Source organism: Microtus oregoni, unplaced genomic scaffold (genome assembly GCF_018167655.1).
Source record: "Microtus oregoni isolate MIOR12 unplaced genomic scaffold, Mior012 000007F_ref0000211, whole genome shotgun sequence".
NCBI classification, from domain to species: Eukaryota; Metazoa; Chordata; class Mammalia; order Rodentia; family Cricetidae; genus Microtus; species Microtus oregoni.
This window is the reverse complement of record NW_024543066.1, coordinates 31,575,941-31,705,616: the sequence shown is the minus strand read 5'-3', so window position 1 is coordinate 31,705,616 and position 129,676 is coordinate 31,575,941. Positions and strand designations below refer to the sequence as shown.

At 39.7% G+C, this 129,676-nt stretch overlaps 1 protein-coding gene across 1 annotated transcript; it reads left to right on the top strand.

Moving 5' to 3' along the window:
• Window positions 1-24,107: 24,107 nt before the first annotated feature.
• Lmbrd1 (LMBR1 domain containing 1) lies at window positions 24,108-114,653 on the top strand. The gene is made up of 16 exons (XM_041656536.1): window positions 24,108-24,333; window positions 29,966-30,142; window positions 39,702-39,762; window positions 62,352-62,449; window positions 63,984-64,051; window positions 69,957-70,045; window positions 73,757-73,830; window positions 81,057-81,182; window positions 84,370-84,522; window positions 98,181-98,245; window positions 98,560-98,662; window positions 99,164-99,268; window positions 100,947-101,096; window positions 102,911-102,989; window positions 113,239-113,330; window positions 113,678-114,653. The coding sequence occupies exons 1-16, from the start codon at window positions 24,274-24,276 to the stop codon at window positions 113,789-113,791; spliced, it is 1,614 nt and encodes a 537-aa protein (XP_041512470.1). The 5' UTR covers window positions 24,108-24,273; the 3' UTR covers window positions 113,792-114,653.
• The last annotated feature ends 15,023 nt before the right edge of the window (window positions 114,654-129,676 follow it).

Genomic DNA, 129,676 nt, shown 5'->3' with positions numbered 1-129,676 from the left:
TCTCGGGGACTGGAGAGATGGCTCAGTGGTTAAGAGCACCACCTGCTCTTCCAAAGGTCCTGAGTTCAATTCCCAGCAACCACATGGTGGCTCACAACCATCTGGAATGAGATCTGGTGCCCTCTTCTGGTCTGCAGGCAGAGTACTGAGAATACTGTATACATAATAAATAAATAAATCTTTAAAAAAAAAAAAAAGAAAAAAAATTCAGTCTCATAACTGAGCTCTTATAAACTAAAAAAAAAATACACACTTTCTTATTCCAAGAAGGAATAATCATGGCACCATTCAATCAAATAAAAACAAGGACAGAAAATAAAACCCGCAGCCTAAACGTTTAATTGATGCCATCTGGAACTCACTCGTGATCTAGACTCCAAAAGTCTTGGGCAACTGCACTTCTCCAGTTCGGCTACCCATATTACATGTAGCTCACACTGACTCTGCTCCATAGTTGCCATAGTCCTTAGTGGATGTCCCACAGCCCTGGCATCTCCAGCATCCTGGGGTTTTCTGCAACTCAGTCTGCAGCTTCTCTTTTGGCCTTTACTGGCTTTCTTCTGAGCTTACCACGCCTACCAAGACTCAAGTGTTCTCCTTCATGCCTTGAAAACCAGTTATGTGAGAGATTCTTACACTTTGTTTGCCAAGTAGATGAGAAGCCTTGCACCCTGTCCTCCCAGTGGGTTCCAGCTTCTGTGTGCTCACCTTGAGGCAATGCTTGACAAAACATGTTGCTTCAATGATACCCGTGATTCTTATAATCACAGGTGATTATCAGCCCCAACTAATCAGCACCGATTGTCCTGGTTAAGCAAAGGTTTCACTTCAGTGGTTCTGATCTTAGGCAATAAACTTACCGGAACTTATTTATACCAGTCCTGATAAGAGTATTGGAAGGACTCTCAAACTTTCCCCTGAAATTTCACAAGCTAGTCCTCAATTGTGTGCATTTATCTCAACATTCTTATCTTCCAAGTTAAGTTATATCTTTTCTAGCTCTAAGCTCCAAATGCTTCAACAAGCCATCCCCAGAACAAGGTGGTCAAGTCTGTAGCAGTGATGCTTTATGAACCCTGGAACCAATTTCCATTCCAGTTTGTTTTTCTGGTGTCGTAACAAACCTCAGGAGCATAACCTTTCCACAATAGGAAGAAAGAGGTTTATTTCAGTTATAGGTCACAGTCTATCATCAATGAAGCCAGGTCAGGGGATCAAGGAACTGGGATGCAGGAACTAAAGCAGAGACTGTGGAGAAATGCTGCTTACTGGCTTGATTTATGACTCATAGTAAACAGTTATGTCATTTATATATAAGGCCCAGGTTCAGTTGCTGAAGGATGGTGATCACCAACAGAGGGAGGGCTCTCCTACATCAATTCTTCTTCCCAGATGGTTAGGTTTGTATCATGCTTGATATATGCATGTGTTGGTGCTATAGACAACTAACGCTTGCATACTAGGAGAAAGATAGAAAGAATGTAACTATAGGATAATGTAGTTGTTCAATAAGCCTTACCCAAGGCTCAGACCATTATCAGAGAACTTCAGACAAGAGCAAGAAGAGTAGACAAGAACAGAAAAGCAAACTACTGATGTGAAATCAGCATAACACACAAATGATGAACCAGAATTTAATGGAGCCTCCCCCCAAAGTGCTTAGCAGAAAACTTTAGCAGAATCTAAGATTTCATAAAATAATATTTAAAATGCTGTCAAGGTGCCTCAGTGGTTAAGAGCCCTTCCTGCTCTTACAGAGAACCAGAATGTGAGTTCCTAGAAATCACATCAGTCAGCTTACAACCGCCTGTACTCCAGTTGTAGGGCACTCAATACCTTTGTTTAACCTCCGTGGACACCTGCACACGTCTCAAAAAGTACATGATGATGGGTATACATCCTGATAAATGTGCCACTAAGTCATTTAGCTGTTGTGTGAAAATACTAAAGTTGTAGTTATAAAAACCAGCATGATACAACATGACTAAGAAACATAATTTTATGTGCACACTACCATCCACGTAGTTCCTTATTGACTGAAAGGTTGTTATGCACTGCATAATAGTATATAAGTACATGTTATACATTGTCCATATTGAGCATCAAGTATAAAGAGCTATCAGACACCTAGAATTTGATGTATGTTACTCTTCATTTTGCATTTACACTTATCTTTCATATTTATATGTCAGTTCTAAAAGGTGTATAATTAGAATTTTTAAACCCAAACATAAAACAGCTGTCTTTTTAAATGTTTGTTTTTATATTTCTTATTTGTGTTTTCTATCAGTGTAAATATATGTCATTTACATGCAGGTGCCCATGAGCTAAGAAAAAGGCTTCAGATCCCCTGAACATGGAATTGTTGGCGTGACAGGCAGTTGTGCCCCTCCACACGTGGGTGTTGGAAAATGAACACAAGTCCATATTCTCCACAATGCCTCTCCAACAGTTTCGTTGTTCTCTATTTTGTCCAACACTAGAGATATTGCTTCAGTTTTTGTTCATATTGGTAGATATAAATCATTTATCATCTGTTTGCTTCATGAATTTTGTTGATTAATAGAGTTTGAATATCATTTCATATTATTTGTCATATATGTTATTTGGGTCAGTATGGCAGTATTAAATTAGAAAAAAACAGGCAGTACACATCTGTGGTGATACAGGTCATAGCAATTGCTATGTAGTGAAGGGATGGGTAGTTTTTGTTTATCAGAGGGCTTACATTCTTGAAGCTTTATGCATTCTGAGCTGGGTCTCATTGGGGCTACCAGGGATACTTAGTAACATTGATTGAAATATAAACTGCCAATTGTAAACTGTATTGTAGCTGCTATATATAGTACCAAACTGGGGAGGGGACCCTCATCTAAACAGTAGGAAAACAAGGCCTATAGACATATGAGGTATGGTTGCTTGCCAGTTTTGTAGATAAACACGTAGTAAACAGATGAGCTCTGAGGTCGGAGAAGGCTGGAAGCTACCTGCTTCTCTGACAGGAGAAAAACTGGGTGCTCTTTCTTCTTTGTCATTGGGATAAACACGGAGGAATGAGGATGATGCTAAGTAGGATGATACCCAGGAAGTGTGGCATGGATAAGCCATTTACAGGACTGCAGGCTCTTTAGTGTTTGGCTAAATAGATTCCACAAGAAAACAACAACACATTTTTCTTCTGTGACTTGGCTTTGCTGTGGTATATTGCTGGTAAGACAAGCAAACAGACAGAAAACATCACTAAAATATGCAATCAGGATCAAGTTCAAGGGAATGCAACCAGCACACGCTCAGGAAGCCTCTCATTCAGAAGCTGCCCGCGGCTTAGCCAAAGCTTCAGCTATCACTATCTTGAAATTCTTAACAATTATATTTTGAATTTGTTTTTGTTTTGAATCTTAATTTCTGTAAGTGAAATCTGACCAAAAATGTTATGCCTGAACAGAGGAAGATACATAGAAGATAGGAGGGGAAAAAAATCCCTGCATTTCAGATGTTTTAAATCCCTTTCTCTAGTTCAACAAATTGTTCAGTCAGCTGAATACAGTGGCAATGTATAAAGAGGATAAGTTTTGTATTTAGAATATATGTTATATCTACATCTGTTGTAGAATTAATCACTGTTGTGACTTAATGAGTGCTTTGAGATTTCTTAAAATATTTTTTCCTTTGTGTATTTATTCTGCATGTGAAGGGGTGTGGTATGCTTACCTGTGCTATGGTGTGTGAGTGTGTATGTGTGTGTGTGTGTCTGTGTAGGCCAGTGGACAACTTGCAGGAATCAAATTTCTTCTCCCACCACATGGGAGGAGATTGCAGATTGAATTGTCACTCTGCTCAGTGGCACCCTTAGTCACTAAGCCATTGTGTTAGCCCTCTGACTGCTTTTAATTTGGTAAAAATGTAATTTTCTGTGTTACTTAACTAGAAAATGATAATATATCACGGATCAATATATGTAACTCAAGAAAATTGATGAGGTGGACTAACCCTTGTTACTTGTATTCAAGGTATATCTTTTGCACCAGATTCAGGTAAAATCGTAGAATGGGAAAAAAAAATCTCCACATAAAAGCAATGAATGAAATGTCTTTGGAAATTGGAATTTTGAATTTAGGGATTTCCAACCTGTTGTCTTTGGCCTCTAGGGGAGGCCAGGGTCCTCTATGATTACTGGAGGAGGCCAGGGGTCCTCTATGGCCACTGGGGGAGGCCAGGGGCCAGGCAAGTGACTGGTAGACAGAACACGGCTTAGAGAGTTTGTTCAAAGTGGTGATTGGGTACCACCGAAAGAGGCACACAGAGCAGATGGGCAAAACAAGAGTAGGAGGATACACTGGGACATGGCCACCAAAGCTGCTGGCTGCCTCAGGCCCAGGACATGTGGGAGTAACAAGCTGGCTAGCATATCACAGCAAAAGAGCTTGCATTCCCTTTTATAAGTAAGCCCCAAAATAAGAGTAAAGTAAAAGAGACTGTAGGAAAAAGGTGAGACAAAATATATTAATAAAAAAGCAAGAATTACAGAAAGAAATATGTCTAAACAGTGGGTTCCTAAAATCAGGATAAATTATAAGCATGGCTCAAAGGAATTGTTAAAGACCTCGAGTAACATTTCTTACAAAGATTAGTGCCACCTTCCTGAAATGTTTCTCATTCATTTCACCCACCAATCCTCTAATAACCCCAAGTGCACACTGTGACGCTGGGTTGTCAGCTGGACAGCTTTAGGATCTTCTTGGAGATGAGCCTCTCAGTGTGCCAGGTAAGAGGTTATCTTAATGGCTTCAACTGAGGTGGAAAGATTTGCTCATTATGGGAGGTGCTGTTCCCTGGTTTGGCTCCTATACCATTTAAATGAAGAAAGGAAACTGAGCAGCAGTATGCAGCCCTCCCTTGCTCTCGGTTTCTTTACTGTAGATGCTGTGTGAGCAGCTGCCCCCAGCTCCTTCTGCTTTGGCATCTCTGCCATGATGAACAAACTGCTCCTTGAACTCTAAGCTGAAATAAACCACTTCCTCCTTAAAGACACGTTTGAGAGAATGTTTTATTATAGCAAGAGACATTCAGATCTGAAGCCATTCAACTTTGTTTCTAACTATAAACAGTCAGATTGGGGTGCTGTAGGAATTTCTACCACCACTAGCCTTTAAGTTATCAGCCCAATTGGCCATGGCCTCTTATTCTATTTATGCCGATCTAAAGCACGAGTTGGGCCTCTTTTCCGGCCATGGGATGCAGTTGCTGTTCCCTGTTCCAGCAGAGGATTGTGATCTGTGAGTCTACCCCTAAAAGATAACCCTCTATTATTATGAGCTAGTATGGGGTTTCTTTTAAGCGTCCTTCTTCATCAGGGAATGGATACAACGAACAACTCCATTTCTTTTCCCTGGTACCTTGTGCTTTTTAGATGCTGGTGCAGTGGACCTCCAGTGTCTTGACTATTGCCACATTGATGTTCTTATTCGTCCAAGGTAGTACAAAAGGTCATACTGGTGGCCCACATTGGGAGATGTGGTGGTGTCTACTAAATCCCTCACTTGGTCCATATATTCCCAGACTAACAGCCGTGTCAGTATCAGGGGTCACCTTCTGATGTAGGCTAGCTTAGAGCCTCACTGAAAGCTTGAGGCTAAACTTTGGCATGCTATTTCAGAGACCCAATTTTCCAAAAATGATTTTGGTTCCAAAATTTCTTGCTGCTCATAGAGCTCTAAGGCATAATTAACTCTGGAAGTTCTGCTTTCTCCAGAGCCCATGTTCTTTACATGGGACGCTCACTAAAGATCAAAGTCTTCTGCACATTGTCTCCAGTGAAGCTTATTTTCTCTGTTATGATATATGTAAGGGAGACCTTCTAAAACCTTCATAAAAACAATAGTTGCTTGGGGCTGTCCTTCCATTTCGTTTCTCTGAAACTACCTAAAGCAACTGTAACTTTCCTTATTAAAATACAGATATGTAGGACTGATGTAACTGCTCTGCCAGGAAACCCCATTTTGTACAGGCCAGTACACATAGATTTGTAATTATTATGTATTTTTAATTTTTATTTTTGTTATTTCTTTCTGAATGCATGTTTGTGTGTATGTGTATGTTTTAGTTGAGTACACATGAACATGTATGTTGTGAGTGTGGAAGCCAGAATTGAATGTTGAATGTCTTCCTCAATTACTTTCCTCGTTCATTTTTGGGTCAGGGTCTCTCACAGAACCTGGAGCTTCCTGATTGGTTACCCTGGCTGACCAACAAGACCCATGGATACTTCTGTCTCTGCACTCCCAGTGCTGGGATTTTAGGCATGTCCCTCAAGCATGTTTTCTGTTTGTTTGTTTTGCTTTGTTTTATTTTGTTTACAGTGGCTATTTGACTTATTCAATAGACAAGAACGCATGGACAAATTCTTATATGACAACCTTGAGGATACAAGAAACAGAGCCTTTGGACTAGAGGTGCAGATGAAAGAAGCTGATAAGTAAATAGATCATTTTAATATGTCACAGCCAGTGAAGACGCTGGCTAGTGAGTACAGGTCTGGGTAATACAAAAAGGCTGTTTTAATTAGATCTTCTTTCTTAGTTATAAAGACAGAGGTTCCCTAAGAATGCCTCAAGTCATGTGGAGTTTATTAAAAGACTTCACACAGGAGTAAGCAAAACAGACATTAGTGCTCATTTGTTCTAGCTTCCGGCCAGTCTAAGGAATACATCAAACCAAAACCCACAAGAAGAACTAACTCTTTTTGGTAGCACTGATTTTCATCGGCTTCAGGAATGTAAAAGACATTTTGAACCTCACAATGTTTCACCCATAATATTTTCATCCCTTGTGCTGTCTACTCTTGCTGGCTAAATTTTTGTTTGCCTCTTTCCTTCTGAATCATAGCTTGTATTTCTTGCCTCTTGATCCTGGTGTTGGATTCCTCAGCGATTCCGTTCTTCAACCTCTACCGCTAGATGTTGGCAACTGCCTTCTTTCTGTGTATCTTCTTTGCTTACTGATTACCCCCTCACTACACCTTCCTTAAAGCTTCCAGAGTAGGTATTCTGTTTATCCCGATTTTAAACATGGGACAAAGCTCTAGAGTCAGGCATGGTGGCCTACTCCTTTAATCCCAGCACTTGGGAGTCAGAGGCAGGTAAATATGTTCAAGGCAAGCTTGGTCTATGCAAGAAGTCCTCTGTCAACTCTCTAAGAAAACTGTAAATCAAAATTTTTATTCTACATTTTATATTTTATTTAAAAATCTTACAAAGTTATAGGTACATATTGGATCAAAACTCCAGTTGAATGCCCTTCTATAATTTAAACTTCTTGTCCTGCCTGCACTGGGCAAAAATCAGATGACAATATAATAGAATGTGTTGAATTTCCTTGATTGGAAAAAAATTTAACAAGATGGATAGAGGCCATGATTAGTCAGGACTCACCAACCCCTCGAAAATCTTACTGGGTGGTTAGTGTTACAGTCACATTGTAAACAAACGGTTTTGTTTTTTTTAATATTCCTAACTTACAACCCATGTTCTAATGCTTTATTACTAAAATATACAATAATAAGTAGTTCTGTTTGAAGTTGCAGTAGTAATTGGATCAATTAATGCAAACCCCACTGGTACTAATATCACACTCTCTCCAAATGAGGAAGAGAGTTCACACGATTATCAAGACTCCACTTTCAAACCGGCTCTCAAGGATTATTCCCTAGATCTACTTAAGCGTAGAGTCTGATGACACTTAATTACCAAACAAAGACTGGAAATTACCACTTGTACCACATACTTAGGGGAACTGAGATTTTCTACGGTTGTGTTATTGAAATCAAAGTCCCCAAGCAGATTAATTCTAAAGCCAGACATGAGTATTGAGCCCAGGACTAGATAGCTTTGTTCCAGCAAGGTACCATCATGTATCACATTAAAATAGTGTCATTAACACAAACCTCTGGAAATTGTGTTAGAACTTTTTAGCTTTATAGGGTCTACAAGCTCCAGGCATTTGCACACAGATTCATAATTATAGATATCTAAATGACATAAAATAACTTGACACTGAGCTGGATGGTGGTGGCAAACGCTTTTAATTCCAACACTCGGGAGGCAGAGGAGGCAGGCAGATCTCTGTGAGTTTGGGGTCAGCCTGGTCTACAGAGTTAGTTCCAGGACAGCCAGAGCTGTTACACAGAGAAACCCTGTTTCGGGAAGAAGAAGAAAAAACAAACAAACAAACAAAAAACAACAACAAAAAAAAAAAACTCGACATTGGATTCCTGCAAAGATTTTTTTTTTCTTCAATGGGATACATCTACATATTTTCAAAGCTTGAGAAACACTATGTAATCATATAAAAGACAGAAAATTTTATTCTCATTTAAATTGAAACTGGAGAGTCAGTGCTCAAGATAAATGCGGTCAAGAGGAGAAAGGGAAAGCCCAGATGTTTAGCAGGTTTGTGAGGGGGAGTGGCATATTAGTTCAATAGGAGATGGAGGGGGTGCAGGGAATGCCCAGCACGTGCTGTGCTCAATGCAAAGTGTTGGTTGTAGGTTTCTAAGGAAGTCAGAGACAGGAAGATGAGTTGTTTTTTTAAATTGCATAGAGGACAAAACTTCACTTTGTATTGTTCAAATTTTTTTAAATACAACAGATTAGTATTATGAATACAAAATTAGGCTGAAGGGATTTAGAAATGGCTCAGAGATTAAGAGTGTTTGCTGTGCTGGAAGAGGGCCCAAGTTCATTTCTCAGCACTCACATCAGGTGGTTCACAATAACCTGTACCTCCAGTTCTAAGGGATGCAGTGACCTCACCTGGCCTCTCCAGGTACTCACCTTTCTCTCTCTCTCTCTCTCTCTCTCTCTCTCTCTCTCTTTCTCGCACATGCGGGCACACACACACACACACGCAAAATGAAAAATAGAATAAAAATAAATGTTTATTTAAAACGAGAGAAGATAGACAATTTTAACAGCTGATAAAATACACATCATAAAATTTAAAAAAAAAGACAGCACAATCTAGATTCTGGTTTCACAGTATCAAAACTTGGGTCTTCCCACTACCCACAAACTTCTAGTATCAGGCACTGGACACATATTCCCAACACAATACATCTCAGGTCCTGTCATTTGTTACAGTCCCAAATAAATTGGAATAGAGAACAGAGAATTCTTGGTAGCAAATCAAATACCTGGATATCCATCAATAACAAATCTAACAGAGGATATATGGGCCATGTGAATATATCCCACTAGTGCTAACTGAAAAGCATTCCTAATGCTAAATAACACTGCCAATGCTTAGGGTTTATGATTTCTCAAATGGCATGCCTCTGAGAAGTGTGACAGAAGGATAGTTCCATGGGAAGGTCCAGGAAACAAACACACAGAAATTGCAAACCACTTCAGGAAATCTTGGGAGAATGTGGTGGGGACTCTTTCAAGACCCTGAGAAATGTCTATGTCAGTGGGGTCCGTAAGTGGAGGCTTCATCAGTGCTGTGGAGAATTTACTCGTGCAGGCATGAGTGTAAAAGGTGGTGCTATCGAAAGGACCTTAAGGAAGCTTAATTACTCAATTACCTCTCAACAACTTCTCCAGAGATGGCGTTTTCACTTTCTAATTATATTTTTATGACCAGAGGCGTTCCTTTAAATGTCAGTCCGTAAGACTAGATTAAATGAGAAGTCCCAAGATCACACAGGTTACAAGGCAATTAGAGCCTAGTAAACAGATGCTTGAGCTGAGCAGCTGGGAAAGACTGAGTAGAATTCCAAACTCCGTTGAAAAGTTGCATTTGCCTACAGTTGTCATGAAACAAATGTGGCACAAAGGGGAAATGGGTAATTCCCTAACTTGTGTAAAATTCCATCTTTCCTTAGATGCTTGGAACATGTCAGTCCTGGGAAAATATTAATTAGTGTGGTGGCTTAATAAAGCAAAAGAAAGAAGTTAAAGGAATAATAAAGGAGTTTCTTGAGGGTATTCTATCACATCTACCAAAGCTGTTTTGCACTTCAACTTGGGGTCAAAATACTCTAATGTGACATTCATCAGATACACACACATTTCCATACTAATAAAATTAATTTTATTTTTTTATTTTTTTTTAAATTTATTTATTTATTATGTATATTCTGTCTGCATGCCAGAAGAGGGAACCTGATCAAATTACAAATGGTTGTGAGCCACCATATGGTTGCTGGGAATTGAACTCAGGACCTCTGGAAGAGCAGCTAGTGCTCTTAACCTCTGAGCCATCTCTCCAGCCCCAATAAAATTAATTTTAAAAATCAATATTTGATATTCAGTTAGTTATGGGCCTCTCCCCAGTAAGGTCTCATTTATTTGATAATATATAACTTGGCACAATCCTTAAGTTGTCTGTAGCTAAAAATGACTAAAATTGAGGTTAAAATGAAATGAGCACAGAAAAATATGGGCTGAAGTTACTTGATCTACTGAGACTTGATTCACTGGATTAGAGAGTAAAAAGTGTAAAATTTAAATGAATAAAACTTTAGCATCAAAATTAAGTTGATGGGGCTGTTCAATGTGCACTGCTCTTGTTGAGGACCCGAGTTCAGTTCCCAGCATCTGCTTGACACTTATGGCCTCCTGTATCTCCAGCTCCAGGGTATCCAACATCCTCTTCTGAGTCCCTGTGTGTGCATAGACACAGGCAAAGGTACACATATAGATACATAATTCAAAAATTAAAATAAATATTAAAAATAGTAGAAATAGTGAATCTACAAAAGTAAAGTTTTAACATTGTTTCTTTTTATATTCAGGACCAAGCCTGTTAGTGCTTTATTTTTTATGGAAAATCCCAATAACATTAACTGGTTTATATTTTTCTGAAATAAGGAACATTGTTAGTAATAAATCTGGTTTTTGATAATATAAAGATGAAACATTATACAAGTAATTGGTTATGCTGCAGAAAATTAGAGCCTTTTCTAAACCATAGGTATCATTGCCTGTTTTCATTATACACAATAAAAAGTGAACAATGGTATTGTTTTATTAAAGAGAGCTATTGAGCCTTTTCATATTAAGAAACATCAGTTTCCTGTTAACTATGCCAAAAATACTGTAAGATTTGTTTTCTACTGCTGTGCATCATAAATATTTGAAAAATGAAATCATCTCTTTGCTTTCACCAAGATCCTCCTGCATGTCCTCTGTGAAAGTCTTGACTCTTCTGCTGAGTGTCTTCTACTTGTCCCCCAGGTAGATTCTCCACTCTTTACTCTGTTGAGAACTGTAGTAATAAGGGCGGCGGGGCTGCATCCCCGGCACCCGGCCGCCCCCACGGCTAGCTTTACCCAAAATAATTACACGGACACTGTATTCTTTTAATCACTGCTTGGCCCATTTCTCTTCTAGGCTAATTCTCACATATTAATTTAGCCCATTTCTAATCATCTGTGTGTAGCACCCCAAGGTGCGCTTACTGGGAAGATTCTAGCCTATGTCCATCCTGGGTCAGAGCTTCATCCCGGGAGCAGGGCATGGCGCCTCTCTCAGGCGTCTGCTCCAGAGAGGAGAGCTGTCGAGTCTGACCTCACTTCCTGTTCCTCCCAGCGTTCTGTTCTGTTTACTCCTCCCACCTATCTTCTAACCAATAAAATGGGCCAAGGCAGTTCCTTTATTAGCCAATGACCTTCCTCCATCATTTCCCCTTTTTCGGTTTAAACAAAAAAAAAAAAAAAGAAAAGCTTTAACTTTAACATAGCAAAATTACATATAACAAAACAGTTATCAAGTAAAAGTTACAATAATCTTTATCATAACTAAGGAAAACTATAACTATAACTAACTATTCTTAACTCCATCAAAGACTCCAGAAAGATACAATACTACCTAAACAAACAGGAAAAAAGCAACTTTTAAAACTCTAGAAATGACAGAGACATCTCGCTGCCTGGACAGTCACCCAAAGTTCCTCTGTACCGTTGGGGCATCCATCTTCAGCCTTCAGGCCCATGCTATCCAGCAGACATTTCCATAAAGCAGGAAAATTCAAAGTCAGTTCAGTCACTATCTGTTGTGTCCTGCAGAATGTCTCGCAGACTCCTTCAAAATGAATCAGGAACCCCGAAAGATCATCTCACCTTAGGCAAGTTCAGTAGTCCTCTCTCTGCGGGTTCTCTGTGTCCAGTTTATGCAATAGTCCAGGCAAGAGCAGTTTCTTGCCCAAATGGCTATCAAACTCCATAAGGTGCCTCTTCGATGCCCATCTTCCTCTTGAAGTAGATTGGTGCTGCCAGGAGCAGAGTGTCTCATTGTCATGAAAAGTCCTCAGTTATTAAAACATTAAATGTCCTATTCTGTAATCTTTGAAAGACATGAAGAATGTCTATCTAAAATATGTCTATGCACATCTAGAAAATCTAACTAACATGACTACAAGCTTTACTATTATCGATGATTATCCATTAACAACCTATATTTCTTAATTATATAGTACATATTTAAATGAACTACACAATCACAATACCTTAATCAAAATCAGAAACACTTATACATATAACAAAATTGGCCTTAAATCTCTATCAATAAAGCAAAATCTATACTAATGCAAATTATTCATACCTATATCATATCCCCCTTTAAATGTAAAAGAACGTTTATAAACATTATTTGGGAATATGGGCACAGTTATTTCTCTCCAAACTGCTTCCTGCTGAATGGGGGCGTTGTTAATTAGGTCTTTCATGGTATAACCTGTGTGCTAGTTTCATCTCAGTTGGAAGTTGAGCAAAGCAATTTTCTGAAGATGTTCACAGCAATCCTTCAGGAGGACGTGGTCCATCATACCAAATCGGAATAGAAGAAATGAACGGCGTCTCATCCTCTGTGAAAACAAAATAAAAAACTCCTTTCCAAAGCATCATGTCCTTAGATCCAAATTTCAAAGTCAAGGCATCAAAATATCTATGTTGGATTAGTTCAGCAGCATTTATAAATAAATATCTTTTGGCATCTGTTGCTCCTTCCTCAGCATTCAAACAATTCAAAGACAGCATAATAGCATACAGTATCAAAATTCTCTATTTTCCATCTTTGTACAGCTTTGTTTTAACCTCTATTTCATTTATTTCTACTTTTAACTTTTTGCTTTTTAGACAGGTTCTCTGTATCTTTGACCTGCAATAACTCTGTAGACCAGGCTGTCTTTGAACTCTCAGAGATCCGCCTGACTCTGCCTTCTAGGCACTGGGATTAAAGGCGTGTACTACCACACCTTATAGTCACAGAGGTCAATCTCCCTCTGCCTTCCAAGTGTTGGGATTAAAGGTGTGTACTACCACACACAACAACTCTCTTCCTTTTTTTTTAACTTTAAGAATTTTGACTTTTAGTCTGCATATATTTTTAACACGCTGTAAACCATTTAAAAATTTTCTTTGTCTTTGACTCTCTCTTTACTGTATCTCTCTCTGTTTCTGACCACATGAGTCTTTAATTTACCAAGCAATATCAGTAGGATTAAAGGCGTGGCTTTGCCGGCTAGATGTAGCCCATTCCTTAGCTTTCCAGCCACATGGCTGAGGTACTGGCTGTAGCCATGTTTACTGCTACAACTCTATGGCATTTCATGGTCCCTGCCAGCATGCGAGCTTCAGCAGCCTGTGCTTGCAAACCGCACGAACTGCCTGCGTAAAAGAGTCAGAGTTTGCCTTGGCAGGAAAAATAATGCCCAGAAAGCCGGCATTTTTAAACGGCGCAGCTTTTTTCCTGCTACGGCTGAAAACCGAAAAGCATGCGTTCAGCTTTTCGTCAACACCGTTTAAGTGTTTCGTGGCAGGCCACCTCTTAATGAGCTGCAGGCTTTGCAGCTAAAGCTGAGTCAGGAAGCCTCTCTTAGATGAGGCGCTTGCTTGCCTCTGGCAAGCAGAGTAGAACCGAGAAATTGCTGCTACCAAGAAACCAGGCACAATGTTTTCATTTTGTTCTAGAATTACTTCCCAAGCTGTCTCAGGCTTTATGTGGAAGCAGTTGTCCATGTGGGCACCATCTGTAGTAATAAGGGCGGCGGGGCTGCATCCCCGGCACCCGGCCGCCCCCACGGCTAGCTTTACCCAAAATAATTACGCGGACACTGTATTCTTTTAATCACTGCTTGGCCCATTTCTCTTCTAGGCTAATTCTCACATATTAATTTAGCCCATTTCTAATCATCTGTGTATAGCACCCCAAGGTGCGCTTACCGGGAAGATTCTAGCCTATGTCCATCCTGGGTCAGAGCTTCATCCCGGGAGCAGGGCATGGCGTCTCTCTCAGGCGTCTGCTCCAGAGAGGAAAGCTGTCGAGTCTGACCTCACTTCCTCTTCCTCCCAGCGTTCTGTTCTGTTTACTCCTCCCACCTATCTTCTAACCAATAAAATGGGCCAAGGCAGTTCCTTTATTAGCCAATGACCTTCCTCCATCAGAGAACTCCAGTGGGCTAGGACATAAGGCTCTGCACCAGATACATCCCTCTGCCCTCTGCCTTCCTGTGAAGTTCATTTAAAAGAGGCACTGGCTTAGGATAAGAGAGTGGGGAATAGTGGATATGTATTGATACTCTCTAGGACTGCTAAGTCGCTCTGTCCTACGTTTATGTATTTTGTTCATTAAAGCTACTTCTTATTTAGGAAAGGGGACATCCTCCGAAGAATGATAGTATATACTTGCTATCCCCACTAACCACTCGGGTGGTTTTCCTCTATCCTGCTCACAACTTTGTGTATAGTCTTTAAACTCTTAAATCACCCTTTCCAACGTACTCTTCAGTCTGCTAGAATATTCATTAACTGGTGGACTTGTCTCTTCTTACTTGACTACCTCATTCTTCAGAGTTCAAGCGGTGGTCCGGACAATCTGATAACGTGTAGGTAGCCATACTCAGGGAACCACCTTCCTATTCATCTTAGAAAGAAGTTAAAATCTCGGTCACTTCTCACTGAGTGAGAAACCACTTTGGACCCCCTTCCTTCAAAAAAAAGTTTTTCCCCCATTTTTGTTATCCATACTTCCTTATAATTCCCTTTCATCAATTCTGTTGCCCCAGTTCTCATTTACTCCTGAAGTAAGTGTTGTCTTCATGGCCAAAAACCATTCTGGAAACACTGTTAATAACACTATCAGTCTTCACTACGCTTGACACTGACAGCTCACTGGTTCTCAAGCTGTCTTTGCTTTGTTTCTGAGATATATTGTTTATTTTTTTCTAGACACCTCTTTTTTCTTTTTTTTCTACCAAAAAAAATTATGTTGATTTTTAGGATCATCTGTCTATATATTAGTCTCATTTATACTTATTTTCCCTAGGAATTTCACCCCTTGATATTTCTTCAATTTTCAGTTGAGTGCAGATTAATCCAAAGATTTATCTCTGTGGTAGGTCTCTTGTCTGAGTATCCTCTCTAACAGTTCTATGACCAAAGGTCACCCCTGCCCTCAGGCAAGTCAAACCCAAGATACCAAATCAAATCCACTATCTCATTTCCTTAAATCTAAGGTGCCATTGATTATAAAATGTACTACCATTTCATAAAGTATTAAGAGAAAATTTAGGGCAATTATAGTACTGAATTTTAAGACAAATGAATCAGAGGTGTCAAAATGTAAAGGGTAAAGGTACACTTTTATCTTCAATGAGTAGGACACATGACTTTCCTCGTGTGTTTACGGTTCTTAATCACAGGCATCTTTCTCTGCCAGTTTCCTCAGACCAGAATCAGAAAGGCATCTCTAATGTTTGGTTTTGCTGAGTATTCGACTATTCAGATGTTTAGTAGGTGCTGCTGAAATGGTATTCTGTAGACAAAATATTCCCAAGAGAATCAATGGACTCAATCAAATAATTCTTGTGGATCTAGATGTGATTATTCAATCAGTTGAAATATCTTGAAAGCTAGACTCATTTTCCTCAGTTCTTTCTTTGCCTCTTTAGATAAATTGCAAGGACTGTCCAATGCTGTCACTCCTTCAAGAGTTTTAAATAGATTTGTTGGTGCATAATTATGTACTCCTAAAGTAGGATGTCGCCAAATTTGTAGGCGACAGAGGAAAGCAGCTAAAGGAGGCTCCAGGAATAGAGCTGAGGGAGTCATCGCCAGCATAGTGTTGGTGGCGTTGCTCTTACTTTCTATTTTGCCTGAAAAGGAAAAATCTTCTTTGCTTCTTTTACCAATTTTAAGATTTGATCATTCAGTTTATATTCATTCAAGGAATTATCCATCCCTTCCTCATAATTAGTATTCCCTTTATTTTCCATAGGTTTCTTCAGAACAGTCCAAAGCAAGTGACATGAAACTGACTGGAGATTTTCTCCTTGCTTGCCTTTTCAATCTTTTTTTTTTTTTTTTGGAGTCTGTTCCATATTTTTTCATCTAAAATGGCTTTTTCTGGAAACCAGGAATTATAATCATAAACAACCTGAAAGGGATCTAATAGTTGTAATTTTGATACTTGTTCTCCTCTTTAAAAAAAAAAATTCACAAGCTCAACATAAGACAAAGCCTTCCCTGGTTTCTGCCCAATTATTCTCAGTCAATTCCTTCTGTGAGGGTTTCTACTCTTTTATCTCATAGCAGACTTCAGGTTGCCCATTCAGGTGCCTCTTGTGTACTGTTCTAGAGGCAGCAGGACCTTGGAGAATGGAACCGATGATTGAGGTGAACTAAAGTCTTGTGCAATAAATACCCAGCTTTATTCAAAGCATCAGACAATTTATACTCTGGGGGTTAAGGCGAGTCACGTGAGTTAAGTGGACAATCACAAGGACAAGCCATATATGGTAAAAACATGTTTTATCCCTAGAGGCATATAAAGGATAGTTTAAAAATTAATTGAATAACATCAGCAAGCAATTATGAGTATTAAAGTAAACTCACTTCCAATTTGTACACCTACAAGAAGCATGAAAGCACATTCCAAGAACGATTCTGTTTTGAAAAAAACTGAGGTCATAAGTCCATAGTCTTTTTATTAAATAATTAATTTGTTGGAGTTTTCTTATAAGTACTCAAAATTCTTCTTTTATGACTCCATCCTTGGGCTGTGTTTGGACAATCTGTTGCATGGATTTCAGATTTACCTAGCCAGTAAGTCTCCCACAAACGCACAAGCTAAGCTAATTCTGCTTGTTCCAACACTCACTTGTGTTTATTACTTATCACCCGTCTATCTTATCTATCATCTAGTTACCTATCTTGTTCCTTTTCACTTACCTCTGTATCTTTAATCTACTGTTCAGTTTGTTGGAACCCTAATACAGCATCTTTCTACATTCTTCTTCATTCACCATTCACATCTAGATACCACGTCTTGAAAATTAATCTTTATTACCATTTCATAAATTTATCATGTCCTTTTATATTGACAGAATTGATGTAGCTTCATTATCTCTTGCAATGACTCTATCAACAGCAGCAAAATTAAAGACTCATGTGGTCAGAGAAAGAGAGTATACAGTAAAGAGAGATTCAAAGATGAAGAACACCTGTAAATGGTTTACAGTGTGTTAAAAATGTATGCAGGCTTGTGAGCGAAAAGGATAAGGTTAAAGTCCTTAAAATAAAAAAGAAAAAGAGAGTAGTTGGGTGTGGTGGCACACACCTTTAGTCTCAACACTTGGGAGACAGAGGCAGCAGACCTCTGTGCTGGGATTAAAGGCGTGTGCCACCACCACCCAGCTTTTTAATTTAAACATATTAAGCAAAGACTCAGATATAGAAGTTGAAATATAGTTTCTATCTTTCTATAATTAGAAATTAGAAAATTTTACAAAGTTTGACGGTCAAAACCCACAAGAATGACAATGTCTATCATTTGTCTATCAATTTTTAACTAGTTCACATGCTATACGTTTGATTAGCTATAAGATACTTCAGTTTAGTGGGTCTCAATCTTCCTAATGCCTCAGCCCTTTAAGGCAGTTCCTTATGTTGAGGAGACCACCCCAACCATAAAATTATTTTTGTTGTTACTTCATAACTTTAAGTTTGCTATTGTTATGAATCATAAAGTAAATACTTGTATTATCTCATGGTCTTAGAAGACCCCTGTGATAATCCAATAAAAAAAATGGAGTACAGACCTAAACAGAGAACTCTCAACAGAGGAATCTAAAATGGCTGAAAGATTGCTTTGTTTAATATCCTTAGTCATCAGAGAAATGCAAATCAAAACAACTCTGAGATTCCATCTTACACCTGAAAGAATGGCCAAGATCAAAAACACTGATGACAACTTATGCTGGAGAGGTTGTGGGGAAAAGGGAACACTTGTGCATTGCTGGTGGGAATGCAAGCTGGTACAACCCCTTTGGATGTCAGTGTGGTGATTTCTCAGAAAATTAGGAAACAACCTTCCTCAAGACCCAGTAATACCACTTTTGGGTATATATGCAAAAGATGCTCAATTGTGCCACTATGTTCATAGCAGCTTTGTTTGTCATAGCCAGAACCTGGAAACAACCTAAATGCCCCTTGATCAAAGAATGGATAAAAAAAAAAAAGTGGTACACTTACACAATGGAGTACAACACAGCAGAAAAAAACAATGACAGCTTGAATTTTGCAGGAAAATGGATGGAGCTAGAAAACATTATTTTGAGTGAAGTAACCCAGACACAGAAAAACAATTATCACATGTACTCACTCATAGGTGGTTTCTAAACATAAGGCAAAGAAAGCCAGCCTACAAACCACAATCTCAGAGAACTTAGACAACAATGAGGACACTAAGAGAGGCTTAGATAGATCTAATCTACATGAGAAGTAGAAAGTAGAAAAAGACAGATCTCATAAGTAAATTGGAAGCATGGGGACCTTGGGGGAGGATTGAAGAGGGGAGGGGAGAGGCAGGGAGGGGAGCAGAGAAAAAATGTAGAGCTCAATAAATATCAATAAAATATATATAAAAAAGGAAAAAAAGAAGACCCCTGTGAAAGGGTCATTTGACTCCCAAAGGGTCAAATCTATAAACCATTAGCATGCAAAAACTGAATACAGAAGGTCGCAATTTGAATTTAAATTTAAGGTGGAAAATTCTGCAAAAATGAAGCAAACAAAAGTACATTATGAAAAAAACAGATGTTTGCATCAGGAGAGGAACCCTATTGTTATGAAAAAGAGCAGCATATGCTACCAAATATATAAATAAATCAAAAGCATCTTTTGTTAAAAGCATTGTGTGTACTATGAATAATTTTAAGTATGAGTTAAAATCAGTTTTTAAAAAATTATATATACTTACAAACTGACATTATGAACTGTACATCCAAGTTTTTTTCATCTTAATGCACATAAGTAATAAGTTTGACATTTGATAATGAAAAACAGTTGGAGGCATTAAATGATTTTAACATGTCTAAACTATGAATAAATCATTTCACTTTAAGAAAAATCTTAAGGAGACTACCATGCATTGCCAGTCTACGCAGAGATGCTTGTTCCATTAGAAGATTATGAACACCATCCACTAAGAGCCCTTCATTGTAGAAACATGAACATGTGGATGTCACAGTTCGCATCACCATACGGTGTGCAATTTAATTTTAGGATGGTAAGTTGGAAAGTTGCCTGTGCATTTTTAAATTAAAACACCCAGGTATTAACATGTTAGTGGCATTTTCTTCTTGGCATGCTTTTCCTCCCTCTCTCCAGTGAAATAGATGTGCTATGTTTGAAATGTACCTTATATGTTGGTGTGAAAAAAATCTCGAGTTTGACAGGAAATGTAGACATGAGCACAGTTTTTCATGAATTGGCTCTTGTGCAAAATCTTCTGGCTCCCCACTGAGTTAAATATAAATGAACAAATGTGCTCCTAGAACCAAATAGGCCCCACAATCTTATGTGTAGAGGACCTTATAAACACAATCGAGCCCCTTTCTCAAGGAAAAGAAGAAACTTCTTAGGGCTGTGATGAGCAATTTAGGGAGCGCACAGTAGAGTAGCTATGAGAGAAAATAGCTGATATAATACTGCAAAGAAAAGGCTGGCATGCTTCTGCTCCCTCGGTCCCACATCAATCTTCACCCTAGATCACTCCTAAACCCTTTGGACAGAAGATTAAGTACAAGAGAAACTAGGAGCGCAGAGAACTAAATACTATATCAACACATTAAGAATCAAGACAGACAAGTGCAAAGTCACCAGACAGTAAAGCTTTGATGTAACCTGACTGAAGGAATTAAAATAGCTAAAGAAAGAATTTGTCATTCAAAAGAGGGATTATCTTTGAGACAAAATGACAGTCAGAAACACAAAGTTTAATGCTTATTTCGACTTAGTCTAGTGTTTTCAGTTTCCATAAAAGTAATGCATTTCAGAAATTTGACTTAACAATGCTCAGCTATCTAACGATATGAAAATGTCAGCATCTAAATATATTGTCAATAGGTAATTTGGACATATAGCTCTGTATGGTTAATTTGCACACAGAGTTTAACTTCACTGTGGCTTAAATGCAATTTCAGCTACAAGCCATATATACATGTGTATGTTTGTGCATATGTATGTGTAAGTACCCACACTTCAGTTTCCTTCTTGCAGTTAGAGTGACTCGGTGCAGAGCTAAGTTCCTGTTCAATTCTCTGAGATCCTTCTGAGGTTGCAGCCCTCCCTCGTGGGCTCCCATCAGCCTACTTTTTGCAGGTGCAAGCCGAAAGAAACTCTCCATCCCTTTTCTTGGCTTCTGAAGAGTCCAAGTCCTTTCTTCTCACTCCTATTTTTGTGTCCAAATGACATAACTTTCTTCTAGTCTGTTCATCTTTCCCCTTTATTAATAAATTCAAAGTCTTCTGTGTTTTCTACTAATTCTTATATTAGTCTTCTTTTGAATTTTGTTTTCTAGTTTTATGGCTGTTAATCAGAATCTTACCTTGGTTTTCTAAAAGTACTTCATAAAAGGATGGTGGCTACATACTTACACCTCGTTGGGCCCCAAACACACTCTCAACTGCTCGGCTCAAGGAGGAAGCATACTTTGAGTACTTTGGGAAGCAAAACTAATTGTCTTTGCTCTAGTCTTCCTATTTAGGCCAAGAGAATTCTCTGGAAGACCTACTTCAGTGAAGTTGCACTCCTGTGGCACCTTGTATTAGGAAATCTCAGTTGTCAATCTGATGAAGTGTACAATCACCTGGGAGACAGGCACATCTTCCCTACCTCCCTTCTCTATATTTTAATTTTAACAGAAGCACATCACTTGTCCTCCCCCATCCTTGCCCTGTTTGTCTTGAGCTGTAAAAAACCTCCCACCTTGACTAGCCATAGCAATACATTTTTATGAAAATATCTCTTACATTCAAAGAAATTGGACTCTGTGGGGCCCAACCTCACAGTCAAACTAGAAAGTAATACTCCTTGAGATCACTTAAGATTTAACCTACTATCCTACTATGGTAATCAGTCTGTTTAAGTTTAGTCTGCCTTTAAAGAAAACAATGTACAAACCAACCTTATTTGTCTTGACTTCCCCATGCAATTAGCTTTACAACCTAAGGCTAATACATAGGTTTAATCTTAAATTATGTACTCTCCCATGCTGCTGACCCAGAGCAATTTATACGTATTTGTGTGTTATAGTTAATTGTTATGGAACAATCTTTTTGTACACTGTGAAGATGTGTCTTTGCCAAGGTGTCTTCTGATTAGTTTAATAAAAGAGATGACTGCCGGGAGGTGGTGGCGCACGCCTTTAATCCCAGCACTCGGGAGGCAGAGGCAGGCGGATCTCTGTGAGTTCGAGACCAGCCTGGTCTACAAGAGCTAGTTCCAGGACAGGCTCCAAAACCACAGAGAAACCCTGTCTCGAAAAACCAAAAAAAAAAAAGAGATGACTGGTCAGTAGCTAGACAGGAAGTACAGGCAGGATAGCCAGACAGAGGACACTGGAAGGAAGAAGGGTGGAGTCTCAGAGAACATGCCATGTTAAAAGAAACTACAGCCATGTGGCAGAGGGTAGATAAGAAATATGGGTTAATTTAAAATATAAGAGTTAGCTAGTAACCAGCGTGAACTATCGACTAAGCATTTATGATTAGTAATATGTCTCTGAATGGTTATTTGGGAGCAGCTACAGAGACATAGAGAAACTCCGCCTACAAAAAATCATTTGCTGAAAACAACCAACAGGTTAGAAGCAACCTCATAGGACAAATAGTCATAAGAATTGGATTTGGAACGTTAGGCAAATGCATAGGCTCTGAAGGCAATTACATTCTGCAGTCTGCAGTGCTTTTTGGAAGGTAGGAGGATCTACAGAAGGTGGGTCCGAATGAAAATTAGAATACTGAGGGCATATCTTTTGAAGGGACTCAGTTCTCTTTCTCTTTCTTTGCTTCTCAGTCACCATGAGGTTAAGTTGTTCTCCACTATGCCCTCTTATATAATATACTGTGACTAAGCAATAGGATAAAGTAACCATAGGTTGAAATCTCTGAATCTATGGACCAAAATAAGACTTTTCTTTTTATAAGTTGATTACTTCAAGAATTCTTTCTTAGTGATGGAAAACTGACAAATGCAAAAGATCTCAAGGAACCTATTTAGAGAATTTAAAAATGGACACAACACAGAGATATACAGAAAGCTGTTGTCTGATTTAGGCCTGAACAAATTATACCCACTGTGGAATGGGAACTGAATCCAATAGAAATATGCAGAAAAGAGACACTGATTATTCCATGGCAGAACTAGGGAAATGCAGCTTCACTGGGCATCAGCTTGTGTTCACAAAATTATTGATCACGTGACTATTTCCAGAAGAGGATTTGGGCTATGTGAGGAGAATGGGGGTGACTGGCCCCGAAATGTTTAAGTTATCTCCTCCAAACAGAAGGCCTACTGGGGAGAATTAAAGACCTGGGCAGGAAGAAGCAAGGCTCAAGTATGCCCTGCAGCTAATGGAGAAATTTTAAGGGCTTCAAATTGCTTTAAGGAAAATACAAGAGAGGTCTCCAAAGATGTGCATAAATCTCTACCAGAGCCAAGTTCTACACTGAAGCCAGTCTGTGAAGTTACCAGTTCACCTCAAACTTGTTCTCCCCAAATTTCTTCACATTTCTGTTCTGATAGCTACTGCTGACTTCCAGGAGGAAGTAAGTCTAGGGTGTATAATAGTATCACCGTGTAATAAGCTGTAGAGATTGTGACCTTCATTTCATAAACCTTGTTTTGACTGCATCCTAAGTGTCTTAGATTCCTTTGCTAGTGCAATGATAAAATACCTTGGTAAATGCAATTTAAATGTGGAAGGTTTATTGGGCACACGATTCAGGGTTCCAGTCCAGCATTGGGGGGAAGTTAAGACAGCAGAAAATTGAAGAGGCTAGTCACATCCACAGTCAGGAGCAGACATCCATGAGTTCATGCATGCATGCATGCATGCATGCTAAGTGCTCAGCTAAGCTCAGCTTTTGTACAGGAACATGAAATAGTACTGGCCATACCTCAGTTAACCCGATAAGAAAATCTCTCATACGTCCACAGGCCAACCTAGTCTAGACAATTCTTCCTTGCGACTCTCTTCCCATAGGTTCTGCATTGTGTCAAGTCTACAGGCAAAACTACACATCACTACAGGATTTATTTATTTAACTTAAAGATGCACGAATACACCACAGGACCCAGGCAATCATCCCAGGATTTCCCTCAGCTTCATTTATGGCAATGCCTGTTTTGTCCACTTGAAAATACTATAAGCACCTACAATCTCATTATCAGTATGTTTATATACTCTGATGTCTTGTGTGAAACCACCATGTAAATTAATAGGTATTCGCAGATGAAAACATCACGTGATAACAAAGTGCCCTGGCAAACAATGACGTGGCTTGATCACCAGCAAATTATCAAGTCATTTGGGCAGCTAGTATTCTTTTCTCCTGACTCATTCCTGCACCAGGATGATTTATGCTTGGATACTGGGAACAAAACCTCGTTTGGGGAAATCATGAAGGCCCCTAAAACTCACTTGAACATTAAGTGGCGCAGAAGACACTCTTGGTAGAGATTTTCCGAAGCCACCGCGAAACCCAGGAACGTAGTCTGAGCGTGGCCGGGCAGCGTGGTGACGTCACGGCACGTCGGGTGCGCCCCGCCCCGGTTCGGCTGGTCGCCAGGGGACGCTCGCGGGTCGGGTCGCCTTGGCAACCCTCCGCTCCGCCCCTCCACCCCTTTAACCTTTAGGCTGCGCGGTTCCGGGTCCCTCTCCGTCCCTATCCCTGTCCCTCCCCTCCCCTTCGGGCCTGTCGGAACCAGAAGCGAAGATGGCGGCGGCGGCGGCCGAGCTGGTGATCGGCTGGTGCATCTTCGGCCTCTTGCTCCTGGTAGGGGAGGCGCTCCGAGTTCTCCTGGGCTGCGGAGGTGGGAGGAGGAGGGCGGGCCAGCCAGGGCCCTGCGAGCCGGGAGAGCTTCCTCACTCGTCCTGCTCTCTGCTAGGTCCGAGGGTACCCCAGAGGAAGGTGGGCGAGGTGCTGACTCTCGAGGTCTACTCCCTAACTTCAGGCTCTGTCTCTTGTCTGAGGACGTGGCTGGAGGGTCTGTTTGGGGCCGAGCGACCCTCGGGGTGGAGAAGGGCGTGTTGGCTTTGCTTGGTGTCCGCGCCGCCTCTGTGCCAGTGTCCCGGGCGCTGCCCTGGTCACTTGTTTGTTTTTCTAAATGCCCCATTTCTCCCACGTGCTCCAACCCGTGGGGTAGTAAGTGCCCAGACTTCCCCGTGCTCATTGTGCGATTCTGCCTTGGTGACGCGAGTGTCACGTTCTAGATGTCACATTCCACCTAGAACACCGTGAGCAGGAGTATGGCCAGTGTGACAGCCCTCCTGTCAGCCAGTGTTAGGGTACCCTAACACTGTGATTATACTGCTACCTCTCTGGCCTCAGGTGCCGTCTTTCCAACCGTCTCGTCTTAGATTATTGAGTGCACAAACTCTACTGTCATGGCCCTGAATACTTTGGTTATCACTCTGCTATCAAAAGGCAACAGGCTCTGTTCAGTTTGCTACTCTTTGGGCCTTTTACATTGTCAAGCCTTTCCTTGCTCTTCAAGGACTTTAGTCCTACAGTTATTCAGTGTTTACATTTTGAAACTCGTTGGACGTAGTTTGTCCGATTCCCTAGACTGACATTTATGTAGTGTGTTTTTCTAGTAGTTTTTCACCAAGAACCACATACACATAGCACTTGTGTAGCGTGTTCAGGGATCCTAAACCAAATCTTTGGTTCAAGGATAGTACCCTCACTTTCACAAATCCCATTGCCCTGGGCCATTTTTGGGGGGTGGGGAGTGTGAGGGGAGGGCTATTGGAAATCCCTAAGGTGTTAGTGGTGTAGTCTCCAAAGCCATGCAGTCCGTCCTTAGAGAATTCACTGACTTTTCCAGTCTATTTATTTAGAAGAAAATAAACATGTAACCAGTATGAAAGTATAGTGGGACTGTTTTGATTAATGAAAGAAATTAAATCACAATAGTTTTGCTGTAGACCATAGAAGGATACAAAGGGAATAATAACATGGCTTTTATAAAGGACTGATATGTGGGAGACATGGATTTTTAAGTGTTGAAAGACAAAATATGATTTTGTAAATGAAATAGAACTTGGGAGAGGACGTGGTTGGAAGAAAGTGTAAGCGGAAGCAGACTTTGGAAAGTTAGTGAAATTGCATCAGCAACAATTTTGAGACTGATAGAATTGAGCATAGGTGAGGTGCAAAAATCGCGATTTATTCAAAATGAAGTTAATGTCAGTCTGTTTAGTGCTTGGCTTATTAGAATGGATCTGTATTCACGTCTGCTTCTCATTCAGGCTTGAAGTAAGTTATTTCGGCTGAAATGTATGCACAAAATCTAGTCTAAGCGGTGTGGAGTCAGAAGTAGAGGATTGCTTTTGATAGCTGGGGATATTCTTCGTGACTGCACCAGAAGTCAGCAAACGCCAGCGTCTTCAGGTTCTGTGGCAATGTGCAATCTAAAACACTGGACATTTTCTTTACATTCAAGGCTGGTAGTCCAACTTGTGCTTTCAGTGACTCTTTTACCCACTCCTCTCTTCTTCTTCTTTTTATGTGGTCTTTTTGTTACTCAGGAGGAGGTGCTGGTAACTAAGTGAGGTGCATCCTCAAAACATGGATACATTGTATTATGTAATATCAGATGTTACATTTATTGAATCACCACAGATCTTGTCAGAAATGTCCTGAGAATTTCCAAGTACAGAAAAGTTGTCAAGCTCACAACTTGTACTATGTACAAGTTTTACAAAATTCTAATTCTCACTTGAAAACTTGAAATTTTAAATTTCATTTTACTTATTCATTTGTGTGATGTGTATGTGTGCTGACCTGAGGGAGCACTGCAGGTATGTGTGGTGTGTGTGTGTGTGTGTGTGTGTGTGTGTACCTGCACTCAAGAGTGCACCACGGTGTGCTGGTGGAGGCTGGAGGACAGCTTTCTTCCACTGTGTGTTTCGGGAGCAAACTCTGCTTCGGCAACGACACCTTTGCTGGCTAAACTCCCTCACTGACCCAAAAGCATGAATTTTGTCACTGGCAACAAGTACTGTTGGATGTATTAAAGTGATATTTTGTTTATTGTTGTTCATGTGATAAAGTCCATTAAAAAGCAAGGGCAGTGGTGGCGCACGCCTTTAATCCCAGCCCTCGGGAGGGAGGCCGAGGCACGCTGATCTCTGTGAGTTCAAGGCCAGCCTGGTTTACAAGACCTAGTTCAAGGACAGGCTCCAAAGCCACAGAGAAACCATCTTGCAATAATCAGTGGAATTTCGAGGAAAGAATGCGGTTGCTTGAGGAAGGTTGCTTGGCTCTCAGCTCCTTTAAGTGTTCAGAATCTTTGCCTGATAGCCACCATCACACTTTGGTATACAACAGGACATTATGCATGCTTTTTATCTTACTGCAGAGCTTAAGGCCCATTGGTTGGAATTTAATAAAGTGAACTGTCCCTGTTTCATCAAACACAGTAACAAGTTAGTGTGTGTGTGTGTGTGTGTGTGTATACGCCCGTGTGTGTGTATGTGTAGTGAAGAGTGCAGACTCGGGGTGCGTTGGTCCCATTGTCTTGTTTTATGATAATATACCAACAGTGTTACCTGCAGTGGTTTATCAGTCGTGCACCCGAATGTCGGAACGGGTTTTTAAAATGATGTAGTAGTTTTCAGTTTTTGAATCTCTAGAAACACAGGATCTGCGGACTTCTCATTTTGAGAACGAATGTCAGCTGTGTAGAGAGGGTCAAGTAATGAGTGTTTCCTTTTTATGATCTTTGACAAACAAATTGGATGTTAGTTTTTAGGGCCACATGCAGAATAATTACATTTGGTCCCTTATGCTCTAAAATGTAAGCACTTTTACTGACTTCCCCATTTTCTCAGTAATTTGGCCTACGCCACCTTCCAGCTCTTTCTGTTACTACAGAGGCAAGCTCCATTGTGTAGCGCACATTTATTAGTGTTCCTTGAGGTGTGGGCATCACCTGTGGAGTTGTGACCACTCCATAGTCTGTGGGGAGCCCCATTAAAGTAGTCTAATAAACTCCCTGGGATCATATCTGCTGCTTAGTTTGACAAAACTCTTTAGCGTCCTCATTCTTTCCTCTACCCCATTGGTTGTCAACCTTGGCCGTTTGTTAAAACCATCTAGGGAGTTTTTAAAATCCTAGTGCCCAGAACAATTAAATCCAAACTGGGAAGAGTTGGAGAACTATTTTAAAATCTTTCCCTGGTTTAATAATAGCTTTTTAAAAGAAAAGAAAATGCCCTGAGGTGTTATTTTATGAGGTATTAACTACAATGCCATTTGTTAAGCAGTTACTGTAGCTATGCAGTGTGCTACACAATAGCTCGTTTAATCTTGAAAACCCATTCCAAGAGTTTTCGTTATTATCTTATAGGCCAGGAGAATTTGTTCATTATACAATTACTATTGTCATCTGTAGCATAACCTAAAAGAAAACATGGGGTCCTCTTAAATTAGCCAAAACCTCTTGCTTGGCCATTCTACCTGGCAGCTCTTTGTAAGCTTGTCTCTCTGAGTTTAGTATATGCTTTCTGTGCGCTTGCTGTCAGCTTCAGCTTGGTAAAAAATGCTCATGAGTCTTTCCTGAGATCTGTAAATGAATGCACTGTGTTAATGAGTTCTGTGTTAAGTGCTATTCCGTATAGAGAGAAAAGACTCAGCTTCCAGTGAGTTCAAAACAAACTTGAGGAATGTTTACAAGAATTTAGAATCCACCTTAGAAACTTATTACATGTTAATATAACATTTTATGGACAGTAACTTCCTGAAAACAAAACAGACCAACAAAAAGTTTGAACTTTTAAACCAGAATTTGAGCTTAAGTCATTTTTGCTGTGGTTGTATTATTATTATTATTATTATTATTATTATTATGCCTAACATCTAGCTTCTTTTTCTTTTCACTTAATCTTTTCCTTTTTGTAAATGACAATGTTGAAATGACAGCAATAGGAATGACATGCAGCTTTGATGAATTTCAAATGCAGTGGGCCAAGTGAAAGAAACTGGACCCAAAAGATGAGCTGAAACATGAATACATAATGGCATTTGAGAAATGATACAAAGTGTAGGGACAGATTGCAGGGAGTAGTGGTTAGGGCAGAAGATGGAGAGTGAGGTTAGCCAAGACAAATCAGAATGTTGAGTTTAGCGGAAACTTCTTGGTATCGTAATTGTGGTAGAATTTGGATGCTTACAGAACAAGTTTTATGGTACAAAGTAAGTTTGTGTCTCTGCACTCCGACAGATCTCGTTTAGAACAGTGGTTCTTACTGTTGACTTATAAAGCCCTGATTCTTGAGGAGCCCTACAGATTGGTTGATTTGCTATGGAGTAGGAGATGCATAAAGGTATTTAAAAACTACTAAGATAACTCTAGCTCATAGTCAGGGCTGAGGACACTGACTTAGTATGTGTCGGCAACTCTCTGTTATGGGGTAGAACATAGGAGCTCAAAATGCAGTTCCTGACCGCTGCCACGATCATGTCTGTTAACATAGAGGTGTTTGGAGCCTACCTGGGTCTCTATTATGAAGCTCTAGGAGGTGGGCCTGGCACCCTGCCTCAGCAGGTCCTCTGTATGATCCCAATGCTGCCTAATGATGTAGAAGCCTAGGACCTATGTATGCTCTAGAAAGGTATGAAGAATGCCACTCAGCTAAAGATGTGAACCCCATTACCTCTGGGTACAGTTTTCACAGGAAATCTTGTTAGGCACATGAATCTGTTTTCATTATTGGCTTTTCTTTCCTTTTTTTTAACTTGAGCAGCAAGAGTTTATTTCCGCTTCTGTTTCCAGGGGAATAGTTCGTAATGGTTGAATGAATGCTGGAGTTGATAGCAGAGAGATCGTGAGGTAGAGAGAGTGAGAAACTTGAGGCAGAGAGAGTGAACTGGAAGTAGTGAGGATATATACTCCCAAAGTCCATCCTCAGTGACCTATTCCTCCAACGAGGCTCCATTGACTAAAATTCCTATAACCTACCCAAACTGTGCTACCAACCACGCAGAGGACCATGCATTTAAATATCAGAGACATGGGGGTAAATGCCCTTTAAAGTTTGTATTATAGCTTTTGTGTGGTGGTTAGCAGTTAACTTCTAGGTGGATGGCGTCTTTGGGAATTTCTGGTACATTTCCTTTAGATTGGAGAGAGACATTGGGTCATGACATTGCATGTAACTATTAATGTTTGCTGCAGACGTATGCAGTGCTGCATTGTTACTCATAAGGTGTGGATTTACGTAAAATTGTACTGCATTTTCATTCATAAGTAGAGTTTAACATTCTATCTTGTGCAAGTTAATAAAAGTTTTCTTTACACATGTAAAAGAAGTTTTTGCCAAATAAACTCCAAATACAGGTTGATGTTAGTGCTAAAGGAGGTATGAGGTAGTAATAGGTCTTTCTTTTTGCTGTGTTTCAGGCTATTTTGGCATTTTGCTGGATATATGTTCGTAAATACCAGAGTCAGCGGGAGAGTGAAGTTGTCTCCACTGTAACAGCTATTTTCTCATTGGCGGTTGCATTGATCACGTCAGCACTTCTGCCAGTGGACATATTTTTGGTTTCTTACATGAAAAATCAAAATGGTACATTTAAGGTAAGTGTTGCTGTGCTTTGTGGTTATTTTTTACTTGTGGGTGCTTAGCAGTTGTTTCATTAGCAAACCGGTGTATTTTGTCCTTCCTTCCTTCCTTCCTTCATTCCTTCCTTCCTTCCTTCCTTCCTCTCTCTCTCTCTGACTCTGTCTCTCTGACTCTCTCTCTCTCTCTTTGACGTGTGTGTGTGTGTGCGCGCGCGCCCTTGCATAGGCATATAGAGTCCAGACGTGCACATCAGATATCATCTTCTGTCCCTGACCCCGAAGTTTGGTGTTTAGGCAAGGCTGGTGGGTCGCATTGCCTTTCGCATCCCCTGTCTCTGCCCCACCTGTTTAATGCTGAGGATATAGGTGTGGGCAGCCATGCTTGGTTTGCATGTGGGTGCTGAGGATCTTAACTCAGTTTCTGCTGCTTACACAGCAAGCTAGCATTCGTTGCCACCGAACAACTTTTCCAGATCTGTTTTCTTGTGTGGGAATAGGTAAGTGTAGAAATGAACTGTAAAGAATGAAAACACAAAGTGGTAGACTAGATGCAGACAACTATCTTATCTGAGAATCTGGTGTGGGACAATTCTGTATTCTGTCAATTATGTTTTAAATAAGAGCTGATTGGTCAACAGCCAGGCAGGATGTATAGGTGGGACAACCAGACAGGAAGTAGAGGCAGGTAAAAGAGAACAGGAGAATTCTGGGAAGGAGGAAGCCCATTCCCCCCCCAGCCCTATCCAGACACCGAAGAAGCAGGATGTTACCTGCCCTGCTAAAAAAGCTGCTGGGCCATGTGGCTAACATATACTAGAATAATGGGTTAATGTAAGTTACAAGAGCTAATACAAAGCCTGAGCTAATGGTCGGATCAGTTTATAACTAATGCAGATTCTCTGTGTGATTTTCTTTGGGACCTTACCGCCTGTGGGAACTGGACAGGACATAAACCCCCACAAGCAGGTCCTCATGTTATAAGAATCATCTGTTCAACATCTCAGCCAGTATTGGGAGTCATTTTTTTTTTAATGTGAAAATACTTCATTATAATTGCTTTTATTTTTGTGCTTCTTATAATTCCTTTGCAGCATATTTGATTTTATTGACAGTGATGGCACAAGTAAATGTTTTAGAAGGACTTTAGTAAAACAACAGAACAGCATTTACTTCGTAGAGTATAGAGAGAGTTTGCTATGCTAGCAGCCATTAGACTTAGCTGAGTGATTTTGGCCAAGTTCCTTAACTTTTCTCCACTTTGGGTTCCTCATTTTAAAAAGAAAATACATAGCCTAGAGGAAGTTCTTTTTTAGTTATGTAAATTTCTTTTTTTCTTTTTTTTTTCCCTTATTTTTGGCTTTTTTCGAGACAGGGTTTCTCTGTGGTTTTGGAGCCTATCCTGGAACTAGCTCTTGTAGACCAGGCTGGTCTCGAACTCACAGAGATCCGCCTGCCTCTGCCTCCCAAGTGCTGGGATTAAAGGCATGTACCATCCCCGCCCGGCTTAGTTATGTAAATTTCTTTTGTTTCTTACTGGCTCAGCCTCTGTGAAGTGGGTACCATATGTCAGTATCTGCACATGGTACTTAATAAATAGATATTTTTTAATTTTCAGTAATTCGTAGTGTTTTAATAACTCTGATTTTGGTTCAAATGCCTTCAATAATTGATAACTCTTTTGTGACTATGTTTTGATATATTCTGACTGTTGCAGAAACTAAAATTTCTTTTTCTCCTATAGGGAAGACTCCTAGTTAGTATTAATGGAGTCTTAGTGTGTGCCAAAGTGTAGTGTTGGGAAGATTGATGGCATTGACTGTATTGCATCTGTCTATTAAATGTTTGCATACATTGGACCCTTTGACCTCCCAAGTAGTCCTATGAGGTAGTTAGATTACCTATGGCTTTATGGGTGAAAAAACAAAACAGAGGTTAAGCCTGAAAATATATATATAAAAAAATTTGAAACTCTGCTATCTGCCTCCAAAGGTCTTCTTTCATTTATTTTTTGTGGGGGAAGATGCCCTTTTAATAAATATACTTTTCAGTTTAGTTAAAAGTCTCTTCCTGTCTTCATTTGTTTTCATTCAATTTTTCATTTAATTTATATTTTGTGTTTTACACTGAGACATTTTAGGAGGAGATGATTATCTTCAATGGTTTCATTAGATTTTTTTGTTAATTTTTTTTAAATTGTTGGTCAAGAAGTAAATACCCTTAATGATCTTAGATACAGGTAATTAAGTAATTTATCTTAGCATTATGAGGCCATTTTTTCTGATGTCATTTTAGTATTAAATTACATGGAAGTGTCTAATTTCTTGTGATTGCGGTTGGGTACACAGCTGTGTTTCTTAGATAAATGATTCTGACATTGTAAGAATGTGGGGGTGTTTTTATTTTGAAGTAGTATAATGAAATACAGGAAGTACATAATTATCAACTTCTGGGCTATTTTTCTCCTGCAGTCTGTGAAATTAATGTATATGTGTATGTATGTGCATAACTGCTCTGACATAGTACAGGCAGTGTAATTATCCCTCGCATAATTACTGTCTGAACTGAGATTGGTTTTAGTTTTGAATTTAGAATATTTATTTATACATTATAGAGAACTGTTTTCATCTTTGAATTTCTAAAGTAAATATTTCTATGAGCTTATGAACTTTGTTACATATTGTTGATTTTTGGTACTCATGCCTAAATTAGTAGTCTTTTTTGGGTCTCAGTTATCTTCCTTCTTAAACATTTAGTCTGTGTTCATTAGTTTTTCTTCTTTTCTCAGTGCGAGGGATCACGACTCAGGGTTAGCACACGCAGGCCGGTACTTTACCAGTGAGCTGCTTTCCTAGCCTTGGTGTTGTTTACGTTGGGAACTCTTATTACACTTATAAGAAGAGTTGTACCATTTTCCTTCTGACTGGGCATGTGGTTCATAGGCAGAACACTTGCCAAGCATGTCTGCAACCTTGGACTCTGGGTTCGAATCCAGTTTCCATATCTTATTGTCTCTAGTTTGTTTATTTTTAGCTCCTATAATCTAAATACTGTGATAGTATTTTTCTTGGTAACTTTTATTTGATTTTGAATGTTACTTTTATTGTTGTCATCATCTTCATCATTATCATCTCAGTGTGTAACCCTGGCTGGCCAGAACACCTCCATCCTCCTGCCTCAGGCTCTCTAGCACAGGGACGACAGATAAACATCGTCATCCTCATCACACCCAGCCCCACGTGTGTTCTCATGTGCATGCACGCACTGTGTCTTTTATTCCTGAAATTGTGTTCTTGTTTGAAGCCTATTTGCTGTCTCACCAAAGTAAAAACGGAAAACACACACATAGTTTCTTCCTAGCCCAGTCTTCTCTCCGAGTTCTTGCTCAGTTCTGTTCAGTTATATTATTTTTATATGTCTAATTTGGCACTACTCTTGCTCCTATTTTAATGGTGATAATGACACCCCGGAGATTTTTTGCTTCCTGAACCCTAAGAGTCAGTTCAATGTGGGCGGTGAGGTGAGGAAGTTGGGCTAGGGAATGCTGATAATGTTTGAGGGCTTTGGTTTATAGTAGTGGTTCTCTAGTGTGGACCGACCCCTCTGGCAAACCTCTGTCTCCCAAAATGTTTACATTATGATTCATAACAGTAGCAAAATTACAGTTATGAAATAACAAGGAAAATACTGTTATGGTTGGGGGGTCCCCACACCATGAGGAACTATATTAAAGGGTCACAGCATTAGGAAGTTTGAGAGTCACTGTGAGAGGGAAGTGGAGGGGCAGTGCAGGTACTTTCACTTGCGGTGGTTATGTGTTCCTCTCTGTGTGTCTTATAATGAAAGTTACTGGAGTTGTGTATGTTATGAATCAGAGAAGGAAGTTTTTTTTGAGACAAGAAAGGGTAGCATTGTAAGAGTAGTGTCCTGAAGAAGGGAAGGGACTAGAAATCTCAATATGATTGTGATACAGAGGAAATTGGGGTCCCCTCTAGGTGTTCTCGGTCTCACTAATAAAGGAATTTAAGAGTAGACTCAAGTGGAAACTGAAGGACTATTTTATTAGCGTTTAAAAGAAAACCCCAAGTCTGGCCAGCTGTAAACTTCCACTGCTGTGCAGAGGAGAAGGGTAAACGCCGTGCCATTTAAGCTGGCATGGAGGGCAGAGACATAGAGATAAAGGGCGGGGAGGGGGGGAAGGACTAAGAGAAACATTGGGGGAACCCAAAGTGATAGGGAAAGCGTGCTGAGAAAGAAGAAGGAAGTGAGTCACTCTAAGGGGAACCGCAGACTGACTTACAGGATGCATGGCTGTGGCCTCCAGTACGTGTGTACGCCAGTACAGTATTTCAACAAGAACTAAGGATTCTGCCTGTGTCTTTAGCATGGATTGAGGTGAGCCCACTGTCTTAGGGGGATTGTCCTCTGCTAACTCGAATGTTAGGTCTCCACCCAGGCCACAGACCCTATTTTCTTGACCAGAAGGAGTTTTTCCTTACTAGGCTTTTATTGCTACTCTAACTGAAGGATTGACTATAAAGTAGTGTGGACACTTTGAAGAAGATAGGCCTAAAATTTGAGTACAAATAGAGATGAGTTTTAGATTTGTTAGTAAGTTGAGTCATGTCTGTATTTTAGAGTCAGAACTCTGAGACCTACTTCTAAGTGACTGCTTCCCTTCCTGTTGGTGTTTTGTCCTGGATAATTGTTGTAGAAGACTCTCCTACACTAGATACCTGTAGCCTTGGACTTCCCTTCCCCTCTGCCAGCCTCTGATGTCTCAGGATATTGCCAGATGCCCTGAGAGAAAGGAATTGCTTCTGACTTAGAATCCCTTTCCCAAGGTGAGGCTATTGCATGAGAGTGGGGAGGGCTGTGTTGGACCTCAGGTTGTCCTGAAGAAGAGCAAAGGAAATGTGTGTACACACCAGTTATGCCCTTTATCTGTGGAATCCAGAACCCCCTGAAATATTCCAGTCTGTTAGTCTCTAGTCCTAGTTCTTGATTGTTCCCCATTCCTCTGGCCTTTAAATAGCTGAAGTTCCCATTAGTTTCTGCTCTGGGAGACAAGAGTTTACAAACCATATCAAGGCCATAGCAGTTCCCAAAGTGTGCTAGAAGGAAGGCTGTCTAAAATCAGACCCTTGGGAGGCAGGGCAGCATAGAAAGCCAATACACTAACTGCCTTTGCACCCTGTTGTATACTTTACACATACTTGGAACTTCAAAATAACAGCAGTTTAACTGGACTATTATCTTAAAAATGGGTTAGACAGAAGAGCCCTCTAAATTAAAAGATGTTAAATTTCAATGAATATTTTCCATTAAATTACTTTTATACTTTCTATCCTTAATTTATATTTTGAAATTTGGAATTTCTAAATTTTAACTTTGAGTGGTTTTCAGTAAGGACAGCACTCTCTCAGATTGTCTGGGAAATGTGTTGGAGCTTCCTATGATGTGTAACAAAGAAAAAGAGAGAAATACAGTGAACTTCCAGCTCACTGATATGATCATCTTAAGATCCTTTTTACTTTTCGACTTTGGTATATAAGGAATCATGAGGGACGCCTGGCTCTGAGGAGCTGACATGTATGATTGTGTCTGTTCTCATTTGGGGGTCTTAGGATAGTGTTCTCCTGGGCCATAGATTTTTTTTTTTTCAGTGCTTCGCCATGGTAGGCAGTGGGTCCTACTTACAATTTCAGTTTCTGTGTGTTTGGATGGCTTCCTTTGTTGAGTTTTTAAAGAGAGAAGTTAAATGTGTTGAAACTGTTGGGTGCAGTGTGTTCTGTTCGCCTTACTCTCAAGTATTCCAGGGCACTTTTTCTTAAATAGACCTTAGGCTTTAATATTTACATGATATTTTATCTTAAGAATTTTTGATAAACTTTTTCTCATCTTTCATCTGGTCAATGATGTCTTCAGCTTTGTTTTTGTTTGTTTGTTTGTTTATTTGTTTTTTTCTTTTCCTTTTATATTGATATTTATTGAGCTCTACATTTTTCTCTGCTCCCCTCCCCGCCTCTCCCCTCCTTCAACCCTCCCCCAAGGTCCCCATGCTCCCAGTTGACTCAGGAGATCTTGTCCTTTTCTACTTTCTACTTCTCATGTAGATTAGATCTATGTAAGCCTCTCTTAGTATCCTCATTGTTGTCTAAGTTCTCTGGGATTGTGGTTTGTGGCTGGCCTTCTTTGCTTTATGTTTAAAAACCACCTATGACTGAGTACATGTGATAATTGTCTTTCTGTGTCTGTGTTACTTTACTCAAAATAATGTTTTCTAGCTCCATCCATTTTCCTGCAAAATTCAAGCTGTCATTTTTTTCTGCTGTGTAGTACTCCATTGTGTAAATGTATCATTTTTAAATCTATTCTTTGATCAAGGGGCATTTAGGTTGTTTCCCGGTTCTGCCTATGACAAACAAAGCTGCTATGAACATAGTTGAGTACATGTTCTTATGATATGATTGATCATCCTTTGGATATATACCCAAAAGTGATATTACTGGGCCTTGAGGAAGGTTGTTTCCTAATTTTTAGAGAAATCTCCACTCTGACATTCAAAGGGGTTGTACCAGCTTGCATTCCCACCAGCAATGCAGAAGTGTTCCCTTTTCCCCACAACCTCTCCAGCATAAGTTGTCATCAGTGTTTTTGATCTTGGCCATTCTTTCAGGTGTAAGATAGAATCTCAGAGTTGTTTTGATTTGCATTTCTCTGATGACTAAGGATGTTGAACATTTCCTTAAGTGTCTTTCAGCCATTTTAGATTCCTCTGTTGAGTTCCCTGTTTAGGTCTGTACTCCTTTTTTTTTTTATTGGATTATGTGTTCTTTTGTTGTCCAACTTCTTGAGTTCTTTGTATATTTTGGAGATCAGACCTTTGTCTGATGTGGGGTTAGTGAAGATCTTTTCCCATTCTGTAGACTGTCGTTTTGTCTTGTTGACTGTGTCCTCTGCTTTACAGAAGCTCTTCAGTTTCAGGAGGTTCCATTTATTAATCGTTTCTCTCAGTGTCTCTGTTGCTGGGGTTATAGTTAGGAAGTGGTTCCCTGTGCCAATGCATTCAAGTGTACTTCCCACTTCCTCTTCTGTAAGGTTCAGTGTTGCCTTATGTTGAGGTCTCTGATCCATCTGGGCTTGAGTTTTGTGCATGGTGATAGATATGGGTCTATTTTCATTCTTCTACATGTTGATATCCAGTTATGGCAGCACTACTTGTTAAATATGCTTTCGTTTATTTTGATATTTTTTGCTTCCTTGTCAAAGAACAGGTGTTCGAAAATGTGTGGATTGATATCCAGGTCTTCTATTCGGTTCCATGTTTTTGATTCTTTTTTTTAAACGTTTTTTTAAACACATTGCGCTGCATATTTTTTGGTAAAGAGCCATTAATCAAAATCAGAGGTGCAGACTGGAGTTTACTGGGCTATAGGTTTATCTGTACCTTTACTTTCTTTCTTATGTTTACTTTAGGACAGGCAGAACAGTCTTGTCAGTGGGTAAGCTAGGTATCAACTAGTTTGAACAGTTCCTGGTGTGCTAGAATATTGTGATTGCTGTGCACCTTAAGACTGGGTTCCTGGGTTCACAGAGTCACTGCAATTCTTTATTCTGCTCCTTCTGGGTGGGAGAAGAAAGCCCGGTTTGGGCTTCTTGGTTGCCAAAAACGCAGTAAGAGTTCAAAAGCCATCCAGTCATTCATTGGACAGTACTGTTTAAATGATGTTTATACGGTCACGTGTCTTGGTTTGTCAGATTATTTTTATGTTAAATTTAACACAGAATGTATAGGTCATAACTCATCTTGCTCTAATATATAAGAGATGGTTTTTCCGCCACAGTTTTGAACTTTCTGTTATTAGAGTCCTAAGTTGTGGGGATGGGTGAAAGGCTTCTATAATAACCTTGTGATGTTTTATCTGTATAGCAATTCAGAAATTTCTTATTGTTGATATCCTTCAGTTTTTTTTCTTGCCTTTGGTCTGTTGTCAAATGACTTTTAGAATGTCTTCATTCCATTATACCTAAGTTATGAAAATGATGAATTTAAATTATATTTTCTAAACTTAATTTGTTTTTTTTTTGTTGTTGTTTTTTGTTTTGTTTTTTGTGGTTTTTTTTTTTTTTTGCTTTTTTGCTTTTTCGAGACAGGGTTTCTCTGTGGCTTTGGAGCCTGTAGCTCTTGTAGACCAGGCTGGTCTCGAACTCACAGAGATCCGCCTGCCTCTGCCTCCCAAGTGCTGGGATTAAAGGCGTGCACCACTCTAAACTTAATTTAAATAACAGCTATGAAGGATGAATGCAAAGGAGTTTGAATTAGCTTTTAGGTATTTTTAAAAGGTGTGTACACTTGTGTCAGTCAGTGTGCTGCTTAGTTCACGTCCACTTCACACAAACATGAGTCACCTGGGAAGAGGGGCCCTCAACTGAGAAATTGCGTCCATCAGATTACCCTGTAGGCAACTCCATAGATCATTTTCTTAATGATGAGGTGGACAGGACAGCCCTACTGGGCAGTGCCACTTCTGGACATGTAGTGCTGGGTCACGTAAGGCAGCAAGCTGATTAAATCATGAGAGCAAGTCAGTAAGCCATGTCCTCCATGGTCCCAGCTGCGGTTCCTGCTTGCAGTTCCTGCCCTGACTTCGCCGTATGATGGACTGACTGTAACTTATAGGGAAATAAACCCATTGCTCTCCTGGTTTTGGTGAAGTGTTTCAGCACACCAACAAAACCCCAAGCATAGCAGTTACTTTGTGTTTCTGTGACAACATGTCTGTCAGAGACAGTCTAAGGGAGGGAGGGCTCATTTTAGCTCGAGTTTCAGTGAGTTAGTCATGTACTCGGACAGACATCCTGGTGTGGGAGCATGCGGAGAGGCGAGGATGCAAGCTCACCTTGTTCTTTCTTCATCTGCGGCAGGGCTCCCAACCCTTGGGATGGTGTGATCCTCTTTCTAGGTGTGTCTCACTTCCTTAATTCTTTCTGGAAAAAAACCTTCACAGGCATACTCAGCAATCTATAAATCCTAAAGCCAAGTTCTAAATATTGCCAAGTTGATGATGAAGACTGCCACAGTGGCCAATATCCAGATTTTCTAAAGCACAAACCACAGCTGTTTTTCTGCATCAGTTTTTCACTGTTTTCTTTTGCTCTTAATACAAAATGCAAAATACTTAGACTGACCCCCAAGCACCTCCAACGTTGGCCCTTCCTGTGCCTGCATTCACTCTGTGCTGCCTACCTTTCCACAGCTGCTGAGTCTCCTTGAGCTTCTTGTGCATTTTTTTTCAAGCCTGCTCTATATATTCTGTTCTCTTTTCCCTCTCTGTATCTTCTCTCCGTTTTTCCGAGACTGCCCTTTCTTCCTTGAGTCACAGCACTCCTGATTGTTGTTCCCCGCGACTCCGTGTTGATGCGTGTGTGCTTATTTGTCTGCTCTCATTTCTTGTTGAGATCATCCTTTATTTGAGCCAGTGACAGACCCCAGAGATGATACTCAGTTGTACTCTGCATGTTAGGCAAAGCTGTTGTTAAAGAGAATACACTTACTGTTTCCCTTTTATCCTAGGAGTGGGCAAATGCCAATGTCAGCGTCCAGATTGAGAACACTGTTCTGTATGGCTACTATAGTAAGTATCGTTGCGTTTCATTTTCTCTTCCACCTGCCAATCAAATTTAGAGCGAGACTACATGAAGAATCTTAATTTTGATATTAGTTGCAAGATTATAGTTTTGAACACAAGGAATAAATAATATGCATTTGTTCTTAATATTCTGAGACATTTTAAACCTTCTCTGTGTTCATTAATTTTACTTGTAACACTTGTTGAGCTATGAAAGGAGACAGAGACAGAGACCCACATTGGAGCACAGGACTGAATTCTCAAGGTCCAAATCAGGAGCAGAAGGAGAGAGAGCACGAGCAAGGAACTCAGGACCGTGAGGGGTGCACCCACACACTGAGACAATGGGGATGTTCTACTGGGAACTCACCAAGACCAGCTGGCCTGGGTCTGAAAAAGCATGGGATAAATCCGGACTAGCTGAACATAGCAGACAATGAGGAATACTGAGAATTCAAGAACAATTGCAGTGGGTTTTTGACCCTACTGCACGTACTGGCTTTGTGGGAGCCTAGGCAGTTTGGATGCTCAACTTACTAGACCTGGATGGAGGTGGGGGGTTCCTTGGACTTCCCACAGGACAGGGAACCCTGATTGCTTTTCGGGCTCTGGGGGGGGGACTTAATTAGGGGAGGGGGAGGGAAATGGGAGGCGGTGGCTGGGAAGAGACAGAAATCTTTAATAAATAAATAAATTAAAAAAAAAGAAAAAAATTTAATCAAGTTATTTGAAATCTCCTCCATTGTGTTAAATGAGCCATTTCCTCCACTTGTACTCTGTATTTGATACTTGTGTTTTCTAGCGTTCCTTCACAGACTTGAGGGTAGTAGAGTGCACTCTGGGGAGCTTCTTCTACTATGCCAGCTTTAATCCAGGGGCCATGATCGCTTGGCCTCTTTTCCTTTCTCCTCTCATCTGGTATTAGACTGGAGAAGGTGTAAAGAGCCACCTAAGTGCTTCCTGTTTGTGGATAGTCCCAGATTCAGGATTTCCTAAAATAAGGTTTAAATGTATATTCCGGAAACGGATGCCATTTTTAAATCAGTAAGTCAATGTTAGTAAGATTTTACTAGGTTATTGTATTGGAAACTGAAAAATACACAGACATTTCAAATGCAGGAATAGTTAAGAAAATCTGTGTGTGTGTGTGTGTGTGTGTGTGTGTGTGTGTGTGTGTGCGGGCGCGCGTGCGCATATGTCAGATCTGAGCTCAGTTCACTCCTCCCGTCATAGGAATCCTGGGTGTTGAATTTGGGTCAGCAGAGTTGGGGTCACACCCCTTACTCACTGAATTATTTTGCTGGTCCTAAGTGAATGATTCTTTTTCCAAGAGGCTTACTTGTTGAAATACGGAGCCGCGGGCTGTGTCCCGCCACCCGGCTAGCTTTACCCGAAATAATTACATGGAAACTGTATTCTTTTAAACACTGCCTGACCCATTAGTTTTAGTTTCTTATTGGCTAGCTTTTACATATTGATCTAACCCATTTCTATTAATCTGTGTAGCCCACGAGCTGGCTTACCAGGAATGATCTTAACCTGCGTCTGTCTGGAGTGGGAGAATCATGGCGACTCCCTGACTCAGCTTCTTTCTCCCAGCATTCCGTTCTGTTTACTCCGCCTACCTAAGGGTTGGCCTATCAAATGGGTCTAGGCAGTTTCTTTATTAATAAGAAATCACTCCCACATCATTTCCCCTTTTTCTGTTTAAACAAAAAAGGCTTTAACTTTAACATAGTAAAATTACATATAGCAAAACAGTTATCAAGCAAGAATTACAGTTACAATATTTATATCTATTTTATCTTTTATCATAACTAAGGAAAACTATAACTATCTATTTATTCTTCAACTCCATCAAAGACTCCAGAAGGATATAATACTACCTAAGTAAACAAGAAATAAGAAAACTCTAGAAATGACAGAGACATCTTGCTGCCTGGACAGTCACCCAAAGTTCTTTTGTATGGTTGGGGCATCCATCTTCAGCCTTCAGACCCATAGTATCCAGCAGACATTTCCATGAAGCAGGAAATTTCAAAGACAGTTCAGTCACTATCTGCTGTGTCCTGCAGAATGTCTCGCAGACTCTTTCATGAGTCATGAACCCCAAAAGACCGTATCACCTTTAGGCAAGTTCAGCAGTCCTCTCTCTGCGGGTTCTCTGTGTCCATTTTATGCAACAGTCCAGGCAAGAGCAGTTTCTTGCCCAAATGGCTATCCAACTCCATAAGGATCCTCTTCGATGCCCATCTTCCTCTCGAAGTAGATTGGTGCCGCCAGGAGCAGATATGTCTGATTGTCATGAAAAGTCCTAAGTTATTAAAATATTTTAAATGCCATATTCTGCAGCCTTTGAGAGATATGAAGAATGCCTATCTGAAATATATCTCTATATATCTAGAAAATCTAAGTGACATGACTACAAGCTTGACTATTATTGATGATTAACCATTAACCTATATTTCTTAATTATACATTACATTTTTAAATGAACTACACAATCACAATACCTTAATCAAGATCAGAAATACATATACATATAACAAAATTGACTGTAAAATCCACACCAATGCAAATTACTCATACCTATATCATTTCCCCCTTTAAATGTAAAAGAACATTTACAAACAATATTTTGGGAACATGGGCGCAGTTTTTTCTCTCCAAACTGCTTCCTGCTGAATGGGGGCGCTGTTAATCAGATCATTTAGGGTGTAACCTGTGTGCCAGGTTTATCTCAGTTGGCAGTTGAGTGAAGTAATTTTTTGAGGGTGTTCACAGGAACTTTTCGGGAGGTCGTGGTCTATCATACCATATCGGGATAGATGCAATCCACAGGGTCTGGTCCTCTGTGAAAACAAAAGAAGACCCTTTCCAAAGCATCATATCCTTAGAACCAAATTCTGAAGTCATACCCTCATGATATCCGTTTTGGTTCCACTTGGCAGCCCATAGAATGAAATGTCTCTCTGTACTTAGCTCCTTCACAGTCAAAAATTTTAAAGAAAACACAATGTACATAATCCAGACTCTCTGTGAATTTTCCATTTTTACGTGGCTTATTTTTCTTTATTTCTTTTAATCTCTTAACTATGTATACTCTGTCTCTTTAAAGACTTTACCTTTTTTTTTAACCATTAACTTTATTCTCTATATTCTTTTTTTTTTCTCTCTCAAGCCTATGTACATTCATCCAACAGTGTGGTCTTTTATGTTTGAATCTGTTTTATTGTGAATCTGTAACATTTTTTTACTATCCAGGAGCATTTCTTAAAATGTTAAGCAGTTCTTAAAAACTTAAGTTACGCCATGTACAGGTAATACGGTACCGCCTGTGTCCTGCCCAGTTGAAACCTTAAATGCGCTGGTTTTATGGTAATTACGGTAGTTCCTGCCTGAGACCAGCACAGTTCAGCATGGCAGAACTGAGCCAAGCAGCTCCTGCCTCAGAGCCATTTGGTGCCCCTGAGCCACACACAGTTCCAGGCACACAGCAGTCCACATTGCCATCAAGCAAGCCGTAGAGCTTTACTCCAAATGCTCCATTCAAAAGCTCTGTCTCCCACAGGAGCCAGACAGAGATCGCAATGGCGGCACAGCCCAGAAAGCCGACATTTTAAAACAGCCAGTTTTTTCCTGCTGCTGAGTCAGGACAATTTCTTTGCGGCACGCAACCCACAAACAGCAAAAAGCTGTCTTAAATTCTCTCTCTCTCCTTTTTAAGCCCTCTCAGGTTTTATGTGGAGTTCATTAGCATGTTGGGCGCCACTCTGTTGAAATATGGAGCGGCGGGCTGTGTCCCGCCACCCGGCTAGCTTTACCCGAAATAATTACATGGAAACTGTATTCTTTTAAACACTGCCTGACCCATTAGTTTTAGTTTCTTATTGGCTAGCTTTTACATATTGATCTAACCCATTTCTATTAATCTGTGTAGCCCACGAGCTGGCTTACCAGGAATGATCTTAACCTGCGTCTGTCTGGAGTGGGAGAATCATGGTGACTCCCTGACTCAGCTTCTTTCTCCCAGCATTCCGTTCTGTTTACTCCGCCTACCTAAGGGTTGGCCTATCAAATGGGTCTAGGCAGTTTCTTTATTAATAAGAAATCACTCCCACATCACTTACTGGATTGTAATTCAGTAGTTTTGGTTCTGTTCTGTGTCTTTCCTCCTGCTCCATAAGAACCATGAAATTCCTTTAGTTTAGGTTTTAGAAGATTTTTATAGTATTTATATAGAATGCATTTTTATTTACTTGTTTATTTTTATTTTTAGAGCTTGAAGAACATTTTACTAGTGTTTAAGAGGAAAACATAGTGCAAGTTGTGGAAAAGCTTAGCTGCTGCCAGGAGAGAGAAAAAAATAGTAATGCCCTTTAAGAAATGATGAGCCCTCCCATGTACAGAAGTCTGCTAGTCAGCTGAGAGAGGAGCCTCACGTCCCCAATATGTGGCTCAATACTTCTGGTTAATATAGTAACCACAGACGATAAGATATAAACAGTTCTGTTTTAAGTTTTCTCTCCAAATCCTCTGAAATGATAGAAACGACCTCTTTAAACATTCCTTTCTGGGGACTGTGTCTGCCCTCTGCCACAGTACAGTCACCACCCTGTAGGCCTTGTGACAGATAACCAAACTTGCTAGTGAACTCTGAGTCTGGGGGAACCACATCTTATCATTGAACTTGGCTGTCACAGCAATGACCTTTTGTTACCAAGGTCACAAGACACTTGTAAATAAAGTTATTGCTTTAGGCAGACTTTTAAATTTGATTCTGTCAGCCTATAGAGAAGGATTTTAGTATTTTCTGAATCTTCCAAGGATAGTCTTTGTCTCCTCAAAGATAAAGTGTCCTGGTCTCATTTTAAATGCAAAGGAAATAATCTAATCATTATTAATAGTGGGGTGCCTTGGGGGTAGAGGGCTGAATTCTCTGCAGAAGATTAAGGTGTGCTGAAAAATCATCTGTTGGCATCTCGATTTTAGTTTTTCCTCTGGTGGCCAGGAATAATTTGCATTGTTTTCTTGCTTTTGGACTGTTTGTTGTGTGTCTGGCACTCGGGACTGACATTATGGGACAGAAGCCAACTACTCCCACTCCCTTGACTTGACCATTTTCAGGAGTTCTGGTGGTTGTCCTTAGAGCAACGGTCTGTCCATGTCTGTCAATTTGTCTGTAGTTTTGTTTAGTTGTTAATTGTTGCTCTGTGTTTTATTTATTTATTTTTAAAGTAGCTCTTTTACCAAAACTGACAAGCTGCCTCTGCTATGGGCAAGCTGCACCCGCAACTCCTTTAAGCCAAGTATCACTGCTGCCCAGAGCTGCAACTTGAAATAATTCAATGACGTTGTGTAGTTACAGAATGCAGTGTCTGGGCTTGCGGGGCAGCTTTCTCCAGTGCCCATGAAAATTGGAGCCAATAGGTAACAAGGCTCTTCTCCTTAAACGTATAGCTTAAAAAACTGAAAACAAATTGTCTGTTTTAGTGTTGGAATGCATGAATGTTGCCACTACATGCTTATGTCTGAGTGGTCTTGAATGTATGAGTTTACTGTGTTCTGTATGTCTTGGTTACAGCTCAGCTGTTACTATTGCAGCCAGCCACCCAAGCTCAAAATTTATCTCTGAGCATTCTGGCCATTAAAACTAATAGAATAGGGATCTAAATGTCAATTGGATGTAGATCATATTAAACTTGGTTTGTGCTGTTCTGTTTTATTAAGAAGCTGGCTCTGAAATCAGATTATGGCCTACCCTTTCTCAGACTCCCACTTGCTTTTAAAGTCTCTCTCTCTGGAATAAAAAACTGGCAGACAAGAAAAACAAAAACAGAACAACCAAAAATTATTGGTTTATAAATTTATTGGAATGAAATGAAAATGAAATTTATGCTTTGGCAATGCTGAAGCATGCATGGGCAGTCTATACATGGTGGCTCTGTTGAACTTCTCCGTATTAGGTTTCATGGTCTAAGTTGATGAGGACCACTGACCTGGTCTCTTCCTCAAGAGGGCACCAGATCTCAGTACAGGTGGTTGTGAACCACCAGTGTGGTTGTTGGGACTTGAGCTCAGGACATATTTAAAAATCTTTAATATTTGGTTTTTTTTTTTTTTTTTTTTTGGCTCCTTGTCCGGGAATCGAATCCCGGTCTCCCTCGTGACAGGCGGGGATACTCACCACTATACAAACAAGGAAAAATCTTTAATATTTGTAACAAAAAGTTAACTGAAAACTTTAACACAGGGTTAATAATCAAAAGGCTACATAGGTAACCTTAAAACAGAAATCTAATCTATCCATGTCTATAGTTCTGGGCAAATACTCAAATGTGCAAACTTTGCTTTTTAGCTTCTTTAGTTCCATTTCTGACTGTTTTTGTCGACTAAACTATGTCAACCTCAAAACATGGTTTTTTAAAAAGTTTAAAGGTTTACCTTAAAGAAGGCTCATGATGCAGGCATAACATTAACCTTGCTATGCACTGTGGACCTCACACTTCTCAGTGAATTTTCCTGACCCATTACTTTTACACTGTGTTACAGATGGAGAAATTGGTGTTAGTGATCATCCTGTTAGTGAGTGACAATGCCCAAAGTGGATGTTACAACCTTAGCTGGGGCTATTTGCTGTTAAGGGAGCTAGCTGCTTTCTAGTCAGTGGCTCTGGGAGTGTGACCTGTGGGAATAATTAGTAGTATTAAAACCCCAGCGCAATTTCATGATCATCTGGGATCTTTAAATAATTCAGAATTGTTCCAGAGAGATTCTAATTTAGTGTGTATGTCTTAGTTAGAGTTTCTATTGCTATGAAGAGACACCATGACCATGGCAACTCTTTAAACATTTAATTGAGCTTGGTTCACAGTTCAGAGGTTTGGTCTATTATGGTCATGGTGGGAAGTGTGGCAGCCTATAGGTAGATGTGGTGCTGGAGAAGAAGCTGAGAGTTCTACACCTGGAATCACTGGCAGCAGAAGATGGCTTGACCATCTGAGAACTCAGAGATCACTCCCAGTGACTCACTTCCTCCAACAGTGCCACACCTACTCCAATCAGGCCATACTTCCTAATAGTGCCACTCCTGGTGAGCAAGCATTTAAGCACGTGAGTCTCTGGGAGCCATAGACCACCAGAGGGTGTGATAGACAGCTTGGAAATCTACTAGTAAAAAGTAATCATTCTGATTTAGCACTCAGGTTGAGAAACCGTGGTGTGAGTGGCTCTTCATATGACATCTCGTGCGCATGTGTGGAGAGAGTTGGAGGCTGCAGACAATAATACTGAATCACTGAGATCTACTGCAGACAATAATACTGAATCACTGACATCTATTTTGACTGTTCTTAAAGTGTATGTTTTTAACAACAAAAAAATCTACTTGCAAATTATTTGACAGCCATTTTTTCATAGACTAGTGAAATTAATATATCTTCTCTAAGCCGAACCCAGCTTTTAGGTTCCTTAGACTGTGGAAGAACTGGAAGTACAGCTGCACCCCCATTGTGCCCAATATCCCATGCCCTGGTTTGATAATCTGCCTGATCCACTCTGTTGGCGGGGGTGGGGGTGGGGGGTGGTTCTCTCCTGCCTGGTTTCTGTCCTCCCACCAGGTCCCACAGACGTTTAACCCCAAAGAAATCACACGAAGGTCTATATTAATGATAAACTGATTGGCCCATTAGCTCAGGCTTCGTAATTGCTCTTATAATATATATTAGCCCATTATTCTAGTATATGCTGGTCACATGGTCAAATAATTTTCTGAACCTTTTTCAGCGGGGCAGGTCACATCTTCCTTCTTCTTTGTCTGGACAGGACTGAAGAAGAAAGGTCTTCCTCCTTCCCAGAATTCTCCTGCTCTCATTGACCCGCCTCTACTTCCTGTCTGGTTGTCCGGCTTATACTCCCTGCCTGGCTACTGGCCAATCAATGTTTATTTAAAACATAATTGACAGAATATAGACAATTCTCCCGGACACCACTCAAACCTGGATAACCATTGTTTATCTCTCATCTGGTTTCTCACATTTAAAAGGGGAGGGTGGGACTAAAATTTTGGACAGTGAGGCTCACAGTTGCAGTCACATACATCCTGCCACGCTGTTGTGAGTGCTTTAGTGTGCTCTTCCACGGAGCCATGAAAGCTCCCTCCTCAGTGGTGGGTATTTAAGAGTCAGTTTGCTGCTTCCAGGGGGCACTGAATGCAGTCTCCAGCCTTCTCTCCCTCTGAAGAACACAGCGAGTACAAGTATAGTTTGGACCCGCTGTTGTTCCTTCTAAAGCCAGGTTTATCCACTGTTGTTCTGGCATGATGCCTAAGTTCCAGTGTTAGTGCAGCAGAAGGGCGGATACCATCCCAGTGCCAGGATAACCAGTGCCTGTGCTGCAGGTGAAACAGTCCCCGTGGGGACATCTGCAAACCTTCGAATCTAGAAACCATATTCTTACTGATCTGTTAAATTCATGGAATTTTGTTTTGTTTGTTCATAGAAAGTTTCCACAAGTAAGGCCTAGCGCTGCTGGGTAGTCAGTGTTCGGGTAGTTCCCATCTAGTGGGGGTTACTGCTGCTCACTTCTTCTTCCTGGAACTCAGTGGAGGCTGAAAAGGGCACCCTGCTGGTCCTGCCTCTTTGCTCTCTGGTCACAGGGTCTTTAATCCCGAAGCTCCACCTGGGGCATCCTCTTACCCAAGACCCTTTAAGGGTTCATTTTACCCTTCTTGTTGTTTCTGTATCTTTCTTCGTTGTTCTCATACTTGTGTGCAGTGTGACAGACTGCTGTTATGTGGCACTTTCGTTTTCAGCTCCTCTTGACTTTTCTGTTTAGGTCTGGTACAGCGTTCTCCTTGTTCCTGTCTTAGTCGCTGTTCTACTGCTGTCAAGAGACACTGTGACCAAGGCAACCCTTAAAAAAGGAAAGCACTTACCTGGGGACTTGCTTGCAGTTTCAGGGGGTTAATCCGTGATCATCATGGTGGGTAGCGTGGCTGCACACAGGCAGGTGCCAGAGCAGTAGCTGAAGACTTGATGTCCTTATTCACAGGCAAAGAGAGAGAGACAGACAGACAGACAGACAGAACAACCCTGGGGTCTGGCACCCTAGTGACACATCTCATCCAGCAAGTCCATACATCCTAATCTTTTTCCGTTAACCAGGAACCAAATGTTCAGATGTAGGAGTCTATGTGGTCCATTCTTACTCAGACTACCGCAGTCCCTCTGGTCTCTTTCTCTAACTAAATGGTTTCAGGTTGACTGTTGTCTTTAGCTTTCTACCGTTTCTTCATTGTAATTTTTTGTGCTGTTGCCTTTGTTCTGGTGGTTGCTTTAACTGTACTTGAAAGTGTAGTATGGCAAAGCCAACCATTTTACCGCTTACCGCCTTACAGAATTTCATTTAAATGTATTATTCTGGCCTTCACCCCTCCCTTCACCAAGCTGCCTGGTTCAGGTTTTGGATGCCTATTGAGGTTGTAGAAATGAGGAGTGCCCAAATCCTGTGTGGGAATTCATAAGATGATATTTATTCTGTTCATCTGTGATTTTCCTTTTGGTGACCTCTAAATGCTTTCTCTTCCTTAGCACTGGTTAGTTCAAGTGATCGTGTTTTGTTGTTTCTTACTGTTAATATTAATTACATTAATATGCTATAGTTTACTAACATAGTGAGCACATGGTTGTTCTTAGTTTCAGCTAACTGAAACACGTCTTCCAACAAGATCTATGTATACATTAAATGATTTGGTCAAATTATGTTTTGCTCCTATAGTGTAAACAATTCCAGATTATTAAGCTCCTTTCTTTCTTTTTTTTTTCTTTCTCTCTTTTTTTGTTCTATGAAGAAATTCTGTAGTGAAACAGGAGTGTCAGAGAAGACACATATGTAGTAAGTTATGGACTAAGGGAAGATAAAGTAGACCTGACCGCTTTCAACTTCTGTTTCATTGTCAGAGTTTGACTACTTGAGAGAGCCTCTAGGAAGTTAGTCCTCATTTCCTGTTGGTTAATTGCTATTTGTATCTGCCATCCTTCCTGCGTATTTATTTTATTCGTGTGTTTACATGTATGCTTGTTTGTGTGTGCACCATGAGTGTGCAGGTATCTTCTAAGGCCAGAAGAAGGCAGGGATTCCCTAGAACTGGAATTACGTTTGATTACCCAGCGCAGGTGCTGTGAACCCTCTGCAGAGCAGCAAGTGTTCCCAGCTGCTTAGGCATCTTTCCATCCTTTTCCTGTGTATTTTGAACCTGAAATTAGTCTTGCTTGTCTTGTGTTACTTTAATAGAACAGTGAGACTGAGTGTATTGAACAGAAATATGTCGGGTTACAGTACTAGAGCCTGGGAAATACTGCGATAGAATTACTCGCACCTATAGGGCCTTCCTGTTGTATCATCCTGTGACAGAAGAGCAAAGAGCACAAGAGACCCATCCTTTTACAGTCTGCATAGTCCTAAGATAATGACAGCAATGTGTTCATGAGTGTATAATCTAGGCATCTTCCATCAAGTCCTGCCTTCTAGCACTGCTGTATTAGGGCTCGGGCTTCCAATACATGAGCTTATCAGGGCTTATAACTCCTAGAATCTTGTTTGAAAAAGCTCATCGGATTTATCAGAATTTTGTGACTTTTCTACCTGCAAATGCTGATCAAATAGTACCAGTTCCATACTATGAAGGTTGTAGACACATGGTTAGTAACATGTAAATAAGTATTAAGTAGATGTTCCTGCTGATGTCCATTCAAACCCTATCAGAGATTAGTGATGGGAAAAGTCGGTATTGAAAGCATTCATGTACAGTCTTCTTCATGTTCATCTGTATGGCAGTTTTTATTTTGGAAATGTCTGTAATGATGTATTTAAGTGCTTTCCAGACACGATAAAGGCTGAAGATTTGTTGTGACTCAGATCTGTAAAGTTCCTTTGGTAAGACAGAGTGTCTTGTCCCCTGTCCCCTCACCTTTTTAAAAGAAAGTGTTGTAAATCACCCAGGATATTCCGAAGTCATTTCCTCTTCATGTAAAAATTGTTTTCATTGTCTCCAAGTAGAAGCTAGGAAAACTGAAGCATCTTCATTTGTGTGATCTGCACATTCTGCATCTGAACAGACTGTCATTTGGTCCCCTGGAAGTCACAGACCTTGCCCACTTGTGATTTCAGAGACGCATGAACCTACGGGTTTTCTCCTTACATCCCTCTATTCCTTTGAGTGTTCCTGGTTGGTTCTTTGCTGTCTTCTCTGCTGCCTACCTCTTTAATGTGTCAGTGCCCCAGGGTTTAATATTCTGACTTGTTCTTTATCTCAATTAATCCCTGGCTTATTTTAAACTGTTTAATCTTCAGACCAGTTCTTTATCTCAGTATCTTACTTGTTTCATATTGTGGCTTGACTCAGTGACTTCCAGATTTAAATCTTGGTGCAGATATCTCTTGAACTTCATATTCCAGTTGTAACTATTGAAGAAATTTCTACTAAGAAATCAAAGATACTTCAAATATAGCACAGCTAAAGCAACTAACTTTCAGCTTGCTAGACCTCTTGATTTTCTTGTTTGCCGTGGACAGAAATTGGAGGGGTAGAGTTTCTTCAGATTAAAAGCCTTGGAGATATCACTACTTCCCCCCCCCCATTTTTGTATGTCAAATATGGCGATGTTTTCTTATGCTTGATCATCCCAATTAATTCAAAATCCAATTCCTGCTCATTACTTTCTTGCTACTCTGCTGCTTAAGGCACCATTGCCTCATCTTGGGTTATTGCAGCAGCTTTCTAATACATTGTTTCACTCTCCTTTGTCCCAGAGTATTCATGACATGGTTATCTTGGAGATTATTTAACAACATGTGATCCTGTCCTCATCTGCTCAGAGCCCTAAAATATTTTCTTTTTTTTTTTTTTTTGGTTTTTCGAGACAGGGTTTCTCTGTGGCTTTGGAGCCTGTCCTGGAACTAGCTCTGTGGACCAGGCTGGTCTCGAACTCCCAGAGATCTGCCTGCCTCTGCCTCCCGAGTGCTGGGATTAAAGGCGTGCGCCACCATCGCCCGGCAATACTTTATTTTTTTTTCAGTCACAGGAAGAGTAAGTTGTAACTGAAATCCACTGGGCCTTCTGGGATCTGGCATTTTTCATCTCCCAAACCTCTCTGGCCTTGTTTCATACAACTCTCTTCTGTATGTAAATGCCTAAGATTGTCCATGATGCTAATGCTCTCTGCCTCCTCAGATCTGTGCCCTTTGTTGCCCATTCCTCTTGTGTGCTGGACCCAATAATGTGCTTTTAACAAAGAAAATTAAGCAAAAATTGTGGTTTATCACTTCTGATGTGGGGCTTTAAGAGATGAAGTTTTGCCTTGCTTGTGCACCCTGGCTCTTTTCTCTCTTTTGCTTTGATTAAGCATGCTGCCTAGCAGTCTCCTGCCTTGTATAGAATGGCTCACATAGTAAGGGAATGAAGTAGCTTCCAGCCACAGCCAATGTGAAATAGAATAGACAACACAGTGTGCTCAGAGGCAGATCCACCCCTGGTTGACCCTTGCAGTAACTGCTTGTGGCCAGTTGTAGCCATGGGAGAAATTGTGAGCACTACCAGTGGGTTAAACTTTGCTTATATTCATGGCCCATAGAATCTTTGACAGTTCATGTTCTTTATAAATGTACTTTCTGTTCTTTTTGTTGTTGGTGGTAGTGCTGTTTTTGTCTGGATCACATTGTGTAGCCAGGCTTGCTTTAAAGTCAGAATCCTAAATGTTGGGATTACAGGTGTATACCATTGTGCTGGTTCTCCATGCCCCTTTCAGCCATGAAGTTTAGGCATGCCATCAATATCTATATTTTCATCAGTATCTATTGCTGTGATGAAACATTTATTTAAAAATAAATCAATCTTGCAGGACAACTTAACCTCAGGCTTCAGAGGCCTCAGTCCAGGTTCGAATCGATTGCTTTGGGCTTGAAGTCAGGCAGAACATCTTGATGATGGGAATGCAGTGCAGAGCTTCTCGGCCCACACTGGCTCGGATGCAGGGGAATAACAGGAATGGCCCAGGACTAAATAGATCCTCTTCAAGTCCTGCATCCCTCAGTGGGGGGCCACTCTCAAGGTCTCACCGCCTGCCGACAGTCCACTCAAAGTTAAAATAATCATTGAATTAAATATTGGTTAGAGCAGAGCCCTCACAGTCTGCTTCTGAAAATTCCTCATGGACATACCCAGAAGTGTGCGTTACATCTCAATAGGTGTAGAGTGGGGTGCAGATAATTGTGAAGTGAGTATTTCTTTGCATTGAGTTTCCCACGTGTAAATGGAAGAAAGATTTCTTTGCATTATTGTATAAGTGAGCCTAGAGTAGGGTTTTGGCCATAATCAGGTAAGAAGATTGGCAGATTCCTCCCCACCAATAGAAAATTGAACTAAAATTGAATAAAACTCCACTACTGAAGTACTTTGGAAACCAGTGTAATGTCTATAACATGTGGGGAGTTTAAGAATTGCTGCAGACTATGTTGGAGTTACATCGGTCCTTGACTACTAGCCACCGCTGCCTGCCCTGGCCTGGAGCCCCAGGTTGATGACTGGGGATCTGTCAGGCAGGCCAGGCCACAGGGCAGCTCTAGAAGGACTGCTCAGCTGCGGGCACTCATTTTGAGTAGTACTTTCTTGTCTTTGGGTGATCATTGGTTTACTCAGACACAAAGACAGACACCAGAAAGACAGGCTTGGAAAGGATCAAAACAAAGCAGGAATTAAAACAAGAATCAAACAGCTGAATAAAGAACTTAGTGGAAATAGACTTGACAGATTTAACGCAGACAGTTGTTGATCAAAGAGACAAAGCAGGAACTGCATTCTTCCAGCAGTGCAGCAGCCCAGAGTGGGTGCTATCCAAAATACAGAGCTCAAATGGTATTGTGTCGAATGTCGGTTCAGTGCCTTGTCAGAGTTCAGAGGACCGTCCATGCTAGGGGTATAGCCGTTCATCAAACAGGTTTTCTATATGTTAAATTTAGGTGGCCGACTTCAAAGCAGCCACTGTGAACTGGTTCAAAGCATAAGGAATTTAAAGAATTAGAAGGAAGTGAGGCTAATGGAAATTTTTCTATAAGGAGCTAGAAATAATTTCTAAAAGACCAAATAGAAATTCTGAGATTGAGGAGTTAGAATAGAGAAATGAAAACTCTGCTAAAATACCCCACTGGTAGGTTTGACATGGCAGGAGAAAACCTCAGTGAACTTGAAGACAGATGACCCAATCTGAAGATACAAGGAACAGAAAGGTTGAAGAGAAATCAATAGAGCTTCAAAGTACTGTGTGTTAACTATCAGACTCTTTCCAAAAGAAAAGGAGAAAGAAGGGGCAAAAAGATAGAGGAAATTATAACCGTAACCCAGCCCACACATTTAGGAGTCAGTGCAGCTCAAATAGGAAGAACAGAGAACCACTGAAATGTCACTTGAGAATGTAGCACAAAGGGGAAAAAGTCTTAAAAGTTGGGAAATTCCTGAGCGCTTTTGTGAGATTTCTAGCTGGTCCCTAATGGGAAACAGTGGCAGCAGAAGGCACTGGATTCCAGTAGTCCAGGTATGGAAGAAATGGACAGATTAATTAAGGATCCGGTAAGCACTGATATTACCCTTCAAGAAGTGAAGACAGAGTAGACGTTCTGTGGCAAAACTTGGGAGAAGTAATTGCTAGCAGGACTTCCCAAAAAAGATAGTGAAGAAGCCCTTCAGGATGGAAGGGAATAACACTAGACTGTAGGTCACATTCACTCGCATGCACACACGTGTCATCAGAAAGCTTTGTAAGGTAAATGTTCAGTAGTTAATATAAAGATAATTTTTCTCCTTTCATCCTTATAAAATAATCAACTTTACATAAAACCATAATTATAACACTACAGTGTTGGGTTTCCTTCGTAGATAAATAGATAGGCAAGTCGGCTGACAACTCAATAGTAACAGTAAAAAGAAAAAGGGGAAAAATTGGAACTATACAAGAAAATAGCTCATATATATAGATAGATATAGATAGATATAAATATATATAGATACACACACACACACGCACACACACACACACAAACACATCCCTGGGACTATTAGTTGGAATTCAATTGCAATAAATTAAGGGATGTATTAATTCCTATAGCAACCACCAAGAAAATCATTCCAAAAATATACACTGAGAAATATCAGAAATCAAAATGCTATACTAGAAAACAATTATTTAATACAAAATAAGAGAATAAAAGAGGGGGGCTGGGAGGCATGGAGAGGAAGGCAGGAGTAATGATGAGATGCAAATGGAAACTGTAAATACATCTTTATCAGAAATTATATTAAATGTAAATGATGTAACTACTTCATTTACATTAGCCATTGATTGACAAAGAGGGTTAAAGTAATCAGTTTCCTCTCAGATCGATAACTTCTATTCAGGGTTACAAATAGAAGAAAAGTAAATAGATTAGAAAGAGATACCATAAAAACAGTAACAGCAGCAGTTGCAATAAGTGTATTAATATCAGACAAGATGAACTTTAAAATGAGTATTACCTGAGACTAAGGGATTTCATAGTGGCTAAAGAGCTAATATACTAAAACATGTATTAATAATTTTTAATGTATTATTAATAATGACTATAATTATGTAATATGTTCTAATCTTGGGACCCAAGATACAAACAAAACATGATTGGCTGGTTGTGGTGGTGTATACCTTTAGTCCTGTTTATTTGGGAGACTGATGTTGATGCATCACTTGAACCTCTTGAGTTCAAAGCACTATTTTGGATCCATAGAGAAAGGAAGAAAGATAATTGCCAGACAGGGAGAACATAGTTGTAAATCATATGACAAGAAATGAGCATTGATGCTATTGCTATTAACCAATCATAACACAAGCTGATCAGCTAGAAATGAGCAAAATATTGAATAGGCATTCTTACTGCTGGAAATAAATGAACGGCTAATAAATACATACAAATGCCAGCATTATTAATCACTAGACAAATATATTTCTAGAGAGCTATGCTGAGATGGCTGCTTAGCTGAGCCTGTCTCCTAAAGTACAGCTGACTTGGTGGTTTAAACAAGCAACTTCCTCATGAGGGCCTGAATGATCTAGTCCTGTAGGAGATGATAGGGCTGTCTGTCTACCTTAATGTCATGTTGCCTTCATCCCCTTCACTTCACACTGGAGATGTTTCTGCTGGGGTGCCTGATCGGGTTCATGGTTTCTTACTACTCATCAAATACTTTTTAGAATTTGGGGAGCATTAGCTGTTCAAGTCCATAGCAGATTATAATACACATATTGTCAAGTATACAGAGAGTCTTCGAATGCTGCCACTGGGGATGTGAAATGGTACAATGCTTTAGAAAACAGCTGTAATTTTCTTGTAAGGTTAATCTGTTATATGACCCTGTAGTTCCACTTCTAGAATCGACCTAACTGAAGCAGGCAGTACCCACAAGCCACATGTATTCACAGTAGCCTCAGGCTGTGAATAGGAAAGCCTGAAGCTGGTGAAGCTTAAAGAAATGCTTGCCCTTATAGTGGACTGTATATTCGGAAGCTGAATTAGACATCAGCAAGCCCCTAGGTGTTCACTTGCCTGTGGTGTCTGCCGTCGGTGCTGCAAATGCACAGTTGAATACCTGCAACAAAGATAGATACACAGCCATTGAAGCATGCTCCTTTTTATGTCAGCATTTGCAAAAACAAAGAACTTCTGAGCTTAATGAGGAAACCAGATGAAAAAGATGATCATGAGTAATTCCGTGTGTATGAATTCAATATACTGAAAAGCCAAATGTCTGTATCAGCGGTTGCCTCAGATTGGAAAGCAGTTGGATATTCCTTGCAGACTGCCACAGGCAGCCTCTTAGAAGTACTCTAAATGTGGACCGTGGTAATAGTTACACAAGTCTTTAAATTTACCACCTCTTTCCCTTTGGCATATGTATTGTATGAGTTTTGTCAGAGTAAATTCCTTGTTAATATTAGAGACAAGTATGGCAGTCAGTATAGTAGCTACATAGCTGGAAAGTTGAGGGCACTCTTCTGGGCACTATTAGTTGGAGGCACCAAGGCTTTAGGAAAAAAGTCACTGGGGTGTGACCTCCCAGAATACCTGACACCCTTTCCCCCTTTTCCTTGACCATTGACCATGAAGTGAGCACTGTGTTTGACCATGCTCTACCGTCTGGCAGCCCCACCGTCCGCTCACATTAATCCACCTTCTTCGACTGACTTCTCCAAACTGTGAGCCAAATTAGCCTTTCAGGTATTCATGATAACATGAAACTTAACTACTTAACTTTTGTTTTTTATCATTTTATGTGCTTTTCTGTAGTTGGAATCCCATGCTTAATTTGAGGATGAAAAAAAGGAAAATGAGACTAAGTTTTGAAGACAAAGACTTAGGAATTGGAATGTGCTTCTTTGCCTTGTGTGAATCATGGCCCCGAGAGTCACCTGTTTGTAAAGTTTATTGCCTTGTACCTGCCTACTGCTATTTCAGCTAATGTCTGTGTAGCTTTGAAGCAGGCATTCTAGTCGTCAGTTGCTAGACAACGTGGGAGTAAACAACAGAAATTGCCTAATCTTTTTTCCTGGTTATTTAATTATCAATTATTCCTATTAAAAATAACCTTGTAGTGTGAGCTGTAGAATAAATACTATAAAGAGGGAAATAACAACAAATATGAACAAAATGAGTATTGTTCACTGTACCAATTCCAAGCTGATGCTCGCCAACAACTATATTCACCGTTCTGTATTCTCAGTGCGAATACAGGAGAATGCTGAGTGGCTTTGCTTTTCTCTGAATTTATCTCACTTATCTCTTACATTTAACAAAGTAGCTGAGAAATTAGCAGTGTGAAAAACAGCCCTTATGTTGCAGTTTCTCTGCATCAAGAATCTGGATGCATCTCAGCTGGGCCTCCTGCAAAGATGCTAGGGAGCTGTCTGTGGGTGAGAGTCCTCCTGAGCATCAGCTCCCCGAGTTCTCACTTGCCTGGTGACCAGCAGCCTGAGTTTTGTACAGCAGCTTTTCTGTAGGCCATACTACAGCATGACAACTGGAGTCTCTAGAAGAAAGAGAGGGACCAGGTAGTCAAGATAGAAGCCAGAGTCTTCTGTGATGTAATCTCAGAGTGACTTTGATTACTTTCTTTATGTTCGTCCCAAGAGTTGAGATGTTGCCTCTTTTCCTTATTGCAATATAATCTCCTTAGAGTAGGGCTCTGCATTTTTATTTAGGTGTATGCCTAACTCTAGAGTGACGGCTGAAGCATATTCACGGTGCTTAGTCATGGAACACATTATCTAGAGTCTTTTTCTCTGGATGGAGAGGATCATTCCACTTAGGGGTTTTATGTCTTTTAAACGTAATACAAGCTACATAGGTTAATTATTAGTTGGCCAACTTTGCATGTCGTAAAAAATCAGAATTGGTGAAGATGGTACAATTGCAGTGGGTTTTTGATCCTACTGCACGTACTGGCTTTGTGGGAGCCTAGGCAGTTTGAATGCTCACCTTACGAGACCTGGATAGAGGTGGGCAGTCCTTGGGCTTCCCACAGGTCAGGGAACCCTGATTGCTCTTCGAGCAGATGAGGGGGGGGGACTTGATCGGGGGAGGGGGAGGGAAATGGGAAGCGGTTGTGGGGACGAGGCAGAAATCCTTAATAAATAAATAAATTTAAAAAATAAATAAAAAAAAAACAAAAAAAAGAATTGGTGAAGATGGTGGCATTTTAAAAAGTTCTTTGCTGCATTTGATTTGCTCTTCTCTCATTTAGAATTCTTCAGGCACCTTGCATTGATACAGGCCTGTGATTTTTCTCTTATCTTATTCTTGTCAGGTTTATGTATGAAGACTCAGGTAGCTTTATAAAATGAATTGAGAAACCTTTCTCTTGGAGAATGCCGTGGATCACAGAGCACAGCATGGCTTCTCCCTTCCATATCCTGTGGGTTACTAATTACCAAAGGGAAAAGACAGTTTATACCACCATTCCTGGTCCCTTAATGAGTAGTCTATTATCAGCAGTAAGTTATCAAGTCATTCGTTATGAAACCTTAACTGTGTAATGGTTGTTAATTCTTAGAAGCTGTTTGGGAATGCTTCCAGTAGAGGGCGCGGCATCGCTTTCACCCTCTCCCTTGCACAGGGAGCAAAGTGTGATTCCTCCCTGGCCGTTTTGTTCTCAGTTCCGCAGATGACCAGGAAATAGCAGCTATCACAGCAGCCGGAATGGGAGGCTGGCCAGGGCTGATATGTTATCTCATAAGAGTCTAAAATTCATTTCTTCTCTGCTCTTCATCCTCAGCTCATAGTCCCTTAAGATCAGAACAAGTCCAAAATGACACTGTGTTATCAATTTCAAACAGGAAACAGGAGAAAGGGAACAGAAACTGAAAGGAATATAGGTATTGGGAGTGTAGCTCCCCTGTGTTTCTTCAGCAGTATAAATGTTGAAGAAATTTGAAAATGTTCTTATTCCCAGAGTATAGTATCTTTGTACTTTGACCCTCCAAGTTTAAAAGTTTTGTGATGACTAATTATCTTTAGGGTTGGGGACTGGACCTTGGCAGGCCAGGCAAGCATCATACCACCGGGCTAAATCCCTGTGCTTTTTTCACTTTAACTTTGAGACAGGATTTCAGTAAGCTGTCTAAGGTGTTCTTGAACTTGTTTTTAGCCAGATGGGGGATGAGGAGGAGCTTGAATTTATGATCTTGGTACTTCAGCCTCCAAATTAGCTGGGCTTACAGGTCTATGCAGAAAGACTTATCTGTTACCCTTTATCATAGTGCGTTGGGTTAAAGGTTAACCATTTTACTGGTAGTCAGGAGGAAAATATTCTTGAATTTGAATACTTCAGAAGCCTGGTATATTTAAGTCCATTTTATATGTGCTGGCCTCTAGTAACACAAAGCATTTACAAGGTGGATTTCTTGCTTTTTGTGTATCTAAAGAAAAAGAGTGTGAGAGATTAGCATGTGGTCTTTGCCAGTCTCTCTCTGTTTGCTTGTTTTGCTGGTTCATGTATATTAAATTTATTTAAATTTCCTAAGAGATCATGAGTTTAATTTGTGTCAATTTCTATGCATGTGAGATTATTTGTTAATGTGATCTTTGATATTAATAGGCTTCTTAGCCCAAAACCTGCTTACTGTAATTTGTTTTTTTTTTTTGATTTGGTAATGGCAGTCTTTAACCCAAACACAAGTAAAAGTACACTTTATAAAGGTGTTGGGATTTATAGGGTGTTGAGGGTGGAGTGAAGGAGGACGTCCTTTGCCAATGGAGTCCGAGGCACATCTTTAAATGAAAGTACTGGTTCATGACAGTATAAGAAACTTTTTTTTTGCTTTTCTGTTTATAGATATAGAAAGATGATTGAGAGATAGAAATAACCCAGGAATAAACGTTAATTTAGTTCTACCTCTACAGTTCAACATTTATGAGCTAAAGGGCAGAAATCCTGATGAAGGGCACTGAAGAAAAATAACCTGATAGAGAACATGGTTTAGCCTGGGATTTCAAGAAACTAGCATTTAGGGAGGGTGTCTGGTGTGTTTTGTGGCCACTACCTATAGAGTACAATCGCTGCAATTTTTTCTGATTCTTGCTGCCTTGTAGAAGTGTTCACTCTCGGAAAGTCTTTTCCTCTTGAATTTTCCTCCCAGTCAGTCTCTGCCCTAGACAAGTTTTTTTTTTCTTTTTATTTTTCTGATTTCCCATGAGACTAGTATGGCTACTTTGTAGAATTTCTTTATCAGTCATAGAACATGTACCTTTGGGTTCAGGGCTTGTTTTATTCAGTATAAGATCTGTGAACTTCATTTGTGTAACACTGCCCAGCTTGCTGTATGTCTTTTGTATGAATGTATAATCAGTCTGTTGGCAGACATCTGATCTTTTCCGTTATTTTTAACCATTGCAGATAATTTAGCTTGATTGGTTTGAGTTCATTGTTGGTTTACTTAACATTTTCCTGATGATCAGGTCAATAAGCGTCTTTAAGTGTCCTTTTGGTCTCTGTGTGTCTGTTGTCTTTTGGTCTCTGTGTATCTAATTTGTGAGTGGTGTATTTCAGTTAGTGCAGTGATTGTAGATTCATCCATGTTATAGTGTATGTGTAGTGTATTTGACTAATGGTCGTTCTGCATATATGCTATATTGTACTTCATTGTTTGTCTATTAGTGAACCCCAGGTTGTAGCTGTGTTTTTGCTATTATAAATAATGAAGCTTTGTGCATGGAATGCAGTTATGAAATAAGCCAGACACCATTTTTTTAATTCTTTTGGATACATATACAAAAGAATAATTTTCACTCATAGTAGTTGTAACTTTCAGAGTTTGAGAAATCATTGTAGTGTTCTCCATGGTGACTGTACCATTTCACATTCCACAGGAGTACACAGGTTCTCTGTGTCCTTGTCAACCTGTTATTTTCTCATGTACAGTCGTCATTCTTAGTGTGTGAGCAGGTAGCCTTGCTCTCTTGTATGGAGGAATGTGATATCTACTGCTTGGTAACTGGTTTATGAGGCTGTTCTGCTATTATTTTTCTTGAATTTATGTCTGTGCAAAAAAAAATGCTGATGCACAGATTGGAAAAACAGGTTTGGTGGATCTTAAAGTCTCCAAAAGTTACTTACATTGTTTTCTTTACTTCATAAATGTACTGGATCTTCATTCATGCTTTAAGTTTTCTATTAAATTAAATATTTTACTATCTGAAAATATTTCAAATATAATATTATTTTAAAGCAGAAAAATAATTCCTGCCAAATGACTCTGAATCTAGTTTTACTGATTTAATGGTATTCTTACCTTTTCTTTACTTTATTTAATTCAAGATCAGTGTGCTAATTCTATGTATTTATATTTAGCATAGAAAAATTATTTCTATAAACATTATAGTATTATTTTAGCTCAGTCTTTACTTGCCAGAGTGGCTGGTAAATATTGGGCTGGAATGAGTTCAAAAGTTAATTGAAATGAGGCAGTGGACATGTCTGTGTACTGTACACATAATAATTGAAATGAGGCAGTGGACAGGTCTGTGTACTGTACACATAATAATTGAAATGAGGCAGTGGACAGGTCTGTGTACTGTACACATAATAATTGAAATGAGGCAGTGGACATGTCTGTGTACTGTACACATGATAATTGAAATGAGGTAGTGGACAGGTCTGTGTACTCTACACATAATAATTGAAATGAGACAGTGGACAGGTCTGTGTACTGTACACATAATAATTGAAATGAGGTAGTGGACAGGTCTGTGTACTGTACACATAATAATTGAAATGAGACAGTGGACAGGTCTGTGTACTGTACACATAATAAGAACCTGCATGTTAGCTTCCACAGTTGCCATCATTAATTTTGTTATACATTGCCTGGAAGATAACTTGTGTTGTTATATATTATTCTAATCTATTTGTTGATTTATTGGGATGGAAGAGGACAGGCTGTTTGAATACTAACAGAGTTAGGATTACAGGACATCAGTTTGGTAAATTTGATTGTGCCATTTGTTGTTCATCCCTACAGCCTTGTATTCTGTTATTCTCTTCTGTGTGTTCTTCTGGATCCCCTTCGTCTACTTCTACTATGAAGAGAAGGACGATGATGACACCAGTAAATGCACTGTGAGTTGTCTCAATCGAGAGTGGTCGTCTTAGTCAGAGATTACTTCCTCGGTTTTCAAAACATGGCATGACTGTACTTGACTTTATTCTAGTTCTCATTTAGACCCTAATAACTTAGACGATACAGGAAACTGTTTATTTTTTCTGTGCTTTGGCTTGGCTCCCTGTCTCTAACTTAGAGGTTAGAGTACCCACCATAACCTTGCTGTGAGTGTTGGGTAAATTAACTTATATAAATGCACAGAATAGTGCCTGCCGTGATAAATGTTGTACATAGATTTAAATCACACACACAAGCTACGTGGTGGTGCTGCACACCTGTAATCCCAGCACTTTGGAGAAGGAGGCAGGAGGATTGCAAGTCTGGATTCACAGTGGTTTATAACATATATGTGTTTATATAGTTGTTAGATATTTATATTTTATAGACATAAACATGTATGTGTTATGCCCAGATCAGTGAGGTCCCCCAAAAATCAACAAGGAGACCGGAGTTCTGTATGTAAAAGCAAAGAGCCTTTATTTTATACAAGTTTGCAAACTCAGTTTATCAGTGTGTCCAATGTATTGGAATAATCAGAGAGCCCCGAGCTTAGTTAGAGTTGGGTTTTTATAGTAGTAAAGGTGGGGGTGAGGGACTTCTAAGGTTCAGGACCCCTGATTGGCTGACATTTGTCTAGGGTTGTCTCCGTGAATGTGTGCTGGCAGGTGATCCCATCTACAATGGTTGGAACTTTAGGAATTTCCTTTGGACAGTCTGTTCTTGGGTGGTGCCTGGGTAGTCTCAGTTCGTGGTCCTTCCTGCAACCAGGTATTGCCTTAGGGTAAACTACTGAGACCCAGGCCTCCATTAAGCTTATCAGGGCCAGGCCCAACACTAGCAACTGATAATTGTTGGAAGTTAAGAACTTCCTTTGGGTTGATCCATTTCTATTAAGCTAATCATGGCTGGATCCTACATATGTTCATACATAAGACTATTACTTATTCTTAGCCAGACATGGTGACACATAACTTTAATCCCAGCACTTGGGAGACAGAAGCAGGCAGATCTCTGAGTTTGAGGCCAGCCTCGTCTACAGAATGAGTTCTAGGACAGCCAGGGCTACACAGAGAAACTCTGCCTCTAAATAAATAAATACATACGTACATACAAGAAGCCAAACAAAAATATTGCTTATTTTTCCATTGCTTTTGGTGATTGCATTAAGGGTATTTATTATAGGTGTTGAGTGTTATTCATTTTGGGGAATATTTTTCTATTTTGACAGTTTCACCTTTATGTATTCAGCATGTACTTTTCAAAAGGTCTAACCATTCCAGATTTTAGAATCTTGCAAAGACACATAAGATGCAAAAAACTGATTATAGTTTTCTTTAAATTTAATTTGAAGGCTTTTCTGTTCAACAATTGAAACTTTGTGCTCTTGATTTGAAATGTATATTTGCTATGAAAGAGAGCATTATTGTATTGTCATAATACCTCTGTATATAAAGGCTTGCTAAGTGATATGTTTCCCTCCTTGGCCTCTAGCAAGTTAAAACGGCGCTCAAGTACACTGTGGGATTTGTTGTGATTTGTGCACTTCTTCTTCTTGTTGGGTAAGTCTTGATTTTTCATTGTGCCAGTGGGAAATAATGGGATAATAGTAACAAAAGGTTCAGTCAGAAAAATTTAGGCAAGGAAAAAAACAAGGAAAAGAAAACTAAACAAATGGCCTTTTATGTAATCACTGTGTGAAGACGCAGTGAACTCTGGTTGTTGTGTCTAGTCGTTTCACACATCTCTGTATGTACCTTCTGTTATTACTTTTTATACAAACACATTTATGTTTTATATATTGTATTTTTCCCATTCCTGGGACGTTCCATTATTAACACTCCTGCTGCAGTGTTTTGGGTGACTCCTCAGGTCTGGGAGTGTGCATTCCTCAGCTGATGATGGCAGGCCCTTCTTGGAGGACAGCTGTTCATGTGACTGAGCTCCCAGGACATGCGTGGTGTTCGCATGTTAAAAACTAAACATTAGAGCTCTTATGTTTGACCTTCCTGCCAAATCTTTGTCAGTGAGCTCCCTTCTAAATCCTTCTGTCTTATTTCAGTAGAAATGTCAGTGAAGTTTCACACTGACTCACACATGATTTCTGTCCTTGTTTGTTGTAGACTTTCGCCTTTGTTAAAATAGATCTGATCATTTCACATTTTTATAGCAAAATAAAATGGTCCTTATTTGCAACGATGCAGTTTTTAAAAAATTGCATTAAAATTCTTCTGATACTATAATACAATTACATCATTTCCCCTTTCCCTTTCATCCCTCCAAACTCATGTGCTCACATTCTGTTGAGAGCATACATTAGGTGGCAATATGTACCTAATTTTTGTTTATAGTTAATTTGGTGGGTTTTTAATAAAATAAGCTTTATTCTATCTGTAGGATTGTTTTGCTTTCATGTCTATGTACCTGTGTGCCTGGTGCCTGGGGCCCAGGGTCTGGGACCTGGAGCCTGTAGAGATCAGAGAGGGCATTGGACCCTGTGGAATTGGAGTTATAGACAATTGTGAACATTCATATGGGTGCTGGAAATTGAACCCAGATCCTCTGGAAGCACTCTTAACCACTAGCCATAATTTGGTGTTTTATATTTCAGTAACTAACTTACAATACTTTAAACATTCATTAGATGCAATTGTGATGGGAATGAGATCTGCTGTGGCTTCTGTGACTCCCAAGGACGATGGAGCATATGTTTCCCATTCAGTTACATTCCTGTTTTGTTTTTTTTTTCCTGTCTTGCTGGGTCATAAAAGGGGTGCATTGAAAGACCATGCATTCAGGCTTTTGTTACTTGTTTTAGCTACGGAATATACTTTCACAAGCCCCCTTTCCTACTAGAGAAAGCCAGTATTTATGCTAATTTTCTCTGATGACATGAAAATCTTGTCACTTAGCCTGTTACTTAGACCAGGGGGTCAGCAAACTTAAGGGGCAGATAGGAAGTAAATGCTTTAGACGTACAGTGCAGTTAGTTTGTGTCATTTGTGGGTCCTTTTGTAGCTCTGGGGTAATCATAGACTCAAAAAGCAACAGTAAAACTTACAGTTTCATAAATATAGTCACTTAATATGTGGCAGATCCCTGATTTAGAATGTGACTGAGAACTACCAATAAAATCACCTACCCTGCAGAAACCAGTGTACAAGAATCATGAATTAAAGACTAGTAATGTTTCAGTTATCTAAGACTGTGTTCTTCTCAGTACCATATGTAAAGATTTGAATGAGGCATGTATGTCAGTTAAGTGATTTACTAAACTTTTGAGAATTTTTTTAAATTTACCTTTTGTTTTCAATACATCCCCTCTGCAGTTTCTTCTACTTCACTCCTTCCAGTCCCCACCCTCACCTTTCCTTTTCCCCACATTCACTCCCCCTCCTCCTCTTCTCCCTTCTTTTCTACTTCCTTTCAGAAAAGAGCAGGCTTCCCAGGGATTACCACAGCATAACAAGATACAATAAACTCGGCACAAACCCTCATATCAAAGCTGCGTGAGATGACTCAGTAGGAGGAAAAGGGACCCAAGAGCAGACAAAAGAGTCCTAGACACTCCTACTACCACTGTTAGGAGGGACTGCTAGTGTGTGTGTGTGTGTGTGTGTGTGTGTGTGTGTGCGCGCGCGCAGAGGACCTAGCTGGGATCCCTGCAAGCTCTGATTACCGCCTCAGTCTCTGTGAACCCTTTAACACTGTGTAGTTGATGTCTGTGAACTATGTTCTGGTGTCCTTGACCTCTCTGGCTCCTACAAAAATACCCTGGTTTCTTTTCTTTTTTCTCTTTCTTTCTTTCTTTCTTTTTGTGGAGGGGGGAGTTCAAAACAAGGTTTCTCTGTGTAACAGCTCTATCTGTCCTGGAAATAGCTCTGTAGACCAGGCTAGCCTTGAACTCAACAGAGATCTGCCTGCCTCAGCCTCCTGAGTACACCACCACTGGGTCCTAGTTTCTTGGAAATGGGTTTCCTACTGGCACATCTGTAATTTGTTTCGCTATGGTCTGGTGTAGGTTTGACCTTTGTTGGACTCATCATTTTTGTAGCACTGTGGGCTTGTGTCCATGCTAGATCTTGGGGCTAGAAATGAAAGTTGAGGGTCTCTGTTCTCAAGGTTCACACATAGGACTCATGTAAACAAGTGAATTGCAGTGTTTTGGTGCTCTAGTGAGAGATGCACACGAGCGATGGTGCGAAAGAGCAGAAGTTTACTCTTCTCTATGGAATCAGAAGACTAGCAATGAGTGGCAATTGAGCTGAAATTCAGATTGCTCGGTCAGTTAGTTACCTGAAGAGAAAAGGCGAACGGCATGCAGACTGCAGTAGTTTGCTCATGCTGCCATAGCAGAGTGCCACAGACCAGAAGGCTTAAACAGTGGACATTTCATTTTCATATTTCTTGAAGCAAAAAGTCTGTGATCAAGATTTTGGCAAGTGTGGCCTCTGGTAAAAATTCTGCCTGACTCACAGATAGCCACTTCTTACTATACCATTTTTTCTCTGCTATGTGGAGGAAAATGTTTGGTCTCTCCACTTATTTCAAGGGTACCAGTCTTAAGGGACAAGGACCCCACTCAGGTGAAGAATGACATAAGAAATATGTGACTTTAAACCACCTTTCCCCTCAAACTAACCAGCAAACAACCAACAGACCACAATGGGATGTTTCCAATGATCACACGGACCACTGTCACATGATATCACACAGCTATGTAGGCTCTAAGTCTAGTGTGCGCTGTTTAAGGAATAGTGGATTTTCTCTACTTAGCCATGAGAAGACTAGAGATGTGTGATTGTGACTCCAGGAAATTTAATATATATGACTCTGACTTAAAAGTTATAGCTCTCTGAAGGATGTGAGGACAGGGCTCTTGGGGATGGTGTTTGAGAAGTGATGTAGTAAAAGGTAGCAGGGTCAGCCAGGTAAGCATCTAGTCGTTGAAGTGAGTAAGGATCTGAAAGAGCAGTTTCTCAAGAGAGCAGGAAAGAACAGGATGAGCCATTGGGAAGAGGGAGAGACGTGATGTGCTAGTTGAGGATAGGAGGTGAAAATCTTGTCTTTGATTGCAGTAAATTCATCTTTTCAATTTCATATCCCAGGAAGCCATTGGTTAGCCTCTCCTTTGCCTCTTATACACTGAATTAAGATAATTCAGTAAGTCAGCAGAGTGTAGAATGTTTTTCCTAAGCAGCTTTTTAGGTTTATTATTTTAAGTGATGAGAGGGAGAATTCTAATCTTACTGTGTTCCCATTCTGTTTGTTACTGTGCCTGTGGAAACTGGGGTTGCTCTGTATTCGCTGTTTTTGAGAAAGGCAAATTAAGAAGATCCTGATTTGACTTGGCTATATCTGTCCTATTAAACTATAATTCTCGATTGCCAAAAATCATCATTTACTAAATCCTGATAGTCAAAAATTAACTGCTTTTGCCCCCAGAAACTAATATATCACATCATTATTTGATTTTAATTGCCTGTTTATTAATTTTTGAGAATTTCACACAATTATATTTCACCAAATTCACTCCACAGTCTTCACCTTAACTCTTCTTATATTTGTCATATATGTTCTAATCATAGTTAAAATGAAATTTTTTATAAAATATTTTTCTATGCTCACAACAGAAAATTTCAAAATATACTTTGTGGTCTCTAAAGAAAAAGTTATGCTAAATAATTGAGTTATTATATCACTACTTCTTTCTTGCTTATTTTTCTGTTAAATAAATCTTAGTAGTTAAATTAATTATTAATAGTATTGATTTATAGTATATAGAAGTTATTTTTTTAAAAGCTATTCTTGACTTCTGTTTGATTTTATTGCTGGACAATAAATGAACTTTTTACATTTATGCTTGTGCTTTTGAGTAGTTACTTTTCTTTCTCAATGTGATAAGAATTGAAGTCTTCAAGATTAAGAAGACTCAAGGCAATGCAAATAGTTAGAATTGCCCCCTAAAAGGTGGGAATTGAACTTGGAGCCTTGGTATGCTAGGCAAACCTTGAGAAACACTGTACCACTGACCTGTACCTGCAGCTGACTGGTTAGGAATTAAATAGCCTGGCGTATATATCCCATTCATCTTTTCAGAAGAACTGGAGTAAAGGTTAGAACACTAAGGTTTAAAAGTAATTGCTGTTTTGGGAAAATGTTTTCTATACAGATACTTTAACATATCAACATATTCATTATTTCTTCTATAAAAACTGCACACACCTTACTGATTTTCTTATAATTAAATTAGCTTAGGAAGGAGGTATGAGAGTTATCTTTTGCCCAATAGAGTGGTTTCCCATATATGTTTTCTTGGGACATCTGCTTTTTACCTGAAAGTCTTGATGTCTTGGTTTATTGTTTGGGGCTAGAAAATAATTTGACTATTTTGTTTTCTATTTGTTTCTTAGTGTAAGCTCTTGTAGTTGTGTCTGTGTGAGTGTGCTCCTCTTGCTTGTAGATTAGAAAACAAAAAACAAATGTATTATTTGTATTGGGTAGGATCTTGAAAGATATTGAAAAGAAGAAAAACAAAATCAATGTTTAGTGTTACTGTGTAATATTTATTGTTTATTGTGATGCATTTTATTTCAGTTTACATATAAATATTTTGAAATGATTGTATGTATTTATTTCTCTGCTGATTCACCATAGAATTTTTCTTATATCATGGTTCAGAATGAGTATGTGATACAGTTAGTACACAGATGAGAAACCCCCAGGCCTCTGTGTCGTACAGGTTAGTAAACAGTTAGTTCATAGATGAGAAACCCCCAGGCCTCTGTGTCATACAGGTTAGTATACAGTTAGTACATAGATGAGAAACCCCCAGGCCTCTGTGTCTTAGAGGTTAGTATACAATTAGTACACAGATGAGAAAACCCCAGGCCTCTGTGTCCATACAGGTTAGTATACAGTTAGTACATAGATGAGAAAACCTCAGGCGTCTGCGTCCATACAGGTTAGTATACAGTTAGTTCATAGATGAGAAACCCCCAGGCCTCTGTGTCGTACAGGTTAGTATACAGTTAGTTCATAGATGAGAAACCCCCAGGCCTCTGTGTCGTACAGGTTAGTATACAGTTAGTACATAGATGAGGAACCCCCAGACCTCTGTGTTGTACAGGTTAGTATACAATTAGTACATAGATGAGGAACCCCCCAGACCTCTGTGTTGTACAGGTTAATATACAGTTAGTACATAGATGAGAAACCCCCAGACCTCTGTGTCATACAGGTTAGTATACAATTAGTACATAGATGAGGAACCCCCAGGCCTCTGTGTCGTACAGGTTAGTATACAGTTAGTACGTAGATGAGGAACCCCCAGGCCTCTGTCTGTACAGGGTTAGTTTTTGGAAAAAAATGAATTTTCTTTTAAAAATCTTGAAAATTGAGTTTCAGACCTCTCAGTTTTCTATAACTTCCTTTGAGGCGTTTAAACAGAGTTATCTTTTCCTTTAGTGCTTTTGTGCCACTGAATCTTCCCAGCAACAAGAATTCTACCGAGTGGGAAAAGGTGAAGTTTCTGTTTGAAGAACTTGGCAGCAGTCGTAAGTATTGAAAACATTTTCTCAAGTAATTCTTGTCTTGTGTTCTTTGGGAAAATTAGCAAGTTTTTATTTCCCCAGGAACTTAACTCTACCATTATTTACTTAAATGAGGAGGTTTAACTTGTTCAAGCTGCCTTCCAGCTATTATGTAGGTAGCTTCTTCAATTTTGCATGAAGTTACCATGTTATTTATAAAGAAACTTTAATGTGCAAAGTATTTTAATGGACTTATTATTTTAATGTGCTTTTTAATTCTTTATGATAACAGAGTAACATGTTTAAAAAGTATGATAGTGGCATATTGATTTTTATTTTAAATTTTTAATAGAATGCTCTATGATGCTATTAAAGATGAAGTAATATTTCATTGAGAATGTAAATTACATGTTTCATATGAATTAAATAATGTTTGACTGTAGCACCAGAACACGTCAGGATTGCTTTTCTTGAAATTCTAACAAAACAAAGCCTAGGTCATAGAGAATAGGTTAATAGTTGAAGATTTCATTAAGACCCTCTGGTTGTATGCATATTGATGGAGGAAGGTCATTGGTTAAATAAAAAGAAACTGCTTGGCCCTCAATGGTTAGAAGATAGGTGGGAGGAGTAAACAGAACAAAACGCTGGGAGGAAGAGGAAGTGAGCTCAGACTCCACAGCTCTCCTCTTGGAAGCAGACGCCTCAGAGAGACGCCATCCTTTCCTCTCCTGGGCAGATGCACGCGATGAAGCAAGCCACCATGTTAGACATGCTGAATCTTTCCCGGTAAGACCGGTGCTCACAGATTATTAGAGATGGGTTGATCGGGATGTGAGAATTAGCCTGTAAGGGCTAGAGCTAAAGGGCCAAGCAGTGTTTAAATGAATACAGTTTGTGTGTTGTTATTTCGGAGCATAAGCTAGCCATGTGGGCAGCCGGGGTGCTGGGGATGCAGCCCCGCCACTCTTATTACTACAGCATATGTGGGGGTGGGGCATGGGTATGTGCACATGAGGACAGGTGAGGACAGAGGTGTTGGGTCCCCAGGAGCTGCTGTTACAGATGGTTGTGAACCCCCACTTACAGCCCCATGTCGGTGCTGGGAACTGAACCCTGGTCTTCTGCAAGAGCTGTAAGAGCTATGAGCTGCTGAGACAGCTCTCCATCCTGTGAACCACTATTTTAAAGGGAGGAATCGGCAAGTTCAAGTGACTACATTTAAAGAGTTCCTTAGTTTTTGAAAAATAGCTTTATCATTAGAAAGAGAAATTAGGTTAAAACAGTAAAATATTACTCAAAACTTGTGTGTGTTTGAACATATCAACTAATTCTAAACAAAGGTAGCATCCTGCCTTTTATAAACACCATACTGAGGTGTTCCTGCTTTGTGTTTGCTCTCTCACAGTCCTGTATATCCTTGGATCGGCCTTCTTGTTTCTTACCCAGCAGGTGCATTAAATAATGATTAAACTGCGCCATGGGATCTGTCGTGCAGCTTGTAATTTTCTCGCCTTTCACTTGATGCTTCATCTTGGACACCAAAGTCCCTTAGTATCTCCTGGTGGCAGCAAGAGTAAGGACAGTGGGACTGGCACTGCAGTCACTGTGGGTTTGTGGCCTTGACCCCATGGCTACACTGGCCACTGCTCTTCTTGCTGCTAATTCCTTTACCATTTTGGATTGCTTTTCTGCCCTAAACATCAGTGCTTAGATGGCAGCATTCTTGATTTTTGTCATTATCTTACAATTTTGTCCCTCTTTAGTCTCGGTTTTATTTTATGTTAAATCTGAAACACCACATCTTACATAATCTAGTTATAATATATTTTAAAGTCTAGTTTCATTATCCAGCTGTACTTTCTTGTGTGTATGGGTATTTTGCATGTATGGATGGATGTCTGTGCACCACATTACATGCCTGGTAGCATGGAGGCCAGAGAGGAAATCTTTTTCCTAGGAATGGGAGTTAAATATGCTTGTGAGCTGCTGTGTGGGTGCTGGGGATTGAACCTGGGTCTTTTGGAAGAGAAGCCAGTGCTCTTAACTACTGAGCCATCTCTTTAGTCTCTACCCAAGAGTTTCTAGTTTCATTTCTCCCATCCCACTTCTTATATGTTAGAAATCAAGTACATTTAACTATTTCAAAATGTTTACTTAAATGTGTTCTAAAACAAACATATTGTGCACAGGCATGTTATGTAAATATGTGTGGCATATCTGAGTTCAGTCAAGGTGTAGAACAAGTCTAACAGCAAAATTTTGCTTAATGTACCAGTCAGTTAATATCATGTCCCATGTTGTAATTTATTAAACTTTATGTTGCTTTACTTGTTTAAAAGTATTATCAATATATTGCCAGTTTCATATATATCTGGCTTCTTTCACTGAACAGTGCTTTAAGATTAATTTATGTAATTGTTTTTTGTAGCAAAGTAATAGATTGTATAACTATGCCACAACTTCTCAGTCAATAGGATCTGTTTATGTCCATTCCCAGTTACTGATCCTATTTTATCAAGGAAATATCATTCTCAGTTAATAATAGCTATATTTTCATAGTATTTCTTTATGTGACCTGATACAATTTTGTTGCACTGTAGACTCTCGCTCCTGACCTTCCTAACTTGTTAGATAGCATTTCTAATTTATTTGGTTGGTAGGGTTTTAACCTCCACAGTGGCAATACCAGTTGAGGTGACAGGGCATTAGGGGCATTTCCCAGGCCCACCCCTGGATGCAGAGCTAGGTAATGGATAGCTGCAGGGAGAAGTGGAGTTGTTATCCAGTTTCAGGAGGTCACCCCTGAGTGCGTGTAAACAAGAGCAACAGTGAATGAACTTAGTAAGCTGTATACAGGCGTAATAATAGAAGAGATCAGAACTTGAGTGGGTTTGGAGGCTGGAAGCATGCGCAGAATTGGAGGACAGGTGGAAATGATGTAAGTACAGTACTCATGAAATTCTCAAAACAATTAATTTAAATAAAATTTAAAAATAAATCTTGAAAAAAAAATGAAATATACTCAAAATTTTAGGCTACATATAAAATAATATTTTCAAATTAAGGAAAAATTAACCCCAAATTATCACAACTAAAGGAAGGCAGAAAAAAAAGAGAAAGGAAGGGTATTCCTATGTAGTCCAGGCATGGGCTGGGGAGATGGTACCTCGGTGGGCATGAGGACATAAGTATGGATCCTGGCCACCAGCATTAAAGGTCTGTAACCTCACAACTGACTGGAGATGGGAGGAGCCCCCAGGCTTGCTGGCTTACATAGTAGGTCTACATGAATTGCTGAACTTCAGGTTCAATGAAAGACCAACGTGGAGACCACAGAGGAAGACACAGTGCAGACATTGCACCTCCACCTTTACACACAGAAGTGGACACAGAAGACAAGCTCCATGTAATCCTTTTGTCGTCTTATTATGTATCTAATAGTTTACTGATTTCTTTTTATGTCCAACAGTTAAACTGGCTTTTCTTCATAATTTTAAAAGGTGAAGGAAAGAAAATCTTAGCTGATCTAAAGGATTGTGTGAAGATCAATTTATAGAGTTCTTTAGAATGTCTTCTCTTGAATAGAATTGGCACTTAAAGGACACAGTAATATTTGTTTTATTCCTTCATAATGCCTAAGGAGCCTTATTTATATATTTTACATTGCTGTAATAAATATAAACATTAGAGTATTAAAGATGTACATTAACCGTGTGTTTTCATTTTCCACAGATGGTTTAGCTGCACTGTCATTTTCTATCAGTTCTCTGACCTTGATTGGGATGTTGGCAGCCATCACGTACACAGTAAGTGCAGAGGGGGTCTGAGCTCCACACAGCAGCGTCCTTTGCACCCGCCTGTCTTGTACTTCAGTCATCTATGCACTGTCCTTCGCTCTTCAAATTAAGAGATTGAGAGGACGATAAATTTTCAATAACTTGGTCACAGTTATCTGTTTGCAAAATTAGTACTGAGAAATGAATCTTATAACTTGTGAATGAATTACAACTAGTTCTATCCTGTGCAGTAAGTGGACTTAGTGTTGGTACGTGCCAGACCCCAGAACCGTAGGCCAGTATGTTACTAGCTTATAGATTTGTTCTGTCTGCACGTGTACTTTTACAACCAGACGCTGACACTCCTCCAGTCTGTAGAGCCTGGTGCTGTATTTTCTAGCTTTCTGATTTTGTTCAAGTGTCTTTTGAAATAGCAAGGCATGGCAGACTACTACTGTGTATACACATTGTTCTGTGGTTGGGTGAGATTAAGAAGAAAAGGGCCATAGTCGATGCTCTGTCTTACCCCTTCCCCACGGAATTGTATAAGCAGCATCTAAATGATCTGGAAGCTTTTGAGATTAATGAAATTATGCATAGAGCCTTCTTGATTCTTGTAAAGATGGGAAATACTGTTCTTCTGGAAACACTTTGGGATATCTTTCCTTAGACATAAAAGAGATGGGCTGTTACTCTAATAGCAGAATCAAGTCATGTTACATGATCATTCGTGTTTTCTTACACACAGAATTAAAAGTCCTTGGACTGGCACGATTGTTCAGTGGGTAAAGGTATCTGCCACTAAGACTAACAGATTCTGAATTTGATTTCTGGAACTAATTATCCACACACATGTCCAAATACACACACACAGAGAGAGAGAGAGAGAGAGAGAGAGAGAGAGAGAGAGAGAGAGAGAGAGAGATAATGTATAAAGATAATTTTTTTAAAAATAGCCTAACAAACATGCATATATCTTTAATATCTTGAGGTGCTTCTTTGGGTACTGAGTTTTAGTATTCATTTTCAGTTTTCTATGTTTTAATGCATTATACATAAGGAATTTGCCATCTGCTAGTAATGGGTAGTTATCTGTCTGCCTCACAGAGTATGTTTATAGCTTGTTAGTTATTTGTCTTTTGCAGAGAAGTCACAAATTGTAACCCAGTCAGGAGTTAGACCTGGGGCTACTGTTCTCTGGCTGGTCTGATATACTGATTTTGAGTTAGTTTCTTAACCTTCTTGAGTCTGTATCTTCTAGATTAGAGGGGACTAGGAGAAGTTTCACAGGTGTTTGTGAAGTTCGAGGTATTGTTTATAGAAGTCCTTGGTAATTTACCGGGAAATGAGACAAACGGTAGATGAAAGATTAGTCAGGAGAAACAAATGGACACATGAGGAAACCGATGTGTAGTGCCACTGTCAAGAACTCCATAAGGCCTAGGAGTCACCCTGCTGGAGTCTGCTGCATTTCTCTGGATTCTCTGGAAGTATGCAAGACTTCGGAGTCAGAGACAAAAGACTTGGTTAACCAATTAGCAGCGCTCCATAGACTAAATGTTGTCTTGTTCAGGTTTCCTGGGTTTCAGTTTCCACCAGCAACTGTGTGTAGAATCAAAGGAAACATGAGGTGAGACGCATTACAGAATAGGAATTCCAGCTCAGGAAGGCTGAATCATTTATATGGACAGTAAACATGACTGCCCTTCTTCCAAAGGAACACACTGCCTGTATCTGTCAAGGCTGTTTGCTACCCAGATGGCCTTCAAATGAAACTATGGGTGTGTGTGTGTGTGGGGGGGGTGATCAGGTGATTCCTGACTTCTAATTTGTGAGTTAGGAGGAAAGTGAGTGAAGTCACTAAGACCATTTGAAAGAAAGCTTCCTGCAGGAGCAGTGTTATGATATAGAGAAATAGATGTTTGTAATTCACTAACTAACTTTATTTTGTGTGTGTGTGGGGGGGAGGTATTGCCTGCATGTATGTGTACCGCTTGTGTTCGGCTGCCTGCATAGGCCAGAAGAGGGAACCAGATCTCCTAGAACGGAAATCCTATCGTAGATAATTGTGAACTGTCATGAGGGTGTTAGGGATTGAGCATGGGTCCTCTGCAAGAACAGCCAGTGTTCTTAATGCTGAGCTATCTCTCCAGCCCATAGAAAAATATATTTAACTAATGTTTCATGTTGTTCAAAATAGAACTTTGAAATTTTTTCATTTAATAATTTAAACCAAATGATCATGATGAATTTAAATATTCTTAAAGCTGTTTTTCTCAGACACAAAAGAGTGACCTTCACAATAGCACTAAAGTAACCGGAGTACCACTTATTACTAGTATTGGGACCCAGAGGGCACTGAGGAGCTGCAGAGTAGAAAGGAAGGCTCTGAGGTCCCAGGTCAAGGAAGAGGTTTCTGGGGAGTGGCCTAGGAGTCACAGCTTTGCTTTAATAAAATGGAGGTTCTTACTATGAATCTCACATTCAAGACTTCCCTAACCACTCTGTCATTGCCGTTTCTTCGTGGTCAAGGTGAATAATATTTCAGAAATTCAGTATGATGGTTTAACTAAACAGTGTAACAAGTTAGAATCCACTGACTACGTATGAAATAATTGTTGTTAACTTTGCTGACAATTTAGTTTTGTCTACACCAAACTGCAATTTCTACTTCTTTCTTTTCTCTGTGAAACTTAAAAAAAAAAGCAATTATATCACGAACAGTGAGGAAATGAATTATTCAAATATGTACAAGTCAGAGATGTATTCATAATTGATGGTTAGTTGGAATTGGGCGGATGTGGAAAAAGAATAAATATCATTTAAATAGCACCGGAAATATGCTTGGAGCACAGTGAGATAATATTTCACACCTAACCCAGGGCTTGGCATTTTATCACTGATATTGGCAGTGGAAGGAAGGAGAGTGTGTAGAGCTGAGTTAGTTTGTGTGGGTTTTATATGACATCTCCTATCTGATCACTTGCTTCTCTGATAGAAATGGGCCAGTAATCTTAACTTTATTAAAGTCTAATCAGAAACACGCCAGTTCTTTTGGAAAGTACAAACAAAAGACAAAAATCAACCCACAATCATTTGTAGATGGCACCTTTAGTGTAAATAGGTAATTAATGTTACTAATTATATTTGTTTCCAATTGATCTACAGAGGTTTCCAACCTCAGATGGAAGGGATTGATTGGCCAGCTTTTGACGCGTAGTGTGAAAGAAGGCGTGGCAGACAAAGAGGCAAACTGCTGTGACCCTGTCTAGATAGAATCAGCTAAATAGGAAATGGTGTCTCCTCCAGAATTCATAGCTAATTTTTGTATTGAATTTACAGTCATTTCTAAACCAACAATTTGTGGGTTTCATATATGTTTAAACTATATTTTATATATATACATATATATATGAATTTCATGTATATGTATTTAATTTAGTTTAGAAACTAGTTGATTATTAAATTTTCACTTTGCTTCTGACATTGTTTTGTGTCATAAGGATTAGCTATGTAATCTTACACACTCAGTTTTTAGAGAAAGAAAAACTAGATTAATCTGCTTATTATTTTAAGTTTAAGTTGAAAAGGGAGCTGATACCTTTCAAATTTAACAAATGAAACCTCTGAGAATACATATCTATGTAGATATTGTAAATTTTCTTGGTGCCACCAAGTGGGGAAATGTTAAATTAAGATATTTTCATGCACAATATGGCCAGTGGTGTGCTTAGAGACAAGATCACTAACTGCATACTCATCAGGGGACCTTAAAAATGTCATATGTGATCCTACTCTATGTACATTTACTATAGATTGGATTTAGTGGCCATGTGTAGTACAATATTTTCTTTATACTGTTGAGAACTCATAATGTGTCTGGTTTGCAGTATTCTCTGCTCATGTTTGGGATCTGCTTTGAGGCTGCTAATGCACCAATCAGTGAATTTACATTGTTGGGTTGTTTTTTGTCTCACCATTAAGGCACTACTTAAGGAGAAAAGTATATACCTACTTCTGTCTGTCTGTCTGTCTATCTATAATCTATATACATACATATGTATGTATGTGTGTATGTATGTATGTATGTATGTATATGCAAAACAACTAAATAGTCTCGTCCCTTCTTAGAACACAGAACACTTTACCGTTGCTCTACAAAAAGCCGTGCAGTTGTGTTTGATCTAGTGAATGCTTATTTTAATCTTTGTGTTTTTGTTTTCCTCCAGTCTGTCTGGACTGTTTCTATGTCATGCCTAAGACCATCTTAGATAAGCAGGTGGCATTTAAACTCTGTATTTTATACCAGCGATGCATGTAGCTCAAGGAAGGTGACTATTCTGTAACCAGGACTGCATTGCGTTGTGCTAGGGACACGGCTGTGTCATGACTTTATCTCATCGGCAGTTAGAAGAGTGTCAGTGCCAGGACATAGTCAGCCTTCCCTAACGGGAAAGGGGAGACGATGTATGTGTCCTTATAAGGAAGACCTAAGTCACAACACGTGTGTCACTGAATTATGGGTTTTACAGTGCATGGGGAGTGTTTGTTTATTTTCCATGTCCTTGTTGTTGTCCAATCTTAGCAAAAATCCAAGAATTTTGAGTCAAAAACATCATTCTAAGTAAGAGAGTAACATATATAAAAAAGTTTCCATCCTAAACTGAGCAGGGAAATAAGATAGAAGAAATGTTTGAGTTTTCTGCATAGTGTTTTTAAACACTTTGGTTGTTGATTTATTCTTGGAAGCAAAACAAAACAACAAAAATTGGAGGCAATTAGGGCCAACCTACAAGCATTTTAAAGGCTTATCATGTTAAACATGTCAGCTTCCTAGAAATCCACTGGAGGGCAGTAGTAAGCAATAAAAGTGCTTTGTACACCCCCCCCCACACACACACACAAAGTATGAAGTTAAATTCAAAAGATTATTTAGAAACCTTAATATTTTAAAATGTTTATTTCAAACTTACCAAAATCTAGACATTAGAGTTAAATTTTTGATAATCATTGAAACTTAAATGTGCAATTGAGAAGCAAGCCAAAGCTGGGTGTCCAGGCAGTGGTTACTGCCTTGTATTTATTTAGTACCTTCTGTGAGACTTCAGAGAAAGGTGGTGTCCCCTGGTGTCCTCTTCAAACAGGTTATTACCATAGGAGTCTTCTTATTTTTTAAGTCCTTTCCATGACACTACTGAGCAGCTCACATTGGCTCTTCTACTAAGCACATTAGTGTGTGTAGGAAAATAACTCCATGTTAAGAGGTCTCTCTTCTGAAGGTTTTTAATCAAGTATTATCCTCATAGGCAAATTCTTTTATCAGCTTAGTAAATGTTTTAGAATAAAGAGGAAGGAAAAGAATTGGGACCTCGTCTGAACATATCAAATAGTCTCCATGCTTGTTACTCAGCTCTAGCTTAGAAGCCTGATTAGCCAAGTTTGGCAGACCAGTAATGTCGACTGCACATTGTTATGTATTATAAGCAAGACACATTTGCAAATCAGGGCAAGTTTCTCAGGCGTGGCGTAATTAAGCTGACTTGAAGTGCACTGAACTTCCCTCATGAGGCGGGGTAATAAGTGGCATTCTAGGGAGGGCCCTGCTTGTATTAAAGAGTGACAGCAGAGTTTGGAGTGGCTCACTGGAGTGTTTACAGAGTGGTGAGCAATTGGGGGGGGGCAGGGTAACAAGATGATGGAAATGCAAGATTGTTACAAGAGCTCTAATTCATGTTAAAAATTAGAAAAACTCCTTTTTAACACAATCTTTAGTGAGAATTGGAGAAGATGTGTGTGCGCGCGCACGTGTGTGTATGTGTTAAAAATGGATGGACAAGGAGAACCGCACTGGCTATAGCAGTTGAGGATACTACCTGCTGTTTCTCCTTATCTTCTGCATTGACCCTCAAAGCACTTTCCCAGAATCCTCTCCTGTGAGAAGGTTTTGAATGATATCCTCGTGAGTCCTAGAGACTCTTAAAGGTTATTAATTAGAAGATAGCATAGTCTGGAGTGGGTAGAGCGTGATCACCTTGAAGCAGCATAGAAGATGAACATGAACTAAGTCAGAGCACAGAACAGTCAGGAAGATGTACATAGCCAGTGCTGTGACAGCAGACTGAATTGGGAGCGTGCTATAAATAATGACTAAAGCAACGGATTCCTATTGCAACAGTACTGGAGTTACCATGTTAAAACCTCAGAGCTGTTCAGCACAGAGTGAGGAGCCCAGTTCGTGCCCCTTCCTAACTATGGGGAGAATGAGTAAGGTACTGTGGTTGTGTGCATAGATGACAAGCTTGTGTCTGGTTCAGAGTCTGCTGTTGTAACCACAAGGTGATAGTTGTCAATGTTTCTTAAGTACTTAATGTGTCTCTGAATAATGACCACATAGTGAAGGAAATAAAGAAATAAGAAAGAAAAGAGGAACATGACTATTCCTAAGTATGATGGAGGGGAAGGGTTCATATGTGGAAAACATAACCAGAGGCAGGAACCTCTGAGAGTACAGAGTGGACATGACCCTGAGCCCATATCATGTGAGGAAAGGGGAGGGGAAGCCGTGTGCAGCAGCCAGGAGGCTCAAAGAGAGTGGGCAATTAAAATGGTTGGATTATGCAGGGAAGAGAAACCTTAGCTACTTGTCATGAGTTTGAAATCTAACACGTAACAAATGCCATTGAGTTTTATGTTGGTGGATATAATAAAAAATACAATTTGGGAATGGAATATGGAACTGGATGCTATGTTTATTTTTAATGATGGAAATTAATTGTTGAAATATATATATGTATATATATAAAGATTAGTAAAAAGTTTGGTTATTTGTACATAGGATATTAAGTTGTATATAGATAATTAGTCTATTCATCAAATATCAGGAATATATTCTAAAGGTTTACTTCATGTAATTGGAGAAAATTATTTTTATACTAATAAAAATAATTTTTTACCTTTTGTATTAGCTCATACTATTTTAACATTATTAGTCTGAAGTTGTAACTTACCACTCTGATCAAGTCAGACTAATTCGTTTTAGAAACATATTTGTGTATGTATAACTGTAGTAAATAAAAGAAATCTAAAATAGTGAGTGTGCTCAGAGCCATGTAGGCACGTTGCTAGGTAACCAACTTTACTTATTCACTTCTGCTCACTTTCAAGTTATCACTCCGAAGAAAACCAGTTTTGAACTTGAAAATTGTATATAAAATGTTTTGAGTAGCTTTAGTAAAACATGTGTATGTTCCTTCCAGGCATATGGCATGTCAGCCTTACCTTTAAACCTGATCAAAGGCACGAGAAATGCTGCTTACGAGCGCCTGGAAAACACTGAAGACATTGAGGAAGTGGAGCAGCACATTCAAGCGATTCGATCAAAAGTGAGTTCCCGTCTTGTCATTGGAAGCGTGGTTGACCTTATCCATCCTGATGTGAGTCTGCCATGAACAGACCCAGAACATCTTACATTGTTTGCATCTGTGCAACAAGTACTTCAAGGATTATGTCCCTATTACTAGTTTTCTATGCAGTATATAGGTTAGTGGCAACTTGAGAATTTCTGTTGGTGTTTTAACAACTAAAAATGGCCTGCTGCTTGCTTATGGACAAGACTTTTCCAGTTCTTAGTCACCTGGATTTTATTGTAATGTGGTTTGTTGCCTCTCTTAGGTTCAAATTTGAGTATTTGTTGAGCAGTTTAAGGTTATTTTAATTTTGTTTGATTTAAATGTATTTCTAAGCGCATGATAGCAATTTTTCTTTTTTTGTCGTCTTCAAATAGCATATTATGGATTTATTTTAACAATAAGAAGGGCTTACTTAAGTACTCAGCTTAAAGGTACAGTGTGTCCGCTTGGCATGCTCTGTTAGCCAAGCAACTCTTTCATTTTTAATCCATTATCTGGCAGGGATGGGGGTGATAGGCACATGCCATAGCACATGTGTGAAGTCAAAGAACAGCTTATGGGCATCAGTTATCTTCTCTCACCATGTGAGCTTTGGGACTGAAGTCAGGCCGTCAGGCTTGGCAGCAAGCATCCTTCCTCACTAAACCGTCTAGCAGGTCGTGGAGCAGTTCTTTATGTATTCAGGGATGTGAGTCTGCATCTCTCATCTGGGCACGGCACAGAGAACGGGCACGCTGATACAGAGCTGACTGTCTCCTTTTTCATCACCATGGGGTAGTGCTGCCTGTGTTCAAGGGTATCCTTTTCTTCCTCACTTAATCCCAAAGTGTGTTTTCCTAACTTGGTAAATTCACAGTGAAATTAACTATCAAAAGTCCAGCCTTTAAAAACTTGATGCCCCAAAAGATCCCTGTAACCCATAGCAGTCTACCCCGTCTCATACTGTGAAATGGAACCAGTCTGTTTTGTAAGAGTCCCTGGCATGTTAGCAGTGCTGAGGCTGCTACAGTGCCAGGGTCTTGAGACCTTGTACAGTAGTGAAGTCAGGTTGATAAATCCACCATACAGTGGCATAGGGTTAACATCCGCATTGCAACAAGGACGAACAGAAAGATAACAAGGAAAGTGAGCAGACACCAAACCCGAAGTTCCAGGTTTGGCTTCTAGGGCTCCTAGTGACATCATGTCATCTCTAAGAGTGAGCTTAGGTGGCTCTGCTCTTCCTGCTTTGTTACTTGGTGGCACATGTCACACGCGGGCTCTTTTGGTTTGGTTCTACTCAGTGTCCACAGCTTGGCTTTGCCCAGCAGATGTCTCACACTTCTGGCAGCTCCCATATCCTTGGGTTTCCATTCCAGCTTAAGCTTTCCCTTCACAGCTCTGGGAGAAGCCTGCTCAGGAGCTCTCTGCAGAAATCCCATCCCTGCTACTTATTGCCAGGCCTGTGACTTTCTGAACCTTGCTGTAAGCCTCATAATCTACTCTTGCAGACTGCAGGTTGAAAATCACGATTGTGAATACCACCTTCTGATGCCAGCCTAAGATACAGCCTGGTCCTTGGCCCACATGTGCAGTGGCCTCTGTGTATCTTTGACAACCTAGGAGGGCACTTCATTTGATGGCCATTTCCCAGCAGACTGCCCTGAAGGAGCTATCTTTCAGGAATCATCATTCAAATGGATTGAAAATATTACTTCTTGTAATTCTCAATGGGCAAACTTTCCTTCCAGCCCCTTTTCCACCAGTCAGTGTGAAGTCTGTGATTGCTCTGCAGAGGTGCTGTTCTCAGAAACACTTACTGGCGTTTGTCTGTATCCATGTTGGTTACAACTTTGTGCTCTTCATGCTCCCTTCTCTCTAAACTCTTCGTTTTTCCTATCTGGACGCTCCATCTGCTCAGCATAAAGCTAGGAAGATTGAGCAGTCGTCCCACCCCAGCATGAAGGGTATGCTCTCTTAAAACTTTCTTTACCTTACAACACAGCCGTTTCCTTTGGAACTTAACTTTACTCAAGTTCTCAGCACCTGGACAGAATGCAGCCAGATTCCTTGTCAAAATGGAACCTGAATGGGCTTCTCTGGGTTCTTGTTGGAGGCTCCATTCCCCTCTGAAACCCCTTGAGCCCCCCTTCCACTGTCCAACATCCTGGACTTCCGAACTCCGACTGGAGTGATCCAATGAGATAAGCTATTAAAGAGGTTGGTTGGTTTCAGTAGGGCCTGGACACTATGGAGAGATGTCTGTCACTGTGGGAGGTGTCTCTGAAAGGTAGTTCAGCTATTACCTTCTGTTTGTTCTTTCACATTAAGGCTGCAGTAGCATGGGTGTATGGTTTGGTTTTTGTTTTTGTTTTTTCCAATGAACACAATTTTTACTTGGGCTCTCCCTTGTTCCATAACCCAAGAGGGATTGAACATTCTTCTTCCTGACTTTTTTTTTCCTTTTTTTAATTATTTAATTATTTATTAAAGATTTCTGTCTCTTCCCCTCCACCACCGGCCATATCCCTCCCCCTCCCCCTCCCCCAGTCAACTCCCCCTCTCTCATCAGCCCCAAGAGCAGACCGGGTTCCCTGCCCTGTGGGGAGTCCAAGGACCTCCCACCTCCTTCCAGGTCTAGTAAGGTAAACATCCAAACTGCTAGGCTCCCACAAAGCCATTATGTGCAGTAGGATCAAAACCCAGTGCCGTTGTTCTTGACCTCTCAGCAGTCCTCATTGTCCACTATGATCAATGGGTCCGGTTTTATCCCATGCTTTTTCAGACCCATTCCAGATGAGTGTACGTTTTGTGCCTTAATTGAACAGTATGGAAAATCTCCTTTTCCATAGTGTCTTTGCGTCTTTAAAATAGAGCCCCAAGTAGATATGTGTGCTTCTAATAAAGCAGGTGTGTTCTTTATCTTTTCTGGATTTGTTTCTATGGAATGCTTTTATGAATCCTTATGTTCACGTATCTTTAGCGTGTATTAGAAATACAGCGGAAGCACACATCAGGCAGCTCCTTTTCAGCACAGACCCTGGTCAGACTGGGCCTGTTACATTGTTTGAGTTGTGCGTTTGCCTGTGAGTGTCCAACTTTAAAAAGGCTGTTTGATTATTTTGTTGAGACTTCAAGGATTTGAAAGACAAAACTCTTGATTTTGTTCTATTGTTTGTAGAGCAAAGATGGTCGACCTTTGCCTGCGAGGGATAGACGTACCTTAAAGCAATGTGAAGAAAGATTACGAACACTTAGGAAAAGAGACCGGCACTTAGAATTCATTGAAAACAGCTGGTGGACGAAATTTTGTGGTGCCCTGCGTCCCCTGAAGGTAAATGGAGTTTTAAAAAAATTACCCTGTCACTATTTTGCAAGCTTATGTAGGACCTTTAGAGAGGTTGAGTTCTCCCTTGGCAGTATTGTACCAAGGCAACTTAAGAACAAGGACTTTGGAGTTGAAATAATCAGGTTTGAGTCACTGCTCTGTGGTTTGGTAGTTTGAACAAGGCACATAACCAACCATCAGAGATCCACTTACTCCTTAAAATATGTCATTAGGAAATTCAAGTGAAAGTAAAGATAAGTAGTATAATAAGCTTGTAGCAAATCTTGTGGGTCTGAACTGTGCTGTACATGGGAGAATGGGGAGGCATACTATGTCTCAGGAAGCTGCCTTAAAGTGACAGCTTGCCTTGTTAGATGAGCATCTAGAAGTATGTAAAGCACTGTTAATGAACTGGAACCCATTGTTTTCTCCCTTTCAAAATCCATTGTTTGCCAGCTTTCTGTTTGTGCTACTGTGGTACCTAAGGCAATAATGGTGACTCTGGAAAGTAATTGACACTGTTAGCTGCACATCCAAGTTTATGTGTTCTACACTGGGTCTCAGAGGTCAGAATCATATATACAGTAATATGCAGTTTGAAATTTATGATGCTCATTACATAGATTGACTTATTAGGTGTAGACTGACATATGCTCCAATTCCTATATTTGGTAGACTGCAACTGTAGTCTTGTAAGTTCAAAGCCAGCCTGAACTACATAATGAGATGGTCTCAAAAACACAAAGTAAAATAATGTTTCAGAGAATGACATAAAAAATGAGTCAGACAGGTTGAATTTTGTTACTATTTTATTTACTACCTTAAAAGCTACTCTTTTGACTTTTTAAAAATAACAATATATTGTCCATGAAATTAGTTAATTCTAGGCGGTCAGCTTTCTGACCATCTCTTGGGATGCTTGCTTGAGCTCTCTGACTGTCTCTTGGGATGCTTGCTTGCTTGTATAATTTTGTGGGGCTGTGGCTGAGATTAAGGGTCTTGTGTATGGTAAGAAAGTGCTCAGCCATTGAACCATGCACTTAGCTCAGAATGAAATTTTTAAAGGACCCCACCTTGGTCCTTTCTCCTAAGGTGATTTATCTTATTTTACCAAAAATCTTAAGTTTAATAATAAATTCTTTGTATCATCTAATGAACATTTATAATAAAATCTAGCTTTGTCATCAGCTGCCTTCATGTAAGCATATGTTTTTTCATTGAACATATGTTTAGAATTTTTAAATCAATTTTGTTAAGTATATGGACTTATTTTTTTTTTTTTTGGCCAAATAACTATGTCAATGCGTAGAACTCCCACAAATGTCTTTAAATCGACTTTGTGCTCTGTTCCCTGCAGCTCAGACCAGGTACAGTGGTCTTACACAGTTTAGTTTAAGCTCTCAAGAATATCATAGATGTGAAACACAGAAATGCCTGCTTTGCCACAGCACAGTGCTATATGTTTTTAAAATTTATCTTTATTTTTGTTACCTCTTTTCATACCATGGGTGTACAAGCACCCCTGGAAACCACAGCAGCCTTTGTGTTTCTGGAGAGGGAGTTTTACAGGTGCTCTGAGCACCTAGAATGGGTGCTGGGAGTCAGCTTGCTTGTCTCTCCAGCCCCAGCACTGTTGCTGTCCAGCCACGTTACTTCATTTTGTATCATGCACTCTGCTTTACTGCCAAGAAGTAATCTGGTGTGTCTATATCCTGGCTTGCTTATCTTCTTATTTTCTTTTTGAGACTAAATCTTTGTGCAAGTACGGGTTTTCATTGATTTTCTGTGGATAAATACCTTGCAGGAAAGATTTTCCATCTACTGTTTAACGGATAACTTTGTGAGAAATTGCCCGTTTGTTTTTTCCCTCCAACTGGTACACTGGTTTTATTCATTTAATAGTTTTAGTTAATATATCACTCTTACTTGTGGTGACAATCTCAGTATGCATTACAGTGTGTAATCATCAGTGGGTTTTTCTACTATGACATTTTATAAAATCATTAAGCTTTTTATGTCAAGGATTTTATCAAATAAATTCACTGCTTGTGTCTTTTCCCAATTTGTGGCATTATTTTATCTTAATATTATTGTGCTATTATTTCTTGTATTTTGGTGAAATCCAATTTATTTCCCATTTGTTCTATGTTCTCATAAATTTTTGTCTCTCTTAAGGTAGTTTTCTCCTACATTCTCTTGTAGAAAATCTATAGTTTAACTCCAAGTTCATATTTGATTAATGTTAATTTTGTGACTTGTTTATTTTTATATTGGTACCCATCTGTTCCAGCGCAGTTTGCATAGAGATTGGCTTTTCCCTCCTTGAACTTGGGCAGCTCTCACTCTCTTGGGGTATCTGTCCAGTGTTTCTGAGCTCTGCCCCACTGTTCTGGATGTCCTTGTACTGAAGCTTCATTAATGGAACTTTATTGTCAACCATGAAATCAGGCAGAAGTTTTTCCAATTTCATCTTCCTTTTTCAGAGTTATTTTGACATTGGTAGATCATTTCAATTTCCATCTTGAATTCTGTAACACCTGTTGAAATGTCTACTAAGATTATTCTGAATTTGCACAATCTAAAAGTAATTTGTGGAGAAGTGATATTTCAGCATTACTGAATTTCTAGCTTGTGAACTATTTATTTATATCTCTCTGTCAATTTTTTTATATTCATTATAATATCTTCATAGTAGCTTAAAACTCCAGCAACTTATGGAAGCAGATTCAGAGATCCATAGCTAGCACTGGGCCGGGCTCCCAGAGTCTAGTTGAAGAATGGGAGAAGCGATAATATGAGTAAAAGGGCCAAGACTGTGGAGAGAGAGACAGAGAGAGAGAGAGAGAGAGAGAGAGAGAGAGAGAGAGAGAGAGAACCCAATATATTTCAGAACTTTATATCTGGATAATAGGGACTACGCCTTTTCTCCAAGTCCATGTGGAAAACCATTTATAATGTTATCTGGGTCAGAAAGAAGAGTACTAGCATATTTTATAAAGTAGATATAGTACGCACATTATTCTAAATACAGCTTATTGAAACTAGAAATTTAAACGAAATCAATAAACTAAGGCCCCTTCCACTTGAAAATTAATCGTATAGTCAACACCTCCTGAGTGAGTAGACAGCAGAATTTCTAAAACTTAATGGTTTACCTGAGCACCCCTGTCCAGATGTTGCAGACCTACTATTTAGTAGTCTGTGGTAATCAAGACGTTTCGGATTTTGTAAGATTTCCATTTTCTATTTTGGAATAAAGATACTCAATGGGTAAACTTTACATAAGTAGCCAAAGCTTGCAAAAATTAAAATTTGAAATACTCACACATTTGATAAGGAATACTCAAGTCTGGAGTAGAAATGTATCAGAAGGCCTGGGCTCTTTCTTCCTGTTCATTCTGATTGTTGAACTAATGCTGTTTCTTCAAGTTGTTGAGCTGATGCTTCATGTCTTTGTCGGGCTAGAAGATCAACTAAAAACAGTGATCAGAGAAATACATAGCTCAAAACACAGTGTCAGTAAAAATGGAAGTGAACACAACATTCCAAGCTACCAAAAGGCTAACAAAAGATAAAGCCACATAAGAAAATAAAGTTGAGAGCAAAGGGGAAGAGACAGGTCAATTAGTGGCTCCTGCCTAGAGCGTTTGTTTTCTAATAGGCAGTCCCTGACTGACTCCATGAAAAGGAACTAGGACTACCCAGGCAAATGCCTGATTCTAATACTGTGCCTGGGAGAGCCAAAGATAGCTGAGAGCAGCTTTCTGTTCCAGAAAGCAAGGAGAAATGCTCAGAACAGAAGGGACCAACTTTTTGAGGTCTACCACTGGGTAAGTGTAGGACCATTTAGGTACTGAATAGTAATATTAACAGTATACATAGTAACAGTAATGATAATAGTTCCATGAATAAAATACAAATCTATGAGTCTATATTGATGTGAGTGAATAAGCCAAATAAAGCTCATTAAACAAAAAATTAGAAAAACCCAGCATGCTAGAAAACAGAATTCAACAGATAACGTGTACCGTTTCTAGGAAGAGACGTATAGATGCCGAAATTAAAGGCAAACAGTTGCTAATGATAAAGTTTTGCCTCTTCTCAAGTCTAAAACCACAAAACGTATTAGAGAAGGAAAATGGCACTTTTACAGTAGAGAAGCCTCATCAGTCGTCGGACAAATAGACTTGATTGTGCTTCCTAATATGATCTATTCGAAGGACTCAGTAACATTTCTCAGCTGTTTTTTTTTTTTTTTAACTACTCATGAGAAATAGAACATTTAGCTTGAAGGACGTTCTATAAAATAATTGCCCCGGTCTCAAAATGTCAAGATTATGGAGAAAAAAAGTAATTAGGACTTGATCCAGACCGAAGGTTACTAAAATGGCAGGAGCTGCGTGAGATGCTGGGTCGCATTTTAGACTGAAGGAGTTTGCTTTTCTGTAAACGACATGAATGACGCGCTTCAGATTTGGCTAAGGTCATATGAGAATTAATTTCCTGATTTCTGTGGTTGAATTGTGCTTATGTTAAAAACATTACTGCTTTTTTAGACATAGATATGACAAAGCATTTTATCTATTTCTAATCCTCAAACTGATCCCTAAGTATACACGGCAAAAATAATAAAGGAAAGTAAGCTGCGACCCGTGGAGAATCGGGTTGAGGGATACACCGGGATCTTTGTACTGTCTTTGAACATGGCTGAGATGAAAATAAGAAGATGTATATGTCTCCTCCGGATACTTCTTCCTCCTCAGGCTTCCCTTTATCTTACCAGCCCTCTTTCTTCCAGCTATACAAAAGTCTCTTTCATTAGCATGATAGTGTACTAAATAAATTGCTTCTTGTAGATAACAAGGAAAAGTCTCTGCCTTCATGAGCTGATGATGCATTGATATCAACATGAAAATTTGTGCAGCTTTGAAGTATTACACGTGGTGGAGCTGAAATCTTTTATCTTTCAGCATTTAAAATCATATTAATGGCGCCATTCTTAACATAATTCTGTTCACATAATCATAGTTCCCTTTGATATGGCCTGTCAATCCTAAACAATGGAAACCATGTGACTTCCTTTGATCTGTGAGGAAGTCTTGGTGACTGATGAATATAGTACATATAGCATCAGTTCAAGGACTGGGACCATTGGCAGTCCAGGATGCCTACCGCCACTGCACACAGGAAACCAGATGGTTGCTAGGGAGAACAAAGGTTAGTTACCATTCTTTTCAAGCTCTTCAAATGAATTAACATGACCTTATATGGGTTAATAAGCACTCTTAAAGACACCCGATGTGAAGAGAGTGATAAAGAGCTTATGTTTGAAGTAATGGTGGCATACTCATGCAGGTTTCCTGCACTGCACAGTCTCAGTCTCCACATACTCCATACCTGATGTCTGGTCACTTGCTTAGGAAGAAGCGACATGACAGGGCGGTCAGCAGTGCCACTTCTTTCTATCCACCTTGATGCATGATGCCCATGCACCACAGCCTTTTCCCAAAATTGCGATCATCCTCTGGAGCCAGAGCTACAGGCTGTTTTGTAAGCCACAATTAGGGTGCTGGGAATTGAACCTGGGTCTTCTGGAAGAGCAGACAGGGCTCTTAAAGACTGAGCTGTCTTTGCGTTCACAGTTATGTGAGCCACCTGCACAGGCACACTAGCGTACTTTTTTCAGGAGGAAGACTGACTGTAAACTCCTGATGATTGTTAGCTCATGTGGAACTGAGCTTTTTTAAAAAAATTTATTTATTTATCTTTACTTAAAAATTTCCACCTCCTCCCATTCCCCACCCCCTCCCCCCATATCCCCCCCCCCTTTCCAGTCCAAAGAGCAGTCAGGGTTCCCTGCCCTATGGGAAGTCCAAGGTCCTCCCCCCTCCATCCGGGTCTAGGAAGGTGAGCATCCCACAAAGACTAGGCTCCCATAAAGCCAGTACATGCAGTAGGATCAAAACCCAGTGCCATATTCTACCTAAGGCAATTTATAGATTCAATGCAATCCCCATCAAGATCCCATCAAAATTCTTCACAGATCTGGAGAAGACAATAATCAACTTTATATGGAAAAACAAAAAACCCAGGATAGCCAAAACAATCCTATACAATAAAGGATCTTCTGGAGGCATTACCATCCCTGACTTCAAACTCTATTACAGAGCTACAGTAATGAAAACAGTGTGGTACTGGCATAAAAACAGAGAAGTCGACCAATGGAATCGTATAGAAGACCCGGATTTTATCCCACAAACCTATGAACACCTCATTTTCGATAAAGGAGCTAAAAGTATACAATGGAAGAAAGAACGCATCTTCAACAAATGGTGCTGGCACAACTGGATGTCAACCTGTAGAAGAATGAAAATAGACCCATATCTCTCACCGTGCACAAAACTCAAGTCCAAATGGATTAAAGACCTCAATATCAGCCCGAACACACTGAACCTGATAGAAGAGAAAGTGGGAAATACCCTACAACAGATGGGCACAGGAGATCGCTTCCTATGTATAACCCCAGCAGCACAGACATTAAGGGCAACATTGAATAAATGGGACCTACTTAAACTGAGAAGCTTCTGTAAAGCAAAGGACATGGTCACTAAGACACAAAGGCAACCTACTGACTGGGAGAAGATTTTCACCAACCCCACAACAGACAAAGGTCTGATCTCCAAAATATATAGAGAACTCAAGAAACTAGACTTTAAAATGCTAATTAACCCAATTAGAAAATGGGGCACTGAACTGAACAGAGAATTCTCAACAGAAGAAGTTCAAATGGCCAAAAGACACTTAAGGTCGTGTTCAACTTCCTTAGCAATCAGGGAAATGCAAATCAAAACAACTTTGAGATATCATCTTACACCTGTCAGAATGGCTAAAGTCAAAAACACCAAGGATAACCTTTGCTGGAGAGGCTGTGGAGGAACGGGTACCCTCATCCATTGCTGGTGGGAATGCAATCTTGTGCAACCACTGTGGAAGTCAGTGTTTCGGTTTCTCAGGAAATTCGGGATCAACTTACCCCTGGACCCAGCAATACCACTCTTGGGAATATACCCAAGAGATGCTTTATCAAATGACAAAAGCATTTGTTCAACTATGTTCATAGCAGTATTATTTGTAATAGCCAGAACCTGGAAACAACCTAGATGCCCTTCAATGGAAGAATGGATGAAGAAAGTATGGAATATATACACGCTAGAGTACTACGCTGCGGTAAAAAACAATGACTTCTCGAATTTTGCATGCAAGTGGATGGAAATAGAAAACACTATCCTGAGTGAGGTGTCCCAGACCCAAAAAGATGAATATGGGATGTACTCACTCATAATTGGTTTCTAGCCATAAAGAAGGACCACGGAGTCTACAAGAGGTGAACCTAAAGAAGCTAAGGAAGAAGGTGAACCCAAGGAAAAACATATAGTTGTCCTCTTGGCTAAGGGAAGTAGACCAAATTTCCGGGGAGAAAATGGGATCTTGGGGATGGGGTAGGATGGGGGTAAAGGGAGATGGGGAGAGAAATGGTAGAAGGGAAGGAGGGGGGACCTGGGAAACAGGAGAATTGGGATAAAGGAAAGGTGGATAGGGGAGCACGGAACCACAATTCTTGGTTAAGGGAGCCAGTTTAGGGTGGGCAAGAGACTTGACCCTAGAGGGGCTCCCTAGTGCCCAAGATGAGGTTCCCAGTTGGTTCCTTGGGCAGCTGAGGATTGGGAACCTGAAATGACCCTATCCTAGAGCAATACTGACGAATATCTTGCATATCATCATAGAATCTTCATCTGGTGATGGATAGAGATGGAGACAGAGACCCACACAGGAGCACTGGACTGAGCTCCCAAGGTCCCAAGGAGGAGCGGAAGGAGGGAGAACATGAGCAAAGAATTCGGGACCACGAGGCGTGCATCCACCCACTGAGACAGTGGAGCTGATCTACGGGGAGCTCACCAAGGCCAGCTGGACTGTGACCGAAAAAGCATGGGATAAAACCGGACTCTCTGAACATGGCGAACAATGAGGGCTGATGAGACACCAAGGACAATGGCAGGGGGTTTTGATCCTACTTAATGTGCTGGCTTTGTGGGAGCCTGGCCAGTTTGGATGTTCACCTTCCTAGATATGGACGGAGGGGGGAGGACCTGGGACTTGCCACAGGGCAGGGAACCCGGACTGCTCTGTGGACTGGAGAGGGAGGGGTGGGGAGAGGAGAGGGGGGAGGGGGAAAGGGGTGAGAGGAGGGGGAGAGGGGTGGGAGGAGGGGGAGAAGGGTGGGAGGAGGGGAGGGGAGGTGGGGGGCTGGGAGGAGGTGGAAACTTGTTTTTTTGTTTATGTTTTTTTTCTTCTTTTCGCAATAAAAAAAAAAAAGAACTTATAAAAAAAAAAAAACCCAGTGCCATTGTCCTTGGCTTCTCAGTCAGCCCTCCTTGTCATCCACGTTAAGAGAGTCCAGTTTGATCACATGCTCCATCAGTCCCAGTCTAGCTGGCCTTGGTGAGCTCCCATTAGATCAGTCCCACCGTCTCAGTGGGTGGGGGCACCCCTCGCAGTCCTGACTTCCTTGCTCATGTTCTCCCTCCTTCTGCTCCTCATTTGGACCTTGGGAGCTCAGTCTGGTGCTCCAGTGTGGGTCTCTGTCTCTAGCTTCATCCATCGCCAGATGAAGGTTCTATGGTGATATTCAAGATATTCATCAGTATGACTATAGGATAAGGCCATTTCAGGCTCCCTCTCCTCAGCTGCCCAAGGATCTAGCTGGGGACATCTCCATGGACACCTGGGTACACCTCTAGAGTCAAGTCTCTTGCCAACCCTAAAATGGCTCCCTTAATTAAGATATCTACTTCCCTGCTCCCATATTCACCCTTCCTCCAACCCAACCGTCCCATTTCCCCCATTTCCCCAAACTGTCCCCATCCCCCCCCCTCACTTTTTTCTCCCCATCTCCCTTTTCCCCCATCCCACCCCCAAGTTTCCAGTTTTTGCCTGGCAATCTTGTCTGCTTCCAATATCCAGGAGGATAACTATATGTTTTTCTTTGGGTTCACCTTATTATTTAGCTTCTCTAGGATCACGGATTATAGGTTCAATGTCCTTTATTTCTGGCTAGAATCCCCTTATGAATGAATACATGCCATATTCATCTTTTTGGGTCTGAGTTACCTCACTCAGGATAGTGTTTTCTATTTCCATCCGGAACTTGAGCTTTTTAAACAGTGTCTGCTTCCTCTTCTACAACATGATACCTGAGGTCTACACTTCAGTTTCTCATATTTTCCATTCCTGTTATCTCCCTTTTTGAAAAATAAAAAGTGAATCTAATCACACACACACACACACCACCACCACCAACAACAACAACAACAACAACAACAACAACAACTATAATGCTTTTCTTAACAGAGTATTATGTTCCATCTAAAAAAATTGTTTAGTTTTTCCCTTTCCCGTTTTGTGTGCATGTTCAGTGCATTTGTCTCATCTCGAGCAAGTGTTAAAAACAGTCTGCAATGCTTAAGCAGAAGCCATTTCTTACAGTTCTGGAAGCTGGTAGGCTCAGTTCCCCTAGCTGTCACTTCCTGGGTGAACATGTCTGCCTTTTTCTTTTGTCCTTACCCAGTACAGAGAGCAAAGCTTTAATCTCTCATTCTTCCATGGATACAGTTCTATTGTGAGGGGTCCTTCAATGTAACCACATCCATGTCATTTCTTCCTAAAGCTCCACCTCCCAAAGTGTCACTTTTGGAGTGAGGGCCTCTGTATACAAATCCATGAGGTGGGAATGTTCATGCATTTATAACATAACAGTAGTACGTGGTGGTTATATTATAAATAGCCTAAATCCCTAGGTCAAATACACTGTAAAGTTCAAAATTTTTCATTTTTTACAAAATAGGCACACACACATACCTCTTATTAGCCTTTTACCTGCTTTAGATCTCAGTTGTTTTCTTCAAGTTAGTTTTATAGTGGGCGACTTTCTATGATTCTACAATTTTTTTTTAAATTTAATTATTTATGTTTATGGGTGGTTTGCCTGTGTATGTGTATGCACCATTAGCATGTTTGGTCCTTGAAAGCCGTAAGAAAGCATCAGATCCCCTTGACCTAGAGATTAAGATGGTTTTAAGCTACCATATAGGTGCTGGAATGGAACGCAGTGCTCTTAACTGCCGACCTTTTCTCTAGTCCCAGACGGTATAAATTTTAAGTAGTTCTTTTTGTCTCTTAGTTTTGCATGTTGAACAAGGGTATTGTGTGCCTGTCACATTCTTTGCCCCAGAGCTGAGCTCCATGCTCTTCCCTTGGCTTTCTCTAGTTTGTCTTCAGCCTTCTATCTGTGGAACCTGAAGGAATGCGGATCAGCTTCATGCGATAAGTCCTTCTCTGCATCCTTTGGGGTGTGTTCTCCCTCCTCACTCTCCCTCCCTCTCTTCTGCTTTGCCTCACTCACTCACTCACTCCTTTCAGTGTGTGGCGGGTATGGTATCTTTGATTCATTCTACTTGAAGTTTCGTAAGAATATAGGTCAGTAGTTTTCATGTTTGAGAAGAATTTGGGCATTATTTCTTCAAATATTTGTCCTCTTTTCTTTAAATCCCATTGTTTTTATTAGCCCACATGTCTTTAAAATTGTTCACTCCTCTTTTTGGCCTCTTCTGTGTGTTCCTTGGTGTGGCTCACCTCAGTTAATGTCCTTCTTCCTTCATGCTTCGGCTGCTCCCGTCTGCTCGTGAGCTCTTCTGACCTTTTGCTTCAGTTTTCCTGTTCTCCCTTCAGCATTTCAGTCCATGTTTAAGTGACGTTTTTATCTTCATTCGTATTGTTTATTTGCTAAAACATCATTTTAAGGTATTGATTATAATTTTTTAAGGTTTTAATCAAATTTAAAGGTTTTGTCTATTAATATCAAAGTCTAGATTTCGCAGAATGCTTATTAATTCTTTTATCTTCCTTGTATTTATCATATTTTCTTGTTTTGAATTTATTTTCATGATTTATTTATTTGTTTGTTTGTTTGTCATATCCTTGGGTTTGGGGGTTCTTTATTGGCATTTGTTTTAGTAATCCTTATGAATAAATTCCACAAGGTTGTTATTCTTTGCTGTGTGTTCACTCTAGCTCCTCTCAGTTAGTATGCTGATTAATAGAGATTTTCTTAAATTCTTGCAAGCCGTGAGTTTAGACTGCCTGGACATTTCTGTGTCTGGGTGCAGTACAACACGGCGGGTGCCTCTCAGCTTAGCTTTAGCTTTTACTCCTTCCTGCGCAGTCTCAGGCGGGAGTCTGCGCCTTCTTGGATCTTTCCTGAGCACAAACATACACATTCCTTCTAGAATGCTAGAAAGTATGAGAACTCCAGATTCCCAGTGGACATGCCATTGCCTGGACCTTCTTGTTAAAGCTTTGGTTAGTGTAATTTTGTGCACTGTCCACTAGCGCTGGCGGCCATGCAGTCCCTGGATTTCTTGTCACTGTTGGCAGTCATCGCTCCTACCCAGAGGCCTTTAGCACTGCCAGGACATGTACAGTCCTCTTTATGAGTAGCTTCCTCGAGAACCACCAGGCCGCTTAAATTATGGTGTTTTTCTGGAAATGATGCTTTCTTTCAAGGAGCTTCATCCTACTTCTGTGTGCTGTATTACCTCCAGATGCTGCCCTGTGTGGTCTGTTACCTCCAAATGCTCCCGTGTGCTGTGCTACCTCGAGACTACTGCCCCTGTGTGCTGTGTTACCTCCAGATGCTGCCCTGTGTGCTATGTTACTTCCAGATGCTGCCCCTGTGAGCTGTGTTACCTCCAGATGCTGCCCCTGTGGCTGTTTTCAGGCCATAGCATTAGAGTAGGATGTTTGGAGCTAGGACAAGTTCAAGTTTGCTATGCCCTACCCCTGTTAAGCCACATTATCATGAGTTCATGGCCACAGATTGCTCTCTGCTTTTGGTTAATGTCCGTAGTGTGGAAAAGGTTGTTTCATTGGTGCTAGCTCCTTTGCTGCTTTTATGGAGAATAAATGCTTCACGGTTCTTACTCCATGACTTTTGCTGGCACCACCTCTACAGTTTAATTTTCATATAGAAATTGGCATCTTGGCTAAAGCATAATCTGTGGCTTCTAGGTCAACTCAATATTCTCATTACTGGTGAGATATTTAATTGCTAATTTAACTTCTTGTATACATGCACGTTGGAGGAGCATAAAGTATTTTAGATTCTTTATTTTATTCTGTGATCTTAAGTAGCTAATTAAATAGTCTGACTCATATTTAGACTGGTAAGACAGCTAAGGATTTTTGTATTTAATGTTTTTGCCAAAATGTAACAAAAGGGAGTCTTTGGATCTTCAAGGTCTGTAATTTCTGTGTCATGTTTCAGGACCTCTAATTGGAAGCTGGCAGTTTTACAAGCTGTTTCTCACTAACAGTTAGGAAGAGATACGCTTTACCACTAAATAAATAAATTAAAAAAAAAAAAGACACCGGCCTCCATGTTACATGGGCAGCATACATTGGTATCTGAATCTAGTACTGAAGGAAGATAGAACTTCACCCCTTATAGTGACCATTTGGTACCACAAAGGAATGACTTCAGAGTTCCTTGTCAATAAAATCCTTTTTTGTAATGAGTTCTCAGTGAGGTCCTGTCTTATGAGATAGGTCCAAGGACTGTTGCTCCCCTCCATGAGATCGTCTTGACCCTCTCCTTTGCTGTCCTTCCTACTCCTTAAGCCCCAAAAACACTATGTTTGAACTGTACAATTCACAGAAGGCAAATCTGAACCTCTTTGTCAAATTACTATCTGATAAGCTCATCTTGATATGGCAGATAGAATAATATGTTAGTATTTACTTTTATCCTCTCAGCATTCTGAAGCACACTTCATGTGAAATGAAATTTCACACTTATCTGTTCTTATCAATTCTAAAGGAAGAGGTAAACAGATCTAGCCTGTACTTAGAACAGAGCCTTTTTTAATCCTATGGCCTTGCCAGTTCTTTACCTTGACTCGAGTTTGCCTTGAACTTAAACAGAATCAGCTAAGCAAACAAACCAATAAATAAAGCTCAAGATTTTGCTGCTAAAGAATCCATCTCTTTTTCATTCTGAAACAGTTGTTTAGAAATTCATTTCTGATATTTTGTTTCCTCTTTTATGTCCATTCCTAAAACCAAGTTTGTATTGTAGGGGATGCGTGTTAAAATACTTTATGTATTTGCCACAGAAACATAGGACAGTTCCTCAAGCTGATGCTGTTTCTGAAGAAATTTCACTTACTTCTCTGACTTGAGATCTCCTTAACAGTACATGTACGTGCCTGTGCATGGGTGTATATGTAGGCGTGTATGTGTGAGTGAAGTTAGTTTTCTCTTTAATGTACTTTTCAGTAATAGAATAAAATGTTTTCAATCAAACTAAAGTTTTCATTGTTTACTTGTTAGCTAAGACTTTTTAAATGTTTTGCTTCTTTGCATACACATTATTGACCAAAGTGTCTTGATGGAAATTTTGGTACAAAAACTGGGCCTATATACTAAACTAAATTGCACCTTGTATAAGATCATTGTTATGTGGTAGCCACTTATGTCAGCTTACTGATTTTATTCTTTCAATATTAGTGTTTAGGACGGTATTATAATGATTGTATCTTTCATTTTAGATCGTTTGGGGAATATTTTTCATCTTAGTCGCATTGCTGTTTGTAACTTCTCTCTTCCTGTCAAAGTAAGTACAGCAGAGATATTTTCTAAAGCACATATACAAAATCTTTGATAGCATCCATTTTGGTGCTGAATTCCATTAGTGTAGCCTATTCTACCTAAAGTGTTGTAGAGCATTAGCCCAGAGAATCGCTAAAAGGTGTATTGACAGTATTTCCTTTTTACTTATTGACAGTGTCTGTGAGACATTGCAGCGAAGTTTAATTTGCTTTCTGTGGCTCAGCAGAAGTGGCATGCTTAAGTTACGATGCTCTTCTTTCTGGCTGGACTGGAAATGTGGCAGTATAATGTAAATTCATTCTTCACGGTTTCTTTCAGTTTAGATAAAGCTCTTCATTCAGCTGGAATAGATTCTGGTTTCATCATCTTTGGAACTAACCTGAGTAATCCACTGAACATGCTTTTGCCTTTGTTGCAAACAGTAAGTAACATGCCAGTCATTTTACACTCCAGTAAAGCATCTGCCCCGGTAGAGTCATTGTCATGCAGACTTGCAAAAGTCAGACATGTGTTGGAGCCATATGCTAAGTTTTTATTTGCAAATTGTACCTAAATTGACGTTGGTTTATAGATGATTATATCTGTGTATTGGCCGACTTTTAATATGAGATACTTACTACTACCAAAGGTGAACTCTTCCAGACCAATTTAGTTTTTAAATTTTAATTAAGTCTTTTTCATATATAAAAATACAACATAATTGATTTTAGAATTTTTTCCTTAGGATGTTACTATTAATTACATAATAATAGTTGGGATTTTATAAAAATATTTTTTCATGGTATTCTCATATTAGCCTAATCTGAAAGGTGATTAACATTTTAATTATCAAATGTAAATAATTATTTCAAGCTATTTTGTTTTAATTTCTAGAGCTCTCAGAGCTTGGCTTTTAAACTTGATTTTCATCTTTTTTTTTTAGGTGTTCCCTCTTGATTATATTCTTATAACAATTATTATTATGTACTTTATTTTTACTTCAATGGCGGGAATTCGAAATATTGGCATATGGTTCTTTTGGATTAGAGTAAGTATATAATATCTTCTGGCTTTTGTATTTATTACTTTGTACATTATTTCCATTGTGGCAATTTATCCTCTTTGTTAGTTTGTGTGTTATTTGAGAAAAAGTCTTTGTAGCCCAGATTGGCCTTAAGTCTTCCTACCTTTCCCATCTTTGTGCTAGGATGACAGCGTGTACTGCCACAGCCCGCTCTTATATTTAGAATATATTATGTGTAGTATGATACTAAAAGTGAAAGACATAACGTTATGTTCCATGTTAACATAAAAGTACTTTCTAGAGCAGGAAGTCTTACGTAGGAGTTGTTTACACACACACACTATTTCTTTCAAATATTTAGCAGTGTTGAGAAACATTTTTTAGTTAGTTACTAGGACTGCTGTGGAAGTGTAAGGATTAGGGATCAGGGATGCTGCCAATTAAACTTCTGAAGTTGAGAAACCTTGGTCTAGAAGGTATGCTGTTTGTCTTAGCCTTTGATTGCTTTGGGCATACAACAAACACACTGAAGTTCAGAGATTCCCCTCCCTGGTGGGTGTCAGAGACTGCTACTGTTAGCCTCTTTATTCATGAATTCCCCACCTGTACATTTACCCAACCAAATAGATGGAATAGGGCTGACCTTTGCCCTTTCATTAGTCCTTGAACATCATAAATACTGATACCCCACCTGTGGTAATTATCCGTAGCATTGGCATGATTTAGAGTACACAGGAGTGTCTGCATAGACTCCATGTAAACTCTACACCCTGCACTCACTGGAGTTGAGAATGTGCAGATTTTGGTGTCATAGTGAACTTTGGACCCTCCATCCCCATACCAAAGACAACTGCAAACATTGCTTATTTTCTTACATGCATCCTGAGAAAATTATAAATTGTAGGTTGATGCTGAATCAGATAGACATCACTTTTAGATATGAATAAAAGAAAACATAGTAAACATGCATTTGAACTGAAGAAAAACTTCTTTCTGTGGGGGGAATGCTTCAGTGGTTAAAGTACGAGACCCAGTAGTGATGTGACTTTCAGTTTCTCATTAGGAACATCTTATTGTGTGACCACTCCTGTGCATAAGGGGATCTCAGTGACTATATCGTCATCTCATCCAGAACAGAATTCTGTTAGCCTGTAATAGGCTGTTGTCTGGTAAAACAGCAGGAACTAGTAAAGTGGGGCTCACCATTACAATGGACCAAGTCACGTAATTCCTTAAGTTACAGTTAACACTTGAGTTCCTCTTTAGCACAGATAAAAATATCACATCTATAATCAGATTACCATAAATGATCATAAGCTAGTTTTTAAGACAGACTATAGTGTGAAGGTATTAGGATATTGTATCTCCTGAGTAAATTGGGAGCATGGGGATCTTGGGGGAGGGTTGAAGTGGGAAGGGAGAGGCAGGGGCAGGGAGGGGAGCAGAGAAAAATGTAGAGCTCAATAAATATCAATTTCTTTGAGCATAGGCTCTCTGATATTATTTCCAAGTACACATAAGATTAATGCTGAAAGTTTTATAGGAAAAAAGATCTTTTTTGTTCTTTTGTTTTCAAGTTATTAGTGTTTGTGTTAGAACAATGGGACTGTGTCAGTATGTCCCCATTACATAGTGGCCTGACTTAAAGCTTCAAAATAACTTTGGTTAAACTTTGTTCCGGTTTGTTTTTTATTTTCCCCAGTTATATAAAATCAGAAGAGGGCGAACCAGGCCTCAGGCACTCTTATTTCTATGCATGATACTCCTGCTAATTGTCCTTCATACTAGCTACATGATCTATAGTCTTGCTCCCCAGTACGTTATGTATGGAAGCCAAAATTACTTAATAGAGGTAAGTGCAGTAATTAAAATGCTACTATTTTTGTATTTTAGAAACACTGATACAATTGAAAGAAATAAAAATAAATTAAAACAAATTTAGAAATGTAAAAGCAAATTTTATTTGTTAATTATTAAATTTATTTTTGACAAAACTGGTTTTTCAATACTTGTAAACATATTTATGTTTGTTTCATACTTTTAAAAATAAAATAATTTCATTATAAATATACATTAAGTGGATCCTGTGATACCAAGCTTTTCATAAGCACTTTATTAGCTAATACTCCTAATGGTTCTACAAAAATTAGCACTTTTAAATACTTCTACTAACTGTTGCCAAAAGTCGCAGAGTGTACATCATGTTTGTGAATTGCTCCTATAGCTCAATGAGAGAGGTTTCCTGGATATTTTATCTGTGAATAATTGGACTTCTTTTAAACATGATGAGTTCCTTGGTGCTGTTTTTCTCTTTTCTTGATATGGTTGACTAATAAAATCCAACAATGCTTTTTATGTTTAATTGAATATAGTGAGCTTGGATTTTTGACAATTTAAAGTATTTTTGCCATATTGGATTCAACATTTGTCTAGTATAGTGTTTGCTTTTCTGTTGCTGTGATCAACACCATGGCCAAGGCAGTGTACAAAGGGAGAGTCCGTGTATGATGGCAGGAGTGGGCAACAGCAGGCATTGCCTAGAGCAGGACGCCAAGAGCTCACATTTTAACTGCAGGCCCAAAGAGGAGAGAGTAACTGGAAGCCTTTTTACTCTCAAAACCCCCTCCAACCTCCCCCCATGATGTACTTCAGCAAGCAAGATCTCACCTCTCACACCCTCCCAGAGTGGACCACCAACTGAGGACCAAGTGTTCAAATACTCAAGATTGGGGAAGGAACTTTCTCTTTCAAAACACTACTCTATTTCCTTTTCCTAAAATGCATGTGGTCATTCTTCCTAACAGTTTACACTGGACCTATGTTTTTCCCATTGACCTCCCCATCTCCTTTCTCTTGTACTTCCTCCTTTCTATGTTTATTTTTACATGAAATAAATAAGTAAATAAATAAATAAATAAATGCACATCAGTTCTTGTATCACTGACATCTCAGAAAGGCATTTCTAAGAGAACATTAGTAATTACTAACGTAGATGCAACACTCCAGTCAGATCATGTGGTACAGGAGCCTGGGAACTCCGTGCTAGATCATGAGATCACATGAACTGAGTGTGATTTTGCAGACCCTGTAATTCTCCTGCCTCATCACTTACCTGCTTTCCTAGCTGATACTCAGCAACTGTTCTGGGAGTGAAAATTATTCTTTTGTATGAAGAAAAGATATTTTTCCCTGTTTGCTTTTTCTTCCTTTCTTTCCAATTTTCTTTCCTCCATTCACCTTTCTCCCCACCCCACCCCCACTTCTGTTTCTTTTTGTGTAGTGGGGAAGGATACTTTTTGAATAAGTTTTTGTTGTTGTTCTTGTTTTTTTTTGTTATTTTTTTTCCCACAATCTTTCTGCTTTGACCTCCCATATGCTGGGATTTCAAATGAAATCCAAGACTCCAGGCTTTTGCCTTTTTCTTTTTTGTTATCAAGCTACTCTGAAAAGAAATTCAGTTGTTTACTATAAGACCTAAATTATTGTTGCAAAAGTACTTTAATATTAAATTTATAGTATCTTTTTGTCTTACAGTTTTTATTAAATTGATCTTTTAGAATATTAGATGTCATTAGTATAAAGTAGAATATGAAATTCGCAATGTGATTAGCCCAGATACATTAATGACTGCAATATTTTTATTTTAATCATATTTTTATCTTTCAGAGCAATATAACTTCTGATGTCCATAAAGGCAACTCAACCCTTTCTGTGCCAAAAAGATGTGATGCAGATGCCCCTGAAGGTAAAGCAGCTATTGTCAAGCTGTTTAGAATTTGTAATTTGTAAGACTTAATAAGGTAGCCTACAGGAAGGAGTCATGCTCTTGGGAGAATGATAGCCAAAGAGAAGTTCTGGGTCATAGACACTGAAGTAGCATTTCAGGATTGCAGAAGAATGTATTCAGTATGTGCATCAAGATCAAGCAGTTCCCTGCCAAAGAAAAAAAGGACACAAACAGTTTATTTTGAAGTTGCACAGTTGTGTTGTGTGATCATGGGAGTTGAAAACATGGTTAGTCTAACATTGCGTGTTTTTGCTTATGAGGATGAGGGTTGGAATGATGCCTGAAGAAAACTGCAGGATTTTAATGAGTCCTGAAAGGTCTGTGGAAGTGACAAAAGAACCAAGAAAAGTTTTAAGTAAAGGCAGAGAAGTTAGTTCATGATTTATTTTTCTAAAAGTTGAATCTGATAGTTTTATAGAAAAGGGGTTTGAGATCAGAGCATGGAAGTAAATTATGGAAGGAAGAATTCTAGAATGATCCAAAACAGATGGAAAAACTTGAATAAACTGTAAAGTGCAAGATGAAAGACATTGGTAAGAATAGAGAGAGGGGTGAGGGTGTTGAGGTCACTGGAGACATGCATGCTAAGAACCAAACTGAAAGGAGGAGACGGCAATGGATGGAGACTGGAATTCAAAAACGTCATTTTCCAAAGGAGAGCAGATAAAGTGCATTGGTGGATGCTGCTCATTCGTTCCTAGCCGCTTAGACCCAAAATAATCACTCAGAAACTATATTATTTGCAATACTGTTTGGCCAATAGCTTAAGTGTATTGCTGTCTAACTCTTACATCTAGAATTAACCATTTCCATTATTTTAAATGTTACCATGAGGCTTGTGGCCTACTGGTAAGGTTCCAACTGGCAGCTCGTATCTTTCCCCTCTGGCGGCTACATGGCATCTCCTGACTTCACCTTCTTTCTCCCAGCATTCAGTTTAGTTTCTTCAACCTAGTTCTATTCTGCCCTATCACAGGTCAAAACCACTTCTTTATTAACAGATAGTAATAAAACATATTCACAGCTTACAGAGGGTATCTGACATCAAAAGTGGATACAGAGCGGTATGCAAAACAGGAAAAATTTTAATGATTGATGATCATAAAACCAGCTGAGAGTAAAGAGGAATATGAAGAAAGGAAGATGTTTTGCCTAAGTCATTTCTGAAATGCACAGTAGCGCCTGGGAGAGACAGATTAAAAACTAGAAAAGCCATGCATGCAGAATGAAGGGTTTTGTTTATCTAGATTACCAGAGGCTTTAGGAGTTTATGGGATAGAATTAGGAAAACAGAAGGTTGTGGGTCACCTAGTTCTGGAGGACATGACACTAAAAACATTCAAGACAGAACACTGCAGAAAGACTGTGGGTACCACTTTTTCTAAATTACCAAACTGGCTACTGTTCTACCATGATCTGAGGGTTAGCTGGAAGTACCAGAAATATTTGATCATCTCAGTTCTCCATGAAGTGTAAATTCAAACCATCCACCAGGATTTATTGGGCTATGAAGTAAACAATGAAAGAAAGTGGCAGTAGTTTCTGATAGTTCATAAAAGGGCTCAGAAGAATTTGTCTAAAAATAAGCTAATGATCAAGATAAGTATGTATAGGGAAAGAGAGTAAGTTACCAATCTGTGCTTTTCTTGAATCAGTCAACAGAACTGACATGATTGATTCCAAACAGTAATTAGGTTGTTTGGGGAGCATGTGACCTTGAGGGTTGAATTTAAGAAAGCAAGTTGGAAGTTCAGGGTTGGAGAATATTGTGTTCCCAGGTGTTAACATTAGAGATCCCTAAACACAAAATCTCATTCCATTATTTGAAGATTTCTTGAAATAAATTCATTGTCTTATTAGGGTATTAGAGTAGCAGAACATGTAATCTTCTCTGTAAAGCAGACCTCATTTTTGTGTTCATTTTGTTTTAGTGTATTTGCTCACATAATAGAGTAGAGCCTTAAAAGAAATCAAATAATCTGTAGGGTCATACACTCAAATACTAAAATATAAATTGATATGCCATCCCAACTAGATGAATTATTATATAGCCAAGTAGACACAACTGAAAACATGATTTTATATATATAGATATAGATAGATAGATAGATAGATAGATAGATGAGATGTAAAAGGAAAATGAGAAATATTTGCATGATGAATACTAATGTTCAGAGCAGTTAGGAGAGAAGCTGTGCACTAATCTTACTGTAGAAAGAGTTGGCCACTAAGTTTTATAGTAAATAAGCCTAGCATTCAGGGATAATTTGAAATCCAGGCTGCATAGATAAAATGTTTGCCAGTCATTTCTCTGCCAGCAAATGCAAGGTGACCTGAAACCGTTTATCTAAAGTACTAACTGCATAGGTTAGGGCTAGGGAATTTATCCCCACCCATACATATTTTTTTTTTGGCATGGAAATCATAAAAATGGGAAGAAAGCCATAAAGAACCACAAATTATAAACAGTTCTAAAAGTACAAGTCATAATAGTATGGATGAAACATCTAGAAATGGCACCTGAGCAGTTGCCTCCTTCTTGTGGCAAGCAGATGCAGCCTGGATTCTGAGAAAGCCTGAGGAACTGGGCTGACAGGGTGAGCCTTCAGCCTTAATCTGAGGAGCCAGGTTCCAAGTCTTACATTTAGTGTTTTTCCGTTTTGTTTAAGAGAGAGAGGAAATTTTATTAGTATTACATCATATGTCCTTTAATTTTTAAAAACAGTTTTGTTACCATTTTCTAAATAAAATGGAAAACTCATTCCAAGCAATGATGTCATGGAAGTCACAGACGGTATATGGACACTGGCAGAAACTGACACCTAGGTCAGTAGAGAAGACACAGGCTGGAAAATGAGAGAGGAGACAAGACTAGCAGTTTACTACCCAAGAAAATGCCATGTGTGGTGGTCAGTGATGTAGTTGCTTCTTAGTGATTAGAAAAAGCTTTTATAGAATATACTAAACTACAGTACTAGAGAATTAAGGAGAGAAATTCTAAAATGAAGGAAATTCCCTATCTTAATATAGCTTTGAAGTACTCTTAATAATTGTTTGTAAATCTAATTTTTAATACAGACTCATACTAAAAGACACTTAGAAGCTCACAATTTAACCAGTTCTTACCGAGGTTTTTTGCAAAAATGAATGTATTCTTAACTGTCTCTCTCTCTCTCTCTCTTTTTCTCTCTCTCTGTCTCTCTGTCTCTGTGTGTGTGTGTGTCTATTTGTGTGTGTGTGTGTATGTGTGTTGGTCTTAACTCTGTGTGTGTGCGTGCACACGCGTGTGTGTGTGTGTCTGTGTGTGTGTATGTGTGTTGGTCTTAACTCTGTGTGTGTGTGCGTGCACACGCGTGTGTGTGTGTACACACGCGTGTGTGTGTATGTGTGTGTGTGTGTGTGTGTTGGTCTTAGCTGTCAACTTGATACAATCTGGAAGCACCAGGAAAGAGTGTTAATGAGAGGTTCCAGGAAAGTGAGTATAGAGAAAGACCTGCACAGATTTAGTGTTGGAATTATCAACACTTTAGAGTGGCTAACTAGAGGGAAGAGTGAAACAAGCTTAAAATACCAGCAGGCACCAAGCTAAAAATGAATAAATAAATCCCTAGCAGATTTTCAAATGAGCCTAATAAAATATTTAGCGATAAATATAACAGAAGTGACTGAAATTAAACTCAGTGTAGAAATCCTAAGATGAAAGGAACATTGAGTAAGATGTAAAGAAGAAAATAACAGCTATACCTCCAAGGAACTGGATAAAATCTACATCAGGCAGTCAGAATCAGCATCGCTGAAGAGCACATGTGATTTGTGCACCTCATAAATGACAGCCTGACAGCACTGGGTGACATGAATCAGTGGATTAATATCATACACAGCCACACTGAAGGGCAAACTGCAGGAATTAGCCTGGGCCTTCAGAAGGCAAGTGTCATAAAATGCAAGAGGAAAAATTGTTACAAAAGTAAGGACATAAAAGGGATATGCTCAAGTGGACAGGTGGAAAATACACGGAATAAAACATATCCTATAAATGATAAATTTTCTGGGTTTGATACCTGTACTATAATTAAAGCACTTGGAAGACAGAGGCAGGCAGACCTCTGTAAGTTCGTGACCAGGTTGATCTACATAGTAATTTCCAGGACAGCCAAGGCTACATAATATAACCCTGTCTCAGAAAAACAAATAATCAACAACACCAAAATGCTGAAATACTGGACATGCAAGTCTAATGTTTCTTGTTAAGGAAAACAAGAAAAGCCAGTCTAAATCCTCAAGGGCTGCTTTTTTTTTTTTTTAAAGAATGTCCCAAGGATAGACCGAGATTGGAAACTACAAAAGTTAGCATTTCAGAGTATCATTTTGGGTTTAATTGCACACTTTTTTTAATCTAATTTCACATTATTTATATAGGTCTTGACATTTAAATGTATATCTATTCTCTTTCTTAAATTCTTTAAGTTTAAGTAGTATACCCAGCAGTTTAACACAGTGTATTTTGCCACACAAAATAACAGGCTTTAATAAGTATACATGTTGGTGAGTACCTGAACATGCCCTGAGCAATTTCAAATAAAAGGATTAATTCCTTGTGAAAATAAGTTAAGTCTTTCTCATTTGCTCTTAATTTTTAAATCTTTAGTGAAATATTTTGTCTTATAGTTCTTTTTCTGGTATGCATTTTTTATTTAAGTTTTTGAGAAATTCATACAGAAAATTTTATTTATATCATCTATTCCCTTTTTTCCTTCTAGCTCCTTTTGTGTCCCCCACACTGCCTCTTAAATCCATTTCTTCCTTAATTATTGTTACATATATGTGTATATATGCATACATACACACAAACACATGTAAATTACAATCTACTGGGTTTATTTAGTGTTTCTTGTATGTCAATGTCTTAGGGCTGACTGCTTGGGATTGGGTAACCTGTCGGGGTCATCCCTGGAAAAGACTGTCACTCCCATCTCAGCAGCCACTGATTGCCCATAGCTCTTCATCTCGGGGTGAAACGTCCCCCAGCCATGCTGTCATAGCCGTCCAAGTTGTCATTGTGCAGATCTTATTTAGACAGCATAGGCTGATGAGCCAAGAACAAAGGCAAGTTGACAGGTTGTTTGCAGTTCTCCAAGGAAGCACTTAATGGTCCTAGTGACAGTGTTAACCAGTGGTCAGAGTCTGGATATATTTTAGATGTATAGGCAATGGGCTTTGCTGAGGAGTCTAGGTGATGACAGATGAGAAAGCACTAGGGGTGATGCACATTTAAGTGTGGTTTTGTTGTTGCTAATTTGGGGGGCGGTGGCTGTACTTTAATTTTTTTTGTTACAGAGCCTTGCTACATAGCCCAGAGTGGCCTTAGATTCTCTGCCTCAAACTCACAGTCATCTTGCTTGAGCCTCTAGAATAGTGAGATTGTAAGAGTAACCACTCTTAGCTTAAGTCTTAATTAGAACGTATTAGCTGAAAGTTTCGCATTGTTTTTGATAGTATGTAAAATATTCTCTTTAACAGCCTATTTGGACTTACTGAAGTTATTGCTGAGCCTGATCGACTTGTAGTTTAGGGGTCTTCCTTTATAGATAGAGAATTAATAGTGTGACTTATTATTATACTTTATATAATGCAATCTTATTATTATAACTAATTGTGTAACTTATTAGCTTCTCAAAGCTGCAGTTGGGTACTACAAAATAACTCATTAGGTTATTCTCAGGACCAGAAGTTTCTGTGTGGTTTTAATATTATTTACTGCCTTATAGATAAGGAAGAAAGCAAAAGAAAGCTATGCAGCTCTAATGAGACACAATGTTTATGTGAATGTAGTAGGCTAAGTTTTATATGACCAACTGGTGATAAAAATGAAATTGGTAACATTCTTTCTTACAGGAGCAATGCGTGTATTTTGGCATCTTGGAAAGGGTTCAGACAACCGCTCCATGCTCCACCCAAGTAGCATAGGCTGTCCTCACATTCTCCATGTAACAGACCCTCCTGCCTTCACTCCCCAGTACTGGGACTGCAGATGCGACCACCATGCTTAGCTTAGGCCTTCTTAAATATAATCAACTCCCAATACAAATTCTATTCTAAAAATTCTATTATTAAAAATGCTCACTATAACACTTAACTCTTCTGTATAGAATACCTGACGCTTTATTTTTATTAACCTGGTGTGATTCATATATCCTTGAAATGTAATAAAACTACTTCCTTCAGATTTTCCATCCTCTTCAGATCAGCATTCACCCCCACACACACCTAGTTCTTCCAGTGAGTTTTAACAAAACGTTGATTCAGCTGTGTGGCATTTGTTCAACTTTAAGTTAGTTAGTACGACTCTGCTTTTTATTGCTTATTTCCTTTGTTTCCCTACCATCTCACTTGCCTGGTTTTATATTGTCTCTCGAGTCATTTTAGTTGGGTGTGCCTCACGTGTGCTGTAGACACCTGAAGATAGTGCCCCCCTGCCATGTGTGAGGGGGTTAGGGGAGAGAGAGAGAGAATCTCAGAGCTGGCCTTCACTTCCACCTTGTTTGAGATTTGACACAGGGTGTCTTATGCTCAGGCTCCTGGCCTGAGTTTCACTGGATTCTCATATCGCTACCTTCATCTGACCTAGGAGTGCTGAAGTTACAAAGGCACGCTGTAACCCCACTATACAGAGTGTGGGGCTCCAGACTCAGGTCCTCACACCTAAGCAGATGCGCTTTACCCACTGAGCCCTCGCTCCATCCTGAAATTGATTTGGAAGGGTAAAGAAATTTAAGTTATTTTACTTTCATTTCCTCAGAAAACTTAGAGAGCTAGAGATGCGCTGGATTGGGATTCAGGGGAGCAGGTGGACACTGGCAGATGGGAAACAAGGATCTCCCTCCCTTTGTTCAGTCGGGAATCATCCGTTAGGATGAAAGATGAGCAAGGAGCTAATTTACAGGCATTGTTCTCAGAGTACTTGCCACGCTCTGTAAATAACTAAATATAGAAGGTACATAAAGATAACAAATGCCATCGCATGCTTGTGTATGGATTTTTAGGGAACTTCATTTTTAGCAACAAAGCCAAACTGACAATATTTTTAATTTTAGAAAGCTTGCATCGAAGACACACCTTTAAAAATGGAGAGCACATAAACAGTGCGCTTGGGAAAATATTTAAATACAGTTTTGGTGGTAGGCCAAGTAATCCGGTCTAAGCCAGTTTCGAATGTCACTGAGTGGATTACTAGGCCTCTGGGGAAGAAGGATTTGATTTCACTTGCACTTGCTTGTGCCGGCTCAGCTGCTGCCCTGTAATCCCTCTTCTGGCCCTGAGATTTCTAACTCAGTCAAGTTTTAACTCGCTAAGTGTCCTCCAGTGTGGAAATGAATAGAACGTCTACTTCCTTGTTTAGTCTGCCATTCGTGTTGAGAGTTTGGAGTGACACTTTCCGGATAGTTTTATGCTTGTACATAAGGCTCGTGTAATACTTAGCCAGAGAAGATACTCTCCTTGCTTTTCAGTGATTTTATATTCCTGTGTTTCTGTTACAATGGCAAGGCTGTATAAGGGGAGACGGATCTACTGGGGCTTAGATTTAAGAAGAGTTGCCTTCCATCTTGATGGAGAAGTACGGCAGCTGGTCACATGTTGTCCGCAGTCAGGAAGCGGGGTAAATGCAGCTCTCTCTCTCCTCTCTCTTCTGTAGTCTGATGCCCACATTCAGTTACCCCTCCTCTTCTCTCTGGAAACAAACACACAGGTACATCCAGAGATTGTCTCCTGGAAGACTCCAAATCCAGTCTAGTTGACCATGAAGAGTGATCATTACAGTTTTAAACAAAACTTTCAAAAAAATTTTTTTTTCCTAAGTTCCAGCTTATAGTGTTTATTTATAAACACTTGACTTGACTAACTTTCCAGCCGTATCTCTTGTTGTGGAAGTGTTCACCTTTGAATTTCTTGGCCCGTTGAGGTTCAAGTCTCCATAGAGAAAAGCAATGAGCCTGTACAAGCTAGTGATGCCACTCATGCCAGAGGAATTGTTCCTCACTCCTGTGGGACTCACAAAGAGTACCGCACAGCCATTTGCAACTCCTGAGAATTGCCATCATGTTATCTTATTATATATTTCATGTTACTTCATGAATTTCATTATATTTAACAAAACAAGAATATTAGCCGTCTCTTGGTGCAGGATCTTTGATATTTCTCAGTCTGTGTAGTGATCCTGGGAAGAAAGGATGGTAGCCATCTTTACAATTCACAGGCGCCATGGTTCACATAGCAGAGAGGATAAGCAATAGTCGCCTGCGTAGCTCTCGGGCTCGGGAGCCTAACCCCTCATTCACCACAGTGGCCTTTATTTTTCTATGCTTCATTTTGAAGACGTACTCAAGGGTCTTGTTTTTACATCCTTAGACTCCTGTCTAATTAAGAAAGTTAGAAAATGTTCTGTTTAGCAGTCTGAATTTTTAGTAAGACCAAGACCATCCCAAATTTTCTTTTCATTCATCATATTTAGTATGATGGCAGGTGAACGTTCTGTGCTTTAGAGTAGTCAGACTTATTTAATGAAAGTAACAGATGATTATCATCTAACTGTGAGTTACTGTGGAATAACTGTATAACTGAGGAGAGTAAAATGTGGGAGGAGCAGAGTAAATGATGAAGTACCCTGTTTAGGTGTCTCCCCTGGTGCACTGAACCCCAGCACCTAGTTTAAAACCATGAACTTGAGTGCTCCAAGGAGGGCAAAGACGTGTTTAGAGCCAGCATTCGGTGGAGGATCATGACATCAGCCTAGACTACATAGGACGCCCCTGTCTACTACTAAACAGACACAGTTCCCACAGAGGTGGAAGGGTGTGACGAGACCGTGGGGACTCAGTCAGATAGGAATTTCACTGTCACCCTCATGGGCAGATGCAGGAAGGAGGTTGTATCCCTGCTGACTGCATAGTTCCCTGCCAAAAGATTGATATTGGGCAGTTCAGAAATGCATGTTGAGATACACTGGAAAGGGTCAGAGTAAATGAGATGGAGGTTATTTAAATATTTGCATAATGGATCTCTAGGACAGGTCTTGTGTTCTTGTAAAATATAACCTAATTTCTAGTTTTTCAGAAAACTGTGCGTCAGCCATAAAATTTAGGAAAGTATTTTAGATCCTGTAAATAATAATAAACTGGACAGCAAAACTCCCTGCTTAATTTTGTTTCAAGAAAAGAGTGGCACTTAGCATTATTAAAGCTGAGAAGATGGTTCATAAAATACAAATTAAAGGCTTATTTTCCTATCAGTAGTAGGATATGATAATAGCTCCTAATTGGATGTTTGGCCCCTGCCCATTTCAGATGTAAGTATGTAGAAGTCATACTGTCTTTCTTAATAGATGGGAAAGAAGTTGCTTTGTAAGTCTGTTTTCTTCTGGAGAATAAAGACCCCCTGCAGGGAGGAAGGTTGTTAAACCCTGTGCAGCAGCAAACACTGCGTCTCTCACAGCTCTGTCCAGCCGTGCTGCCATGCCTGTCTGAGTCGCTTGAAACATTTCCTCGGACTTTGCTGAGGACATGCATTTGTGTCTGTAACTCCATGGGAATAATGAATACAGTGTGACTGTAAAGTCCACCGCAGCTATCGAGTAACCTGCTTTCTGTTTGAGCTCCATTTTATTTGAAGGAGAAATATAAATGAATTGGCTTTTTATGAAGGCTATAATTCTACAGGAGCCATCTCTGTAAACAATGATAATGGGATTTCTTAGAAGAACCGGCTGCTTTTTCAAGAGAGTGCTCCGAGGGGGATGGGAAGGCAGTAAAGTCCTCTCAAGTGTGAGCTGTCCGTGAGAAGCAGTCTCTATAGAAAGTGCAGCGTCTGCTAACCATATCTGATTACACTTTCTTTTATTTTTTTCCAGGCGGGAGAGCCTTTTTTGTTTTATATGTCTGGCACTTCAAGTTGTACTTATTTCTCCATTTCAAATAAATTGAACTGGCCGATAAAACTTTTATTTTTAGGATCAAAATTATAATATTGACATTCTCTTTTTCTATGTCATAATAGTCAGCAGTTTAACACTGGGTGATTGAGAGTAGCTGTGGCAGAAGCCCCCACCTCTGTCTGACGTTCACTGTCTATGTTTTAGCCGATAGTTGGGCAAAGGTGAGTCATTGGTTATGAAAGGAACAATTTTAACATAACTGTCTGTTTGCTTTTGCAGATCAGTGTACCGTTACCCGCACGTACTTGTTCCTCCACAAGTTCTGGTTCTTCAGTGCTGCGTACTATTTTGGCAACTGGGCCTTTCTTGGGGTAAGTAGAGGTAGCGCAAGCACGACTCCTCCCTTTACACTGCTCCACCTGTAAGCTTATGTGTATCTCAGTAGTCTGTTAGAATCTCAGACTGCCGTTGAGGGGTTTTTAAAGGTGTAATTTTTGTGTAAGTGAGTGAATGCCATGTGTGTGCAGGTAGCCATGAGCCCAGAAGGGGGCCAGATCTCCAGGAGCTGGTGTTATGGGAGGTTGGGAGCTGCTGCGTGTGGGTGCTGCAGACTGAAGTCAGGCCCCTGGGAGAACAATATTACCTCTGAGCCATCACTCTCATTCAGTGCGTTGCTTAGGTGGTAGATAGTAGTAACACCACATCTTTGAATTTACAGGTATTCTTGATTGGATTAATTGTGTCCTGCTGTAAAGGGAAGAAGTCAGTCATTGAAGGCGTGGATGAAGATTCGGACATGAGTGACGACGAGCCGTCTGTCTACTCCGTGTGAACAGCCTCTGCCCTAAGGGCTTTATGAAGCTGGCTGATTATCTGTTATTCATTTTCAAAGTTTTAAAGTAACATTAGGGTGAACTGTCTAGCTTTCATCAAAAATGAGAGCATGGCTATTAAAAAGAACTTTATTTTTTATGTTTTCTGAAGTAACATTATTGTATCCTAGATTAACAATTTAAATTGCTATAATAATACTGTGTAAATACAATATTTCCAGGTTGGTGAGGGAATGTCTGTGTAAATTTTCTTTATTGTATAATAGTGTTAAATTTATTAAAACCTTGCAGAATTTACATTTCCTTTGTTGCTTTTCAAAAACATAAGAAGTCACTTGTCTTGTGCCTTAGGGTTTCTGGAATAATGTGAAAATTTTAAGTGTCTTCCTCTGATAGGGTAAGGACCGTGTCATAGTATTGCTCGTGGATAAGCCTAACTCTCGTGGACAGCCTGTTTTCAGTTTTGTCCATCAAATTATTAGTCAACTCAAGTAGAGTTCGTGAAAAATTGTTAAGCTGCTTAACATTCCAGAGTGTTACAGGTTTTATTGTTCAAATCTTAATGCATTGAGAGTGTTGCTACCTCCACAGGAGTATTTAGGGCACGTCTATCAATGTAGATAGTATTTGTTTATAGAAGACTTTGAAATTTGTATTATCATAAGTGGAAATATCAAGAATAATGAATGCCGAAAATTGAGTTTACTAAGAGTTGTAAGATAAATGATATCATACTCTGCTATTTTTTCATTTACTGTTTGGAAACTTATAAAGGAATACTCCGAATGTGTTCTAGGTAGTGAAAAATAAAATCTAATTTGCTAATGTCAATTAAAACTCATTAAAAAGTATTTATCTTTATGCTTGACGTAAAATATTTTAATCTCCTGGAGAAGACTTAAGAGTTAACCCCTATCTGCAGATGAATCTTTCGTGCCTGAGGGCCAATAGCACTTTGTTCTGGTTGATTCCCTGCTTCACCTGATGCTCTTCTCGAACCTTCATGTTGCCCTTTGCTCCTGTCGTGTGCCCCCCCCTTATGTTGCTCGCTAGGATGCCAGTCTCTTCTGCTCCTAGTTTACATTTTAGGTGGACCACCCTTTGACCTCCATCTGATTACTTTCCAAACACTAACCTTTTGGTGGGGGTAAGGTACATTACTGTTGTAATTGCGGTGGGTTAAATTGATCCCCATTATCGACACACTAAGCCTCCCTGTTTGATTTTATTTTATTGGTTTGATAATGGCAAACAGCCTAATCTGTCAGTCAAGGCTCCCTGATTATCCAACCCTTGCATACCAGGCTCACCATGAAGCCGGGCTGCTTTTAACTGCCTTTCTCTTTCTTTGTGTGCTCCAAGACCGCTTACCATGTTATGCACTGAATATCCACCTTCCAAAGTTCACGTGCTGAAGTCCTCACCTGGTTCCTTAGACAATGGCTATTTAGAGGCCCCTGAGAAAGGTAATTTGGGTAAAAATAGGCAGTTAAGTGGGTCCTTCATCAACAGCTGGGATGTGCAGGCAGCACAGGGAGGAAGCTGTGCAAGGGCACAGAAGATGGCCGTAACCTATAAGCTAAGAAAAGAGACCCAAGGAGGACCCAGCCCTGCCAGCTGCTGCCATGTCTGTCAGGAAATAGGCTTTCAGCTTTCAAGTCGATGAGTCTGTGGTGTTTGTCATTCAGCCGAGGCATGCTAACACATCCTGAACTTCCTCACTGAGTGTTCTAGCAAGTCCTGGCTCCTATCAGCTTTTCCTTGACATTTAAAGAAAAACTGGAATTAGTTCATTGCTTTGCTGTGAAAGCTTTCACTTATTTCTAAATGAAGCCTCTAAGCCCTCGTGTGAGTTTAAGGCCTTTCTGGTGTTTTCTTTTGCTCCTGGCCTTCTACGCTATTCCCACAGCATTTGTGAGTGATTCCTCACAGCCAAGACTGTTGAACTGTTCCTTCTGCTTGTCATGCCCAGTCAGCCTTCCCGTTGCCTCCTAAGAAGAGTCTTATTTTCCGACCCTTGGGTTTAGTGTTGCGTTCCTCCTCTAAGCCCCTCGAGGAGGTGAGATGCTGGCTCGTTGCTGTTCATGTGGACCTTGTATGGGACAGCATATTGTGACCACCTGCCTCCATTTCTACCTTCCCTGCACTGCAAATCCGTGTACAGATCACCCAATTTTCTAACTGTTCTGGGGACCCAGAATAACTTCTTACATGTGGAAAGTGCATGTTTGATAGGTGAATTTGCTAATTTGAAGATGTAAACATGTCTACATTGGTTAAGCCTACATAAGCTGTATTTTTCTCTAAGTGTAAAGAGGCATATATGCCTTCTTTGAGATTTTTTTTGCTACTTAATAAGTTTAGAAATATTTATTCTAATTCTTCTATATACTTATAGGAACCAACTTCTTAGCTTGCTTTCTTTACATGTTTTGTTATTTAAACAACAAAATGTAAATGTATATTTTGCCACTCTCATCTCCTGTGTGTTTAGAAGCCTACTTTGTGCTAATACCACCTTGTCTCTCTCCTGATGGAATGGAATGCATTGGGCTTTCCGTTTGCAGAGAGCTGATTTTCAAGTGTTAGGGCTTCCACTAATGAACAATGTCTTTCCTTTGAAGTCCTCGCAGAAATGCCTAACTTAGAGACTATCTAGAGCATTGAGTTTCCAAAAGACCAAAGGCCCTCATGTTCCATGCAGATTTCAAAGTGATTAATTTATTTAGCCATGTAGAAGGGAAATGAGAAACCTGGCACCGGCTTCTAGACAGCTCAGAGCTCTGTACCAAAGAAGTAAAACCACCTTGTTGCATAAGAAAAGAAAACCGGTTAGAAGCTCCAGCGGGGGGAAAGCAATATAAGAATGTTTTCATGAGCCCACATGATGGCTCAGCAGGTAGATGCTGCATAGTCCTTACCACCTGAGTTCTGTCCCAGAATCTCAAGGTAACCCTGAGACTTATCCTCTGACCTCCACATGCCTGCACTCTGAAACCACATAGATTAAACTAATAGTGTTTTCTGCAAAGGTCCTCTCTGGATGTTTCGTATTTAGAGTAATGCACTACTTTAGAAATAACCCACAAAGAGCAGTAGTTGTTGGCTATTGCAGTGAAAGTAGATATCAGGCTGGGTTACTTTGTCGTCTGTCACTGTGACAACCTGGAGCAGGATCACATTGGAAGGAAGAGCGATTTATTTTGATTCCCAATTCCAAAGATTGCAGTCCATTTTCTGCTTGCATTAAACCTTTTAGAAAGACCAGGCGGCATGGTGGGGAGCACACTGGGTAAAGTCCCTGGTGGTGTTGAGGTAGCAGCGAAAATGTGGGGCTGAGATTCCGATATGCAGACCCAGAGCACACCTCAAGTGAACTCAATTCCTTCCACTATATATATAAAATTAAATAAAATTAAAAAAAAAAGGAAAGACCTTAGATGAAAGGATACTAAAACCTTCCTATCAAGGGGTATGCCGGTTAATTTTTTGTCGACTTGACACAAAGTGGATCATCTGGGAAGAGGGAACCTCTCCCTCAGACTGGCTTGTAAGCAAATCTGTAGGACATTTTCTAGATGAATGATTAATGTGGAGGCCCTGGGCCACTATGCATGGTGTCACCCCTGGGCAAGTGGTCCTGGATTATGTAAGAAAGAAGGCTGAGCCTGTGCAAGCCATAAAGCAAGCCAGTAAGCAGTACTCCTTCAAGGTTCTGCTTCAGTTCCTACCTCCAGGCCCCTGCTTCAGTTCCTGCCCTGACTGCCTTCAGTGATGGAGTATTACCGTGATATAAATCATTTTCCCCAAGCTGCTTTTGGTTATGGTGTTTATTTCAACTAAAACCAAACTAGAAGAGAAAATGACCCAGAGAGTCTAAAATACTGCTGACAGACCTGACTGTTGTTTTTCTGAAAACTGTGCAAGTGTTTAGAACCTTGAGCTAGAAGAGCCATTGAGTTGTCATGTAGGGGGTCAGCAAATAAACCCTTTGCTCGGTTTTGGTCAGTGTTTTATCATTGACCCATAAAAGCAAACTGAAGGGAAGGGGTGAGCAGTCGAAAGGGGCTGTCAGTGCTATTGTGTGGCAGCACACCCCACCCGAAATATGTTGGTATAAGAATTGTTTTGAGCTAAAGGTATTTAGAAAAAAGCAAATGCTAGGACACTGGCAACTTGTCTTTCTAAATGGAGATGAACCCCTCTACAGAAGCTCTGCTCCATACTGGTCATCAGCTTTCCCCCCCCCAAAAAAAAATGCACTCTATACAAATTGTTCACTAACCCTTCGCTTCCTCGCTACTTGTGCACCATCAATTGCCTGAAGCCAACTTCTGGTGTCTAGTGGCCTGATGTCTAGTTCCATTTGCGAGGTTCACTGCTCTTGTCCAGCTTGGAAGCATTCAAGTTCCATACCACAGGTTCTGTGTTGTTCAAAACTCAAGTGGGCACGTATGATTTTTCTACTATTAATCTTCTGTTACTGAGCCCCGACTGGTGTGCTAAGATGGATAGAGGAAAGATTATGTTCTCTCGCTGCACTTATTAGGGTTGTGAAGGTAATGTAATCGATTATGCAGTCGAGCATCTGACTGATGGTGCATGGGAGGAGGAGGAGAGAGAAATAATTTAAGGAGGAGGTGGAGGTGGGGGGGAGCTGTCTCAAGCAAACAAAATGCTTTTATCATAGCAACTTGGTAGGTGACACTTAAAATATACAAACACGGGGTTAATGATGCTTTATAGTCTATAACAAATATATTAAAAATAAAAATCATACTGCTTATGGAGAGATTTCATTAGAAGATAAAATATCCATTGCAATTATATGTGAATCAGTCTCTGAATTCCCTGGCAACCAAGACTAAAAGATGGTAGATGAAGCCTTTACACTTGAGTAGCAGTACTCAGTTTACTACAGATATTTCCTTGTTTCTTCCTGTTTTTCTCCGTGATATTGAACTCTAGAAGGAAGTTAGAATAGGAATCCTTACGTAGAGAAATTGAATAGTGAGCTAATGACTACTAAAAATTCAACAGAAAAAAAAAACATATAGAGATACAGAATGTTTTCTTGAGAAAACCTGGCTGCCCATCAAGGATTCTCAGTATACATTGTGTCTATGACACTTCAGTTATTTTACTCAGCACACATAAGCCCCTACATATTCCATATGACAGTGGCTACTGAGATAACTACAAACACTCAAAATTTCCAATGATGAGTTGACAAGGAACATGAAAGTTATAACAAAGTCAACAAATGAATATTAAGCCATAAATTAAGCCTTTTAGCTGAGGCCCAAGATAAGATGACTTACTTTAAGTTTTCCACATGGTTCACTATGCGTTATTTCTACCTCAGGTCCATACTAAAGCTGCTGACCAAGAATGAGGTCAAGGTTGAGTATTACAGTACAGGTGCATTAAAACCCAGCATCTGTTGTCCACAGACAAAAGTGCTTTTTGTGGTAGAGAAGCAGATGGCCAGCTGTTGCAGGGAGGCCGCTTGTTTGTCCCGGCCATCCAGCCCTGAAATAATCACACAGAAACTGTATTAATAAAATCACTGCTTGGCCCATTAGCTCTAACTTTTTATTGGCTAACTCTTACATATTAATTTAACCCATTACTATTAATCTGTGCATCACCACGAGGTCATGGCCTACCAGCAAAGTTCCCACATGTCCGACTCTGGTGGTGGCTCCAAAGCACCTCTCAATTCGGCCCTTCTCCCAGAATTCAGTTTGTCTTTCCCACCTACCTAAGTTCTGCCCTATCAACAGGCCAAGGCAATTTCTTTATTATTAATGGTAATCACAGCATACAGAGGGTCTCCCACATCAGCCAGTTTACCACTTGAAGAGATTACATGGCTCACCAGTGGATTCCTTCCAGCACTCAGCACCAGGGTACTGGATGAAGGTGCAGTGCTTGCCTAGCATGCGCAATGAATGCCTCAGGCTGATCCATGGAACCAAGACTGATAGTATGTCTAAAATTATATTATTTGGATTGGAACCAAAGTTTATTTGATGAAGCAATTTAATATATTGATATTTCGGAGTCTGCTGTGTGGTTTATTCTAATACTTAATGGCAAGAACAACATGATGGCTAATTTTCATTGTCAGCTTGGTAAGACTTAGGATCATCATGAAACACTTCTGGGTATGTTTATGAGAGTGCTTTCAAAGATTAGAGTAGGGAAGACCCATCCTGAATGTGAGTGGCACTGTTGGGTCTACTGGAGGTGAACCTGTGGTAGTCAATCTTGATGGTGAATTTTATTTTGAGGCACCATGGAAACATGCCTCTGGGTGTCTCTGTGTGGCTGCAATTAGAAAGGTCTGACAGAGCAGAAGAGACCTACTTTGAACATGAGTGGCACTGTGCCTTAGGCTGGGATCCTAAGCTGAATTATATGGAGAAAGAGAACTGACCAGCAGCGTTCATTTTTCTCTGCCACCCAACTACAGATGCAATGTGACCACTGCCAACTTGTTTTCCCTGCCGTGATGGGCTGTGTCCTCCAACTGTGACCCAAACTGAACCCTTACTTCTTCACATTGTATTGCTCTTTTCAGGAGTAGTATGGTCACAGATATGAGAAAAATAGCAAGCACAACTAATCTTGATAGCAGTTTCGCTAAATTTAACTGACACTTTTTGAAAACTTCAGATGTGTGTGTAAGTAAATGTTTATATACGTAATAAGGTTTCAGTCTGTGTAAGGAAAGAACAGTCTTCCTATTAAGAGTAATTTATAGGAGAAAGAAGTTTGTTCCTCATGTGTACAAGAGCTCAAATGCTAGCTTAGCATCAATATAATCAAGTATGAAAGCCTTTGGTAATGGATTTACTAATGCATTTGCTCAAATTGATATTTAAGTGCCTAGTGTATTAGAAACAACTATATGCCAGAGACACAGAAACAAAATAGTGCCTATATTCAAGGTGTTGGAAACCATGAGACACATTTAAAACTAAACAGTTTGATGCTGCAAGTGCCATCAAAAACATGTGCCATCCTGTGACAAGGCTGAGAGTTGTGGCTTCAGCATAGGAAGGTGGAGGCTCTTGAGATAACAAATGCCAGCCCACTTACAGTAATCACTTGTCCAAGTGGAAGGAGAGTGGATGCTGTTGAGTGAGTCGGTAAGGGAGGCAGAGACATCATGATGGGCAAAGTGGGAAGTGAGTGTGCTGTTTAAGAGTGGGACACCTGGGTAACTCCAGGTGAGGAGGGACTGGCTAAGCTGTATGAACACGTGGCACTCACTAACCATACTTCAACCTCAAAGTAAGTCAGGCTTGAGGAAGTGGGGACCAGAAATTGATGAGAACAGTGGTATTTCATTTGTGTTTTGATAAAGAAAGCTTGCCTGAAGATCAGAGAGTAAAACAGCCTCCCTGGTCAGCCTTACAGACCAGACAGTGGTGACACACACCTCTAATCCCAGTAGCCACACTAGTTTGCCATAGAAACTGAGCGACAGTGGTGTACGCCTTTAATCCCAGCACTGCAGAGGAATGTAAGACAGGAGAGAGTTCTCAGGCACAGTCTCATTGTGAGGATTCCTGGAGGCTGGATCACCATTTCGGACTGAGATTAAGGTAAGAGCCAGTGACTGGCTGTATTGCGTTTCTGACCTTCAGGTTAAACCCCAATTTCTGTCTCTGGGTTTTTATTAATTGTGCTAATATGTGTATTAATCTTCAGCTCCACTGTGCTAAGAACCCAAATCACTATGGAACACCTTTCTGATGCCAGGACTGGGGAGGAAATGTTGGCATGTGCCACAGCTGTACCACTAAGCACAGTGCATTAAGTTAGTCACTCCGCTGGTGAAGCAGAGAAAAGAATTCTACATTCACAGTGTGAAAGTGAAACTTCCTAGTACCTGTTATTTAGGAATACCCCTTTATTATCGTAAGCATTTGCACCCTTTCTGTAAAAGGGCAGAGTAGTTAGGGATTTCATACTTGGCAGGTAGGCTACACAAAGATTTTTTTTTTGTTATGTATTCTGTTTTCGTTTCTGTTACTTTACAACCCTTTCAAAAATAAAAAAAATAATCTTCTAATTCGATTTGTTCTGCTTATTATATAATATGACAAACTCTAGAGTCCCCATTAATTGCATTGCTTAAAGTGGGTTTGTTTTCAGGAGTACAGTCCAGATGACCTATCTAGACTAACCCTAACCCTGTTTGTATTTAAGGACAGAATGTATGTAGGCCAGGTTAATTCACCAATCGGATCCAGGATGAGTTCAGTTGCTCAAGCAAACTCTAACTTCATCATATATGGGGGGAAGGGAGGGTTAAATCAAGTTAGGCACTAATGGGGCAACAATGCCCCACTAGACATCAGAGGATAACAAAAATTGGCGGTAGAAAATATTCCTAACACCCAGTGCCAGGAATGGGTTTCTTCTTTTGGTCAGTGAGCTAGCATAGACCCCCAAACAGGACAGGCTATTGCCAATGCTCTCAGTTATACTCCAGAACTTCACGGTGAGAACCTATTGCTGAAAAAAACATACACTTGAGTCATAGAACTTGGAGAAATCAAAGTGGTACTGACCTGGAAGCTTCATCACTACCAGCTAGCTTTCATAGAGTTTGAAATGTCTGTGAACACTAACAGAGGAGAAAAGTTATCATCAGTCTTACCCAGCTATGCAACCATGAAAGCCACAATAGCTGTCACCTTGCTATTACATGCCCAGTGTAAATCCCAGCCTCCAGCCTCCATCGTTGGAGTCCCCTCCCCCGTGCCCCTGTGCCTCTTGAACCTTGACCCCTCCCCAAGGAGGGTCAAGATGGCCCGCCAAACCTTGACCTTTCCCTAGGAAAGATCAAGAGCACTCCCATGGGCTGTTTAAACTGTTCCCCAGAAAATAAACATGAGGTTTTCCCTTTTCCTCTCCAGTTGGTGACTTTCCGTTCCCCTTGGGGCCACCCAGGAGCGCAGGTGTCTAATTAAAGATGGATATTTTTTTAATCTGGTCTGATTTGGCTTGATTGGGATTATTTTGCATTGGCAGAGAGCTCGCGGTAGAAAATATTCCTAACACCCACTAGTACAATAGTGGCATAAATGTAATGGGAGTAACCAACTACTTTTACAATAGGATTTAAGTCCTCATTCACACAATGAAACCCATACTTGGCAATGTTATGGGGGTAAGAAGCTGGATTTAAAGAGGTTCTAGGTCCTAGGTTGGAGCATACTGTAATCATTCTGCTAATTGGGCCTGGCGTTAAGCCAACTCCTAATAGCTTTAAAATCAAAACACAACCCGACAAAACTTACTAACGTAACTCTTCAGTGACTTGATTTTCTTCAAGCTGGTTTTCAAAACTGCACATAATGAAATTCAAGAGTAAAACATCACAGTAACTCAAGCGCAGAGGCAGTCAGAACCGTTATTTAGGAAACAGAAACCACTGGACTATGCCTTGGCCACATTGCTCTCAGTTCGGTTAGAAAGGATAACAGTGCAGTCTTTGTCTCCCAGGCTGTGTTTTCCGCTTACTTTATTGTAGAGTGAAGTACTTCTCTTCAGTTCTTCACAGAACATTTCAAGTTCAGAAAGTAACATTTGTAAAGCTTTTTCCACCCTTTCAGAAATGAAGAAAAATTTGTACATGTCCCATCGCTACAGAGTATAAAATCAAAATAAATTTAAATGAAACCTTTGGTGTCACTTTGGGGGCTACAGTTTGTATTTGGTACATAGACTCTGGTTTTCTCATATCTCACACATTTGCTGCCCCTAACAGTATAGCAGAAGTACAAAGAAAAGACATACGTTAAGTCAAAAGCCAACCTGAGTTGCTTAGTAACAAGATGACTTTAGAGGAGCAATTTTTATTTCTATAATCTTTCCTATGTAAAAACAAATTCACATTTCCTATCTTGTTAATTATCAAAAGAATTCACAGCATCCAGAACATATTAGGCTCTCATCTGACATTACCAATAATCCCTGCACATGCACAGCCTTAGGAAAACATCATGGCGTAAGATATACACAATGCCACACTTCCCACTTATTAACAATGCACACTGACTGATACATGCTCCAGGAAGGCTGTTATCTGAGCACTGGACCTTCTGCTCTATCACTAGAGTTCAAATAGATGGATGTGTGAAATAAGTAAACTCTAACACCAAAGCAGCTGGGTGCTGACATCACAGTGCAAAACCAGGCACGTATATGACCCACACCCTTGTCATTTATTATTTCCTGTGAACTACCTGACCAGAAGAGAAGGACTATAAAGATATCTAGCAAAATATGGCCCTGACCAAAAGATATTTATCATTCATGGATTTTTCCCCAAAACTTGAAATTTAATCTATAAAATTTATAAAAATAGATAGATGGTTACGAAGGGCCAGGTGAAGAAGGAACTACTGATAAAGGGTAGAAAGATTCAATTATAATATGAACAATTTCTATAATCCTAGTGATTATAATTAATAATAATTCGTACTCAGATTTACAGAGAAGAATATAACTATTTTTGTGACACTAGTTGAAGTGGGAATTATGCTAATTATTTTGACTTTAGTAATCATTTCTCAGTGTTTATGTATATCAAAACATTACATTGTATACTTGAAAAAATATATAAAAAATCTTTGCTAATTATGCCTCTTTAAAACTGTAAACAAGTTAATTTTTTAAATTACTTTTTATGGCCAGAACAGATGTACAAGAAAATTTAAAGGCATAAGACTACCAATATACGATTAATTGAATTTTTGTCTTGGAGTTCATGTTTTCATCTTCTCCATTTGTTTTGCTTGGGGCATAGGTCTTGCTAGATTTCCAAACAGGCCCCAGCCTGCGCAGCTTTATTTCTGTCTTTTACTCTTGTCAGTCACAGTCCTTTTACTCTTCCTCCCAACGCTTTGAAAGCTGAACCTCTGGTGTTTCATGTACACTACTTTGAGCATCACTTTCCTATGAAAAAGATGGGGTTTCATGCATATCAAAGATGGACGGCCTCCAGGAGCTTTCCCAACATGGTAGCTGTCTGTTATCTCAATCTTTCCCCATTTGGTTGCAGTAATTTCTCCAGGGGAATTTCATTTCTTTCAAAACTATCACTTCCCTTTAGTTTAACAGAAAAAGGAAAACTTTCAACCGGGGAAGCCCCACGATTCTCAGCATGATGCTTCTTCCATGTCTCATGACTGAGCCCCAGTCGGCTCGCTTCCTCGTGGATTCTTTTATGACTGCTGCAGAGTTCTTGCTTGATCCAGTTCATTTGATATAAAAGGGTGTATGTCCCTCCTGGTAGACATCAAAATGCTGCTGAGAAATGGATCTGACTCAGCATATTTAAACCTCTGCCATAATTGTCAAATAAAGCAACCGAAATCCAAAGACCAGGTTGCTTTAATTACATAAAAACCATAGCAACTTCAAAGTTGCACCTTCTGTACAGACTATCTGATTGAATTGATAAATTGATATTATGTACAGTATTTAAACATTGGGCACATGTACAACCACCAGACGGGGGAAAAGCCAAGAACTTACTAGATTCATAATACCTAGAATAAGCAAACTTACTGTTGTCATGCTGAGTTTAGCTCTCAATCTCAGTATCTAATTTTGTGCATGCTCACCATGCAGAAAACCAAACCCCTTTGTGTTTGCTGCAGTGCAGTGATCTCGATCCACAGTTCTACCCTGGAGAAGTCAATCACCCTGGGTGAGAGCAGAGACTGGCAGAACTTGATCCTATGTTTGGTTCAGTTGCATGTCTGCATTGGGCACATTCACTCTGAGAAGGAGCCACAAAAATCCCCCAGTGGGACGCTTTGGGTTTAGTAGGCAGTCGATTCTATTATTTTACAAATTGGTGTTCCTGCTCACAATAGAAACTTCTCACCCATCCCACAGTCTCCATAATTGAAATAATTGTTTGTTCTTTGTCCTACTCCCCTCCCCCGGTGTTGTTTTTCATTTAATTCAGGAACTGCCCCTTAAGCAAATGCAATTGTAATCTGCAGGACTGGCCAAAGAAGTCAGGCAGGAATTCTGTTCTCTCAGGCACTGGCTCTATCAAAACCACTAAAGGAAACTTTATCTAGATCTCTATCCCTCTATAGAACTAGGATTCAAAGGTTGAGGTGAAATTTTGCCCCCTCAGTGAGGCTGAATAGCAAGTAACTAATCTCCTCTCCTGGCATGTTTCCCTGCAAACCAGCATCCTTCTGCTCTGCCCCCACTTAAGAACCCTAGCTACAAAATGAGTTCCAAAACAGCCAGGACAACCCTGTCTCAAAAAAACCAAAGGGGGAAAAAAAAATTCTTGCTACACATGGTTCTTCCCTACCACTTCCTGTCAGCTAGTTGCTGACTGAGCCTCCTGACCCCTGGTTAAGTTTATTTAATCAAATAAATGTAACACATCTTTGCGTCATTAAACAAATATTCCACAGCATAAATGAAAGTACACATCTTAAATTAATATTCCACAACATTTCACCCCAGTCCCCTCAACACAGATACCACTATACCTATACCCGGATAAAAATTACCTTTATTGGGAATATTTAGGCATGGAAGATTCAGCAGACAACTTTCTGTGGAAAGAAAAGAAATGTCAACAGTGTTACGAGCCATATTTTTGTCTGTTTGTATGTTTTTGTTTTGCTTGTTAGTCTTGAGATAAGATCTGTTTCCATATCCTAGACTAGCCCATTACTCTAGGATCCTACTGGCTCCACTCACAAGTGTTGAGGTCATTGCTGTGCTGTGCCTGCAAGTTGTGTAGTTTTTAAGAGATCTTAGAAGATAACTTAGTCAATCTTCATGAGCAGATATTGACAAAAGAGAATCTAGACAAGTCTTTAATGACAGCAAAATTCTTATGATCGTTGTTTAAGAACAGCAATCATACGAGGTGACAGTTACATCCTCAATACGAACTGAAGCGTGGCATAAACTTGTGGGGCAGAACCTGGGTGACGCTGCCATTTCAAGGCAAAAGGAGCAGAAAGGTACAATCACAGCTTGGAGTAACTCACATTTCATACACAGACTCCCTCATGAGATCTTGGGGAAAGACAGATTTGATGAATGAATGACACAGTCATTGGGCATCAATAACCACAGCCGTCATTGCCAAGCCTCCTCCCCATCTGTAAATGGCAGTTGTAGTTGAGAATTATCTCCAAAATCCAGGATCATCTGGTTGCATATAATTTACAATCTTTGCTCCAAAGCAGTTCTGAATCTGACTGACAGTCAATCAATAGAAACATGATGGTGCCTTCTAGTAGCCAGCAAGTATTCTAGAACAGACTTCTTAATATCTTCACTGTGTACCTAAGCCCTACCTTGAGATGTTTTCATGGGGACTCCAGGTAATTGTGTATACAAAATAAGTGGTCAAGACAAGCATTTACTAGTAGTAAATCATAAAATAAAAATAATTCTTTGCTCTCTCTCTCTCTCTCTCTCTCTCTCTATATATATATATATATATATATATATATATATGCTATTGTTTACTGAAGGCAAAAGCTACCAAGCTTGACTATTTGGATATGCCTCTATATTTTTATGTAATGAATCAGATCATGGTTGAATATTTGATAATGCAGAATGCAAAACATCTTCAATGGTTTCCAGATTTGATCTGTATTGATCCTCTAATCATCAATACCAATGACACCACTTCATATAAATGGTAGAAGCATAATCGTACTTTTCAGAAATTGCTTGAAATTCTGTCCTATTCTCTGGCCAAAATTAATTTATTTTTAATGAAACTTAAGTCAGCACCTAAAATATGAGTTTTTAAAATCAAACGTTCTAACACAACACGAAGACATACTCGTTTGGTTTTATATGCAGAGGACTGGGGTAAGAAAATACTGAAAGATTTTAAACCGTTATGCTACTCTAAGATCAGAAAGCTTTATAAGAAGGTTTTTTTTTTTTAAAAAAAAAAAAAGCCTCTGCAGTTCATAAAAGACAATAGTCTTGAATTTGAGCCAAGGTGTTTCAGATAGCTTTGTTGACTTTTTGAGTGGAATATTGGGATGCAGTGCCAAGTACACAAGATTACAGTTAAGTAACATGATCCATCATTGGTGACCACTATATTTAACTTCAGATTCCCTTGTGGTTTTTGCATGTTCAGATATATTTTACCATTGTAAAATTTTCCAACCTCCATATTTAGCTATACATCCCCATACAGATTTGTAAGCCATAGTTAAATACCTGGGAGCTCTACAACATTCTACCCAACACTAGTAGTTACATATTTCTCTTGTCAGCACGTGCTACATTTTCCCCAAATAATATCCTATGAGAGGCTTCAAAACCATTCTGAGTAAAATCATTTTTAACTGAAATTATAGCAAATATTTTTCTGGCTTCAATGCAATAAAACTAGAAATCAGTTACAAGAAAAAAATTTAAATACTGTGGTGGTTTGAAGAAGAATGGCCTCCATGGGCTCATATATTTAATTCTTAGTCATCAGGGAGTGGCGCTACTTAGAAGGACTAGGAAATGTGGTTGGAAGAAGTATGTCACTGAGGGGATGGCCTTTTAGGCTTCAGAAGCCTAAGACAGGTACAGTGGGTATCTTCTTCCTGCTGCCTGAGGATCTGGTTGTAGAACTCTCAGTTTCTTCTTCGGCATCATGACTATCTGCATGCCACCATGCTCTGTGCCCTGATGACAATGGACTAAACCTCAGAAACTGTAAGCAAGCCCCAATTCTTTGTAAGTATTGCCATGGTCATGGTGTCTCTTCACAGCAATAGAACACTGACTAAGACACACACAAATACATACAAATTATACGATCTACTTTGTGTATATGGGTGTATGATGTGTTTTTGTGGAGAGTGTGTCTGCATAAGTATGTACCACAGAGCACACTGCTAGGGGTCAGTGGCCACCTCAGTCAGGGGCCCTCCCCTTTCATGTCGTATGATACACTGTTTCTTTGTTGTTCACCACTGTCCACGTCAGGCAGGTTAGCCCAAGGTTCCTGGGATTCTTCTGTCTCTACCTCTTACCTCAGTCGAGTAGCCCTGGGATTCGAGACACATGGTGTTGTGCCCAGCTTTGTGTAGGCTCTAAAGAGTCAAGCATCGGTCTTCACACCCAGCAAGCACTTTATTCACTGAGCCTTTTCTCCATCGCTATAAAACCTAGTATACAATAAGGGTTTGAGGCAAAAAAATAAATAAATAAATAAATAAATCAAGAAGTAAATTTCTGTGTTCTGTTTTTTGTTCTTTGAGACAGTCTCACTTTGTAGAATAAGCTGGCCTTGAACTTACTTTGTGTCCCCTGCTAACCACAAGCACTATTCCTGCTTTAGATGCCCTAGAGCAAGGATTATGGACATATACCTCTGTGGCTGGCTTTGAAGCAGTGAATTAATTTTTTTTACAATAAATCAAAGTGGAGACATGACATACTTGAAATAAATCAAAATGGAGACACAATATACCCAGTACTTAGAGGTAAGTGTATAGCAATCAGTGTCCACATCAAAAAAAGCATGGTGATCTTGAATAAATGACTTGTCTCTGTAGCTTAAAGAACTAGAATGAAAGAAAAAACATTAAAGAAGAAACAAATGACTGTATACCACAAAACACAGACATCGGTGAAACAAAGAACTGCTTCTATAAAAATATAAAATAGACAAAAAGACTAAGAAAATAAGACAAGACTCAAAGAAAATATGTATGCAAGGGGAAAGATTTTATTGACATGTCACAGAAATATGTGGGCTCTTTGGAAATTCTTTGCTACAGTTCTATGCCAGAAAATTTGATCATCAGAAAAAAAGATTTCTGGGCACATGTATCTTACTACCA

What these genes read in the sequence shown, in the direction of transcription:
- Lmbrd1 (XM_041656536.1), top strand. Translation starts at nt 24,274, where the DNA reads ATGGCGGCGGCGGCGGCCGAGCTGGTGATCGGCTGGTGCATCTTCGGC. An exon ending in TGGCAGCCATCACGTACACA is followed by an intron (nt 73,831 to 81,056) that starts GTAAGTGCAGAG and finishes TGTTCCTTCCAG; the next exon opens with GCATATGGCATGTCAGCCTT. An exon ending in GCCAAAATTACTTAATAGAG is followed by an intron (nt 101,097 to 102,910) that starts GTAAGTGCAGTA and finishes TTTATCTTTCAG; the next exon opens with AGCAATATAACTTCTGATGT.